Source organism: Gorilla gorilla, chromosome X (genome assembly GCF_029281585.2).
Source record: "Gorilla gorilla gorilla isolate KB3781 chromosome X, NHGRI_mGorGor1-v2.1_pri, whole genome shotgun sequence".
Taxonomy (NCBI): Eukaryota; Metazoa; Chordata; class Mammalia; order Primates; family Hominidae; genus Gorilla; species Gorilla gorilla.
In genome coordinates this window covers 164,567,058-164,708,961 of record NC_073247.2, presented here as the reverse complement: position 1 = coordinate 164,708,961, position 141,904 = coordinate 164,567,058, and the positions used below count along the sequence as shown (strand labels likewise).

Here is a 141,904-nt window from a genome sequence, read left to right as displayed (position 1 = left end):
AGGAAATAGGGCGGCCTCCTCTCCAGTGCATTCCCCTCAGGGTACTCTGGAGTGCTTCGCTAGGGCAGGCCTGAGGCTGCACCTACCGCAGTCACAGGTGGTTGGCCAGGGCCGGGCAGACGGCCCCCTTCTCCAGGGCCATCTGCAGCAGGCCTTCCAGGCATACCAGGAAGGCAAAGGGCCCCTGCGTTCAGGTCAGGAACTTCAGCCTGGAAGTCATTCGAGTGTCCCGGTTTCCAAACACCTGCCCCAGCACCGCCGCCCAGCAGTCCAGCAGCACCTGGCAGTCCAGTGCCGCCAAGTTGGGATCTTCCTCTAGGAGGCCGCTCACGACGTCCAGGGCTGGGCCACCCAAGCTCTCCAGCAGCCACTTCTTCCTCTCCCTTTCCGACGCATGGTACCACAGCTGCAGCATATCCTTGGTGTGCTCCATCCAGCTCTCAAAGGACTCTTCCTCGCAGCCTGGCTGCTCCCTCCCTGAAAAGGGTCTCAGTTCCTGGTAGGCCCTGTTTTCCAGCACAGCCTGCAGGGTGCAGTGCCGAGGCTGGACCCAGGCTCTTGTTACATTTGTCCCTCTTGCCTCACCCACAGCTCCTGCCTCACCCGCAGCTCCTGCCTCACCCACAGCTCCTGTCTCACCTGCAGGTCCTGTATCACCTGCGGCTCCCTCATCTGACTCTCTTGTCTCTTCTGCAACTCTCAACTCATCTCCAGCTCCTCCCTCACCTGCACCTTCTGCCTCACTTGCAGATCCTCCCTCACCTGTGGCTTCTGCCTCACCCTTACCCACAGCTCCTGTTTCACCTATGGCTCCTGCTGCACCTGCAGCTCCTCCATCACCTGCCTCTTCTTCCTCACCTGCAGCTCCTGCCTCACCTACACCTCCTGCCTCATCTTCACCTGCAGATCTTTCCTCATTCACACCTCCTGCCTCACCTACAGATCCTGCCTCACCTACAGATCCTGCCTCACCTACAGATCCTGCCTCACCTGCAGCTCCTGCCTCACCTGCACCTTTGGCCACTGCTTGCCCCTGGGGCTGTGCAGGGAAACTGGGTATACCCTGAAATCAGCATCAGGGGCCTGGGGCAGGGAAATCACGTTCCAGTGTCCTTCTTTGCCTGGTATTCGGCAGGGAATCAAGCTTTGGTTTAAACCCTCAGCGAACTCCACCAAGGCTGCCTTGGCCCCGAGCTCCTTTCTGAAGTGCTTGGTGAGCACTCGGTACCTGCCCAGGGGCGACAGGGCAGCCCGCACGGCCTCCTGGAACTCATGTTCCTCGCAGTCGTCAGGGATATCCAGGATGAGCAGAGAGCGCTCTGCATTCGCACCCGTCCTCCTGCACCAGTCCCGAAGCATCGCCAGAGCCATCGCAGAGGACTTGAGGGAGGGAGCCTGATCAGACAGGAATGTGTGCTGACTGTTGCAGTCTCTGACGCAGCCTATGAGTGCAAAGGGGAGACAGCGACGTTGCTGCCAGTCAGCCCACCCCCACCGCACAGCCAGAGACCAGCCACTCCCAAATGCAGGGCCTGAAGCATCTCCCCTGCCCAGTGTCACAGCCCATGCTCCCCCACCCCTACTGCTGCAGCTCAGAGTCCTTCACTGCACCCCCCACCTCCACAGCAGGAAGCGCCTCTTTCACCTGGTGAACAGCCCCTGATCACAAAACTTACAGCTGGAGCCCCTCCAACCATCATGTGCAACCCTGCAGCTGGATGTGCCCACCTCCTCTTTTTCCCAGCACTTGACCAGGAGCCCTCTCCCTAATCCCATCCTCCCTGCAACCTGGCAACCCCCTCCCACGCCTCCCACATCAGCAGCCAGGAGTCCCCTTCCCCCACAGCCAGAGCCCCTCTCTCTCCCATCGTCCCCTTCTGTAGCCAGAGGCGCCCTGCAGCCAGGAGCTCACCCCACCCGGACTCCTGCAGCAAGGAGACCCTCCTCCCCTCTCCTCAGGCTCCAGACCAGGACCTGCTGTCGCACCTACTGCCTGGGGGGACAGCGATCTGGCTCCTGCCCACTGTGCCCTCAGCCACTCTGGGGTCCCGCTGGTGCCTGCTCACTGTCTGCAGACACTGCAACCACCCACGGGGAAATGCCACCTTCAGGCTGTGGAGCCCACTCTGGAGGCCGCCTTGAGGCCCTGGAATGGGAAGGTGGAAGATCGCGCCTCAGCAGCCCATCTGGGACTGCACAGGGCAGGGATATCTCAGGCCAGCTGTACTAAGGGCACGTGGGCTTCCAACTTCTCCCAGAAGCCTCAGATAGATGAGGGAGAAAAATCTCAGAGTCTCTGTGGGAGGCAAATAGCTAAACAGGGGGAGGCATCCGTGTTGCCCTGGGATCGGGACCTGCGCGGTAAGGGCTTGATGTGCCAAGGCTTTGAGCCTCTGGGGGCAACAGGCCCAACCATTGACCCTCTGCCATCAAAATGGCCTAGTGGAAGTGTTGAGAGAGAAAGGGGATTGGAACCTGGCAGAGAGGAAGCTCATGCTTAGGGGCAGCGTCTGGAAGCTGGGAGTTGGTGGACAGCCAGGTACTAGGACTCCAGACTAGGTCCCCCAAATCACTACATTCACAGGCCTACCTCCTCATTCCAGGAATCTCCACAACAGGAAGAGGCTAGCTGTTCCTGACTCAAGAGCCTCATCATAGTTCTTAGGCTACAAAGCCAGCCTTCACCACCTAGGAAGCCATTGCATTGGAAAGAGTGTGTACGGCCTTTGGAAGCAGGCAAAGCTGGCTTCACCGAGCAGCTGGGTGGCTTTGCACAAACCACTGAACATCTCTGTTTCTCATCTGTAAATGAGCAATAAGAACATTTTTCTTGCAGGGGAGTCATGGAGCTTTACCTTCTATTAGACACACGGTAAGCCTTCAGTAAATAACCACAAGGGCACAGAAATGAAAAAGGGTGGTGTGGCCAAGAATGGTGTGGGTATTGGAGGCTGGTTGTTGCAGCCAGCTCAGTGGTCCCAGGTCTGAGCTCTGAGAAAAAGCAGGATGTGAGTGGGAACATTGGAACCATTTTCCTGAGGAACGCAAGGATTGGCCAATGTGAAAATATGACTTTCTGTTTCTGCAGGCCTTGGTCAAGAGAGGCATTTGGGAAACTCAGCCAGTCTCTGCCATGTCTAGGACTGGCTACCCATCTGGCCAGCAGTTTTGGGAGTTTCCTGAGAGTGAACCCTTGATGCATCCTTGAGCACTGCTGCACAGGCACCACTGCCCTCACGTCACTTCCCCAGCCACCAACAGGAACAACAGGAAGAGTAAGAGAGTAAGGGTAGGAGGGGCAGAAGCAGACCACATGTGACATTCCATGCAAAGTGTAGGTGAGGGACTTGCCTGTGAACTCTTGTAGTAGATTTATATATATATATACACACATATATATATACACATATATATACACACACATATATATGTATATATGTGTATATATATGTATATAAAAATATATATATAAATCTCTATATATATATAGAGAGAGAGAGAGAAACAGAGGGAGAGAGTAGAGAGAGAGAGAGAGGGAGGGAGAGAGAGAGAGAGAGGGAGATGGAGTCTTGCTCTGTCACCCAGGCTGGAGTGCAGTGGCGTGATCTCGGCTCACTTCAAGCTCCGCCTCCTGGGTTCAAGCGATTCTCCTGCCTCAGCCTCCCGAGTAGCTGGGACTACAGGTGCGTGCCACCACGCCTAGCTAATTTTTTGCATTTTTAGTAGAGACAGGGTTTCACCGTGTTAGTCAGGATGGTCTTGATCTCCTGAACTCGTGATTGGCCTGCCTTGACCTCCCAAAGTGTTGGGATTGATTTTTTAATGTCCCTGGTTCTCCATTTGTAATATGATTTCAAAACTCCTTCTATCACAAGTTAGAGTCAGTTTCCCTACCTCTGGAATCTAGGCTGGCCTAGAGACTTGCTTTGGAAAATGGAACATGAGAGAAGTGATGAGATGCCAATTACTGTTGATCATGGGTCACATTTCCCTGTTACTTCACATGTTCTGGATTTTTAAAAGTTGCATGTCAGGCATTGTGCTTCAGAGAACCATAAGGATTAGAGTACACTCTTTCCTTGGTTAGGTACTATAGTTTCCCTGAGGTATATAACTTCAATCCAATCAGAATTCGAGCTGTACCATGGCTTGCATACATCTTTAGTTAGTATTAGTATTAGATTTCAAACACCCTGAAGGTAGGATTTGTGTTAAAGCCTGCTTCCTCCAGTTGCTAGAATCAAGCAGAACTTTGGGGCCTAAATACAAGATTGATTCTCTCTCTCTCTCTCTCTCTCTCTGTCTGTCTCACCCCAGCCTGCCATATAACTTCTGTCACCATGCACTCAGAAAAAAAAGACTCATTAGGAGAATCCATTGATGGGGAGAACTAGCTATGCATTTGGGGCTCCTACAGATTCCAATCTGTCTACCCAGGCCACACAGTCATTAACTGTCTTTATCCCAGCAATTATTGCACCTATGGCCGGCACAATCCTCTGCCTTGTAAGACCATTCTTGCCGGAGAGGACAATGGCTGTTGATATGTGTTTGTCTCTCTCTGAAATTTAGTTACTTTAGACTTCAGGCAGGGCACGGTGGCTCATGCCTGTAATGCCAGCACTTTGGGAGGCCAAGGCGGCCGGATCACTTGAGTCCAGGAGTTTGAGACCACCCTGGGCAGCATGGCAAAAACTCGTCACTACAAAAACCCAAAAATTAGCCAAGCATGGGGGCGTGCACCTGTAGTCCCACTACTCAGGAGGCTGAGGTGGGAAGATCCTTTGAGCCAGGGAGACGGAGGTTGCAGTGAGCTGAGACTGTACCACTTCACTCCAGCTGAAGTGACAGAGTGAGACACTGTCTCAATATATATGAGATTTTTGACCATCTGATTTTTTTATAGTTGTTACAATGAGATTAATGCTCTGTCATGACCTACATCCTAACAAGAACAAGTCTACTCCAAACCCACAAAGAAACGGGTCTGGAGTTCTTGTTCTTGAGACATTTTAAGTGATCTCTTTTAATCCTAGAAACTAGGTGGTAGGGGTATTCGGTGCACTTGAAATTTTGACTTGAGAGGGAAAGTGACCCTAGTGGATTTATAATTTCCCTAAGTTCCATTTCTGTAGAACTAGGGATGTTCATATTGGTGGCTTACTTTTGCTCCCTGGCTTTACAAATAACAAGTGGACACAATTAAGTGCCAGGTTTGTCAATGGGAAAGTTGTGTAGACCTGATTCATTGGACATTTTTCTGAGATGTATATTGGGTTATCACCTCACTTGGTGATAACCTCATCCCAAACCTGCTATTAATAACAAAAATTGCATTGTAATGTAGAATGCTAGAACAATGGGATATGGCACAACTAGGCTCGAGGAGTTAATTTGGATTCAGTGGACAAGGTGCATATGCAATTGAGTGTTCAGTAACAAAATTTATCCTAAAACACAGAGGAATTTTGTATCCATATATATTACCATAATTGTCCACAGTATGTATCAGTCTCTCCTGGAGATACCACATGGTGATAGACCAGCAAGACTGGACATATTTATGCTCACAGAAACATTTTCTGTTCTATCTGCAGTGCTATCACAGCTTACATGGTGGCACCTGGGGAAAGGTAACAAAAGCAGCTGACAGAAATAAGGGACCCAGTGGATAGTGATATAACAGAAGTGAGTAGGTGGTAAGAACTCGGTATAGTGGTGTGGCTCCACGGTTTGCACATGGAAAATAATACATATAAGCTCCTAAGAACTGGAACTTCACTATACCAGTCCCGAGGAGGAAATACTCCATGGCTGTCTCCCTCTGTGGGAAGTGGGGGGACTGTGGCTCCTTTGATACTGATGTTGCACCCACTGAGACCTGTGGTAAAAGTGTAGCTCATCCCAGGCTAAGCAAGGAAGAGCCATTCCTCCAAGCCCAAAGCAGTAGAAAGGATATCAGTCATCATTCCCCACTGGCTGCTGTCATCAGCATATGCACTGAGCTTGCCCAGAGGGCAGAAGACCTGCAACCCTTTCCTCCCCTTTCTTGATAGTGTCCTTAGATGCACGAACGTTTTTGGTTTTGTTTTTGGTTTTGTTTTTGTTTTTGTTTTGTATGAAGTCCAGTTTATCTACTCTTTCCTTTGGTTGCTTGTGGTGTCATATCTAAGAAACCATTGCCTAATCCAAGTTCATGAAGATCAACGTCTATGTTTTCTTCTAAGAGGGCTGTAGTTTGAGCCCTTGGATTTAGGTGTTTAGTTCATTTTGAGTTTATATAGGATGTGAGGTGAGGGTCTGAATTAACTGTTTTACAAGTGGAAATACAGTTGTCTTAGCACCATTTGTTGACAAGATTTTTTTTTCCCATAGAATGGTTTTGGTGTCCTTGTCAAAAATTCACTTGACAATGTATATACGGTTTTATTTATAGACTCTAAAATCTATTTCATTGATGCCAGTATCATAGTCTTTTTTTTTTTTCGAGACAGGGTTTCACTCTGTCGCCCAGGCTGGAGTACAGGGATACAGTTACAGCTCACTGCAGCCTTGACCTTTTGGGCTCAACCTATCCTCCTGCCTCAGCCTCCTGAGTGGCTAGGAACACAGGCCCAAGTCACTAGGCCCAGATATTTTTCCTTTTTTTGGTAGAAGTGGTGTCTCTCTATGTTTCCTAGGCTGGTATCAAACTCCTGGCCTCAAGGAATCTTCCTGTCTTGGCCTCCCAAAGTTCTGGGATTACAAGCATGAGCCACCGCACCCAGCTCCAAAAAATATTTAGCCTCTCTGTACCACATAAAAACAAGAAGGAAAAATAATATAAATACAAATATAAATTTATGCATAGTAATTAATATTTCAGTATTTTTACTTAGAAATAATCTAGCCATTTAATGAATATCTATTACTTAATTTAGCATAGCATAAGGTTGTAAGTTATCCCCTAAAAATTGGAAACTGTTTTTAACCATATTATAAATATTGTTGAAATAAAAGTTATCATCAGAATAATGACTCGATTAAACTCAAATTTATATTCTGTGAAATCTTAAATATCTAACAGATACAATATTAACTTTTTGACTAGGAAGCCTATATAAGCTTAGTAAGAACATACCCAGGTAAGATAAATATGTATGTTTGTATTATGCTTAATGCTGATAACTCAGAGACATAGCTGTTTTTATTAAAGCAGATATCTATTTACAACTATATCTACATCTATTTAGAGACGGAGTTTCTTTCTGTCATCCAGGCTGGGTTCCAGCAATCCTCCCACCTCAGCCTTCTGAGCAGCTAGGACTACAGGTGCATAACACCATGTCCAGCTACTTTTTAAATTTTTGGTAGAAACAGGGTATCGTTATGTTGCTAAGGCTGGTCTCGAACTCCTGGCCTCAAGTAACCTTCCTGTTTTGGCCTCTCAAAGTGCTAGGATTACATGCATGACCCACTGGGTCTGGCCTTAAGCTAACTCTTCTTTATCAAAGATTTACTAAATGATGTGACGTTGAGTTTTTAAAGCATTTGGGTTAGTTTCTAAATTCTTGAGAGTTTTAGTTTAATTTATATAAGTGCTTATTTATCTCCAGGATACCTAGAATGGAGCTCCTTTAAAGGATTTGTAAGTTTATTTGGTAATACCATCTATAGTCAGGAAAATATCAAATATACATAACATACACATATACATACATACATGTATACATAAACATACAGACAGATACAAATACAGATCTTATGGCTTTATTTCTAAATTTTCAGCCAGGACTCAGGCATAAACACAAAAATACAAAACTCGCTGTTTAATTTTTTTAATTGGCTTTCATCTTTGACACACCTTTAAATTTTGACAAAGATTGTGTTTTTGGTAGATGGGACAAGACGGGGTTACCTGCTCAATAAGAAGGCTGAAGCATCCCACTAATATTTGTAAAGGAGATTTGTAAGATTTTCTTTTGCCCTGATGTATAATCCAATAAGAAGCTATAGACTAAATTTTGGGTGAGGAACCAAAGAGACACCAAGTGGATGTCTGGATGTCTCAAAAATCCATCTGAGTAGATATAATATCCACAGTGGTCCCAGTGAGCTTTTTCATCCTTGAGTGATTGATTTTGAGGTCCCTGAGCACCTGGAGAGCCCTCGATGGGGGAAGGGTGCCTGAAGCCCTAGTGACTATAGGCAGCTAAGAGGCCTGAGTGGGAATGGAAAGGCCTGCTGAAGAGTGGATAGAGGGGTGCAGGAAGTAGAGGTGTTGAAGAGGACAGATGAAAAAATTCAGGGAGCTGAAGGAAAGGTCCAAGGTGGTGAACAGGAGGGAGGAGGGATGAGGGAGGGGGAGAGTGACAAGAAGCGGGAAATCTTAGATGAGCCGGTTTAGGGAGACCCCAAGTTCTCAAAGAGGCCATTGCAGTTCCAAATCAGCTGTAAAATTTTGCCATTTCTGGAGCTAGTGAACTGAGTCAGTGCCTTTATGGCTAAGCATGTAAACAGCGGGGAAGAAAGGAGAAAAGGCGACTGACACAGTAAGAATTACCCATGGAATTAACAAATAGTTAAACAAAAGAGAAGAAAAACTTGTAAGTGACCAGAAAGTAGTCCCACTTACTTAATTTTTCACACTCCCTGTGTCTGAGAACGAAGAGAACACCCCACACAGTCCTTGAATTCAGAAGCCTAAGGATCCCCTCCCCAGTTTCTGGGTTCCAAGAGCCAAGGGACCCACTACCACCCTTCTCGATTTCCAGATTCAGAGAGGCAAGGGAACCCTCCCATCGAATCTCTGGGTTCAGAGAGCCAAGGGAACCCCTCTCAATCTCTGGGTTGAAGAGTGGAGGGAATCTCCTTGCACAGTTTCCAGGTACCAGGTGGCCAATGAAATTCCCACAAAATGCCCAGGTTAGGGGAGCCTAGGAACAATAGAAGGTGCCTCATGGAAGGTGCAAAGAAAAGTTGTTTTGCCAGAATAAAACTCTTTAGTACCATGTTACAAGAGACAAGTGTCTGGTCACTGAAATCCATAAGAGCATGTGACTCACCACCATGAACCTCAATTTCCCCAGTCAAGAAAGGAGACAAAGAGTCTGAGAAGCTGCTGTGGATATCCAGGTGAAGACAGGAGTAGTCAGCATGCCAGCAGATATGCTGCACCATTAACTAATACATAAAAATAAATCCCTCTGGATATATACCCAGAAGTTGGATTGTTGGGTCATATGGCCACTATATTTCTAATTTTCTGAGGAACCTTCATACTTATTTCATAATGGCTGCACCAATCTACATCCCCATCAACAGTGTACAGGAGTTTCCTTTTCTCCACATCCTTACCAACACATGTTGTCTTTTGACATTTTGATAATAGCTATCCTAACAGATGTAAGTGATACCTCACAGTGTTTATGATTGGCATTTCCCTGATGATCAGTGATGCTGGGCACACTTTCATGTGCCTGTTGGCCATTTGTATGTCTTCTATGAAAAAATGTCTATTGGGTCCTTTGTACATTTTATAATTGGGTTATTTGGTTTTTGCTATTGAGTTATATGAGCTCCTTATATATTTTAGATAGTAACTCCTTATCTGATACATGGCTTACAAATATTTTCTTCAATTCTGTAGTCTGCCTTTTCATTTTGTTGTTTCCTTTGCCGTGCAGAAGCTTTTTGGTTTGATGTAGTCCCACTTACTTATTTTTGCTTTTGTTGCCTGAGCTTTTGGTGTCATATTCAAACTGTAATTGTCAAGATCAATGTCAAGGAGCTTTCCCCTTGGGTTTTATTTTAGGAATTTTGTGGTATCAGGGCTTATATTTAAGTCTTTAATCCATTTTGAATTCACTATTGTGTATGGTGTAAGAGAAGGGTCTAATTTCTCTTTTTTGCATGTGGATATACAGGTTTCCATACAATTTATTGAAAAGTTTATGCTTTTGTTATCAAACTGAACTGGGGTCCGCTCACCTGGCACAGTAAAACCAGATATCCACACCAAGGTTTGCAGTGGTAGAAATGAAGGTGCTTATTTGCAGGTCACTAAGCAAGGAGGATCAGGCAGCTAATGCTCAAATCCAGGCCTCTCCAGTGGCTTGCAGGTAAGGGCTTTTAAAGGCAGGAGTAAATTTCACGAAAGCAGAAGTTACAGGCCAATTCATAAATCAATATACATGGAGGTTACACATTGGCTTTGGCCTAAAAGGATGGGATATCTTGAAGTGAGGGCTTAAAGGCTATAAATAGATTCAGAGATTTTCTGATTTGCAGTTGGTTGAGAAACTTTGTTTAAAATTTTGGGGTCAGCAGAAAAGAATGCTAGCTCTGGCTCATGGGTGGGCTGTAACTTTCTCCAGCCCCCTCATGAAGAAATTTGGAACAAAGAGGGGTGGTCAGAGTTCAGTCCTCAGCTCTACCTTTTCTGAGGTTTGCATGCCACAGCATCCATTTGGTGGGGGTCCAAGTTTCTGAAAAACAACTTAGAGACATGTGTGAAGATGTTATCTTTAGTTTCTATAAGGGAACAAAACATCCTGTGATTCTAGCGTCCTGGGCTATTGTGGTTTTTGTGTGTTTTGTTTTGTTTTTGCTTTCCAACTTTTAAGTTCAGGGGGTACATGTGCAGGTTTGTTACATGGGTAAATTGGGTGTCATGGCAGTTTGGTGTACAGATTGTTTTGTAACGCAGGTAATGAGCATAGTACTCAGTAGGTAGTTTCTCACTTGTCACCCTCCTTCTACCCTCCACTCTCAAGTAGGTCCCAGTGTCTATTGTCCCCTTTTTTATGTCCATGTGTACTCAGCGTTTACCTCCCACTTATAAGTGAGAACATGTGGTATTTGCTTTTACCTTCCCACATCAATTCACTTAGGATAACAGCATCCAGTCCATTCATGTTGCTACAAAGAACACATTTTATTCATTTTATGGCTGTATAGTATTCCATGGTGTATATGTACCATGTTTTATCTATCCAGTCTACAATTGATGGGCATTTAGGTTGATTCTGTGTCTTTGCTATACTGAATAGCACTGCAGAGAACATGCACGTGCAGGTGTCTTTATCATAGAACAATTTATATTTCTTTGGATATATACCCAGTAATGGGGTTGCTGGGTCAAAGGATAGTTTGGTTTTTTTTTTAATTGAATATTATAAGAATTGCATTTTTTAATTATTCTTTAAGTTCTAGGGTACCTGTGCACAATGGGCAGGTTTGTTACATATGTATACATGTGCCATGTTGGTGTGCTGCACCCATTAACTCGTCATTTATATTAGGTATATCTCCTAATGCTATCCCTCCCCCTTCCCCCTACCCCACAACAGGCCCTGGTGTGTGATGTTCCCCTTCCTGTGTCCAAGTGTTCTCATTGTTCAATTCCCACCTATGAGTGAGAACATGCGGGTTTCTGTCCTTACAATAGTTTGCTGGGAATGATGGTTTCCAGCTTCATCCATGTCCCTACAAAGGACATGAACTCACCCTTTTTTATGGCTGCATAGTATTCCATGGTGTATATGTGCCACATTTTCTTAATCCAGGCTATCATTGTTGGACATTTGGGTTGGTTCCAAGTCTTTGCTATTGTGAATAGTGCCGCAATAAACATACGTGTGCATGTGTCTTTATAGCAGCATGATTTATAACCCTTTGGGTATATACCCAGTAATGGGATGGCTGGGTCAAATGGTATTTCTAGTTCTAGATCCTTGAGGAATCACCACACTGACTTCGACAATGGTTGAATTAGTTTACAGTCCCACCAACAGTGTAAAAGTGTTCCTATTTCTCCACATCCTCTCCAGCACCTGTTGTTTCCTGACTTTTTAATGATTGCCATTCTAACTGGTGTGAGATGGTATCTCATTGTGGTTTTGATTTGCATTTCTCTGATGGCCAGTGATGATGAGCATTTTTTCATGTGTCTTTTGGCTGCATAAATGTCTTCTTTTGAGAAGTGTCTGTTCATGTCCTTTGCCCACTTTTTGATGGGGTTGTTTTTTTCTTGTATATTTGTTTGAGTTCTTTATAGATTCTGGGTATTAGCCCTTTGTCAGATGAGTAGATTACAAAAATTTTCTCCCGTTCTGTAGGTTGCCTGTTCACTCTGATGGTAGTTTCTTTCGCTGTGCAGAAGCTCTTTAGTTTAATTAGATCCCATTTGTCAATTTTGGCTTTTGTTGCCATTGCTTTTGGTGTTTTAGACATGAAGTCTTTGCCCATGCCTATGTCTTGAATGGTATTGCCTAGGTTTTCTTCTAGCGTTTTTTTGGTTTTAGGTCTAACATTTAAGTCTTTAATCCATCTTGAATTAATTTTTGTGTAAGGTGTAAGGAAGGGATCCAGTTTCAGCCTTCTATATATGGCTAGCCAGTTTTCCCAGAACCATTTATTAAATAGGGAATCCTTTCCCCATCGCTTGTTTTTGTCAGGTTTGTCAAAGATCAGATGGTTGTTGGTGTGTAGTATTATTTCTGAGGGCTCTGTTCTGTTCCATTGGTCTATATCTCTGTTTTGGTACCAGTACCATGCTGTTTTGGTTACTGTAGCCTTGTAGTATAGTTTGAAGTCAGGTAGCATGGTGCCTCCAGCTTTGTTCTTTTGGCTTAGGATTGTCTTGACAATGCAGGCTCTTTTTTGGTCCCATATGAACTTTAAAGTAGTTGTTTTCAGTTCTGTGAAGAAAGTAATTGGTAACTTGATGAGGATGGCATTGAATCTATAAATTACCTTGGGCAGTATGGCCATTTTCACAATATTGATTCTTCCTACCCATGAGCATGGAATGTTCTTCCATTTGTTTGTGTGCTCTTTTATTTCATTGAGCAGTGGTTTGTAGTTCTCCTTGAAGAGGTCCTTTACATCCCTTGTAAGTTGTATTCCTAGGTATTTTATTCTCTTTGAAGCAATTGTGAATGGGAGTTCACTCATGATTTGGCTCTCTGTTTGTCTGTTATTGGTGTATAAGGATGCTTGTGATTTTTGCACATTAATTTCGTATCCTGAGACTGCTGAAGTTGCTTATCAGCTTAAGGAGATTTTGGGCTGAGATGATGGGGTTTTCTAAATATACAATCATATCATCTGCAAACAGGGACAGTTTGACTTCCTCTTTTCCTAACTGAATACCCTTCATTTCTTTTTCCTGCCTGATTGCCCTGGCCAGAACTTCCAACACTATGTTGAATAGGAGTGGTGAGAGAGGGCATCCCTCTCTTGTGCCAGTTTTCAAAGGGAATGCTTCCAGTTTTTACCCATTCGGTATGATATTGGCTGTGGGTTTGTCATAGATAGCTCTGATTATTTTGAGATACGTCCCATCAATACCTAATTTATTGAGAGATTTTAGCATAAAGGGCTGTTGAATTTTGTCAAAGGCCTTTTCTGCATCTATTGAGATAATCATGTGGTTTTTGTCTTTGGTTCTGTTTATATGCTGGATTACATTTATTGATTTGTGTATGTTGAACCAGCCTTGCATCCCTGGGATGAAGCCCACTTGATCATGGTGGATAAGCTTTTTGATTTGCTGCTGGATTCTGTTTGCCAGTATTTTATTGAGAATTTTTACATCGATGTTCATCAGGGATATTGGTCTAAAATTCTCTTTTTTTGTTGTGTCTCTGCCAGGCTTTGGTATCAGGATGATGCTGGCCTCATAAAATGAGTTAGGGAGGATTCCCTCTTTTTCTATTGATTGGAATAGTTTCTGAAGGAATGGTACCAGTTCCTGCTTGTACCTCTGGTAGAATTCGGCTGTGAATGCGTCTGGTCCTGGACTTTTTTTGGTTGGTAGGCTATTAATTATCGCCTCAATTTCAGAGTCTGTTATTGATCTATTCAGGGATTCAACTTCTTCCTGGTTTAGTCTTGGGAGGGTGTATGTGTCCAGGAATTTATCCATTTCTTCTAGATTTTCTAGTTTATTTGCATGGAGGTGTTTATAGTATTCTCTGATGGTAGTTTGTATTTCTGTGGGATGGGTAGTGATATCTCCTTTATCATTTTTTATTGCGTCTATTTGATTCTTCTTTCTTTTCTTCTTTATTAGTCTTGCTAGCAGTCTATCAATTTTGTTGATCTTTTCAAAAAACCAGCTCCTGGATTCATTGATTTTTTGAAGGGTTTTTTGTGTCTCTATGTCCTTCAGTTCTGCTCTGATCTTAGTTATTTCTTGCCTTCTGCTAGCTTTTGAATGTATTTGCTCTTGCTTCTCTAGTTCTTTTAATTGTGATGTTAGGGTATCAATTTTCGCTCTTTCCTGCTTTCTCTTGTGGGCATTTAGTGCTATAAATTTCCCTCTACACACTGCTTTAAGTGTGTCCCAGAGATTCTGGTAATGCCTATGTCTAGAATGTTATTTCCCAGATTTTATTCTGCAATTTTTATAGCTTAAGTCTTACATTTAAGTTTTAATTCCTCTTGAGTTGGTTTTTGTATATGGTGAAAGAAATGGATCCTGTTTCAGTCTTCTGCATATGGCTAGCCAATTATTCCTGCATGATTTACTGAATAGGCAGTCCTTTCCTCATTGCTGTTTTTCTCAACTTTGTTGAAGATGAGATGGTTGTAAGTGTGCCACTTTATTTCTGGGATCCCTATCCTGTTCCATTCATCTAAGTGCCTGTTTCGTATCAGTACCATATGGTTTTGTAAATGTAGTAGAGTTTGAAGTCCGGTAGTGTGATACCTCTGGCTTTGTTCGTTTTGCTTTTTTTCTAATTCTGAGAAAAATGACATTAGTAGTTTGATAGAAATAGCATTGAATCTGCAAATTGCTTTGGGCAGTATGGTCATTTTAATGATATTGATTCTTCCTATTCATGAGGATGGAATGTCTTTCCATTTGTTTGTGTCATCTCTGATTTCTTTGAGCAATGTTTTGTAATTTTCCTTGTAGAGATCTTTCACCTCCCTGGTTAGCTGTATCCCTATAGGCATTTTCTTCATTTTGTGGCAATTGTGAATGGGATTGCATTCTTCACTGGGCTTTCAGCTTGGATATTATTGATGTCTAGAAATACTACTGATTATTGTATCCTGAAACTTTGCTGAAGTAGTTAGTCAGATCTAGGAGCCTTTGGGCAGAGACTACGGAGTTTCCTCGGTTTAAAATTATATCATTTGCGAAGAGAGATAGTTTGACTTCCTCTCTTCCTATTTGGATGCTTTTATTTACTTCTCTTGCCTGATTGCTCTGGCGAGGACTTCCAGTGCTATGTTGAATAGCAGTGGTGGGAGAGGGCATTCTTGTCTCATTCCAGTTCTCAAGGGGAATGCTTTCAGCTTGTGCCCAGAGACTACATGTTGAAAAATGTCCTTGAGAGCTTGACTTTGTAACACGTGGCAGTACCTTCTCTCGGTCTCTGCCATCCAGGGAACAGGAATTTTGGGGTTCATATCAGTTAGCCCTAAACATTATCTCGAGCAGTTAAAAACTTTTGCAAGCTCAAAATTGGCTGTTCTAGGCTCCTTCTGAGAAGAGGAGTGGAAACTGCCCAGTGCTATAGCTCGGCAGCTAAGGTTTTGCCGTATTATAATGGCTGCCCGGATTCAATTCCTGGCTTAGGGAATGAGTCCTTTCTGATTGATATCTGGGTAAGATTTATCATTTTTTAATTCTCTTCTCCTCCAAGAACTGTCTTGAATTTTCCTTTCTCTGAGCCAGAAATATTGGTCATTTGGCCTGGCTAAAGTTGGGTAATAAGAAATTTAAAAGAACTTTTTAAAAAGAGCATTATGGTTAAAAGTCAGCTTAATTAAAAGCGGATATTCAAGCTCTAATAGCCTGGACTTCTTGAGGAAAAACACAGGAGGTGCCACAGACCCTGTTTTGGGAAAAACCTCCTCTGTTTTCCTTGTAAAACCCAAGGAATTGAAAGCAGATAGATCCCTTTCCAAATCTAAGGTTCTGTTCTGTTTTGCATTGCATTATCTGACGTTTTTTACTTTTTGAGGTATCAGAAATTACTTCACATTATGAGAGAGCTTTGCTGTGTAATAACTAGGTAGGAAATATACTTTTATGGATGGCTAATGGCAGTCATGAGGCAATATGTGGCTCTTTGCATGTTTGGATTAGAAAAGCATGCTCCTGGCCACCTGGAAGGTATGGAGATATTCCCCCACTGAGAGATAAGGGTCCCATGGGAGATGGGCTGATTCCCTCTTTTTGGGATCCAGGATCTGGTATAAAAATGGGACCTTAATTTTGGGGAATCTGTTTTTGCCTTTCAGCTGTGCCTGCTTAATAGGCCCTACAAACTGCATCTTTTAAAAGAAACTTAACAAGAAACTGGCAAATGAAAAATCTTACAACTACTGGTTATTCTTCTGTATGTGTATTTATATGTGTTGTGTGTGTGATGTTTATATATGAAAGAGCTTTGATTAATTGGCTTAAAAATAGTGCTTAAATATTTTATCAGAAAAATAAAAAGCATAATGCCTTTTAGTTCACATTACTTTAGTAATTTCGGGGAAATAAAAATAGTTTTACAAGCAAGGTGTGTAAGGAAAGTGAAATGTGTTTTTGGTAAAAGATTAAAAGAAGGCATGGGAATGTGGAATTTTTTTAGAAGGTTAAAGGATTGTTTTAAGTTAGGTAGGAAAAAGCTGAAGATTTGAGCAAGTTGTGGAAGGTTTGTGAAAAATTAATCTTGTAAAAGAAATTCTGTGTGTGAACATATTGGCTAACATTAAAGGGTATTCAGTTTTTCTGTAAATTGAACATTGGAATAAAAGCACAACAGGCTTTTCATAAAGCACTCATCTGCTCTTTAACAAAAATTTTTCAAGGGTTTATAAGAATCTTACTTTATGATGAGACTTTAAAATTGGATAGATTTGTGTATAAGGTTTTATTAAGAATTGGGTTTAACATCAATAGCGCATTAATGCAAAGGGTGAAATGTGGCTTTCTCTCTTGAACAGGATTTTCATGTTTTATTAAAAAATAATGAAAGATTTTTGTTTGCCTTTTAAATAAACTACAGGAAAAGAGGGGAAAGAAAAGAGACATTGTTTGGAAAGCTAGGTCTTCCCTCTTCATGAGTAAGGGGTTTTGCCTTTTTAAAATTTTTTAAGTTATTATTTTGGCAAAATGAATGACTTACGGTCACCTGGGATTCTATTTTGTGATATCTAGTGTTTTAAACCTTTGATATTTGACAAGCTTCCCAAAATCAAATTATAAAATATGTCTTTTTCTGACCTAATTAATCTTTTAGATATTAGGTCACCTAAAGTCCAAAAGTGACTTTTGCCTTATTTGGTATAAAAGTCATACAGGAAGCATTGTCAAATATGAAATGGTGTTTGGCCTTCTTTGGGCTGTGTTTGTATAAATATGTTATTGGCGTGTATTCCAAAATTATGGAAGCTCCTATAATTCTGATATAACTTAGTGTATGTTATTAATAGTTATAATTGCTATGTAAAATTGTTGTATACCACAAAGGTAACCAAAATTTTTTTGTCAATTGTGGCTTTAATAGTGGCTGTCCTAAAATTTTGTCATCCACAGACAATTGTTATCTTGTTTTAATACTCTTCAGGAGGTGGTTTTATAATCACCTATAGAACCCTAACAAGTGTTATTAAATGCAGGTTTTCTGATAACTTTGGAGAGTGTGACATTCAGATAGAGGAAAAACTTTCAGGACTCATGGACAGCTGAAATGTTCATGAATATCAAACAGGACAGGAGCTAACTGTATGTATTGCGCTAATAGAAGTTTGAAGTAATCTTGGCTGTTTGCTTAAAATGTTGCTGATCCTTTGTTTTGTTTTCCAGAGTCAAGGAAACTTTTGAGCTATTTAAAGCTTTTAACAATTAAGTAAAGTATACACCTATGAACACAATTTGGAGCATATGGGGAAACTGGTTATTTTACCAAGGCTTTGAAGAGAATAGGGTGCTTTCCTTTAAGGAAAAAAACTTGACTTATAGAGCCAATAAAAGCCCCTTGGGAAAACTGGCCTCATACATTGTCTATACAGTCCCTGTACAGGGTTCCTGACCTGTCTTAAGTAAAGCATGTCACTTTCTGACAGGCCCAGGTGCCCCCAGTTATCTTAGGACCTCAAGAGAAGAGGAATTTACCCAACTCATAAGTATTTGAGGGTATAAACCCACAGCTGGGCTTGGCTTTAAAAAAAAAAAAAGTCTTCGGGGCTCACGCCTATAATCCCAGCACTTTTGGAGGCAGAGGCGGAGGTGGGTAGATCACGGGGTCAGGAGTTCAAGACCTGCCTGGCCAAGATGATGAAACCCCATCTCTACTAAAAATACAAAAAATTAGCTGGGCGTGGTGGCAGGCACCTGTAATCCCGCTACTTGGGAGGCTGAGGCGGAGAATTGCTTGAACCCGGGAGGGGAGGTTGCAGTGAGCCAAGATCATGCCATTGCACTCCAGCCTGGGTGACAGAGCGAGACTCTGTCAAAAAAAAAATGGGAAAAAAAGTCTTATCTGAGATTCTTTCTATGGAACAGAGTTCCATCAAAGCTAATTTAAAAATAATTATTCTTGCTGCACTTTATATGAATGATCAGGCCAAGTATAAGAAAGTAAATTGGTCTTACCATGATTTGTTTTTAATAAAAATGGGAGACTGGAGATAGAAAAACTCTTTCAAACACTGTGGTACACATGTTAATAGATTCTAGTCTCATCAGTTGTTCTGGGACTTTTTTCTGCAATTTAGACTAACCTTGCTTATTCTTGTGAACAAACCAGTGACCTCTGACTGCTATTCAGAAGAAAGAAGAGGGATGGGTGATGTAAAAATCTGGATCTGTATTCTAATTCTGGGCACATATTGGGATGGGCTAGCAACCCCATATCAACTTGGTTCCAACAATTGTCCAGTTCATGGAAAGCCTTTTCTAATTTAATTTACTAGAGATAATTTTACTTATTTTGCTTTACTGTTGTTGAATATATTGCTGTTATAGTCTTTGTGTAGGAATGCAGGACAAGCTTACTGAATGTTTCCTTAAATTGAACACATTAATCTTCCAGATATCACCTTTTGTTGAAACTCAAGAGTTATGAATGGCCTTCAACATACTGACACTTTCTAACCGAACTCCTCTCTACCCTGAATGCAAGAGACCCAGTAGTTAGGTAGGAATATCATCTCCCCTGTTCAGCATAAAGAAGTTACAGAAGATGGATTTTCATCCCTTTGCAACCCTTAGGATTAAGGGTTCTCTTGTAAAAGGGAGCAGGGAAATGTCAGAGGCATTTGAACCAAAACAACTCCATCTTGAATAGGGGCTGGGTAAAATGAGGCTGAGACCTACTGGGCTGCATTCCCAGATGGTTAAACATTCTAAGTCACAGGATGAGACAGGAGGTCAGCACAAGATACAGGTCATAAAGACCTTGCTGATAAAACAGGTTGCAGTAAAGAAGCTGGCCCAAACCCACCAAACACAAGATGGTGAGGAGAGTGACTTCTGGTCATTCTCACTGCTACACTCCTGCCAGCGCCATGACAGTTTACAAATGCCATCCATGGTGATGTAGGAAGTTACCCTATATGGTCTAAAAAGGGGAGGCATGAATAATTCACTCCTTGTTTAGCATATCATCAAGAAATAACCATAAAAACGAGCAACCAGCAGCCCTTGGGGCTGCTCTGTCTGTGGAGTAGCAATTCTTTTATTCTTTTACTTTTCTAATAAACTTGCCTTCATTTAAAAAGAAAAGAAAAGAAAAGAAGAAATTAAACCATTGGTTAATTATGGTGAAATCAATAGGCTCAGAACAGTTCATAACCTTAGAGTATAGAGCAAATCCCACACCCCTCCACAAAGGAGTTAGAAAGAAGCAGGGAACTGAAGATGTAGGGTCCAGGATTGCTCCGTTTGCTTGATAGGTCACTCAAGAGGGCCTTTCATTATATTCTATGGTAAAATTGGGAACAGCTGTAAAGTTAGTTACAGGCTGATTAAAGGATCAGTATGGTCATGAAACCAAAACAGTTTGGGATGACATACATGACAATCAGTTAAATTTACTGAAGAGGCCAGAAATTAGGAAAATCTAACCATAGAGTTATCTGTCTATGTGAAACAGAAATCATGTTTACTGGTTCCTAGAGGGGCAATTAGAATGATATAGCAAGTAACATATGCTATATGCCACACACTTTTAAACAACCAGATAGTGCAAAAATTCACTATCACAAGGACAGTACCAAGGGCCATGAGGCTAAACCATTCATGAGAAAACCACCCTCATGATCCAATCACCTCCCACCAGGCCCCACCTCTGACACTGAGAATTACAATTCAACATGAGATTTGGGTGAGGACACAGATCCAAATCATATCAGCATTTAAAGATAGATCCAAAGATTGTACATACCTGACAGTGTCCAACTCTTTGATTTTTAAATCACTTATCTGTTTACCTTGTGGCTCAGAATATAGACAGGGTCTCCCATACAAGATTTCACAAGGGCTTAATTGAAGCCCGCTTCTAGGGGCCGCTCTAATCCTAAGCAGTGCAACTGGCAATACCTTGTCCCATGTCAGATTTGTTTCCTGACGAATTTTTGCAACAGTGTTTTTTTAGGGTGTGGTTCATCTTTTCAGTCTTTCCAATGGACTAGGGTTGCCAAGAGGTATGTAATTTAATTTCCAGCTGTTTGGACACCTCCTAGGTTATCTTGGCAATAAAGGCACTCCTGTTATTGCTCTGGATGGTGAATGGCAACCCAAATCTGAGGATAATTTCCTCCATTAAGATTCTTACTATTTCTGAAGCCCTCTCAGTGTGGCAGGAAAAGCCTTCCACCTATCCAATAAATAAATAAATGTATTACTAACAACTATCTAAAATTCCCTTTGGCTCTTGGCATTACAGTAAAATCTGTTTGCCAATTTTCTCCTAGTCCATTGCCTCTTGCATGTATTCCCTTTGGTGTGGATGAACCCGATTTTGGATTATTCTTGGAACAGATTAAACATTTCTATATGACCTTCTATATAATCTTTTGCATATTAGGACCTATGATACAATTCTTAATCCACCTAAGTGTGGCATCCCTTCCATAGTGGGTACTCAGATGAAGCAAACTAATTATTTTTTCCATTAAAATCTCAAGGATCAGAGCTGGACATGGTGGCTCACGCCTGTAATCCCAGCACTTTGGGAGGCCGAGGTGGGCAAATAGCTTGAGCCCAAGAAGTTTGAGACCAGCCTGGGCAAAATGGCAAAACCCTGTCTGTAAAAAAAAAATTTTTTTAAAACACAAAAGTGAGCTAGGTGTGGTGGTGCATGCCTGTAGTTCCAGCTACTTGAGAAGCTGAGGTGGAAGGATCACCTGAGCCTGGGGAGGTTGAGGCTGCAGTGAGCTGTGATTGTGCCACTGAACTCCAGCCTGGGCGACAGAGTGAGACTCTGTCTCAAAAAAAAAAGAAAAAAATATCAGGGATCAGTACTGTTCCTTGCTGGCTTATAAGCCAGGAGTTGGGTTTTAGGACCACTACACTGAAACCCTACCCTTGGGTTCCTCTTAACTCTTCCAGAGAATATGTTGGACAAAACAGGGTCAAGTCAATCTGTGAGACTAGGGCCATAATAGTGGAAGTTTTGGTCCAGGCTGCTAACTGGTCTGCTTTATTTGATTTCCATGAGATATTAAACAGTTTGATTTTTCATGGCTCAGGCAATGTATGATTGCTGACAGAGCAGAAGCATCGCCATCTTGAACAAGCTCCTCATTCTAATGTTCACCTTAATAAAAAAGCTGCCTAAATCTAAAGGGCATCAGCCTAATGGCTAATGTCAGCATGACCATAAAACACAAATAACATCTCCAACAAGAAACATCCAAACTCCTCCCTGACCAGAGACATGCTAGCCCCGAGATAACCCCCCTCCGGGCCCCAGAAAGATGTCTGCCCCAAGATAACTTCCCCTCCTCCCAGAGGGATTCCAACCCTGCCATAAACTTCTCCACACACCTAAACATTCCAAGCTTCTGATAAGCCACCTCACCGTAAATCCAATATATACTCTTAGTCTGTAAGAGAAAGTGCTCTTGACCAAAATTGGCCAGGAGCACCTCTCATGTTTTATCTAAAGAAAACCTGTCTTTAACTGTCAGCCACGTTTCATGTTTGTTTCCTCTTTCTTTAATTCTTACAATTGCCACTTCTTTAGGTTCTAACACCATTTTTAGTAATTTTAAAATTTCCTGCACATGTTTGAGTTCTTTTTTTCCCAATGTTAATAATAGCCCTCTTTCTTCCCAAATAGCCCCATGTGCATGCACCATAGAGGAGTTCTTTGAATCAGTGTAAATGTTTATCTTCTTAATTTTTCCTCAGTGAAGAGCATGGTTGAGGCGTTCTGGGCTGACGTTACCTGGTGGCAGTGCTTCAGCTTCTATAATATCTTGCAAAATTATCACTGCATATCCCACTTTCCAGTTTCCCTGGTCCATGAAGCTGCTTATATCCGTGGACATTTATAGATCTGTTTTTTCCAAGGGCACACCTGTTTGTCAGAGTGTCTGGAATAGACTTGTTCAATAATTTGTAAACAGTTATGCCTAGGTTCCACTGATGGGTTTGGAAACAGAGTCGTGGGGTTTAAGGTGGACCGTTTTTAGCATCACATTAGGATTATCCTAGAAAATTCCTTGTTTTTTTTCCACATCTGGCCTGAAGTAAACCAATAACCACCTTTCTACTCTAATAATGGTAACACACAATGTGGGGTATGCAAGATTGTGGACTGCCCCCAAGGTGAATTTTTCAGCTTCTTGCAGTAAGTTACAGGTGGTGGTCACTGCCCTATGGCACACTGGCTACCCCTGGGTTATGATGTCCAAAGTGTCTGAAAAGTATTATACAGGATGCTTGGTGTCTCCTAGATTTTGGGTAAACACTTGCAACCGTATTCCTTGTCTTTTGTGCACAAATAGATCCAACGGCTTTTTGAAGTCTGGCATCCCTAAAGCCAGAGTTGCTAACAATTTCTCTTTTACCAATTGAAAGCCTTTTTGACATTTGGCAGACCATACTAGAGGCCCATCCTTCATTCCCTTCAGCATGCTATACAGAGATTTTTTCCATCAACCTGAAATTAGGAATCTATATAAGGCAAAATTCAGCCATTCCTAAAAACCCTCATAATTGTCTTTTGGTGGATGGCATAGCTATGGCTACTGCTCCCCAGCAGTTGGGGAGTAAATTCCTCTGTCCTTTAGTTAAGTCAAATCCTAGATATCTTTCCAAGGGTTGCGAAGTTTGTACTTTCTTTTGGGATACCTTGTACCTTCACTCAGCCAGGAAATTTAAGATGGTTATATTATTTTCATCTGAACTTTACTTTATTTGCTATCAATGTGCCATCTACATATTGGAGGACAGCCCCCTCTTGTAACTGGAGTTCCCCAAAAAAGATGAGGGAGTTTTTGAATCCTTGTGGCAACAGTCCAGCAACATTGGTGCTTGCTCTTTGTTTCTGGATCTTCCCATTCCAAAGCAAAGAGTTCTTGAGATTCAAGACTTGGGGAATGGAGGAAAAATGCATCTTTTAAGTCTAATACTGTGAACTAACAGAAGTCTCCTGACAAGATAGTCAGCAAGGTGTAAGGGTTTGTAACAACTAGGTAACCTCCTCTACTATTTAGCTTTTTAACAGGTAAGATGGGAGTATTGTATGGAGAGCTACATGGCCTGATGAGCTGGAACTCTGGAAAAGCAGTGATTAAAGGCCAAATCCCCCTTTTAATCTGTTCCTTTAGGGGATATAGTTTTGAGTTTGGAGTTTTTGCTTCTGGTTTTTAGCTTCACCTATACTGGTATAGCAGGGATATAGTTTGGATGTCCCCTACAAATCTCATGTTGAGATGTAATCCCCAGTGTTGGAGGTGGGGCCTGGTGGGAGGTGTTTGGGTCATGGGGTGGAATCCTCATGGCTTGGTGCTGTTTTGTGATAGTGAGTAAGTTCTCACAAGACCTGGATGTTTAGAAGTGTGTGGTACCTTCCCTGCTCTCTCTCTCTCTTGCTCCTGCTCTCACCTGCTTCCACTTTGGCTTCAAACATGAATTAAAGCTGCCTGAGGCTTCCCCAGAAGCCAAGTGGATGCTGACACCATGCTTCCTGTACAGCATGCAGAACTGTGAGCCAATTAAACCTATTTTCTTTATAAATTACCCAGTGTCCAGTATTTCTTTGTAGCAACACAACAATGGTCTAACACAGAAAATTGGTACTGAGGAGTTGGGCATTGCTATAGATATCTGAAAATGTGGAAGCAGCTTTGGAGCTGGGTAACAGGCAGAGGTTGGAAGGGTTCGGAGGTCTCAGAAGAAGACAGGAAGAAAGTTCCAAGAAATCTTGGAAATTCTTAGGGACTGGCTAGATGGTGGTAACAAAAATACTGATAGTGATATGGATAGTGAAGTCCAGGCTGACAAAGTCTCAAAGGGAAATGAGGAACTTTTTGGTAACTGAAGCAAAGGTCATCCTTGTAATGCCTTAGCAAAGAACTTGGCTGTATTCTGTCATGCCCTAGGGATCTGTGGAAGTTTGAACTTAAGAGTGACAACCTAGGGTATCTGACAGAGGAAATTCTTACGCATCAAAGTGTTCAAGAGGTGGTCTAACTGCTTGTAACAGCCTGTGCGCAGATGCAGGAACAAAGAAATAACTTAAAGTTGAGAATTATATTTATAGAAGAAGCAGAGCATAAAGTTTGGAAAATTTGCAGCCTAGCCATTTGGCAAAGAAAGAAAGAGCTTTTTCAGGGGAAGAATCCAAGCAGGCTGTGGTGTAACCACTTTCTAGAGACATTAGCATGATTAAAAGCAAACAAGGTCCTGATAGCCAAGACAATGGGGGAAAGGCCTTGAAGGCATTTCGGAGATCTCTGAGGCAGCTCCTCCCATCACAGGCCAAAAGGCTTAGGAGGGAAGAATGGTTTCAAGGGTCAGGCCTGGGATGCCCCTGCCCTGCTCAGCCTTGTGACACTGCTCCTTGCATCCCAGCTGCTCTGGCCCTAGCCCCAGCTCAAATGGGCCCAAGTACAGCTTGGGCCTCCACTCCAGAGGGCACAAGCCATAAGTCTTGGCAGTTTCAACATGGTGTTAAACCTGCAGGTGCACAGAGTATAAGGGTGAAGAAGGCTTGACAGCCTCCGCTTAGATTTCAGAAGATGCTTGGAAAAGCCTGGGTCTCCAGCCAGACACTTCCTGCAGGGGTGGAGCCCTCACAGAGAACCTCCACTAGGGCAGTGCAGGGGGGAAATGTAGGGTTTAAGCACCGCCCACAGAGTCTCCAATGGGGCACTGGGTAGTGGAGCTGTGGGAAGAGTTCACTGTCCTCCAAATGCCAGAATGGTAGATCCACTAGCAGCTTGCACTCTGCACCAGGAAAAGTTACAGGTACTCAATGCCAGCTTGTGAGAGCAGCCTCAGAAGCTGAGCCCTGCAAAGCCACAGGGTCAGAGCTGCCCAAGGCCCTGGGAGCCCATCCCCTGCAGAAGCATGCCCTGGATGTGAGACATGGAGTCAAAGGAGACTGTTTTGAAGTTTTAAGATTCAATGACTGCCCTGCTGAGTTTCAGACTTGGGTGGAGCCTGTAGCACCTTTCTTTTGGAATGAGAATGTTTACCCAGTGCTTGTATCTCCGTTGTGTCTTGGAAGTAAATAACCCATTTTGATTTTACAGGCTGCTAGGTGGAAAGAACTTATTTCCAGATAAGACTTTGGACTGGGGACTTGGGACTTTTGAGTTGTGTAACCACCCAAGGGGTTCACCTTGCCTGCTGCCTAGACACAGCTTATTTATCAAGACAGGGGAATTGCAATGGAGAAAGTAATCCACACAGAGCCAGCTATGCAGGAGACTAAAGTTTTATTATTACTCAAATAAGTCTCCCCAAGTATTCGGGGATCAGAGTTTTTAAAGATAATTTGGTGGGTAGGGGCTTGAGAAGTGGGAAGTGCTGATTGGTCAGGATGGACATGGAATCATGGAGAGTTGAAGTGAGTTTTTCTTGCTGTTTTCTATTCCTGGATGGGATGGAAGAACTGATTGAGCCAGATTACTGGTCTGGGTGGTGTCAGCTGATCCATCAAGCGCAGGGGCTGCAAAATACCTCAAGCACTGATCTTAGGTTTTACAGTATTGATGTTATCCTCAGGAGCAATTTGGGGAGGTTCAGACTCTAGTAGCCAGAGGCTACATGTCCCCTAAAATGTAATTTCTAATCTTCTATCTAATTTGTTAGTCCTGCAAAGGCATACTGGTCCCCAGGCAAGAAAGGGGTCTTTTTGGAAAATGTCTGTTATCAATTTTGTTTCAGAGTCAAACCATAAATTGAATTCCTTCCCAAAGTTAGTTTGGCCTATGCCCAGTAATGAACAAGGACAAAGGTTAGAAGCAATATGGGGTTGGTTAGGTCTGATTTCTTTCACTGTCATAATTTCTTCAGTTATAATTTTGCAAAGGCAGTTTCATTAATGCTGGAATGTGTTAAGACTTTGGAGGACTATTGGGATGAGATTATTGTATTTCACAGTATGAGAAGGACATGAGATTTGTGGGGGCAGGGGAGAATGATATAGTTTGGACATGCCCTCCAAATCTCATGTTGAGATACAATCCCCAATGTTGAAGGTTGGGCCTGATGGGAAATGTTTGGATCATGGGGGATGGATCTCTCATGGCTTGGTGCTGTCCTCATGATAGTGAGTTCTCACAAGATCTGGTTGTTTAAAATTGTGTGGCACCTTCTCTCTTCCATCTCTCTCTTGCTCCTGCTCTTGCCATATGATGTGCCTGCTCCTGCTTTGCCTTCCATCATGAGTAAAAGCTCCCTGAGGCCTCCCCAGAAGCTGAGCAAATGCCAGCACTATGCTTCCTGTACAACCTGCAGAACACTGAGCCCATTAAAGCTCATTTCTTTATAAATACGTAGTCTCAGGTATTTCTTTATAGCAATGCGAGAATGGCCTTAACACAAGCAGTCTTAGCCCTTCCCAGCCTCCCATCAGCCCAAGCGTCTGGGCTTATCTGCTTTAAGATGTTCTCCATAATATTGATGGTGTGTTTTTCTGCTCTGCGGTCATAAAGGACATTTGGGAGTGCACAAGCTTGTTCTGGTGGCACCTCAATTTTCCCAAAGCAAAGGTTACTGTGGCAATTAACTTAGTTAACAAGTCCTGTCCCAGTGAAGGGATTGGGCATTCTGGCATGTACAAGAAACTATGCTTTAGTTTGACTGTGCCCACTTGGTAGTCCATAGGTTGTAAAAAGGACTTTTTCATAAGTGTTCCAGACACCCCATGATAGTCATAGTATTGGGCAACAATTTTGTTATTTTGATATTTAGGACTGTATTAGTCTGTTTTCATGCTGCTGATGAAGACATACCCAAGACTGGGCAATTTACAAAAGAAAGAGGTTTAATGGATTTACTATTGCACATGGCTGGGGAAGCCTCACAATCATGGCAGAAGGCAAAGAGGAACAAGTCACGTCTTACATGGATGGCAGCAGGCAAAGAGAGAGAGAGCCTGTGCAGGGAAAACCCCATGATTCAATTATTTCCCACCAGGTCCTTCCCACAACACATGGGAATTATGGGAGCTACAAGATGAGATTTAGGTGGGGACACAGAGCCAAACCATGTCAAGGAAGGAATACGTGGCTCCAATATCAATCAAGAAATCAACTTGTCTTTTTCCCACCAAAGAGTTATCCAGGGTTCCAGGCAGGAGATGGGGATGCAGCCTCATCCACCTATTGTACCCCCTGAGACCCCATCACTCTCTTGGATACCTCTGACAAAAGTAAAGCCTTTTCTTCTTTCCCCTGGGATTGCCCTTTTAAACTCAGGAAGTCCTTTTCCGATGGTCCTCTTGTTTACAATATGCACAATGCTTGGGCCCCATCTATGGATCGCCTTTCTGGAGGCCTTTCTTGTTTCCAGGGGTGCCTACCTTCTCATTGGGCTTCTTTACTTCAAGTGCTGTGAACAGAGCAGCAACCAGCAAAGATGCCCGTTTTTCCATCTTCTGTTGCTCTTTATGATCCAATGCTTGATCTCAGTTTTTGAACACCTTAAAAGCAATCTATACAGTTAAGAGATAGACATTCCAAAAACACTTTCTAATTTTTATGGCTTTTTCTGAATGCCAGGAGTGCTTTGACTAATAAAAGTTATGTTAATTAATCTGAGGTTCTCAGGGGCCTCAGGATCTATCTCAGTTGACATTGCCAGGAGGCTTCAAAAATTATCTCCAAAAACTTTCAGATGAGTTTTCATTTGGCCTCTGTCACATTTCCTGAAATTTATTAAAGCTACACTACTTTGAGACCCCTTTCCTCAGGACTGCTAAAATTCAATCTCTTTAATGCTCGCAATGAGCTTGACTCTCATGATTTGGATCCTATCAGGATCTTGCACATGCCAGAATGTCCAGTCCCTTTGTTGGGACAGGACGTGTTAACTAAGTTAATTGCCACAGTAACCTTTGCTCTGGGAAAATTGGATATTGAGGTGCCACCAGAATAAGCATGTGAGCTCCAAGATGCCCTTTTTGACCACGGAGCAGAAAAACACACCACCAATATTATTGAGAACATCTTAAAGCCCAGACACTTGGGCCAATGGGAGGCTGGGAGGAGCTAAGACTGCTTGTGTTAGGCTATAGCCTCAGCAGTAGCTGCCCAGACCAGATTGCTGGCAGTCTCAGTATGTTACTGGTCAGCTTCTTCTCTAGCTTTTTCTAAAACTATTCTCCACTCTTTGGAGGTAAGTAGTGCATTTCGTAAATATTGCACATTCTCCCAGTTAGGATTATGAGTAGTGTAAATGGAGAACACATTTTCCATCCTCCTTGGGTCACCCCAGTAGGTAAGCATGTTATCCTTCCAATGGTATAGGTCAGAGATTGAGAATGGCACGTGTACCCACACAGGTCCCACTGGCTGACCCTGGGCATTGATTCTGCCAATGGGTACTTGCCTAATGGACTTGCCCTACCTCAACCAGAGTGGCTCCCTGACGATATTGAGTGCCCTGTCAGGTGTGTGAAGGAGAGAGCACTCCTGGCCTATTTACATCACTATTATTCCCCAGTCCAGCCAGGGTTAATAGGGGCTCCCATTCCTGCCTGAGCAGGGGGGCGGGGCCACTGCTCTGGCTTCCATATCTCGCCCCCCATAAGGTGGAGAGATAGGATTGGTGCATTCATTTGTTGAAGTAGTAAGTCATCTTCTGATTTTTGAGAACTGGGTAAAACCTTTACCTCTTTCACCTTAGAGGCATTTCTTTCAACCATGATTCTATGCAAATTATACCTTCTTTGAATTAGCTCACTTTGGTACAAAAGCATAAAAGCTTGTACATTCAGAATTTCATCCCATTTACCTTCTTGTTCACAAAACAATTCTAATTGAAAAATTATAACGTAATTTAGATATCTAAATTCTGGCTACCATTCCCTGGATCCTAGGGGATACTGTGGTCAGGCAGAATTTCAACATTAAAAACATTTTTCTTTTTCATGGGCTCAAAGCTAAAAATGGCCCGATTCTGCAGAATGCACCATAATGGGCTACAAGGAGGAACATAATTTGTAGTTCCCATTTCAGATGACAAGACCTTAGGTGAAAAACCCTTAATGCCTCAGCTGGGCTTTAGGCAGATTGTCAAGCAAGCAAATCAAAATCAAAATGTGATTTCTCAAAGTCTCCATCCCTTCAGTTGCTTATGGAGTATTCCCTACTAAACACACTATGATGAAGCAGAGTCCTGTAAATTACCAAAGCAAGGCCAGATGTCCTGCCAATGCAGAACGTACTATTTGAAGAAAATATACCTTGGGGCTATTGCCCACAAATTTGTCACCTGCCAAAAAATGTCTTCCCAGCCAAGTGTCTCATTTCTAATGCTGCAAAAGTAAAAGCAACACAAGCAACACAAGCCAGTGATGCCTTGGTGGCAGCCAAATACACAGATCCATCCCTGAATAAAATAATTCAGGCAGCTACTGGACAGGGTCCAAGGGTGCCCATAGCCAGGGGCTGATATGCTATTGGCAAGACACCCACTCAGGGCTTTTGAGTTGTGGCCAAATGTTATTGAACTGAACTGGAGTTCTCTTGCCCATCACAGTAAGATCAGATATCCACACTGAGGTTTGCAGTGGTAGAAAGGAAGACATTTATTTGCAGGGCACTAAGCAAGGAGGATCAGGCAGCTAACGCTCAAATCCAGAGCTCCGTGATGGCTTGCAGGTAAGGGCTTTTAAAGGTAGGAGTAAGTTTCAGGAAAGCAGAAGTTACAGGCTAATTCATAAATCATTACACAGAGGTTACACATTGGTTTTGGCCTAAAAGGGTGGGATATCTTGAAGTGAGGGCTTACAGGCCATAAGTAGGTTCAACGGTCTTTTGGTTTGCAGTTGGTTAAGCAAGAGAAGCTTTGTTTAAAATTTTTGGGTCAGCAGAAAAGAATATTAGCTCTGACAGATGGATGTGATTTCCTCCAGGCCCCTCATGAAGAAGTTTGGAACAAAGAGTGGTGGTCAGAGTTCGGTCCTCAGCTCCCCCTTTTCTGGGGTCTGCATACCAGCTGATCAGTTTGGTGGGGATCCAAGTTTCTGAAAAACAACTCAGAGATATATGTTAACATGTTATCTTTAGTTTCTATAGGGAAAGAAAACATCCTGTGATTGTAGCTTCCTTGGCTATTGTTTTAAGCTATTACCTTCTTGCTTATCAAGTTGCTTATTTACTTCTCAGGGCTACCTAGGTGCCTGGCATTTCCCCTGAAAGAACTCAAGATTTTCCTTTATTTATATGCTTAACGGGGCCTGCAGACCCCTGAGATGGGGTCCCTGCTCCATCTCACTTTCCTCATTGTGTATCCTTGGCAGCTTTGTTGAAAATTAATTGTCCACGTATGCTACTGTATGATCCAGCAATTCCACTATGGGTATATACCCTAAGCAAATAAAATCACTATCTCTAAGTGGTATCTGGACTCTCTTGTCCATTTCAGCATTACTCACAATAGCTAAGATAAGAAAACAACCTAAGTGACCATTGACAGATGAATGGATAAAGAAAATGTTTTTTATATATCTATTATATAATTTTCTTTATTATATATTATATATAATATGAATATACTATATATTCATATCATATATTATATATTCATATTATATATGTAACATATATGTTATATATATATATGTTATATATATATATGTTTTATATATTTGAATATATATTTGAATATATGTTTTATATATATGAATATATATATATTCACAAGCAGCCTTAAAAAAAGAAGGAAATGCTGCCCTTGGCAATAACATGAATGAACCTTGAGGATATTATGCTAAGTGAAATAAGCCAGACACAGGAAGCCAAACACTGCATGCTCTTGTATGTGAAATCTTTTTTTGTTTGTTTTTTGAGACAGGGTCTGATTCTGTTGGCCAGGCTGGAGTGCAGTCACAGCTCAGTATAGCCTCAACCTCCCGAGCTGAAGCAATCCTCCTACCTCAGCCTCAGGAGTAGCTGGGACCACAGGCATGTGCCATCACACCCAGACACTTTTTAAATTTTTTTGTAGAGACAGGGGTCTCCTTATGTTGCCCAGGCTGGTCTCGAACTCCCAGGCTCAAGGCATCCTCTTGTATCAGCCTCCAAAACTGCTGGGATTACAGATGTGAACCACTGCAGCCAGCCATATGTGAAATCTTTAAAAAGTGAACGTCAGGCCAGGCGTGGTGGCTTACACCTGTAATCCCAGCACTTTGGGAGGCCGAGGCGTGCGGATCACAAGGTCAGGAGTTTGAGACCAGTCTGGCCAACATAGTGAAACCCCGTCTCTACTAAAAATACAAAATATTAGCCGGGTGTGGTAGTGTATGTGCGCCTGTAATTCCTGCTACTCAGGAGGCTGAGGCAGGAGAATTGCGTGAACCCAGGAGTCAGAGGTTGCATTAAGCCGAGATCGCACCATTGCACTCCAGCCCAGGCAACAGTGGGAGATTCCATCAAAAAAAAAGAAAATGAAAAAGAAAGTGAAACTCACAGTAACAGAGCAGAGAGTATAATGGCAGTTATCAAGGGCTAGGGTGTGAAGAAAAGGGGAGATCATTAGTCAAAGGGTACATACCTTCAGCTATAAGATGAATAAGTATTGGAAACCTAATGTATAGCATGGTGACTCTAGTTAATAATACTGTATTGTACTTGAAGTTTGGTAAGAAAGCAGGTGTAAGTTTGGTAAGAAGGTATGTGTCTCGTCACACATACAAAAAAAGTAACTATGTGAAATGGTGGATATGTTAGCTCATTGTGGTAATCATTTCACAATGCATACATATATTCAAACATCACATTGTATGCCCTAAGTATATACATTTTTATTTGTCAATCATACCTTAATAAAGTTTGGGAGGAAAAGAATCACAGGACTTAATGAGAGATAATTTATTTGAAAGGCTTCTTGCAACTGGGGGAGGGGATGTTTCAATCGGGTGTCCAACTGTCAGTTCCACAAGCAACTCAAGGGTTAGGCAAAAAGGGGCTTTAAAAAAAAAAAAAAAAAAAAGAGGTCGAGGGGAGGAGCAAGCAAGCCTAGAAAGAACTTGGTGTGAGGATGTGGAATGACCAGATATTAGATCAGAGAATGCTTTACCTGGGACCAGCCTATGAGAAGGGCCTGTTAAGGTTATCTGCTGGCTCAGACTAAAGGTGGGCCAAATTTCAGGAGTCTGGAGACAGAAGCTACCTAAACTTTGGCTAACAAGCATTTTTTTTTTTTTTAATCTCGCTCTGTCTCCAGGCTGGAGTGCAGTGGCGCCATCTCAGCTCAGTGCAACCTGCACTCCCAGGTTCAAGCGATTCTCCTGCCTCAGCCTCCCAAGTAGCTGGGACTATAGGCACGTGCCACCGTGCCCAGGTAATTTTTGTATTTTTAGTAGAGACAGGGTTTCACCATGTTGGCCAGGATGGTCTCGATCTCTTGCCCTCGTGATCCACCCGCCTCGGCCTCCCAAAGTGCTGGGATTACAGGTGTGAACCACCACGCCCAGCCACAAGAGAACGAGCAGTTCAGTTTATCATTTATTAAGTAAAGAATGGGAATTTGGAGGGTCTCGTGTCTGGCATTGTCATACATAAACACGGGTGACATCCCCTAAGTCCTATCTAAGTCATATGGAAAGGAGGGTTCTTTGCAGGAAGCTGTTTTCTGGAACACAAAGGGCTGAGGGTTTCTTAACCTTCACTGTTTTCCAGGATCACAGGGCTCAGGAAAAATTCAACATTGTCACTATCCCCAATAACTTTTTTTAAAGAAAAGTGCTATGGTTTGAATGTGTCCCCCAGAGTTCATGTGTTGGAAACTTAATCCCCAATACAACTGTTGAGAAGTGGGACCTTTAAGAGGTGATTAGGTGAGGAGGACTCTGCCAGTGTGAATGGATGAATGCTGTTATCTCGGGAGTGGATTTGTTATTGTGGGAGTGGGTTCCTGATTTTTTTTTAAAAATGAGTTTAGGCCCCTTTCCTCTCTTTCTTTTGCTCACTCTTACACATGCTTTCACGTCTTGATGCCTTCATGCCAGGCCCTCAGCAGGTGCAGCCCCTTGATCTTAGAGTTCTCAGCCTTCAGAAACATGAGCTAAATAAATTCCTGTTCATTATATGTTACCCAGTCTCAGGTATTTGATTATAGAAGCACAAAACAGACTGAGACAGAAAAAAGAGAGAGAGAGAGGAAGCTAGTCTTCTAGTGAGAAATAGAATGAATTGAAGTATACCTCTGGCCAGGGGAGCACCCAGTAGCCCAGAGGTGACTGAGGCAGAACCTCTTTCCAAAACATCACCTTCTGTGATGTTGTGATACCAGGCAGCTAAGCAATGGCTTTCAGCACTATTTTCTCCTTGTCACATGAAGGAGATTGATTTAATGGGCTCTGAATTGTCTTTTTTTTTTTTTTTTTTTTTTTTTCCAGGCAGGATCTCGGCCAGGCACGGTGGCTCACACCTCTAATCCCAGCACTTTGGGAGGCCGAGACGGGCGGATCACGAGGTCAGGAGATCGAGACCATCCTGGCTAACACAGTGAAACCCCGTCTCTACTAAAAAATACAAAAAATTAGCCGGGCGTGGTGGCGGGCGCCTGTAGTCCCAGCTACTCGGGAGGCTGAGGCAGAAGAATGGCGTAAACCCAGGAGGTGGAGCTTGCAGTGAGCCGAGATCGCGCCACTGCACTCCAGCCCGGGCGACAGAGTGAGACTCCTTCTCAAAAAAAAAAAAAAAAAAAAAGACAGGCTCTCACTTTGTTGCCCAAGCTGGAGTGCAGTGGTGCAATCTGGGTTCACTGCCACCTCTGCTTCCCAGATACAAGCGATTCTCGTGCCTCAGCCTCCTGAGTAGCTGGGATTACAGCTACTCAGCTAGTCAGATTACACAGCCAGCTGATTTTTGGATTTTTAGTAGAGACGGGTTTTTGCCATGTTGGCCAGGCTGATCTCAAGTGATCTGCCCACCTTGGCCTCCCAAAGTGCTGGGATTACAGGTGTGAGCCACCACACCTGGCTGAAGAAGGTGATACCTGCAAATATCTTTCTCAGTAACCATCAATTTAAAATGTCCGCTTTTAACATATTTATTAAAACAGTACCAGAAAAGCCTTTTTTTTTTTTTAATCACAGAGAAAGAAAAACAAATATATTCTGTCACTAAAGGTCCACAACTTCTGGCCCTGAAATGTAATCATAGGCTTCAGACCCTTGCTCCACACAGCCTGGGCAGGGATATGCAGCAAGTAACCTAGCTTTCAGTGGAACCAGCCCTGCCTCAGATCTCCTCACGCATTTTTTTAAGATTACCAGGGGATTTGTGTGCACCTTGAAGTATGCTACCTGTGCCGCACCCACACCCTTTTCTGGAACAGCACTTTCGGGCCGCTGCAAGCCCCAGGACCTTCCCTTTGTGGAAGAAACCCGCTTTGGGAAACGACAGGAAGCAGTTTGGGTACTAGGTGCGTAATGTTTGGTCGTGAAATCAGGAGAATAATGGGAGAATGGAATATTTTCAGTCGTCTGGCTCTCAGTGAGCAGCGAAAAAAAACTAATGCCCTTGTGAAATGCAGGCAGTAGCTGTATTTTTTGCCCTCCTCCCCTAGAAAAGTCCAATAAAAAATAAACGAGGGCTATGACTGTCAGGTAATAAGGGCGCTCACGTGGCCTATACGTTGCACTGGGTGATTTGCACCCGGCCCTTCACCCATGGGCTTGGGACGCCACAGCTCCCCTCCAATGAGGAAGAGCCACAGTGGCTGCTGGGCCAAATGGCACGTGGCGAGCCTGGCTGCCACCGTCGTCGGCACGGGGGTGGGTGGGGTGAGGAGCCACCTTGCAGGAAGTAGGAGGGTTTATGTCACCAGTGCGCAACCGCAACCGTGAGCGGGCCGTGTGCAGTTCCGCTCGTGGGGTGGGGGGGCGGTCGTCACCAGACAACCTCTTCGCGCCACAGCCTCGTGGCGCAGTCAGCACGGAGGCGGCAGCCGCCATAGACGTGTGGTGGTCGCGCTGCGCGGGAACTCCGGCTTGGAGGCACCTCCGGCAGGTACGGAGCTGGACCCCGGGCTCGGACAGCAACCCAGATTACGGGGGAATCCCCCAGTAACTCTTGCTATTTTCAACGGGGTCTAGGGGCTGGTGGCCATAGGTTTCCCTGGAGGCGGGATCCCACTAGATCACACCCAGCACGCCAAGGAATCCCTGCCATTTCCAGGCAGAACTTCAGGGAGACCTGGCCGGGCGCGGTGGCTCACACCTGTAATCCCAGCACTTTGGGAGGCCGAGGCGGGTGGATCACCTGAGGTCAGGAGTTGGAGACCAGCCTGGCCAACATGGGGAAACCCCGTTTCTACTAAAAATACAAAAAGTAGCCAGGCGTGGTGGTGTACGCCTGTAATCCCAGCTACTCAGGAGGCTGAGGCCGGAGAATCACTTGAACCCAGGGGGCGGAGGTTGCAGTGAGCTGAGATACGCTACTGCACTCCAGCCTGGGTGACAAAGCGAGACTCCGTTTCAGAGAAAAAAAAAAACAAACTTCAGGGAGACCTATTCCACCCTTGACCTGCCCGGAGACACTGCAGTCAGGACAGTAGCTCTTGGCCCTTGCCCTTGAGGGAAAGTGGCTTCGAACCTTCCCCTCCTAGATTCTGCCTGCTTCCACTGATGCCGGTGGTGTGGGTGTATGTAGACAACCGGGTGGGGATTGGGGGGAACAGGGGAGTGGAGGTAGGGGATTTGGGGACATCAGTTAGACTTGCGTCGGGGTAGGAGTTGGACTTGGTGAGGGGGCAGGGCTTGGGGTAGGAGTTGGACTGTGGGTGGGGGCAGGGCTTGAGGCACGAGTTAGACTTGGGTGGTGGAAGGGGTTAGACTTGGTGGGGGGCTAGGCTTGGGGTAGAGGTGCAACTTAGTTATAGGCAGAGTTTGGCAGCAGGGGTGCAGGTTTTGAGGTGGGGCTTAGGAAGGGGTGCAACATGGCTGTAGGGGCGGAGCTTGGGAGGGAATGGAGTTTGCAGTGGGGGTAGGGCAGCAACCTTACCTTAGGATCCCTTCTGCCCTAGCAGCAGCCCCCCTGCCCCCACCCCCTACCTCCCTCCTCACCTCCCACCCCTCTCACCATTCCTCCCCCCACTCCTCCCCCCTCCTCCGCTCCCTCTGTCAGTTGAGCAGTTTCTTCTATCCCTGCACCAGGGTCCTAGTGAACACCTATGCAGAATCTGAATTGGCATGGCCTGGGCAGGGACATGTGTGTGGGACGGAATCACAGCAAAATACCTCTGCTTTGCCTTGGACAGATCCAGTGAAGCAGGACCCATCACGCCTGAGTCAGGAACTGTAACTGGATAGAGTTGAAAAGCAGAGCGAGTCTGAAGTGGCTGTGTTATTGCAGCATCCACGCTGCCAGCAGGGCCAACCCAGCAAGGTGAGCGGCTGTGAGTTGGGCCCTGTTGGGAGGGGCTCTGGAACCCTGGCAAAGAGTGGGGAGAGGGGACTGCCTGCCAGGGTTCACAGACTCTGCAGGGTAGGGCCATCTCTAGGGCAAGAGTTGTTGGTTTCCTGCAGTCTGGCAGTGGGGACCTTATCTGGGTCCCTTTTCTGCCTGATTTCAGCTTCCACACAATTGAAACCACGAGCTCCTGTCCTTTCAGCACTCACTCCTCATGCCCATCTCGCCTTCCCTCTCCCACCCTCCTTTTTGCTAGTACGCTTTATTGGTTGGAGGCCAATGACATCACCTGTTGCTTTTCAAGGACCTTGGCCTTACCACATGACACTCCCCTGCAATAGCAACCCATGGTCCATGGTATTCTCTGTATCCATGGCAACACTGCAGCTTGTCACACAATCTCCACACCCACCACTCTCATTGCATTGCGCAGAGCTCAGCCATCTTTCTCATCTGTCAGGCATTCCTGAGAAAGAGGGCCACTCTACCTCTCTTGCTGCCAGCCTTCACTCCAGCAGGGAGGGTGCTGGGTGACCTGAGCTCACATAGCCCTGAGTGAGCAGTGAGGCTGTCTCCTGCCCTCTTCTGCCTGGAGGGCTTGTCAGTGTCCCCAGGTGTCAGGCCCTGCCTCCTGACGTTGGCCTTTTCACTACAGGCACCCGAAGCACACACAGCAGAGTCCTCTGGACTTCAAGGAAGAACCCACAGCAGGAGGAGGTCAGCAGGGAGTGGTGAGATGGGGAGATCTTTGCCTGGGGAGAACCTCCACACTCTACCCTCCCCAAAATGACTTGGGGAACCCTGGGAAGAAAGGACTCCATCCCTGCTTGGGGGTGGGGGCAGAGGAGGGGTGCTTGGGGGCGTAGGTTGGGGTGGGCATTAACAATGCTCTCATCCCATTTGCTTTGCAGGCTGTGTGAAACCTGGGACCACTTCTGCCTTCCTACGTGGCAGTGGCTCAGAGTTATTTGAGTGCTGTCAAACTGAGCTGATTGCTGCCCTAGTATTAGATCAGTCCATAGAAAGTGGGAGCAATGGCACTGACACTGCTAGAGGATTGGTGCAAGGGGATGGACATGGACCCCAGAAAGGCCCTGCTGATTGTAGGCATCCCCGTGGAGTGTAGTGAGGTGGAAATTCAGGACACCGTGAAGGCAGGCTTACAGCCGCTGTGCGCATACAGGGTGCTAGGGAGAATGTTCAGGAGGGAAGACAATGCCAAGGCAGTCTTCATTGAACTGGCTGACACTGTCGATTACACTACTCTGCCCAGTCACATACCAGGAAAGGGGGGCTCCTGGGAAGTGGTGGTAAAACCCCGTAACCCAGATGATGAGTTTCTCAGTAGACTGAACTACTTCCTGAAAGATGAGGGCCGAAGTATGACAGATGTGGCCAGAGCCCTGGGATGTTGCAGCCTCCCTGCCGAGAGCCTGGATGCAGAGGTCATGCCCCAAGTTATATCCCCACCTTTAGAGCCTCCGAAAGAAAGTATGTGGTACAGGAAACTGAAAGTGTTTTCGGGAACTGCTTCCCCTAGCCCAGGCGAAGAGACCTTTGAAGACTGGCTAGAGCAGGTCACTGAGATAATGCCCATATGGCAAGTGTCTGAGGTGGAGAAGAGGCGGCGTTTGCTGGAGAGCTTACGTGGGCCTGCTCTGTCAATCATGCGGGTGCTCCAGGCCAACAGTGACTCCATAACTGTGGAGCAGTGCCTTGACGCCCTAAAGCAGATCTTTGGGGATAAAGAGGACTTTAGAGCCTCTCAGTTTAGGTTTCTGCAGACCTTTCCGAAGATTGGAGAGAAAGTCTCCACTTTCCTGCTGCGCTTAGAGCCCCTGCTGCAGAAAGCCGTGCACAAGAGCCCCTTGTCAGTGCGCAGCACAGACATGATTCGTCTGAAACATCTCTTAGCTCGGGTCGCCATGACCCCCGCCCTCAGGGGCAAGCTGGAGCTCTTGGATCAGCGAGGGTGTCCTCCCAATTTTCTGGAGTTAATGAAGCTCATTCGAGATGAAGAAGAGTGGGAGAACACTGAGGCAGTGATGAAGAATAAGGAGAAGCCGTCAGGGAGAGGCCGGGGGGCCTCCCGTAGACAGGCAAGAGCAGAAGCCAGTGTCTCTGCACCTCAGGCCACCGTGCAGGCAATGTCTTTTAGCGACAGCAGCACCCAGACCGTACAGGGAGGCTTACCCCCATTAGTGAAACGCAGGCGGCTGTTAGGCAGTGAAGGCACTAGGGGAGAAGACCATGGCCAGGCCATGTATCCCAAGGCTGAAAACCAGACTCCAGGCAGGGAGGGGCCGCAGACTGCAGGAGAGGAGTTGGGAAACGAGGCAGGGGCTGGGGCCATGAGCCATCCCAAGCCCTGGGAAATATAGGCTCAGAAGACCGAAGCACTCCTTCCCCTGGCAGGCAGCAGGGGCATTTGAACAAGGGGAAGGGGCAGCTTACACTAACAGGGAACTTGACTGGGGCAGAGGGACAGGGAAGCCAGGTCGAGATCAAGCCCCCTTACTTTCCACCAGCTGGAAGGGACTTCACCAACCAAGACCAAATAGCATCTGGTTCAGTGGGGGCCGGGCCCATAGCCCCTAACAGGTACAGGAGACACAAGCGGGGAACCACTACACTTAGCACATGGGGTGACTGGGCTTCAGATGGGGACCCCAGTGAAGCAGGGGCTGAAGAAGGTGTGGCTGGGGGCTCTGGCCTGGTCCTCTGGACACCCCCAAATATCTACCCTGTGGACTTTGAGCTGAGCATGCCCACTGGCACCCAGGCCACGTGGGACCTGGAGGAGCCTGCCTGGGGCCTGCCTCTGCCAGAAGGAGCCAGGGCTGCTGAGGAAGAGCTGTGGGGCAGAAGTGAAGCCCCGCAGGGGAGGCCACAGGGTCCAGCCTGTCTTTAGGATCATCTACACTGCATGAGGGGAGCCCCAGGAAGGCAGCATTCATAAGCCCCTGCACCAGTGAGGAAGAGAAAGAGGAGGAGAATTAAGAAGAGGATGATCGGGAGGAGGAAGAGGAGAATAAGGAGGAGCAGGAGGAAAAGGAGGAGGAAGAGGGGGAGGAGAAGGAGGAAGAAGGGAAGGACGAGGAAGAAGTGTGAGAAGAGAAGAGAGGATGTGTTGGGGGTGCGTAGTTGTTTTTGGTTTGCGTCATCATCAGGCCCAGGCTCTGCTCACTGCTGTTCCGTGTCAAGAACTCCACCTCTGCTTTGCCGGTGTAGATCTCGGCCAGTGGCTGCTTGTTCTCTTGGGGATGTGTGTGTTTTTATCTGAGCAGCTCCTTTCCAGAGTACCCCAGCGCAGTTCCAGGAGACGGTGGGAAGGAGGCATGGCAGACGCTCACCTTGTGACTGTGACCTCGACTGCAGGAGGACCAACCAGACACGGGAGGGAGCAGGGCTGCCTGAGGCTCCCCAGGAAGCTTTGTGCTTTGGCGTTCCACCCCTGCTGTTACTTGTGACTCAGTTTCCTCAACTTGGTGGGGTGTTCCCTGCTATGTTTTCCAGCATCCTGTGACTGTCCTGTGCAGTCTATAGGGCAGGGCCCTGCCCCAGCGGGTGGGCTCAGGAGGGGGTTCCCTGAAGCGAGTACACATTGCCAGAGCCCACCATCCTGGCAAGAGGTGGATCCTGGGGCCCTATGGAAGGCGGGATGTGGTGGGGGGGGCCACACTGAGGGAGGGGCCGGGGACTTGTGACCTGTAGTGGCTGTTTGCAGTTTCTCTCTGTGTTAGATTCCGTTCTCTTCAGCAGTTTCAGTTCATGTTTCTGTTCAGTAAATTTTGTTCAGTGTTCCAGTGGTGTCTTGCCTCTGCTGTGTGAAACTGGGGTGGGAGGCGGTCTGCTGGGGATGGGGCCACAGTGGCCAGGCGGACATCAAGGTGTGTGGGGGGCAGGGTCTATGAGGGCCTGTGGGGTGCCTTGGGCTGCATGGAGCCTGGCAACAGGATGCTGGTGGTCATGAGCAGTGACTGGCTGGGTACCAAAGGCACTCCAGGTGTCCTCAGGAATAAGTGAGTTGGACATTGAAGGCTGGGCAAGGGGCAGCAGGTGGGTCCCAGGCCCCTGATCCCTGGCAGCACTGTAGGGGTGTGGCTCAAGGCTTCCGGAAGGGTCAGAGAGGCCACGTGTGCAACCAAGGCCAGCAACCGAGGTCAGAGAAGAGCCCCAGGAGGGCCTGGACAGGCAGTCAGAGGCCCTGTGAAGAGCTGTGTGCAGGACTCGGGGTGGGGTAGGGGCTGGTGTGTGCCCATCCTCCCAGATCAGCCCACAGGTGGCCAGCCTTGGCCTAGCCACTGAGGGATGTTTGGGGACAGTGTGTGTGTGATGGCCAAGGGGACAGAGTGTGGGCGAGAAAGGGATCCTAAGTGCTCATCTCTTGGGGACGGGGAGAGGAAGGGCAGGGGAGCTGCACTTCATCCTGGGTCCTGTCCTGCTCCCTTCCCAGTGTACTGGGAGGCGCTCTACTCCTGTGTCCTGGGAGCAGGCAGTGGGCTATGAGCAGGAAGCCTAGATGGCCCTGGGGAGTGACCCCTTTCTGTCCTGCATCCCCGAGGCCCTCTGAGCCCTGGATGCTGCCTGAGGAGGGCTCCCTCAGGGTGGACGGCGCTGCTAATCCAGACACCCCTCCTTCAGCACTGTGGCCGGAGGGGCAGTCTTCAATGGGGGCCTGAGGATCCTGGAACCCACCCTCCTGAGCCCTCCTGGGACTGGCTCTCTCTCCCAACAGGCCAGGGAGCTCACCACAAATGGAGGGTAGTCCTCGTTCAGCCATTTAACCAACCCAGAGTCTGTGGGCGACAGAACTGGACAAGTGATAGGCCCCTCCCTGCACATGTGTGGGGAGGGGACGGGATCATTGACTTGGACGTGGCGAGGGTCTCCCGGGGCTCACTCAGTCTGTGTCCACACACTTCCTCCGGCTGTTCTGGAGCACAGAGCCTCCGGCCATCCCCATGGCTCAGATGATAGCCAGGGTCCCCCAAAGCAGCCTCAGAACCAATGCTGGGAATGGGTGGCTGCCCACCTGGGCTGAGGAATCCTGGATCTAGGCGACCTGTCTGCTTGAGCAGAGCTGCAGTCAGCAGGTCTGCAGGGTGGCAGGGGCCCTGGGAGACACTAGGCATACACAGGCGAGTGCAGGCATAGGAGGGGTAGTTTTGCAGGGCTGTCGGGGAGGGGCAGGGGGCGGCAGGTCTCTGGGGCTGGGCCTGCAGCCTCCTCGGCCTGAAGGTGCTTAACCGGTGTCTCAGGGACCCTTGTAGTGTGTCCCATCGGGGTGCCCTGCAGGCATGCCTGGGGCCCCCACTGTGCTCTGTTCTCCCTGCCTTCTTCAGGCTGGGCACAACCCCAGCATGTCCGTCCCTTGTGTCTCAGCAGGGCCAAGTCAACTGCTCACTTTCCAAGGGCCCCTCCAGATTTTGGGGACAGGGCAAGAGGAGAGGGCATAGAGCTTGGCTGACCTTGCCAGGGCCTGTCGGGGCTCCTTGGTTTTCCCTGTTCAGAGTGGACCTGTGTGTGCCGTGATTCCCGAGCAGGTGTGAGTGTGAGTGAGCGGGTGTGTTTGAGCGTGTGCGTGTGTGTGTCAGTGTGAGCATGTGCATGAGTTTCTGAGAATGTGTGTGTGAATCCAAGTGACAGCATGTCACGGCATCACTGAGCGTGTGTGAGTGGGAGGGTGTGGGGGAATGAGGCTGTGCCATTGAAGGTGAGCATGCATGTCGCTGAATGTGTGTGACACTGTGAGTGTGTCAATGTGTGTCAGTGTGTGTGAGTCATTGTGCGTGCCTGTGCTGACTGCAAATGTGGGTGTGTCAATGAGCAGGCATGAATGCGTCATTCAATGTGTGTTTGTCACTCAATGTGTGTGCGCATGTGAGTGTGTCTGGAACATGAGTGTGTGAGTGAATGTGTGTGTGACTGTGTCACTGGGCATGTGAGCACACATGCTGGACAGTTGGGTTGTGAAACCTGGAAGGGATCTAGCCAGGGAGTCTGGAAGGAGGTACCGGGAGAAACCAGTTGCTTCCCCACCAGCCCAGAGCAAGGAGACTTTGTCAGGCCTGAAGGACGGGCCCCCCCGGGGGGCCACCTGTCCCCTTCATCCCAGCCAGGCCCTTGGTGCGTGCCAGCTGGCAGAGCTCCTACCATGCATTGTGTTTCGCTGCACAGTCCTCAACAAGTGCCCCTGAGGAGGGGGGCATGTGTGGCCTGGGGACAGAAAGGTCCATCAAGGTGCCTTCCTGGGTGCCCAAGGGCTGACCAAGCCCATCCAATAAGCAGCAGCCTCCTGGGCTCACAGAGGGCTTGAGCGGTGGATGAGGGAGCTGGATCAGAGCCCAATCATGGGGGTGAGGCTGAGCAGAGAGGACTCAGAGGAGTCCCGTCCTCAGGACTGTCCCGGAGTAGACAAGACTGAGAGGGGTCCCATCCTAAGGCCTGTCCCCTCAGCAGGGAGGACTGAGAGAGGTCCCGTCACCAGGCCTGTGCCTGATCAAAGTGGTCTGAGAGAGGTCTTGTTCTCAGGCCTTTCCCTCGAGCAGAGAGGAGTGAGAGAGATCCTGTCCACAGGTATACCTCTGAGAAAATGAACTGAGATGGGTGCCGTCATAAGACCTGTTCCTTAACGAGAGAGGACTGAGTTGGGTCTCTTGAGCAGACAGGCCTCTCTCCAAACCCTGAGCGGTGGGAACTGGGAAAGGTGCTGTCCTCAGCTCTGTCCCTGATCATAGAGAAATGGCAGAGGTCTCATTTTCAGGTCTGTTCCATGAGCAAAGAGGACTGAAAGAGGTCCCATACTCAGGTGTCCCCTGTGCAGAACAACAGAAATGTCTGACAGAGTACAATCCGCAGGTCTCTTTCTGATCAGAGAGGACTGAGAGAGGTCCCATCTTCTAGTCTGTCCCCTGAGCAAACAAAACTGAGAGGTCTCATCCTCAGGCGTCCCCTGAGCAGGAAGACTGAGAGGAGTCCTGTCCTCAGACCCATCCCTGAGCAGAGAGTCATAAGAGAGGTCCTGTCCACAGGCCCATCCTCTGTGTAAGAGGTCAGAGAGGGATCCCATCCTAAGGTCTGTCCCCTCAGCAGAGAAGACTGACTGCGGTCCTGTCCTCAGGCCTGATCCTGAGTAGAAAGCAGTGGGAGAGGTATCATCCTCCAGTGTCCCCGGGCAGAGAAGACTGAGAGAGATGCTGTCTTCAGGCACCTGAGGCTTAGTGGGCAGGGAGAGGTCCTGTGCTGTGGCCTGTCTTCTGAGCACAGTCGACTGAGAGAGGTCCCATTCCCATATCTATCGTAGAGAAAAGAGGACTTAGAGGGGTCCTGTCCTCAGGCCTGTCCTTTGAGCAGAGAGGACTGAGAGAGGTCCTGCACACAGTAGTCAGTCCTCTGAGCACTTTGGCCTCTAGCACCTCTGGCTGCCCTGCTCCTGGCCCCAGGTGCCTGCTGACAATGTTGAACGTTACTCAAGCCCTGTGATCCTTGAAAACAGCAATGGTTACAAAATCCCCCCATCCCTTAGTGTTCCAGAAAATGACTTATTGCAAACAAAAAAACAAACAAAACAACAAAAACACTGTTATGGGTGGGCTGAATTTTATTTCCCCCCAAAATCCATATGCTGAAGTCCTAACTCCAGTACCTCAGAATGTGGCCTTGTTTAGAGATAGAGTCTTTAAAAAGGTAATTAAAGTTAAATGAAGGCATTATGGTGGGCCCCATTACAATGTGACAGGTGTCCCTATAGGAAGAAGAAATTTGGACACACAGACAAGGAAGATAATGTGAAGTAAAACAGGAAGAAGATGGCCACCTACAAGCAAAAAAGAGAGGCTTGGAACAGATTCTTCCCTCACAGCCCTCAGAAGGAACCAAGCCTGCCGACACCTTGGTCTTGGACTCCTGGCATCCAAAACTGTGAGAGAATAAATTTCTGTTGTTTAAGACTTTCGTTTTGTAGTACTTTGTTATGACAGGCCTGGGAAACTAACACAATACCCCTTCCCCATAAGACTTAGTTAGGACTCAGGAATGCTCTCCTTGTTTACCTATGATACGGACAGACACAAACCCTCCAAATTCCTATTTGCATTAATCAGAGCACTCCAGAAAAGCAAAACCAGTAGGAGCTGATAGATATGTTATTTTGGGAATTGGCACACATGATTATGGAGGCCAACAAATTCTATGATATGCCATCTGCAAGCTGTAGAATAGAGAAAGGTGGTGGAATAATTCAGTCCAAGTTCAAAGGCCTGAGATCCAGGGGAGTTTATAGTGTTACTTCTAATCCAAAGCTAAAGGAGTGGGGAGCGGGGCCCATTGGTGTACACCTTGGAGTCTGAAAGCCTTAGATCCAGGAGCCAGGAGCTCTGATGTCTGAGGACAGGAGAAGATAGATGTTTCAGCTCAAGAAGAGAGAGAAAGAGAGAATGAGTGAGCGAGAGAGAGACAGAGAGCAAGAGAAAGAATTTGCTCTTCCTCCATCTTTTTGTTCTATTTGGCCCCTCAAACAATTGGATGATGCCTTCCTACATTGGTGAGGGTGATCTTTATTCATTGTGCTGATAGAAATGCTCTCTCTCCTGGAAACACCCTCACAGACACACCCAGAAATAATGTTTTTACCAGCTATCTGAGCATCCCTTATCCCAGTCAAGTTGACACATACAATTAACTAGCACATCCCTCTACCTCTCACCCTGTTCTTCTGTTCCACTTCATGGCAAAGCTCCTCTGAAGACTTGTCTATGCCTACCACCCACACTTTCTCAGCTCCCATGCTCTCCTTGATTCTCTGTAACACTGGTTTCACCCATTCTGCTACTGAAAGGACTCTTAACAAAGTGACCAAACAACCTCAATCTTGATGAATCCAAAGGTCAATTCTCTGTCCTCATCTTACTTACACCAACATCTCAGTAGAGTTTGACCCAGGTGACTATTCTTCCCTCATGAAGCACTTTTTCCCCTTGGCTCCTGGGATACCACATGCTTCGGGTTTCCTCCTACTTCACTGGCCTCTCCTGGTAGAGTTTTCTGATTCCTCCTTCTCTGCTTGATTCTCCGCAGGACTCAGTGCCCTGGGTCCTCTTCTCTTTACTATCTACATTCACTTCCTTGGTGATCTCAGCCTGTCCATGCTTTCATTATCATTGGCAGGCTGCTTCTAAGCCAAGTTCCCTCTTAAGCTCTAGGCTTATATGTCAAAGTGCCTAACCCACATCTCCACTTGGGCAACAGAACATCTCAATACCAATTTTCCCAACATAAAACTCTGGCTCCCAAGCCACACCATTCAATCAGTGCCAAACTGCTCATAAGCTCACCCAAGATACTGGCATCACCATCTACCCAATTGCTCTGATTCCAAAACTAGACTCAGTTTGTCTTCTTCTTTTTTCCTCATAGATTCATATTCCATTATCAGCAAGTACTGCAGTTCTACTTCCAAATACATGTAAACTCCATCCACTTCTATCTCTACCACTGCCATCATTGTCCAGGCCACCGTCACTGATACTTGCAGTGCAATAGCCTCCTCTCTCTCTCCTCTTGCTCCTCTATAGTCCACTCTCCAAATATAACTCATAGTGATTTTTAAAAATCAGAAATCAAATGACATCATTTCTTTGCTCAGAAGCCATGGATGGCTTCCCATATGACTTAGACTAAACCTCAAACTTCTAACCATGGCCTGCAAACCCTACATGATCTGGCCCCCACTCTGCTGTGTGTTTACCACCCTCTAGCCCCACTGGCTAGTTCCTCAAACACACCTGGCTCTTAATCTTATCTCAGGGCCTCTGCCCTTACTGGCCCCTCTACCTGGAAAACTTGTGGGAATGGAAATATTTTAGGCCCGTGCTGCCCAATAGGGTAGTCTCTAGCCATGTGTGGTTACTAGGCACTTGAAATGGAGCTAGTGTGACTGAGAAACTGGATTTTTAAAATGTATTTTAGTTGATTTCTATTTAAACACAAGTAGCCTAACGTGGGATGTGGAGACCATATTTAGCATGTGGAGACCAGAGCTCTAGCTCGTTTTGCTTTATAATTTTACAGAACTTGTCTGAAATCATCTATTTTATGCATTCATTTAGTCAACATTTACTGAGCACCTACTATGTGCAGGGCACTATTATAGGCACTGGGAATTCAGCAGTGGAGCAAAAGGACAAAAATCTCTCATGGAAATTTCATTTAAGTAAGGAAATACAAACAATAAAATAAGAAGAAAACATATAGTATGTTAGATTGTGATAAGTGCTACAGAGAAAAAGCAAGGAAGCAGGTATAAGGAGTGTTATGGGTGTGCACAGAATTTTAAATTGGATGGTCCATGAAGGTATCAGGAAGAAGGTAGCATCTGAGCAGAGATGTGAAGGACGCAAGGGAGATGGCCACGCGGGCATCTGGGAGATGAGCATTCCAGGCAGAAGAGACAACCAGCACACAGCTCAAGGCCAGAGAATGCCTGGAATGGTGTGAGTAAGAAGGAAAGGTGGTGGGGGCTGGATAAAGCAGCACCTGCTTGGCCAGCCACCTTGAGGACTCTGGCTTTTAGTCCAAGTAAAATGAGGCCTGGGGAAGGTATGGAGCAGAAGAGGGATGTGATTGGATTGAAACTCTTCACTCTTGCAGCCATGCTGGAGTACACTTCGGGGTGGGAAGGAAGGAAAGATGATTGCTTAGGTTATTGCAATCATCCACATGGGGGATTAGGGGACAATGTTTATGGTGAAGGTGGGGAGAAATGGTTTGCCTCTGGATCTCTTTGGCAGGGAGAGTTAACAGGCTAGGCTGATGGGCTGGAAGTGCAGTGGGAGATCAGCAGGTGATGTGTAGGTTTTGGTCTATGCAAGCTGAAGAATGGGACTGCCATTTACGGAGCTGTGGATGGCAATGCATAGAGCACGGCTTCCATGGTTGAGTATGAAATGACAATTAGACTCCCCAGGTGGAAATGAGCTGTGGGAAGTTGAAACAGAAGTCTGAAGTTCAGGAAGATGATGTGGGCTGGAGCAGCTGCAATTCCAGAAGGAGGCAGTGTATACTATATCTGTTGAAGCCTGGACCCCAGTGATACAACGCAGTGAGTGCAGATAGAAAAGCGCAGGGGTCCAAGAACAAAGTCCTAGAGTACTCCAAAGTTGAGAGAATGGGGTGATGAGAAAGAACCAGCAATGGAGATAGAAAAGGAGTGACCAGTGAGGTGGAAGGAAAGGCAGAATGGGCCTAGAGGCCTAGCAAAGGGAATGGACCTGATATGGTTTGGCTCTGTGTCCCCACCCAAATCTAATCTCGAATTGTAATCCCCACACGTCAAGGGAGGGACCCATAATTCCCACATGTTGAGAGAGGGAGGTGACTGGATAATGGGGGCAGTTCCCCCCATGCTGTTCTCGTGATAGTGACTTCTCAGAGATGTGATGGCTTTATAAGCATTGGCATTTCCCCTGCTTGTACTTCTCTCTCCTGCAGCCTTGTGAAGAAGGTGCCTGCATCCCCATCACCTTCTGCCATGATTGTAAGTTTCCTGAGGCCTCCCAGCCATGTGGAACTGTGAGTCAATTAAACCTCTTTCCTTTATAAATTACCCAGTCTCAGGTATTTCTTTATAGCAGTGTCAGAACAAACTAATACATGCCCACTGGACCAAATGCTGCTGCTCAGTCAATGAGGCCTGAGAAGTGTGCATGGGGTCTAGCAATGTGGTGGTCATTGGGGACTTTAGCACTAGCATTTTTAGTACCATGGTGGAGGTGAGAGCCTCAAAGAAGTGGGTTCAAAAGAAAATGAAAAGAGAGTAATGACTTTCATGTTTATTTAGCACCTGCTTCCTATCATTGACCAGAAGGACAGGGTCTTTGTCTGATTTGTCACTGGTGTGTCCTCAGTGCCTACTATAGTGTGTGGCCCACAGTGGGTACTCAGGAAATATTTAAATTATTAAATGGATGAATGAATGAATGATTCTTTCTCATCCTTCAGGTTTCAGTTCAAAGGTCACCTCCCCCAGAATACCATCCTTAGCCCCAGAAATCCAGGTGACACACCTCTGTGCTCCTTTAGCTATTGCGACTGAAATAGGATTGTTGCTTTGTCTTTCTCCCCATGAGATGGTCACTCCACAAATTCACAGATTGTCTGTCTTGCTCATTGATGTATCCCCAGTGCCCCACAGAAGGCTTGATGCACTGTACAAGGAAAGTGAGTAGCCTTGAGGGGTGGAGCTGAGTGTAGGGGAACATTAAAGAGGGCCTGGAAGATAGCCTCCTTTTGTATAGCAAACTGATACTAAAGCCAAATATCATGTCCTTGTGAAAAGCTTCTCTATTAGATGTGGTGGTATGTGCATCTGTAGTCTCAGCAACTCAGGTGGCTGAGCCTGGATAACTGCTTGAGCCCAGGAGTTTGAGGTTGCAGTGAGCTACGACCATGCCACTGCTCTCCAGCCCGGGTGACAGAGTAAGAATCTGTCTCTAAAAACAAAAATGTAAAAAAGCTTCCCTGACTAAGTGTTGTGGGAAGTCAGGGACCCCGAACGGAGGGACCAGCTGGAGCCGCGGCAGAGGAACACAAATTGTGAAGATTTCATTTTAACATGGACATTTATCAGTTCCCAAAATTAATACTTTCATAATTTCTTATGCCTGTCTTTACTTTAATCTCTTAATCCTGTTATGTTCAAAAAGAAAGGGAGAGATGTTGCGGGAAGTCAGAGACCCTGAACGGAGGGACCGGCTGGAGCCACAGCAGAGGAACATAAAATGTGAAGATTTCATTTTAGTATGGACATTTATCAGCTCCCAAAATTAATGCTTTTATAATTTCTTATGCCGGTCTTTACTTTAATCTCTTAATCCTGTTATCTTCATAAGCTGAGAATATACATCAGGTCCACCCAGGACCACTATTGTGTTAACTGTACAAACTGATTGTAAAACATGTGTGTTTGAACAATATGAAATCAGTGCACCTTGAAAAAGAACAGAGTAACAGCGATTTTTAGGGAACAAGGGAAGACAACCATAAGGTCTGACTGCCTGTGGGGTCGGGCAGAATAGAGCCATATTTTTCTTCTTGCAGAGAGCCTATAAACAGACGTGCAAGTAGGGAAGATATCACTAAATTCTTTTCCTAGCAAGGAATATTAATAATTAAGACCCAGGGAAAGGAATGCATTCCTGGGGGGAGGTCTATAAATGGCTGCTCTGGGAGTGTCTGTCTTATGAGGTTGAGATAAGGACAGAAATACGCCCTGGTCTCCTGCAGTACCCTCAGGCTTACTAGGATTGGGAAACCCCCAGCCCTGGTAAATTTGAGGTCAGACTGGTTCTCTGCTCTTGAACCCTGTTTTCTGTTAAGACGTTTATCAAGACAATACGTGCACAGCTGAACATAGACCCTTATCAGGAGTTCTGATTTTGTCCTTGCTCTGTTTCCTCAGAAGCATGTGATCTTTGTTCTGCTTTTTGCCCCTTAAAGCATGTGACCTACTCCCCATTTGCACACCCCCTCCCCTTTTGAAATCCTTAATAAAAACTTACTAGTTTTGCAGCTCAGGTGGGCATCACAGTCCTACCGATATGTGATGTCACCCCCGGAGGCCCAGCTATAAAATTCCTCTCTTTGTACTCTTTCTATTTCTCAGCTGGCTGACACTTAATGGAAAACAGAAAGAACTTATGTTGAAATATTGGGGGCGGGTTCCCCCGATAACCAAGCAGCCCAGAGTAGGTCACTATATTATAGCATATAGGTCAAGGCTGCAGTGAGGGCCTTGACCCTGTCTCCAAAACATACCCTGTATGTTTTGTTCAGAGCACTTATCACAACAGTATTTTGTTGTGGGATGTTTGGTTTACTCCTCTCCTCTTACACTGTGAGCTCCACAGAAATACAAACTGTGTCTACTTTACTGGGGCCCCCACGTCTGGCACATGGGTAGACATCCAATCAATGCTTGTTGAGTGATTAAGTGACCAACTGGAACATCAAGGTGCTGATCAAAAGAAGGCATCAATGGGCAGAAGACATTTGTGGGAGGAGATACTGAAGCAGGGGGATCTGCCAAGGGCACTACAGGCAGAGGACATGATAAGGAGGTGATCTGGCAGCCAAGCATTATGCATGCCACGTTGCAGCAAGCTCACAACTGGAAAGCTTGCACAATGCGGAGCACAGTGTACAGTGGGCCTCAGAAATGAAGAGCAACGTGCAGCAGACTTTCAGAGAGAGGAAGAGGCAGTTCTCAAGCAGGGTGCATTATTCAGAGAGGCTGTGAAAGCAGAGGGCAGAGTGGAGAGTGGTCACAGGCAGTGACCACAGCTGTGCAGGGAGAACCCCATGAAGAACACATTCACAGCAAAGCACAGGGCTATAAAACAAGCCTGCACAAATTTTAAAATGTTGAAGTTATGCAAAGTGTGTTAACCTACCATAATGGAATGAAATTAGAAACTGATAACTGAAGGAAATTTGGGGAACCCACATTAAACAACAAACTCCAAAATAACCAGTGGATCAAATAAGAAGTGATAAGGGGAATTAGAAAACCTTTGAGATGAATGAAAAGGAAAACACAACATGCAGCTAGAGAAGTGCTCAGAGAACAATTTCCAGCTGTACATGCATACATTCAAGAAGAAAGATATTGGCCGGGCACGGTGGCTCACACTTGTAATCCTAGCACTTTGGGAGGTCAAGGTGGGAAGATTCATTGAGCCCAGGAGTTCTAGACCAGCCTGGGCAACATGGCCAAACCCCACCTCTACAAAAAAATTCAAAGGAAAAAATTAGCCAGGCATGGTGGCACATGCCTGTAGTCCCAGCTACTCAGGAGGTTTAAGTGGCAGGATTGCCTGTGCCCAGGAGGTCAAGGCTACAGTGAGCCATGACTGTGCCACTGCACACCAGCCTGGGAACAGGGTGAGACCCTGTCTCAAAAAAAAAAAAAAAAAAAAAAAAAGAAAGAAGGATCTCCAATCAATAACCTAACTTTACAACTTAAAGGAACTAGAAAAAGAAGAGCAAAGTAAATCCAAAGCAAGTAGAAGGGAAGAAATGACAAAGATTAAAGGCGACATTAATGAAACAGAGAGTAGAAAATAATAGAAAAAAATCAATAAAATGATTTTTTTTAAAAGTCAATGATGTGGTTCTTTACAAACAAAATCAATAGACCTTAAGTAAGACTAACTAAGCAAAGCACACTATGGCAAGGGCAGTTACAGGCAGAAGCCCTCGTGCAGATAGGCCTCATTGGCTGGGCCCTAGGTGATGAACAAACTCAGCAGCAGAGATCAGAGAGCAGAAGGCATCTGCAGGTAGAAGGCACTGTGCAAGGAGCCAGGAGCAGAAGGCATTAGGAGGCAGAGGACAGCGGGAAGAAGGCATTCAGAAGCAGGTTTGGGACCTTCACAGGCAGAGGATACTGTACAGAGAAGTTTCACAAGAGGAATACATTCTGGGGAGGAAAATCCACAGGCCGAACACAATCCTAAGCAAGGAGCAGTCCCCAGAGGACATAGAGATGCATGGGTAGGGGACCGTCACAGATACAAACCTGGGATAGAAAGGAGGAGTCATGGTAATGGAGGAGGCCCAACAATAGGATCGACTTGCTGTTTCAGAATGACCCTCCCCTATTTTTCCTTTAGGTCTTTGTGTCACACTGTCACCAATTAAGAGTCCTACAAATACCTAGTTAGGAGCTACTGTTGCAGTCCTTGTCTTTTGAATTAGTAAAAGCTCTTCCTTCCTTCCCATTGTAACAAGATGAAGGCCAAAGTTGGGGTAAGAAAATAGCTAGAGGGACACTAGTCCAATGGCCCTGAGGCCCCTACTCAGTGGCAGAAGGAGTTCTCGGAGTATTATGTCTATCTTTGGACTTCCTGATCACCCTTTCCTGTCCCTGGGTTGAATCAAGACTTGGATCGCATGCAGATTACATTGGTACACATCTAGAGGAATGAGTTGGAGTATGTGTTGGGGTCACCTTTGAGGAGGGCCTTTGAGAGATGTGTATTCAGAATTACTGTCAAGGAAGAGTTAGAGGGACCAGGGGTGTTTAAATGTGAGAAGAGTTGACCAAGACAGAATCTGAGAAGCATTTTCATCTATTTTAAGAGCTGGCATCTAGCAGAGGGATTAAAGACCACCAGTGGGTGACATACAGAAATGGACTTTAACTCAACTGAAGAATGCATCTTCTAAAACCACAGACAGCAGGGGCTTGTAAGGAACTGAGCTCCTGGTCACTGGAAATGGGCACTAATGACTAGGTGGCTGTCTGTCTGCAGTGGTAATCATGAGGAGGATGGACCGCCCCCCCGCTCCGCCGCCACAATACAATATTCTTCATTAAGATTTGATGTGTCTAGACTTCCACAGTTCCTGTGCATGCCCAGTGTCTAGAGCTTGCTATTAAGTACTCGTTTACTTTTGTACAGAGAATGGCTTCAGGCAATAGGAATAAAGAAATCACACAGCTGAATACACCAAGTTATTACACTTCAAAAGAAAACTTTAACACTGACACATGTAATATCTTACCATTTATTATAATTGTGCACATTAATGTGGATTAAGTATGATTGGAAACACTAAGCAATTGAAAAGAAGCAAAAAGGTAATGCATCCCTCTTCCTCAGATCTGCAAAATTCTGTGCCTTTTTAGACATGAGAGAGGCTGTTTTGGATCTAAGTCAATAATGGCTCTTGCAAGATTTCTTTCAATGTCTTGCATGTTGGTTCTAAAACTCCCTTAAAGGCAGACTATACCTTGAACGGGGGAAGCCAGCCTATCTTGGGCCTGTTTACCTTGCCTTTCATCCACTGGGCCTGCACTGAGACTCAGGGATAGCACCTCTCACCAACGGGGTGACTTTTACTTCCTTCACTCATTCATTGAGTACCTGTGTGTTAGTGTCCACCATGTGCCAAGTCTGATGTTGGGGACTACAGCTGAGGAAGAGCAGTTGGTATTTAGTGTGGGTACATGCCCTCCAGAGGAAATCCAATACAAATAAATGGAATGTTCCTCTCTGATCATTTGGCAGGAAGAACAAGTCCACAAGCCAATGTGCATAGGGCTCAGAAACTGGAGAAAGACGTAGACATTTTATAATTAAATCAAGAGCAGAGGCCATCATTTTGAATCAGAAATACCCTAAGGTTGTTCTTCCTTTCAAGGAACTTACAGAGTGATGCTGGGCCCACAGATGGCAGAGTCCAGCTGAACCTGAGCAGAGGGGTCGGCTGACTGCATGGACAGGCTTACATCTGCCTAGCCATCCAACGAGTTTCCATGTCCCAAGTACCTGGGGCCCCAGCAGTTGTCACTAGCTTAAGGCAGAGTCTAGACAGGAAAATGGGTCACTGAAAGCTCTCTGCTCAGATCAGCTAGCCCCCTGGAGCTTTTCCCGGATTCACAAGCTCCTCTTTGGTAATGTCTGTGAGTCAAATCTGTTCTCAGCTGAAAGCATCTCAGTTTGGAGGCATTTTCATGGGCGGAGAGGAGGGAAAGGGGCAGCTTGGCCCTTGAAGTACTTCATGGGGGGGGCGGGGGGGGGGATAATTCAGGGATCCAGGATGCCCAGAGGAAGAGTGTGATTTCACACCTTCTGCTCTTTGCAAGCCTATGCCTTTGGGAGGCCTGAAGGGAGGGTGTTAACCTGGCAGGAACTGTGTACCCTCTGCACAGTGCTTGGCACACACTGAGCACAAAATCAATGCTTGCTTTTGTGGGTGCTGCTCTGGGAAGAGCATGGGCTCTGTAGAGTTCTGTGCAATGCAATAGCCACCTCTCTGAGTTCCAATATCCTCATGTCTAAGATGGGATGAGAATATCACCTTCACAGGATTATTATGGGGATTAATGCCATTACTTTGTGACAGTGCCTGCTATGTGGTAGAGCCTCAAGAAATGTTAGCTGCTTTTCCACCTCCTTAATCCTGCTGGGATCTATATACCCTAAAACCCACTTGGGAAGATTTATGTGTAAAGTTCAGGGAGCAGAATTGAGGGCAAATTAATCAGCTATCAAGATTCCAACAGACACAGATATCACTTTGATCAGTAGCATCCTAAAATCACATCCTACTGAACTTAAACCTAATTGTGTAAATTTTCCAACACATGCCAACATACCTGTAAGGGAACACTCAAATATAGTGAAAGGTGAGTGGAAGACCAAATGAAAAACTGCTATATAACTCAATCAAAAGCAACTAACTACTTTTACAAGTGTATGGAAATTTAAAAAAAAATAGATATGGCAAATAGACAAGCTAAACACTAGCCTATGCCAATCCCTAGCATTTGATGTCTGCAATTTACCCACCAGGGATCATCAACAGTCTTCAACTTGGCCCATTATAAGCCTCAAGGGAGTCAGGACACACTGAACCCTACACTTCTGCCCACTTAAACTCATTAGAAAGCCAATCTGTCTTAGGGAAGCCAAGATGGAATTCCTGTTTGATCCTTTTTGGTTGAGCCTGAAATGACATCATGGACATAAAGCGCTTTCTAAGCTATAAGAAGCTACACACACAAGCAATTATCATAGCATCATTAAGATACGATATTGGATGTATGCAACTTCAACTTGAGAAGGGCAAAAGCATGAAGAAATCAAACAGGGAGGGAGGAGGTGAGGGAAGGGGAGACAGCAACTTGGGGCAAAACTGGGGACAGCCAAATTTGTCCACGAGTCATCAGCTTCTGATCAGCCTGGCAGTGGGGGGGGGCGCTAAAAGAAAACAGAAGTAGCCATGAGACTGGAAACACATCAGCTAGAGGCCCTCAGGGTGGGTGACTGCTCCAGTCATCAGGAGTTACCACCTAGCTCAAGGTGTGTCTTCTGGAGAGAAGACCATCAGCATGGAGCTAGTGGAAAGCCTGGTTGCTACTGCCTTCAAGGGATATATTCTGCTCTGTGCTCAGACACCGTGATAAATTCCACTGGCTATGAGCATGCAAACACACATCTTCAGGCAGTTCTCATAATGTGGCCCAGAGGCTTGTTTCACTGAGCACCATGGGTATGCAGTCCTGATCTGAAGCTATGCGAGTGACAGTGAACAGAGAGCCCTGGACAAGAATCCAAAGACCTGGGGTGAGGTCCTGATTCTACCTGGGTTTCTCCAGGTCCCCTCCCTTTCTATATCTTTATTTCCTTGTTGCAAAATGGGGCTAACAACAGCGGCCCAGCGAGTATCCCAGGGTAGCTAGAGGGCTCGGCTCAGGTGCTGGACGGAAGGTGTGATTTGGAAGTGTCCTCATAGAGGGCCTTTGTCCATGCCACCTAACATCTCGAAGTATCACAAGGCATAGGGACATGAGGACACAAGGCCCCCTGAACATAAGGAAGAGCCAAGAAAGATAGCTGTGTCTGGGGCTGAGACTCCAGGAGAGACCAGGGTGCATCTCTACTCCTTAATGAGTCTCTTGGCCACTTGTCCTTTGCAGTGCCAGCACCCACCTAGAAGAGCTTCTCATAGCATTTCCCACAGTGAATGGTGTCACGGTGAATGAAGATCTGATCCAGGAGATCGCCCATCGGTTTACTGCAAATCCCACACTGAAAAGAAAAGCAAGCTGGAGGTCAACACACAAAGCAAAGCAAGAGGAATGAGTGGAGTGGGAAGGGGATGCCTGAACAAGGTGGGCGAGCAGATGCTGTGAGCCCGTGGCACATCCTGGACCTCAGGACTTGCAAACATCACAAAATAATACAAAAAACATCACAAAATAATACCAAAAAAAGCCTTTTTTTTTTTTTCAGTAGGGAGTAGTAAGCACAGCTAGCAGCTCAGCTACTTTGAAGGGCCAGTGGGCAAGCAAAGGGGAACCTGTTTGGCATGATTTGACCAGAAATGTGTTTCCCTGTGGTCAGCCGGTTCTCAGGAGAAGCTGCTAAGTGGGGCCTGTTCTGCACTGCAGCACTTACTTAACCAGGAGCAAGCAAAGTTCAGGCCCTGTGGGGAGGACAGAAGCCTACCTAACATTCTGTCAAGGCAAAGGAGAGGGTTGTTTTTCTCAGTGCACCCAGAGATGACACCCTAAATGGATTGGAACCAACAACCTGGGGTTACAAAGTGCCACACACTGTGGAGAATGGGGACCCCAATGTCACTTAGAATAAAATCCAAACTCTGTGCCCGCCAAGGCCTACATGATCTAGCCTACCCTGTCACTCCTGCCATTCTCCCACGCAAGCTAGAACACTCTAGTGCTTCTGCCCCAGGGCCTTTGCACTTGCTGGCCCTCTGCCAGGAATAGTCTTTCCTGAAAAGACCTCTTTTGTCTCCCCTACAGTACTAAGCATGCAGAACCACCAACGCTCATCTACTCTCTTAGACTTGGAAGCTCATTCAGCTCCCAGTTGTGCAAAGCCTCTGCGACTATGTGCAATTGTATAAGGAGATCAAGCCTTCTCCACAGTCTCCGAACCCGTAAGACTCCCGCACTCTACAAAACGTTCTTAGCAGCACGTGATCAGGAGTTACCGCCTAGCTCAAGGTGTCTTCCACCTCTTTTTTACCTTAAAGCAATATTCATGGCAGCAGATACCAAGATGTTCTAGGGTAATCTTTGGACACTCTCGGATCTCACGGTTGCAGTAAGTACAGATCCCTCCAGTTGTCCTGTGAGATGAAGAACAATAACCTGGTGGTCAGGCTGGTGTACAGACCTCTGATGTGACACAGCCAGACCTTCCAGTTTGGTGCAGCCAGGCCCAGGTTTGCTGTCAGGATCCTCAGGCTGCCATTGTTTTCTGTGGTGTGCAGCACAGCCCTGGGCCAGATCAGTTCTCAGCCTGCTGTAGACCTCTGCATTATTTCCAAAAACTAGTCATGCATCTTTTTCCAGCTCACAATGACATGTCTCCTGTAGGAGTCCTGATGATACTTATTCCAGACAGTTTGCCTCCCCCTGACCTTCTGCTTAGATTATCCGCTGGGGCCTGCTACCCTCTAGAGCAGGAAGACCAATGCCTTCTCCTACAGGAGACATGTCATTGTGTGCCCTGCCTGGCCCCGTCTTGATGGCCCTTCTCCTCACGCCTGGGCCAACTGAGCCCTGCCCCTGCCTATACTCCTGGACCCACCCTTCATGCTCTGTCTGTAGAGCCTACTCAGATCCGACACTGAAGTTCTAGATACTGACCCCTGGGTTGAGCATCTTTCCAGTTCCAGGATGCCTGTTTCTGAGAGTCACCTCTGCTTTTCTTCCTCAGACTGGACTTCCTGAAAGTAACTGCTTGATCTGATCCTACAAGCCAAAATTCAGGGTACTTTCTTCCAGAGATTTGGGTCTGCTTCTGACAGGAGCCCAAGGGGCGGGGGGACATTAACAATCTAGATCCACGTTAGCTCTGTCGGAGGACCCAGAAGTGCCACGGGCAGCTTCGGTGTGGCCCACCATCCTGCTGCTGGCCCAGGGTTCACTCTGGACAGCAGTGCTGCTTGAAATCCTTGCCCTCAGCGCAGCCCTGCTCCTCCTGCTTCTTTCACCACCAGCAGCACCAGCTCACAGCTGTTCTTTGTGTGTGTGCATGTGTGTCTGTGCATATGCATGTGTGCAAGTGACTGAGATTGTCCCTAGAGAGTCCCCTTCCTTCCTCCAAGCCTAGCAATGGATCGGTAATGACTGATTCTGGATTTAGTAGTTGTGCAATGGAAAGGGGGGTCCCTAGAGTATCTGGTTTGTCACTCCACTAGAATTGGAAGCCTCATTCCATTTGCTCCTATGTAGGTGGTTAACTCTCAGGTTTCTGACCAACCTGCCCTTCTCTGCTAAGACTTCATCTGCTGATGTGCCTCACCAAGTAATCTGTAGTTACTCAGAACCACCTGCTTCTTCAGCTATAGTGGAGGAGATTCCCTGGCCCCATATGCTTGTCTGCTCCTATATGTTTCCCTCTGGGGCCCGGTAGGATTCTCTTTATCTTAACCCTCTTACTTCCTTCCTTTTCCTCCCCAATGTAGCTTTGGTCTCTGAATGTCATCCACATGAATTTAGATCTGCCCATCAGTGAGAAGCCAGATGGCAGAGTAGAAACATCCCTAACCTGGGAGTAGTCAGGGCCCTGGGGTTTAGTCCTGGGTCTGCCATATTTGCTTACTGTGGACTGAAGGCTATTTATTCTATTTTCTTCACAGAAGCCTGAGTGAACTCAATCTCTGAGACTCTCTTCTCCCCATTCCAAGAATTTGAACATAAGATTTCTTTGTCATTAAGACTGTCTAGTGACTGTGCCATCATCTAGTGACAGCTTTCAAAACTGCTGAACGAGGTGTTCTCTGCCCCTGCTTTCAATTTGGTGGCTCCACAGCACTGGGCATTCTTGGCTTTGTGTGTCTTTCTGGCTTCTTGATGCCAGCAGCCCATTTTTCTTCCTTCTCTGCCCACTCCTCTCTTTTGTAGTCATTTTATTTTTACTTCTGGTTAGATTTGCAAGTTAATGAAGTGATTGATTAGGTTCTAATCTGAAGGGCCCCTCCTGCTGACACGAGTCCTCTGGGCTGTCAGACGCCACCACTTCCCTTCTCAGTCACCGTTGGTATCTACCCTCTAGTCTTAGCTCAATTCAAAGGCTTTAGTTGTCACAAGTGTGATATCCCAACGAGGGAAGCACCACCCTACGGTAGTGTCCTTCACCTTTCTGCAAATGGATTGGAGGCTGCAAAGCAGAAGACAAAAGCAAACAGACTCAGCAGGAACTCTCCCTTCCCTGATTCTCCTCTGTAGAAGTGCAAGCTCCGTGCTAAGAAAGTCAACATACCTCTCAGAGTATGGAGTGCTGCCACATGGAGGCTTCTTCTCCATGGCGAATGAGTCCTCAATGCTGCTGACGCTGCAGGGAGTTTGATAGGGGAGAGGACGGCAGAGATGAGAGCCAAATCACTATCATAGTTAATTTTCTAATTAACCTTTGGCCACAAGCTGAGACATAACTACGATGCCAGTCGTCATCCATGACTTGGTGCCACAGGGCCCTTCTATGGGGGGGCAAAGGAGACCTTTCACAATGAGGGAGATGATCGGGGCTGGGTGGCTAGGATTCCTGAGGTTGTATATGCCAAGGGAACCCCACTGACCAGTGGGAAAAGAGCAGAGCTTTCCTCCCCACCTATGATATAATGTGACAGTCACCAGGAGCCCACTCAGCAGAAATCAGATACTGGGAATGAAAAGAAAGAAGGGATCATTCTTGTATAATACCTGTGCTTGAGTTATGGGGTAGAATTAGGGGGTGCAGACGGGTTTGGAGTTTCTTTTTGGGGAGACAAAGGTGTTCCAGAATTGGATAATGATGTTTGCATAACTCTGTGAAAGTACCAAAACCTCGGGACTGTACACTTTAAAGGGTGAATTATAACTCAATAAGCTGTTGAGAAAAACCACCCTAAGGGCCTACAGATGGTGAAAGCAAAGCTCAGAGAGGTTGAACATCTTGTCCGAAGTGATCCTAACAGGGGAGCCTGAGCTGGGGCTTGAACTTGACCCCCACAGTCATGCTCATCATTCCACAGCACCAATAAAAGCCAGTCCAGAAGCCCCAGAGGCCCAATCCTGAAATAAGGCCAGGATGCTCCTCTCTGTTACTAAAATCATCCAGTGAGATGACATGTCATAAGAAACATTCTAAGGGACCTCACCTCAGTGTGGTAGGTGGCAATACACCGAGGTGACATGGAAGTACCCCTCCACATGGCATCACAAAGCAAGAAAATGAAGAGATGATCAATGAAAAGGGGAGGCCGAGGCGGGTGGATTGCTTGAGGTCAGGAATTCGAGACCAGCCTGGTCAACATGGTGAAACTTCATCTCTACTAAAATACAAAAACTAGCTGGGCATGGTGGTGGGCGCCTGTAATCCCAGCTACTAGGGAGGCTAAGGCAGGAGAATTGCCTGAACCCAGGAGGCAGAGGTTGCGGTGAGCTGAGATGGCGCCACTGCACTCCAGCCTGGGCAACAGAGTAAGACTCCATCTCAAAAAAAATAAATAAATTAAAATTAATTAATTAATTAATTAAAATTAAAAAGCAAAGCCACACATGTATCAGGAACTGCAGTCACATGTGTGTTCAAATGAGGCAGCCTGGCATGACAGAAAAGAACATGAGGGCAGAAGAGAAGAGCTCTGTGATCTGAAAAGAAATAGGATGAGCTAGTTGGTCCCTAGGGCTCTGCCAGCTCTGTCAAGAGGGGTGCTCTCAGCATTTTACAAAATAAAATAACAAAGACAAGCAGAACAGAATGGCAGTGAAAATGGTGTGCAGGATGAATTCACCGGAAGGGAGAACCCAAAGGTGCCCAGTTCAGTAGAAAATGCATCAATCCCATCAGAGGGCAACTACATCACTCATCCACTCGACAATTACCCCGAAGCTACTCTGAGCCAAGCCCTGGACAAGGAACTGGAAATGCAGGGATGAGAATATGGGAGCCGGCAGGAGAAGGCCGACATGGAAGGGTTTGGGACCCGCTCTTACTTGCTATAGCGTGCAGATACTGGCTTCCCAGAAGACACTTCACTAGCATTCACGTACTCCTTCACGAAGAGAATCCCTTTGCTGTAGAAGGAGCACAGAAGAAATCAGAGGTACACCAGAAGATTCCAGGGAACCAGGCCTGGCCCACAGGAGTGGTTCAGGGCTGGGGAGACCCAGCCTGGTTTGAAGGAAGTGAAAGAGCTCATGGGAAGACCCAGGATAAAGGCACTGGCACTGCTGTGGACTCAGACTACAATCCCAGGCCATGAGCGTCTCTTGTTGTGTTTGGACTGAGGGCCCCAGAAAGGGGCTTCCTCCAACCAGTGACAATGTGCTGTCCTCCTCCATGCAGACCTCGGTGACCCCATCTTCTCCCCAGGCTTCTATACTTCTACACTTCAGTCCTGTGGGCTTTCCACCCCTACTTTAGGGCTGCGTCGTCTCTCCCCTCTACCCACAACCAAGATATCCTCCAAGCCTTAATCCTACACTGTCAGTCTTTACCACTCAGCACTTCCCAGAAGGTACTCAGTTACTGTGCAATTTCCACCTCACATCTAACCTCTCCATTCTCACTCCTAGAGTCCAGAGGCCTAGAGGATGCCTCATCCTGGACTGGCCTCTGCAGGACTGGAAACAAGGTCTGCATCATGCTGGGCTAAGGATGGCCCCAAATTTTCCCCCATTTCCATGCTGCACACTCCAGCCTGCTGACCTGATGTCTGCAGAGGCCCCCTTGGATATGCCCCCCTCCCGCCCCCAACACACACACCTCACTGAGCAGCCTTCCTGCAGTGACATCCCTTCCTGCACCCTGACAGGTGGCCAGGAATGCAGGTGAAGCAGCGGGCATGTGACAGAGACAGACAAACCTCATGTTGAAATGTGATTCCCAGTGTTGGAGGTGGGTCTTGGAGGGAGGTGATGGGATCATGGGGGGATCCCTCACGAACAGCTAGCACCATCCCCTTAGTGAAAAGTGAGTTCTCATTCAGTTAGTTCACACAAGATCTGGTTGTTTCAAAGTCCGGGCCCTCCCCTTCCTCACTCTTGTTCCTGCTCATGCCATGTGATGGTCCTGCTCCCACTTCGGCTTCCACCATGATTATAAGCTTCCTGAGGCCTTTGCCAGAAGCCAAGCAGCTGTTGGTGCCATGCTTGTGCAGCCTGCCAAACTGTGAGCCAATTAAACCTCTTTCCTTTATAAATGTCCCAGCCTCAGGTATTCCTTTACAGCAACACAGGAATGCCCTCACACGCCCGGCCTTCACGGACTGGAGCTGGCTTCCCAGGCATGGACCCATGCATGGCAGAGCCACATCCACTAGCGAACTAGGAAGTACCACTGCAGCCTCTTACAGAGATAGGAAAAAGGAGGTGTGGGAATGTCTAGGCCCGGTAGATGGGAGTTTATATTAGGGGACTAACACTGTCCTGTGTGGCCCCTTGGCTAATGGCCTGCTAGAAACTGGGGAAGGCACTAAATGGGAAGCAACATGGAACAAAAGCCAAGTCCTTTACCGCCAAGGAGGAAGTGGCGGAGGAACATCTCCCGGGTTGCTAGATAGCCCTTCTTACGTGGTAGAGCTGGAGTCCAATTCACTTGCGGGGGCTGGAATATAAATGTGAGGCTGCTCAGAAGTGGCAGTGACAGTAACAGTGACCATGCAGCTCGAGGGGCTCCTCACCCTGAAAGAAATAAAGGGAGGGGTGGGCACGTCAACCTGGGAGCTGACACCTTCCAGGGTCAAACAGGCTTTTCTGAGCCTAACCCTTGAGCACTGCTCTTGAAGGTTCCTCCAAGACCAACAAATGGAACTTCACACTTTACAGATAAGCAAACCCAGGCTAGGTGAGTTGAGACATGTCCCAGGTCACATCGTGAGTCGGTAGCAAGACCCCAATCTTCCAGTGTCCACTCAGTACTCCTGACTGCAGCCAAGGGCCTTGGCCTCTGTGATTCACTCAGTTAGAGTGGAATCATGGGGCTCCCGGGGATGTGACAGTCAGGAGGGTGCAGAAGGTGAAGACACAGCCCAGCTCACCTCCTCACTGGATGGGACGGTCCCTTACTAGGATCAGCTCCTTCTGCCACCCTGCAGGGAACTCTCTAGAGAACACAAGGCCAAGGGGCAGAGGACCAAATGAAATTAGGCATCATTGAGGAGGAAAGTCAGATGTACCTCATTCCCAGCAGAGGCGGGAAACTGACCGGGTGTCGAAGTTTTTCTGAACCTCCACACTTCAGCTGCCAGATATGGCCCTTGGCCTGGAATCCAACCTCCTCGGCAGCCCAAAAGGGCTTTTCTCTGGCCAAACCCATATTGGCTCTCACTCTGCCTGCCCCCAGGCTATGAGCCTCATTACCAAAGCTGCCGTAGCTGTCAACTGCAGTTCAGGGCACGATGTTGGGCAGCACCACTGACCACTTGTTTGCACCTTCCAACTTAAGTCTGCTCACCCTCCAATGGCCTGAGGCCAGCACTATGGGTGCACACTGCCCTGGGCTGATTCTGGCTTTTCTCCAACATGCTGTGGCTCAGATCATACTCCAGATATGGCTGCCTCCATCTGGCCCAGGCTACTGGGTATTGTCCCCTTGCCAGAGAATCCAATGCCTAAGATTACAACTAGTTGAAGAGTGGGGAAAGGGAAGAACAATCATGGTCTAGCATCTGCCTAGCTCTCTCGCCTCATAGTCTCAAACTGTATCACGTGCCACTCAAGCCATACAGACCAACCTGCAGTTCCCCTGGACTTCCAGGCTCTCATATGCCTTTGCAGACAATATCACCTCCTCCTCTGGGAAGCCCTTCCTGAGGGCCTGCCCTCCTACCTCACCTCAGTGTACCCAATCATCCTGTACCTGTTCCTGCTTCACCCTATGACAAAGAAATATACCATAGAGACTGGAGAAGGTGGACTGGATGGGAGAGGAGGCCCCACAAAAATCTGAAAAGATACATGGGGGATAAAATGCAGAGCCAACGAGTGAGAAAAGGATTGATTCTACGAGAAAGGAAGGAAGACCTCCTATTGACTGAACGACTACCAGGTGTCTGGTATCCTGTGATCCATGTCAGCAGAATACTGAAGGGGACGGCGCAACTGAAGAGGCAAGGTAAAACAGAAATTCCCTGGAGCTACTTGGGAAGCTGAGGCAGGAAGATCACTTGAGGCCAGGAATTCAAAAACAACCTGGGTAACACAGTGAAACACCGCCTCTTAAAAAAAAGAAAAAATCCCCTGGACATCCCCCCAGGACTGCAATGTGAGCAACAGGAGCCCTCCCAATAGCCTCCTCTCCCTCACCTACAAGACCCTACAGGGCCCAGCTCCTGCCCCCTGCTCACCTCACCCCGTACCCTCCAAGCGCAGGGCTCATTGTTCAGGCCCTCCTCCCTATCTTCTTTGTCCACAATGCCTCTCCCCAGGTTCTTTGGAAGGCAGGCTCCTCCAGATGTTTCAGGTCTCAGCTGAACTGTCTCCTCCTCGATAGAAAAGCTTTCCCCAACCATCCTTGCTCTAACCCCTCTCCATCAGAGCACCTGGTTTCTTTCCTTCCTGGGCTTATCACAAATGGAGGGGCAGTATGGACGCCACAGCGACGAACAGTACAGGCTCTGAACTCTGTCTGGATTCTAATCTTGGTTAGGCCACTTCCTGGCTGCAAAACTGCCAGCAAATTACTTAACCTCCATCTGCCTCAGTTTCTCCATAATAAAAGCACCTCCTTCCTTGAGTAGGTGTGAGAATTAAATGAGTGAGTCCACATAAGGCATGGAGAACAGTGCCTGCACATTCTCAGCACACACCAGGTGCTAATGGTTATTACGATCATGCTTATTCCTTAGTGGACTATGTGCTCTTTGAGGGCGGCTGGATGGGGCCTTAGCCATTGTGTTCACTGTGTACATGGCTGCTCACAGGAGGCTCTTAGTATGCAGCATCTCTAGCCGGCGGCCCATGGCTCCTGGTTATTCCCAAACTCATGGCCACTTTGGGAAAAAAAATCTCTGGGGAACAAAGGGAGCTCTCAAAAGACACGTGCACCTTCTTTCACCATCATCAACTGCAGCTCCAGGCAGTGATAAAGCAAGGACCTCTGGCCTCACACAGAAAAGGACCAGAGGGAAACTGAGGCTGGCTGCTGGCATGCATCCCATGTGTTAGGTTTGAGAGACCAGAGCCAGGCTGAGGAATGCAAGAGGTCAGCAAAAATTTTCTTTGCTGAGTTCCTTGGCAAGATAAAGCTAGCACAGCCCTCTCCTCACCCTGTTCCTGAAGCCACCCTATCAAAGCAATGGATCATTCTAGGAGAGTGAAGGCAGAGCCAGAATACTTCATTGGCAGGGACAAGATGAGGAAAGACTGGAAGCTGGTCAAGGGAATGACCTGGAACTGAGAGACAGAGAGAGCACAGAGATCACAGCAAGGCAATGGGTCAAAATCAGTTAAGTGGACAGGACGATCGCCACGAAATACCAGAAATAAGGACATCTTGAAAATGCAGCCAGTCCTGCCTCGAACTGGAAGCCTCTACCACAAGTCCTGCCAGTGCAAGAGCCAATAGGTGGGTTCCCAGTGACCAAAGCTGGATGTGAGAGCCAGAAAATTCTGTCATAGAGAGGGAGATGAAGTTCACCTGGCAGGAATGGGTAAAATGTCATCAAATCATGGCATTCTCTCCTGCCCTCTAGGCCCTGCCCATGTTGCAATGGCTGTGAAGCACTTCCTGAGACCACACTGTTTCCAGTTCAACAACTCCAGCTTTCCATGGATTTTTGGAAATGACAATCGACAGAATGTTTCAGGATGATATAAAATCTGATACTAGATTGCCTGTAAAAACATTTTCAAAACTCAGTTATTTTCAAATGTGAAAAAATATGCTACAAGTCACCTAGGATTTCAAAATTGGGAAAGTTCTTACAGCTACCACAAACATCATAATTTGGTGTGGATCCACACTGATCTACAAAGGCCAGAAGCCAGGAAACTACCACTTTGGGAGACCTGAGCTGCTCACAGAAAAGCACAAGCATCTGGTGTTGTCTGTTCCCTAGTACCTGGCTGTTCCTTGGTTCTTGGTCTCTCTCAGAAAATTCAGAGCCCCTGTTTCCTCAGGCTACTGCTGCCAACCTCTTGCAATCAATGAGCAACCCTGAGTCAGCACTGTGGAGCTACATTACTGCCCAAATCCATGGCCATCCCAGTGCTGATGGCAGTGGAAGAGCTCATCCAACTGGTACAGTTGTTATTTCTGGCAGTGAATCCCATCCACACCATGGCACACCTTGCTCAGAGAGTTTCCATCTCCATTAACAGAAAAAGCAACCTATATCCCTCCCCCGACCCAGGTTTCCAGGTTCTAACTGGCTGCCAGACAACCTGGTTCTCTGTGCCAGACTCAGTCTAACAGATTTGATGCTATGGCTCCAAGCTGAAACCCATGAATATCTACCCCTGAGGTGCTGGTTTCTCTCCTTCCCTCTGGCTCCTAACCACACTCACCTGCAGAGGATAAACAGGCATGCCTAGTGTGTGGGGGTTTGTCCTGGGTTGCTGCTCTGGACAAAAACACTGGCTCTAGCAGGTAAGGTCCCAGTGCAATTTGGCTCTTACCTGCTGGTGCAGCTCTCTCGTCTGACGAATTGCTCAGATCCGCTGGGGCTGTTCTGCTGTTCTGGGGTGCTGGGATCTGCAGGTTGCTGAGTGGGTACAGCTGGGTCTCCTTGGCCACCTCTTGGGGCTCCAGGCCTGTCCTGCCAGGCCTCTCCAACCTTGGTGGCCACATCCTTCCCCTCAAAATCAGCCAACACGCTGAGGAAGAATAAGACCCTTATGAAGTGAGTGCCCTGAGACTAGACTTTGTTCTCCCATGGCAGGTAGGCTGGCTGTCATGTCTCGTGGACTTGGAGGGACTCATCTCCCCAAGGGTGGGGCAGACAGGAAGGAGGCACAACCCCCACCCCAAGGAGCAGTCAGTCTCCTCCTCAGTAGGACCCCAGCAGTGCTGCTCCTTTCTGACAAGGGCAAAGTCACCTGACGACTTCAATGAGGTGTTAAAAGACATAGTCTTCTGGCTGGAAACACACTGGTATTCTTGTCCCCATCCTCCCACTGCCATCTCTCCTTTCTCCAGTTCTTTCCCGCCTCCGGCCTCTCTGGGAAGACCTAAGCCATTCAGCCTTCTTCCCTGACCATGGTGCTCAAGACCTGTGCGCTGGCCAGGCTCATCAAGAACCCGGCAGTCTAGGGAGGAGCTTCTCCCCCAAGCTACCCTGGAGGGCTCGGTAGGGGCAAGGGTAGGGGAGTGGGCACGTGTTGGTCACCAGATTCCCAAATCCGCTGTTGACCCCACAAAGGGGGGAAGGGCCAGGAGAATCCAAAATTTCTTAGGCGGGGCCATTATGAGAAACCTAGACCCATTTGTGATCCTCGAGCGCCCTCTGGCGGCAGGAACCGGGACTGCTGCAGAAAAAGCCTCTCCATGGTCGATCTCGCCCAAAACAACCATTTTCTTTGTTGATCGTCTCATTTCCCGGCGGGCACCGCGGGCAGAGTCTGCGGCTGCAGGAAATGGCGGCACGCGCAGGCGTACTCACGCCGGCCGCACCCCGGCCTGTGCACGCACGATCTCAGCGCGCGTGCGTGCACCCGCCCACTTATCGTTGTGACCGCGTAGTTTTCACATGTGGAACCCTCTTGTCTTCTTTATTGGAAGTAGTCATAGCTATTCCTGGAAAGCAATAGCATTTTCATCCCCCCCCCCCTTTTTTTTTTTTTTTTGAGACGGGAGTTTCGGTCTGTCGCCCAGGCTGGAGTGCAGTGGTGTGATCTCGACTCACTGCAACCTCCGCCTCCCGGGTTCCAGAGATTCTGGGACTACAGGCACCCGCTGCCATGCGCGGCTAATTCTTTGTATTTTAGTAGAGACGGGGCTTCACCTTGTTGGCCAGGCTGGTTGTGAACTCCTGAACTCAGGCAATCCGCCCGCCTCGGCCTCTCAAAGTGCTGGGATTACAGGCGTGAGCCACCGTGCCTGGCCATCCCCTTTTTTACAGATGAAAAAGTTGACATAAAGGTCCAATTTGCAACTAATAGTAGTCAAAATGGAACTTCCTTGTTCCTGCTGCAGCTCAACCTGATCAGGTGACTCCTGCTACATACACTTTTAGCGTCTCTAAACAGTTCCTCCCACCTAACCCCAGCTGCTTCTCTTCCCCTTCCAGCAGCCAAACTCCTTAGAAAGAGCTGTCTACACTCACTCGTCACCTTTTCCTTCCTTTCTTACCATCAACATTCCATGGAACCTATTAATTGCTTCTGGAAAACTGAGTTCCTTCGGGCTTACACATTACGCCTGGGAGGCAGCAAATTCTTACAGAAATGGTGACATCTTACGAAAGATAACTTACAGTGGAACATTCCAAATGAACAACAACACACTGAAGTGCATTTAAAAAAAAAAATTCTTTTGTGTTGTGGCTTGGCTCCCAGGGCAATGGTGCAGAGAGCCAGATCACCAGGGCCACTCAGGGAAAGGGAGCCCAGAAGCCTGGCATGCCAGCAAAAGGGTAAATATCTCTTCCCAGTCAGATTTCAGGCTTCTCTCTCTCTGTGCAAACTGATTGTAAAATCACTGTTTATCTCCTCTGTAAAATTTTAATTAATGCAAAAAGGAATTCTGAGGCTGGCCAGTCTTAAGCTGTAGTCAATCTGGTATATTTTGTGCTATAAAGTCGTTTTTCTGTGTCGAGGGGTACCTTAGGATAAAACATGGGCTTGGGCCCCCATAAGCTTGCTGCTCAAGATGGCCCAGCAAGCTGGTCAGTGACAAACTTTGCTGCAGGTCCCTGAAACAAACAAAAAACTGGACAAGGTCGCCATCCTGTTTTAAGTCCTTGGGAGCTTGACCTTGTAACCATGTGGCAGTACTTTCTCCTTGTCTCTACCTTCCAGGGAACAGGAATTTTAGGGTTCATATCATAGTTAGTTCTAAAAATTATCTTGAGTAGTTAAAAGCCTTTGCAAGCTCAAAATTAACTACTCTAGACTCTTTCTGGGCTCAGTAGTTAAGGTTTTGCCCTTTCACAGTGGCAGTCTGGGTTCGATTCCTGGCTTAGGAAATAAGTCCTTTCTGGTTTAATATCTGCATGACCTTGTCTATACCCTTCTCCTCCATGGACTGTCTTAAATTTTCCTTTGAGCACCTGGGAGTTCGAGACCAGCCTGGCCAACATGATGAAACCCCCTCTCTACTAACATACAAAAAAAAAAAAAATAGCCAGACATGGTGGCACACGCCTGTAGTCCCAGCTGCTCCAGAGGCTGGGGCAGGAGAACTGCTTGAACTGGGGAGACAGAGGTTGCAGTGAGCCGAGATCATGCCACTGTCAGCCTAGGCGACAGAGCAAGACTCCGTCTCAAAAAAAAAAAAAAAAATTAACCTTGTAAAAAATTATGTGTATGAAAATACTAAATTTAAAAGGGTATTATTCGGTTTTTCCATAAATTGAACACGGACATAAAAGCACAACAGGTTTTCTTAGAGCACTAATCTGCTCTTTAACAAAAATTGTAAAGGGTTATAAAAGGTTTATAAAATTCTTACCTTATGTTCAAACTGATTAAGATTGAATACATTTGTCTATAAGGTTTTATTTAAGAATTGGGTTTGACATCGATAATGCACTAATGCAACAGTGACATTTGGCTTATTTGGTATAAAAATCATGGGACGCATTGTCAAAATAAAAATACTGTTTTGTTTTGTTTTGAGACTGAGTTTTGCCCTCGTTGCCCAGGCTGGAGTGCAATGGCATGATCTCTGCTCACTGCAACCTCCACCTCCTGGGTTCAGGCGACTCTCCAGTCTTAGCCTCCCGAGTAGCTGGGATTACAGGTGCATGCCACCATGCCTGGCTAATTTTTGTATTTTTAGTGGAGACAGGGTTTCACCATGTTGGCCAGGCTGCTCTTGAACTCCTGACCTCAGGTGATCCGCCCGCCTCAGCCTCCGAAAGTGCTGGGATTACAGGCGTAAGCCACCGCGCTTGGCCAATAAAAATAATGTTTAATCTTCAGGGTATATTTTTAGTGAATGATATTAATATATATTCCAAAATTATATGGGGTTTCTAAAATTCTAATATGTATATCAAGTGCAGATTATAAAAATTCAGTCATACAGGATTAATGAAAAGATCACTTAGTGAAGTGAGTAGACTCTTTGTCTAGCTCATTCTTTATTTTATTTAATTTAGGCGGTTTGTTTTATGGGGACCTCAGGTAAACAGCATACTCCAAACTCTGGGTATTATCCTACTGATAGTCATAATAGTCTCCCCAGTGCACTGTATTCTCTCAAAGGTTTTAAATGTTTGCATGCAGCCATCTCTGAAATGTCAAATGGTCTCTCTTCAACTGGAATAACAAAACTCATTGAAATGTATGATTATGAGGACATCATAACCTATGAATGACATGCTGAGACTGGAAAACCTAAAATGATGGTAACTAGGTAACTAAAAGTGGTGCTAAGGCCCTAAGTTTTGGTCACACTCTCACCTAAGTGAGAACCTGGCCAATAAGGGGAAATTTTTTTTTTTTTTTTTTTTTTTTTTTAGGTGCAGTCTTGCTCTGTCACCAGGCTGGAGTGCAGTGGCGTGATCTTGGCTCACTGCAACCTCTGACTGCCAGGTTCAAGTGATTATCTTGCCTCAGCCTCCCGAGTAGCTGGGATTACAGGCGCGTGCCACCACGCCCGGCTGATTTTTGTATTTTTAGTAGAGACGGGGTTTCACCATGTTGGCCATGATGGTCTCGATCTCCTGACCTCGTGATCCGCCTGCCTCAGCCTCCCTAAGTGCTGGGATTACAGGCATGAGCCACCAAGCCCCGCCAGGGGGAATTTTTTAAACAAAATTCTGGCAAGCCATTGTTGTGTACTGAGCTCATGCACTAGGACCCAACAGACCAAACCAAACAAAATGGAGTCGCTCATGCTAAATGCAACATAATCAAACTAAGACTTTAAGGAAACAAATACTTCTTAAAACAGACCAGGTTTTGTTTTTGTCCTGTAAACAGAACATTCTAGCATAAAGAGGTACCTTCTACTCAGTCCTTATTCTCTCCTTACAAAACCCACTGTCCTCCTGTTTCCCAGTGGGTTTCAAGACCATGTAAGTACATTTACAATGGTAATAGTGATATCAATAACTAAGGTTTTTGTCAATCTCTCAAAGTTGAGAAAATGACCAAAAAGGGGGAATTGTTAAAGCAAATTATATACGGCCTGAGAAGGATTCCATAGTCCTATATTTGAGTCTTTGTCAATAAACTGTAACCTAGAGGCAGACAAAATTGAAAACCTAACTTAGGAGTGTGTACCTGTAACAATAGCTAAGTCTTGGCCAATCCCAGCGGCCATACTTCAACCATTCATACACTGGTGAGTGTTCAAACTGTGTTCAAATAAGGCATACCCCCAACCTGTAACCAATCCACCTGTTCTGTACCTCACTTCCAATTTCTGAATGTCATTCCCCCCCCCCCCAACTTTTTTTTTAATCTATAAATCTTCCACCATGTAGCTGCGCTGGAGTCTCTGTGAATCCGCTGTGATTCTGGGGGCTGCCCGATTCACAAATAGTTCATTGCTCAATGAAACTCCTTTAAATTTAATCCGGCTGAGGTTTTTCTTTTATCACCATGTACCTGCGTCCTGCACCTCACCTCTTACATGTCTCATAGGTGTTACATTTAACATGCCCCCAAACATTTCTTCTACCTCGCTGGTTGAGAGCCTGAGTCAATGAGGTGATAACAGTTTTTTGAAATGAACAACACAGGGGGAGATGCAGAATTAGTACATTAGTTAATTTGTTTTATTTGGTTGTTTTTGGTGAGAAGCTGTGTTGATAAAGATGGTTTGGGACATGCTGAGTTTTGGAAGGTGGCAGAAGGCCATAAGGCTACCTCATGAAACTACATATAGGTGAGCCTGCTGCTCCTACCAGTTGTTTCCCCTTGTTTCTCAAGAGTCTTAAGCCAGAAACCCAGAATGGATTATTGCCTGGAGGATGATCAAGTGTTCACAGCTGTCTGCTTTTTACCCTGTCCTTTGCCTTGACAGAATGTTAGGCAGGCTTCTGTCCTCCCCACAGGGCCTGCACTTTGCTTGCTCCTGGTTAAGTAAGTGCTGCAATGCGGAACATGCCCCACTTAGCAGCTTCTCCTGAGAACCGGCTGACCACAGAGAAACACATTTCTGGTCAAGTCATGCCAAACAGGTTCCCCTTTGCTTGCCCACTGGCCCTTCAAAGTAGCTGAGCTGCTAGCTGTGCTTACTACTCCCTACTGAAAAAAAAAAGGCTTTTTTTGTATTATTTTGTGATGTTTTTTGTATTATTTTGTGATGTTTGCAAGTCCTGAGGTTGCAGCATCGTCCCTATTGCAATAGTCTTTTTAAATAAAGTATTGGTCGGGCACGGTGGCTCACACCTGTAATCCCAGCACTTTGAGAGGCCAAGGCGGGTGAATCACTTGGGGTCAGGAGTTCAAGACCAGCCTGGCCAGCATGGCGAAACCCCATCTCTATTAAAAATTCAAAAATTAGCTGGGCATGGTGGCGCATGCCTGTAATTCCAGCTACTCAGAAGGCTGAGGCGGAAGAATTGCTTAAACCCGGGAGGTGGTGGTTGCAGTGAGCTGAGATGGCACCTACACTCCAGCCTGGGTGACAGAGGAAGGCTCTGTCTCAAAAATAATAAAATAAAATAAAATAAAAGTCTCTCTTTATCTAAATCCATATTTGTTTTTTGTTTTTGAGACAGGGTCTCACTCTGTCACCCAAGCTGGAGTGCAGTGGTGCAATAATAGTTCACTGCAGCCTCAACTCCTGGGCTCAAGCAATCCTCCACTACTCCAGCCTCCCAGGTAGCTGGGACTATAGGCACATACCACCATGCCTGGCTAATTTTTAAAATTTTTATAGATATAGGAGTCTCGCTATGTTACCCAGGCTGGTCTCGAACTCTTGGGCTCAAGTGATCTTCCTCCCTCAGCTTCTCAAGTGCTGGGATTACAGGTGTGGGCCATTGCACCCTGCCCGGAGACGGTATTTGCTTTTATTGGACACTTTTTATGGTTCTGTGATTCAGTTACTTTGATTCTGTTAAATGAGCTCTTCCCAGTTCTTTTCTGTTTGAGCAAGAATCTTCGCAGACAGAACTCTTCCTAGCTCTTTTTGAGTGGGGATTTAACCCCTGACTCTGTTGAGCAGGACTCTTCCTGGTCCTTTTCAATTTTAGCCAGAATCGTCCTGGATAGAAGTTTTCTTGGTTCCTTTTGAGTGGAGATTTACTCCAAATTCCTGGCTCTTTTGTGAGGCCACATTGTTTCCCTTGACACCTTGTCTAGAGATTGCACAAGGAAAGCCCTTCAGCTCCTCAAGGAGGACTGAAGAGAAACTTTGGCTCCCAGATGACGACTGTGTGCAGAACTTCCTAATGAGACTGTCCAGCCTGGCTCCTTTCTCTATTTGATCTGCCTCTTCCCACAGGTAACTCTCAATCTACTGGGTGCCCTTCCTCCTCCTCCTCCCTTGCTGACTACATGCCCTGCCCCTATGGCACTCATTCTGTCCAGTATTTCCAAAACTGGCAAAAAAAAAAAAAAAAAAAGGTAATCACGAAGGGTAATTTGGAACTTCAGTGACCTTATTAGGGAACCTGGGGTCTCCCCAAACCTGCTCATCTAAGATTCTCCCTTCTCATCTTCCTACCGCATCCCTCTTCCCTTCTTTTCACCACCTTGGACCTTCCCTTCAGCTCCCTGAATCTTTTCATCTGTCCCCTTCAATGCCTCTACCTCCTACATACCCCATCTACTCTTCACCAGGCTTTCCCCTTCCCACTCAGGCCTCTCAACTGCCTATAGCCAGTAGAGCTTCAGGCCCCTGCACCCATTGAGGGCTCGCCATTAGATCTCTATTTGTGTCTGTCTGTATGTTTAGTATACATGTATGTTGTATATGTGTAATAGTTCAGTACCTCCAGATGGCATTACCAAATTAATTTACAAAATCCCTTATCCTCTATTCTAATTGACTTAGAGATAAATAAGTACTTATATAAATTAAATAATTATAAAGCTCTCATAAATTAAGGAAACAACTTCTAATACTTTCAGTGTAAACAACAAAAAAGTATTCTTATAAAAACTAACCCAAATGCTTTTAAAATTCAAGTTCACAGAATTTATGTAAACTTTTGGCAAACAAAACTAGTTTAATATTGTTAGTTTAATAGACACCTATGTGTCTTTGAGTTATCAGCATTACATATAATACAACAGAATGCAAGCATATATTTTTACTCTACTTGGGTATATTCCTCCTAAACTTAAACAGGTTTACATGTTGAATAAGCTAGTATTATATCTACTACATGTTTAAGATTATAAAAATTTAAATTTGCTTTTAACCAAACTGAGTCATTATTCTGGCAAACTTTATTTCAACAGTAATTATGTTTTATAATATGTAAGCTTAAAGGCAGTTTCTAAAATCTTTTTGGTAACTTAAAACCTTAGACTTATGCTGAATTAACTAAATTCATTAAATATCATTTATAAAGAAGATAAAATACTTAGTCACTAGACCTAATTTTAAGTTTATATACTTTTTGCTTCTTTTTTTATGGTACAGTGTGACTATACATGGATCTGTTAAATGTGTTCATTTGTCCACATTGCAAAATGGTACTATAAAAAGTATATAGCTATAAAAAGTTATGAGATGTATATTCATAAGCTTTACTAGTCTGCTACAAAATGCTGGTATATGATATTTCAAAATTACCTACCTCCTGTTTTCTATGTAAAAGAGAAGTTATTAATGGTTAAAATTATAATAAGTAAATAAGTGTGTGTATATATATATATATATAAACTACTAAAAGTAATAATGGCAAAAATGGCAAAGGGAAACAACTTTGTATGCAAATATGCTTTTCCTAAGGAAAAAGAGAATAGCTTTGTCCCAAATTAAAATGACAAATAATTTAAAAATGTGTGAGACAAAATGTAAACAAATATCTTTAAAATTAGAAAATGTTCACAGAAAAGGAATTTTATTTGTCATGGTTGAAACTTTTATTCAGTGTATTTATAAGATTTTCAAAAAAGAACTAATATCAAATATTAAAATTGTATAAAATTAAAATGTTGGTTTCTCTGTTAAAATAACAAAATTTTCTTAGGCTAGGTGCAGTGGCTCATGCCTGTAATCCCAGCACTTTGGGAGGCTGAGGTGGGCAGTTCACCTGAGGTCAGGAGTTCGAGACCAGCCTGGCCAACATGGTGATCGTGCGACTGCACTCCAGCCTGGGCAACAGAGCAAGACTCCGTCTCAAAAAAAAAAAAAAAATTCTTGATCATTGGTCTGTCCCTAATAAAAAGTTATAAATGGTCTGTTTTTCTTCTGAGTAATCTGCCTAAGAGGCAAAGATTTTATGTCTTATCAAAATACTGTAATGCCCTATCTGTATGTTCAGTTTATTATGTCCTTAGTTTTTTTTAAAGTCTTTTCAATTTTAAAGGAACTGAAGATTCTTTACAATCATGTTACCTCATATGTTTACTTGAAAATTTTTACAACTCTGATTCACTAGCTAACCAAGTAGTATTTCTCGCTAACCCATAATGCTATTCAATCAAATGTTCGAGAACTCCTGACAACTCTTAACATTTGCCTTCCCACAATCAAAACTTAAATATATTTTATACCTAAAACTGGCTTTGGGATTTGCCAGGGACCTTCTGGAAAATCTCAAAGGATTAGTTCTTTCACCTTGTAACAAGAAAGGTGCAAAAACTAATTAGTCTTATTTAATATTGTATAAATTGCATTGGAAACATTGTCAAATCAAAAAAAAATGCAGAACCTTCCCTAAATTAGTCTATAATGGGTAAAATGTCCTTAATATAAATATTTTAGAAATTTCATAGAATTCCTAGCGGGGTTTCAGTGTCCTCAGTGCACATGAGATATTGCTCTTTATCAAAGCCCCAGTGCTGCTTTGCCTTATATTAGATAAGAACAATACAAGGTTATCAATCATCATTTCAATTATGGGAAATTCACATTGCTCACTGATGGAATATTGTTAATATACAGATGTTTAGGACCTTTCCTTAACTGCCAATTTGATTTTATTCTGCACCCAAAGGTTATAAATATGTTCTTACTAGTTTATTTATGTTTTTCTCACTGGCTTGAAGCTTTCCCTTATATAAAAGGATCATTGCCACTAATGTTATTAAGCTTTTGTTAGAACAAGTATTCCCCACATGTGGAATTCTACCACTTCTTTCAAATGATTAAGGAATCCATTTCCCCAGTAAAGTCATTCAAGAAATATAATGAGTTCTTCCTTTATCCCCCAAATTACATTGTCCTTATCATCCCCAGTCGTCTGAAATGATGGAAACAGTGGAGTATTAAAGTGAAAACTTGCAAACTGATGAAAAACTCAATCTCCCATGGCCTAAGGTTTTACCCTTAGCACTGACTGTCCTCTGGTCGTCTCGTGCTGGGTCATACGTACTCTCCCTCCATATGATATAATAACTGGCCCACCCATGAGATCTCCCTAGTGTCTAGACTCTCAAAGATTCTAATATGGTCAATTCAGACATTTAAAAATAATGACAAGGATTTTTTTTAAATTTTTACATCTACTCTCCCTCGAAGTTCTGCTACTATCGTTGCCTACATCTGTGAAGGCTCTCACTCTGCCTGTCTCTGCCCTTCTTGGAACTCCAGGCTAGTTATCCACTAGGAGAGCACATCTAGTGGCTTTCTTCCTGGCGTGTGCCCAGACTAGGGCTGAGGGAATGCTTGCTACTTAGAACTATTAGCAGTAAGCAGCCCTTAAGCCCCTGGCCCACAGACTCTAAATGCTGCCCATCAGGTGCCATGACATAGTTGACCCTTCCTGATGAACCTAGCCTACTGAGATGCCATGCCAGTGACCAGACCCAAAGACTGCAAATAGAGAACCCCAGGGGGCCCGGAAAGGGGATTTGTCTACAGTCGCACCCCAGCATGCTACAGGATTTAGACCACTAAGAGGAACAGGAGAAGAGCACTTGCAGAGTGCTGCTGTCTGCCTCAGCAAAACAGCACAGTGTGCCAGGGCAATCCAGCCAGGCCAGCCTAGGTAGGGCCTCCACCTGAAAGCCAGAGGCTTGCCTCAGGTGCCCCTGTCAGGTTGGGATCTCCATGGACCAGGCATTTGCTCAGTCAGTTGCAGGCAGTATAGAGGCAGGTTAGAGATACTTTGGCCACCACCTAAGCCAGGAGGCGTCACATACTCCACTCACTCGACCAGAAATGTGGCTAAATTGTCACTTCCCTCTCCGTCACTGCTCTCCCAAGTCTTACCTGTCATCCAATTTGGGATCTCTTCTACTTATTTTACAGTTCTGTCTCCATCTCCACAGCTAGTCCCCTAGTCCAGGCGCCATCATTTCTTACATGGAGGATGCTGTAAGCACTTCCTCTTCTCCCTGCTCCACTCTGCCCACTTCAGTCACTCTTCTCACTGCCACTGGAGATCCCATTGCAAAGCAATACTCTCGCCATATCATTCCCCTGCTTCAAACCTTCCTGGCTCCTCTTTGCCCTCGAAAGAAAATCTAAAGTCCTTGTTATGGCATAAAGTTCTGATCCTGCCCATCTGTGTCAGGGGTCCCCAAGACCATCCCTAGGCTTGGTGATTCACAAGAAGAACTCACAGGACACAGCACATCATCACACTCAAGGCTATGGTTTATTATAGTGAAAAGATATGAAGCAAAATCAGCAAAGGGAAAAGCACACAAGGCAAATTTCTGAGGGAACCCGGGCACAAGCTTCCAGAGTCCTCTCCCAGTGGGTCACACAGGATTCACTCAGTTCCCCTCAGCAGTGAGTTGTGACAACAAGTGTGAAATGCTGTCGACCAGGGCAATTCATTAGAGACTCAGAGTCCAAGGATTTTATCGGGGACTGGTCACGTAGGCACCCTCTGCCCAGCCTTTACCTAACATGCACACGTTGCTTTCACCTATGGGAAACCTTCCCCATTATCTTGTAGCTGTAATTATCTGCTCACCCCTCCCACATCCATCACATCACAGCCAGTTTCAGTGTGTACCCCATCAACTGCACCTGCTTATCCTCCGCTCCCTCCTCAATCCATTATAATCCAACTACAGCCTTTCCCACTGCCCCAACCTACTCCCCTCAAAGCAGTCATGAGTTCTACATAGCCAAATCTGATGGGCCTATTTCAGGATCTACAGAGCACTGGAAAGTTAGCTCAGCGTGGCTTGGTTTCCATGATGGTAGTCTTTCCTGATTCTTCCATTTATCCAAAATTTTCCTTCTCAATACCTCTCTGTAGCTCCTCTTCCTCCTTAAGACCTTTTGGAATTATTTTCCAAAATTATGGTCCATCTGCCTTTGCTTCTCTCATATTTTTACTTCTTTTCATTTTATATATTCAGCTAGGGTTTTAGGGGATCAATAATTAATATCCCCTCTTTTTTTGTTTTTGAGACAAAAGAAGAGCAGAAAATGGAGAGAAATGTCAGCTGATGAAGCACACCCCTCAGCATCCCTGAACCACGTGGACCCACCCACCCAGCCAAGGGCCTGGCTGGACAAGTGGCCCTGGAAGCCTGCAGAGAAAAGCCGAGAATACATGCTTTGTACACACTGCCTTCCAAAGGCATTCTCCAGGCAACCTCATGCATTCTCTTTAGTGACTTCCTATGAGCTGACAACGCCCAGCTCTCTAGCCCCAGGTCAGATCTTTGCTCAACTCCAGATTTGTTTACTCAGTAGCCTACTGGACATCACTGGCTGGAGCCCCTAAAGGCACTTCTCATTCGGCATGGCCCAGTGACCTTCTCATCTCTGTGCATCTCTCAGCGGGCCTGTCCCCAAACTCCTTACCCTCAGCTAGTTCCTGTCACCACCCATCCAATTGCCTAGCCCTGAAATCTGGGGAGCAGCCTTGGCTACCACTTTTCCCTCACTGTTATCTTTATTTTTTTTATTTTTATTTTGGAGACAGGATCTTGTTTTGTTACCCAGGCTGGAGTACAGTGGCAGGAACATGGCTCTCTGTATCCTCGACGTGCAAGGCTCAAACAATCCTCCCACCTCAGCCTCCCAAGTAGCTGGTACTACAGGCATGTGCCACCACACCTGGCTAATGTTTTTAAATTTTTTGTAGAAATGCGGTCTCGCTGTGTTCCCCAGGCTAGTCTCAAACTCCTGGGCTCAAGCAATACTGCCACCTCGGCCTCCCAAAGTGCTGGGATTACAGGTGTGAGCCACCACGCCAAGCCCACTTTTACCTTTAATAAGTCAAAAATACTTGCAGCCTTATCACCTTGCCCCTGGTGTAAGCAAACAGTCTCCAATATGGCCTCCTGCCTTGTCTCGTCGTATACTCCCCTGGCCTGGTCCTCCACAGGGCAATGGAGGGATCTTCTTTGGACTCGAGTCTGGCTGTGGCACTCTCCTGCAGGAAAACCATCAGTGGCTCCCAGGGCCCTCAGGATGTGGGTCACACTCCTCAGCCTAGGAGCAGGTGCCTGCCCAGCCCCTACTTGGTGCTTCCTGCCAAGCCAGGCTGGATTAACCCTCCTTTGTGATGGCTACCTGACTGGATGTTCCCTATACACTTTGTGAGCCTCTACTCGGAATGCCTTCCCAAGCACGTCTGGCACATCTGGCAAAATCTCCCTCAGCCTTCCAAACCCAGCTCCAACGTCACTCTCCCTGTAAAGAAAGCCTTTCCTGACACTCCCCCGCAAAACGAAAACAAAACCCAGAACCACTCGCCTCCTCCTTCATCCACAAGCCTCACTTTTTATACCCCTTCTGCATGGAACACTGACTAGTTCTAAAAGCCACACAATGTGACAGCAAGTCCAAAGTTGTTCACTCTGTTTTTGGACTGGGACCCTCCAGGGCCTGGAGCCAAGGAATCAAAGATGGGCTAGATATTCTTAGAAGGTAAAACTTGTTATCTAACAGTTGAGCTAGGCCCTAAAAATAACCTCCTATCTAACTATTAATAATTATGGAACCTCTGTGGTACAAGAAGCCCCAGAACAAAGAAGGCAGATGACTGTGTTTCTTTCATCCCTGCAAAAGGAGCCCCAGGCTCCACCTGCTCCCCACAGCAGATGCCCTGCTGGATTCCACTAGCTCCTCTCTCGGGGCAATATGAGTCTTAGCTCTCTCCTTCTACATTTCTGTCTTGTGTAAGAAACTGTTCGCTTTGCACCCCTGGAATCACTGGCCTGTTGACGTGTCCAGAGCTGCAAGGACATGCAGTGTTTGCGCTGGCAGGCAAGATGCCTTCAAGAGAGCCTGACTTGAAACTCTCACACCAATGCCACATGGTCAGCTCCAGTAACAGGCACGTTTGTCCTCTTGCCCATGCACAGTGGCACACACCAACACATGGCCAGTCACATCCTGTGTCACTCTCTCATGCCTGCTCACACATGCTCCCTTTCTCTCCCTCTGGCCTCTCTCTCTCTGCTTCACTCTGTCACTTTTGCACTTTTACCCTCCTGTTTTTTGCTCTTTCACACTCTGTCCTTCTCTGACAATGGCATTTTACCCACACAAATAGCCCTCACTCTGCCCAGGACCCCCACCTGTAGAGCACCTGTACTCTGAGAGACAGCCTTCCTTCCTGCCCCATGCACTGGGAATTAGCCAGGGCTTCTCACACCTGGGGACAGACACATCCTCCTATCACAGTCCCCTCCCAGCTCTTTGAGCCACAAGAAGCCTGATGACACTGCTCTAGGATGAGGGAATCACCACCATGACCCACTCACAGAACAGGAGCCTGGGTGTGCAATGTGTCGGGTATTGGCACAGGGTGTGGGGAAGTGGTTCCCATGTGGGTCGCAGACCCCAACAAAAACATGGGCTCTAGAGGCAGAGCCCACTGCAGCTCAGCCCTTACCTGCTGCCACAACTCTCTCGTCTGACAAGTTGCTCAGATCCGCTGGGGCTGCTCTGCCACTCTGGGGTGCTGGGATCTGCAGGTTGCTGAGTGGGTACAGCTGGGTCTCCTTGGCCACCTCTTGGAGCTCCAGGCCTCTCCTGCCAGGCCTCTCCGACCCTGGTGGCCACATTCTTCCCCTCATAATCAGCCAAGGCCCTGAAGAAGAATAAGCACCCTTATGAAAAAAGTGCTCTGAAACTAACCCTGCCTCAGCCCCAGGACGCAAGCTGGCTGTCACCTCCTGTGGACTTGGAGGGACTCACATCCCTGAAAGCAGGGCAGAAAGGAGCCAGGCACAGCCCCAATTCCAGGGAGCAGACAGTCTCCTCCTTGGCAGGAGCCCAGCATCACTGCTCCCTTCTCACTGAACAGGCCTCCATGTGTAATAGATGAAGCCGAAGCCTCCGATGTTTTTATTGTTGTTGTTTGGAGGCAGGGTCTCACTCTGTCACCCAGGCTGGAGTGCAGTGGCACCATCTCGGCTCACTGCAACCTCTGCCTCCCGGGCTCAAGCCATCCTCCTGTCTCAGCCTTCCGAGTAGCAGAGACTACAGGTCTACACTACCACGCCCAGCTAATTTTTGTATTTTTTTTTTTTCTGTAGAGACAAGGTTTCACCATGTTGCCCAGGCTGGTCTCAAGCGATCCTCCTGCCTTGGCCTCCCAAAGTGCAGGGATTACAGGCATGTGCCATTGCACCTGGCCCTCCAATTTTTGGCTTTTGCCACCCCTGAATCCAGCAAGAAGGACAGGGCTTCCCCCAGATGTCTTAGGCATCGAGCTCTTCAGGGGTCCTCCCTGGCCTCACCCCATGATTGCACTGCACCCTCCAATCTGGGTACCGTGGGAAAGAGGCTGCTAGCTGATCCTCCACTTCCACACCCCTCCCATCACCAGCCCCACACCGAGGTGCAAGGTACTGCTTCCAGAGTCTACTAGGCCAGGGGCAAACACCAAGTTGGGCTACTAAGAGAGTGAGCCCAGCATTTCAGAATGAAAATCTAGTTCGCCATCACCTCGATCCTAGCTCACTCTGAATATAACCTTCCCAACATCACCAGCCTACTTTCAATAGCTGGTGGGGGCTACCCCGAGACAAGAACACGCTACAAACTACCCTGGGACTCTTTGTATATAGGAGTTAACTTTGTCTAGGCAGGCTTCCTGCCTTCAAGCTGGAATAACAAGGCCAACAGAGGCCACACTTTTTGGAAAGTATGCCCTGAAAGGAACATGATTCTTCAGCCTCAGGTGGAGGTCGAGGGAACTAAAATTCTCCAGCAGGTACAACAAGCTAATTGCCACCTCCAGCTGCATCAGGCAGAACTGCAGGCAAGTGAGTGTGACGCCACACAGTAACTGTGGGGAACCATCCCATTGGGCCTGTGCTTCTCTGTGCTGCTTCCACCCTTAGGGTCTGCTGCAGCCCATGCAGATCCAAAAGCGGTCTGCACAGGTAACACCAGTCCCAGGGTTGCCAGCAGGGTGCCCTGACACACCCATTCAATCTCTGTCAGTGACATGCTTGCTTGAGCCAAAGACAAACATACAAGGCCTGAAGAGCTTGTCTCCCTACTGTGGTATCCCTGAGTTAGCTTTACTATGGATTTAATCAGAGTCCCGTCCTGTGCCACGTCCTCTGTAGAAATACACTAGTAGAGGTTGCCCTCACCAAGTCTGTGGATAGAGCCAGGATTATCCACAAAGAGAAATTTGGGCTCTACTGTGACACAGGGACAAATGGATGAACAAGGCTTCTTCTTTCCTAGGCCTGTGGCAGGGCCACTGTGATTTTAGGACATATGACCTATGTGGGTCATAAAAAGGAAATCTTAGGCAAACACTCACAGGAAGCTCTGCTGGACAATGTAACATCCAGGGGAATTACTTCCCAGCTATCCTGTCCGAGCTCCTCATGAACTTCCTGGAAGTCAAGTGGTTAGAGATAGGCAAGGTAACATAGGGGATGGTGACCAACGGGATTTTGGATTTGGGATTAATTTCTCTGAAGCCTTTCCTTCTGAGTGTAATTGGACCAAAGATCCAGTAGCCTAATACAGCCACTGTCAACTCCTAACACAACCATAATCTACACACTTCCATTCTTTAAAAAAACGGAAATTGTAGTCCCGGCGTAGTGGTTCACGCCTGTAATTTCAGTACTTTGGCAGGCAGAAGTGGGTGGATCAGTTGAGGTCAGGAGTTTGAGACCAGCCTGCGCAACATGGCAAAAACCCCTCTCTACAAAAATATACAAAAATAAGCCAGGTGCAGTGATGTGTGCCTGTAGTCCCAGCTACTTGGGAGGTTAAGGCAGGAGAATCACTTGAGCCCAGGAGGCAGAGGTTGCAGTAAGCCGAGATCACCCCATTGCACTCCAGTCTGGGGCGACAGAAGTGAAACACTGTTTCAAAAACATATATATATGAGATATACATCATATATATGATATACATATACATATACATATATAGATATAGATATAGATAATATTTGTAGAGATGAGGTCTCACTACGTTGCCCACGCTGATCTCAATCCCCGGAACTCAAGTGGTCTTCCCGCCTCGGCCTCTCAAAGTATAGGATTAGAGGTGGGTATGAGCCACTGCACCCAGCTGACACTTCCACTCTTGTACTGCCTCCACTAGACTCCTCCACTGGCCAACAACGGTTGCCAGTGGTGAGGAAATGTGGTGCCTAAACTTCACCTGATCCTCATGCAGAAAAAATATAAACGAGAAGCCCATGCTTGCAACATAATGAGGAAAACAGCATGTTCTAGATGTAAAATTTGATGACAAAAGTTTAGTAGGAAGGAGATGAGATATCGTGTCATGTCAAATGAAATCAAAGCAATAAAGCTGGTAAAGTTAGCTTTCCAGGTGTCCCAGAGATACTCCTCTGGTGCTGCTTCACTTAGCTCGCAGGTTTAAATGTCCTACAGGCTTTGCATATACAAACCGATTTGGCCATTTCAACAACCCTATATGGTAGGAGGTATGATCACCACTATTCTGCACGTGAGGAACCTGAGGCACAGAGAAGATGAGTAACATGCCCAAGGTCACGGTGCTTGTAAGTGACAGAGCTTGGACTGGAACCCAAAGCACCAGAGTCCAGGCTCTCAACCACTATACTATACCGCCTCTCCCTGTAGTGTGATGGAGCGGCCCAAGGTGGAATAGGGCGGAGTCCCCACAGTTTGGGACAGTTAAAACTGTGTTGTAACCTAGGGAAAGTAAGGCTCCACTGCCCTGCGGGATGTCAGGATGACACCACCCCCATGGCGCTCCCTCATCAAACTCCTAGGGAACGAAGCCCCTCCTCACTGAGCCCCACAGACCAGCCCCGGTCAGCCCGAGGGCCCAGCGTGGTTGGAGGGTCCAGCTGCCCTCCCTGTCTGCACGTCCACACGCCCTCCCCCTGGGCAGCCCTGACGACCCGTGTCCAGTGTCCCAGAGGCCATGGCCCCAGGGCTCCCTGCGAAACAAGCTCAAGCCGCAGGGGCCCCGTTCGGCCCCTCGCGGGACCGCGCTTCCTCCCGCCGGCGACGGTCCACGCGCGGTCACCCCAAAGCCACTCTGGCCGCGGCTTCAGACCTTACGCGGGGGAAGGGGCAGCCAGCTCCTCGGGCCCATTAGTGATCCTCGGGCGACCTCTGGCGGCCGGCACGGGCATGGCCTCAAGAGAATCCCCGCCGACGCCGAGCTCCTCCCGGGCGGCCATTTCACTTTGTGGACGGTCGCATTTTCCCGGCGGGCACTGCGACCGAGTTCGGGGCTTCAAGAAATGGCGGCCTGCGCAGGCGTACTCACTACGGGCGCGTGCTCGCCGAGGTGCACAGGCGCGCACGCGTCGCGTACGCTGGTGGCGAGTGCGCATTCGCGCAGGCGCGCACGTCCCGTGCCCGCTACCCAGACTTCGGGGAAGGTGAGGGGTGCGGTTCTGTGCCATCCCTTTTTCTTTTCCGTCCTTTCTGTCTTCCCAAATAGATCGTCAAAGCTCTACAGCAGGGTTTGTCAACCTTAGCACTATTGCCATTTTGAACCCCATAATTCTATGGTGTGTGTTGGGGGATGTGGGGCGGGTGCTATCCTGTTCACTGTAGGAGATTTAGTAGCATCCCAGATCTCTGCATATAAGAAGCCAGTAGTGTCTCCCACTCCCAGTTTTGACAACCAAAAATGGCTCCAGACATTGTATCGTAGCAGGCTGGAAGGTTTGGGAGATACCCCTGGGTCAGAACCACTACCTGAGAACGATGGTTCTCGACCTAGCCTGGAAGGAGAATAAACTGGGGAGCTTTGAAAAAGACACACATGATGGAGACCCACCCCAGAAAAATAAAATCCAAATCTCTACCTGGGACTTCGGAAAGTTTTTGTTGTGTTGTAAACCAAAAATAAAATTCTAAGCTCCCCAGCTGAATGAATGGACACTTCTCTCAGCCAAGGGGACACAACGTGAAAAACTAGTTCAGGTCATGATGAGAAAGGGGAAGGTCAGACATGCCTCAATATATTCTCCTCCCTTTGGAATTCATGCCCAACTGACCAGTATTAACATTGAGAGAGATATTCAGACTGACAAAACAGACTGCTTGAAGCAATAATATGCCAAATTCCAACCTGACTCTAGTATAGCATCACATGACAGACAGCAGGTAATGAAAGAAATTGAAGTATTTTACACCAAAATATATTTTTTGACATATTTTGAAATGACCTGGCAAAGCTGTCTCTCCTGGGGGAAATTTACATTCTGTAGAGAATCTCCTTCCCTTTCCAGGACTTTTTCTGATCTGACGACTTTAGCTGAGAGTCTAGCACCTTTTAAAGGTCTGAATAAGAAACATTGGCCATCTATTGCTTCTAAGGGCGGCCACTTATGAGACTTCATCTATATAAGAACTCTGGTCTCCACAACCCCTTCTCTTAACCCAGGCACTCCTTTCTATTGATTCCAGGTCTTTAGAGAATAACAACTCTTTCAACCAATTGCCAATCAGAAAATCTCTGAATCCACCTATGACCTGGAACCCCACCCCCACCCCCACCACACTCCCAGCTTTGAGGTGTCCGGCCTTTCTGCACCTAACTAATGTATACCTAGGCCTTTCTGGACCTAACTAATGTATACCTCACATGTATTGATTGATGTCTTATGTCTCCCTAGAACATAAAAAACCAAGCTGTAACTGAACCACCCTGGGCACATGCTCTCAGGACCTCCTGAGGCTGTGTCACGGGTCATAGTCCTAACATTTGGCTCAGAATTTCTTCAAATATTTTACAGAGTACGGCCTTTTTCATCAACAGTGTATTTCAGTACTTCCTAGGTGATTCTCAAGTACAGCCAGAGTTGTGAAACACTGTAATCAAGAAAGTTTGTATTGGCCAGGCACAGTGGCTCACGCCTGTAATCCCAGCAATTTGGAGGCCAGGATGGGTGGATGGCTTGATGTCAGGAGTTTGAGACCAGCCTGGCCAACATAGTGAAACCCTATCCCTAGTAAAAATATAAAAATTAGCTGGGCGTGGTGGCATGTGCCTGTAATCCCAGCTACTTAGGAGGCTGAGGCAGGAGAATCGTTTGAACCCGGGAGGCAGAGGTTGCAGTGAGTCAAGATCGCGCCACTGCACCCCAGCTGGGGAGACAAAGTAAAACTCTGTCTCAAAAAAAAAAAAAAAAGAAAAGAAAACCTCTGATTTTGCAGACGTTTAAACATCAGAGGAAAGTAGTGTGAGCCTGGCTCTAGAGTTGGCTGGATCTGGGCTCTGTTCCTAAGTGTGTTCATTACAGGAGTGAGTCCCTCAATTTTCTCCTCTGTCAAGTTGCATAATAAGAAGCCTTATCCTTTTCCACGTTTGGGGAAAATTAAGGTGAGATCACACAGCATGTTAACCATGTTAACCAGCTGTAAGTTACTGATTCTGGGTCTTGAGACTAGGCTCCAAAGACAAGATTTCATAAACTAGTTTTTCGTAGTTTCTCCTGAGGATTTTCTTAGAGCCTCTCCCTTGGAACTCAGCTCTGCCACTTGTAAGGCCTTGGCTAAGTCACTTAATCTTTCTATGCTTCAGTTTCCCGCCTTACCCATCTCACAAGTTGCTGGGAAGGCTGTAAGGCACCTAGCACAGCACAGTATTGGTGTCAGCTATTGTTTTCACTCTGATTGTTAATTGTCAGTGCAATTCGAATGAGAAAAGAAACACAATAAGGCCTCATACCTTAGATATCCATTGCCCACCCCAGCCCCCAGCATCTTGGTTTAAGTAAAAAAGCAACAGCAATGTGGTATGAAAATGCAAACATGCATTCACCTTTTAAACACCTAAATCACATCAGACTCCCCTTTGGCTTAAAACTTGAAATAAGATCCAATCTCTTAACCATGGCTTACCAAGGCCCTGCTCCATCTATGGCCCTCCTCACTGGCCAAGCTCCAGCCACTCTGTCCTTTGGAACATGCTAAGCACGTTCCCACCTCAGGGTTAGTTGGTTTGTGGTTCCTTATCTATAGCTCTCTCCACCGTGTTCTTTCCAGAGTTGGCTCCTTCTCCTCTTTAGAGGAGCTCGCCTGAGTTGCCTTTTCCATCCACCTAAGTAGTACCCTCCTCACCGCCATCACTCTATCTCAGCTATGGCTGTTTTCTTCAGAGCACTATCCTTCCCAGGAGGCACAGAGACCTAGGCTCCAGGCTTTTGGGTTTTGTTGTAATTAGGCATAAACCTTTGAGAGACTGTGAGGAGAACCATATGAGACACTGTGAGTAGAGGGCTGTGCACACAGTAGGCTCCAATATCACAGTACAAGAGGCCAATCAAGCCCTACCTAGTTCACTGAGCCTCCTCTTCCAGCACTCCCCAACAAGGACACTCATCGCTGACCACACCCAGCTACATACAGTCCCCATGAAGCCCCCTTCCCCTGCTCTAGCGCTCATGTATTGCTCTAATCTGGACCAGCCTTTGCCCACCCCCTGCCTGAGAGTTCCTGGAGGGCAGAGGTGTTTCTGATTTGTCTGCGTGCTCCAGCCTCCAGCAAAAGGCAGTTGCTGTCAGAGTGGTTGCTGACTGAAAGACCCTTTCTGACTATGATGTACTTCCTGGCCAAGGCAACAGAGTTTAGTGGAAAGCTCCCTGGCCCCAGAAGCCAGAGGGTTCTGGTTGGGGCTTCTGCCCTTGCTATGTGCCTCAGGCCAGCTCACAAACCTTGCTGGCCTCACCTTCCCAGCCAAAGGCCACTGGACACACAGCCCAAGCTGCCTCTCTCCACCCCAGAAGTTCAGCACTGTCTGCTCATGCCTTACCCCTTTGGGTCTGCCTTTGCATCCTCCTGGGCTGCTGTGCTGTTGCTCTTCCTATCAGCAGGGACAGCAGAGACTGAAGTGGCACTGGAGCTGAGGAAGGAAACACAGGCCCGCTGAGATCTCAGACCAAAGAAGGCTGGGGCCCAGGTCTTCCCCCTCCAGGCTGCCTTCTCACCAGAAAGGGAGGAACTGTGTCTTCCAGTAAAGGCTGGTGTCTCAGTCCTGGCATTAGTGTGGCACCGATGCCACTGTGTGTGACAACCTCATGTCAGCTTTGGACATGGCCTTAGCACCTGAGTTCAAGAGCAAACACTGCCCCTGACCAACTTGGGTTCCCTGGGGAAGTCTCCTGGTTTTGGGTTCTAGTATCCTGTAAGGTACCTGGATGTGCTTTGGTCAAGGAATAGGCAGAGGGGGATATCCAGGCCTGCATGACTCAATGAGTCTGGTGCACAGGTGCACACCTCCACTTCTTATATAACCTGTTTATGTAAGTTCATACTTGGCTCTAAACCACTATTGTCTGTAAAAGGTATAACTGCCCTGTTGACGCTGTGTATGGGGGACATGTCTCTTGGGGCTTGGCTCAGCTTAACATAGCTTGACATGGCAGGTGCACGGGAACCTAGAGAGAGAGAGAGCAAGAGCTGTCTGTTTTTGCAGGTGGACAGAGGGGAGCCAGGACAGAGGGGAGCCAGGACACAGCTTGGCTTGCCCGTGCCCAGGGAGAGAAAGAATTAAGCTGCTGACCCTGAAGGCAAGGGAGAGCTGGCCACGCAGCTGTGCGTAGGGGCCACCGGACTAAGCAGCCAAGACAGGGCAGACGGTGTGAGAGTAAGCTGCTAATGAGAAAGCTAGTTTAAGAAAGCTGTCTAAGAGAGCTGCTGCTGAGTAAAGCCATGTCTCATTTACCTGCTATCTCTCGAGTGTTCTTCCAGCTCCCTGCCCCACGTCCACCCATTCCCCTTAGCCCTCAGCTGCAGCTGGAACCTGACCCTGAGCATGACGTATCCTTACCTGACCTACACCTCCGTAGGGTTTATGGGAGTTAAGAAAGATTGTTCCTTACTAGGACTTGCCAAATGCTCCACACACCCACAGTAAAGTGGCCATGCCCACTGGTGGATTGGTGGGTGAAACAGGGCAGACGCTTACAGCATGGGAATGCACAGCTTCTTCCCATTGTACCTTTGTGCCCCAGGAGCCATTTTTGCCCATCCCAGCCACCGGTCATGTGCTTCTAGGAACTGAGCCCTCTAATGCTGGCTGCCCCTGGGAATCTTCTCCCTGACTCCTGCTTGCTAAACCTGGCTGTAGTCCCTACAGCAGAGGTTCTCTGAGACCTCCTAGCAGGATCTCTTCCCAGGCTCTGCCTTCCGATGCCCTCCTCTCTGCCACCTCAGCCTGGGTCCATGTAGGTTGGTGCTGGGCTCTCTGGGTGAGCAGACATATCACCCATCCCTCTTCTTCCACTGCCCCTGGTCAGGGCTCCCCCTGGAGTTCCCTGTCTTGTTGTGATCACCTGATGTGAAAGTGGCATGGAGCTGAGAAGTTCGAGGGAGATCCTGGGGTGCTGCAGCTGAGGCTGGGCCCCAAAGGCTGTGTCTGGCAATGGGATAGGGCACTAGGGCAGTGGCCCTAACCTTACCTGATGGCTGCTGGTCTAGGCTTGCAGGACTGAGAGTTGGCACTGTGCCCATCCTGGTCTTCCAGGAAAGAGGCAAAGCTAGCAGCTGCACACAGCCTGTGAAAGGAGGCCAAACCTGGTCCAGGTTCAGGACTTTGTGTCTGTATGTCACCCTCTCCCGAGAGAGTGGATCCTGCCCCCCACAGATGATGAGGACCAAGAAGCTGCTCAAATGGATGCTTGAGGAACAATATTTATATCTCAAGGCAGCCTGACACCTGGGGCTCTGTGGCATAGTGGTTGCCCTCTGGCGTTGCAAATCATGGCTTTGCTATCTCCCAGCTGTGTGACATTGGGCATGTTACCTGACCTTTTTTTCTGGGCCTCAGTTTTACCATCAATGAAATAGGGATGCTAATCATGTCTGTCTCGTAAGTATTCTGAGAAAAGTAAATGAGTTCATAGATGCCAAGTACTTTGAATAATGCCTGGGCCATAACATGTGCTAATGTGTTCCTGTTACCACAGGGCCCAGTGGCTGTTTATAGAAGCAGTGCCCCTTCCCAGTCCACCTGTATTCACCCACTCAATATGGATTTAGTGGGGAATGTCTTACCCAACGTTCTCAGGGTGGAGTCACATTCTCTGTGTCTCTGTAAACCAGGCAGACTGATGCTCACGGCATGCTGAACAATCACTGCCTATACAAGCCCGTGCCCTCCACTAACCAGCACACTCACTAAGAGGTGCTCTTGTTTGGTCCCAGACCTCTTTATGCCAGTTGTATTTGCACAAGAAGGGGACAGCAGACCCTGGCCTCTGAAACCAATGTCTCTGAGCAGATCCAAGGAAAGGCCCCTGGGGCAGCAACTCAGTTCTTTGAGCTGCCACTAATGGGGAAGAATCACTAAGTTCAATGATTAAGTAAATCCATGAAAATGAATGGAAAAGGAGAGTGGTTGTTTCCATGAGAAACAACCTTTCCTTTGGAAAAACAAGGCCGGGCGCGATGGCTCACGCCTGTAATCTCAGCACTTTGGGAGGCCGAGACGGGCGGATCACGAGGTCAGGAGATCGAGACCATCCTGGCTAACACGGTGAAACCCCGTCTCTACTAAAAAATACAAAAAATTAGCCGGGCGTGGTGGCGGGCGCCTGTATTCCCAGCTACTTGGGAGGCTGAGGCAGGACAATGGCATGAACTCAGGAGGCGGAGCTTGCAGTGAGCTGAGATCGCACAAGTGCACTCCAGCCTGGGGGACAGAGCAAGAGTCTGTCTCAAAAAAAAAAAGGAAAAACAATAGAGGAGTTTGTTGAAAATTATAGTCAAACTAAGTGTGGTCAGCCCTCTATGTTGTGGGTTCCACATCTGTGGATTCAACCAACTTCAGATTGAAAATATTTGGGACCAGGTACAGTGGCTCATGCCTGTAATCCCGGCACTTTGGGAGGCTGAGGTCAGTGGACTGCTTGAGCCCAGGAGTTCCAAACCAGCCTGGGCAACCTGGTAAAACCTCGTCTCTACCAAAAATACAAAAGTTAGCCAGGCGTGGTGGTCCACGCCTGTAGTCCCAGCTACTTGGGAGGCTGATGTGGGAGGATCCCTTGAGCCCCAGAGGTTGAGGCTGCTGTGAGCTGTGATCACAGCACTGCACTCCAGCCCTGGTGACAGAGCAAGGCCCTGTCTGAAAAAGGAGAGGAGAGGAGAAGATGAGATGAGATGTGGGAAAAATAATTAAAATAGGATGGCTGCATCTGTACTGACCATGTACAGGCTTTTTTTTGTCATCATTCCCTAAACAATACAGTATAACAACTATTTACATACCACTTACATTGTATGAGGTATTATAATAATCTAGAGATGCTTTAAAGGGTACAGGAGGATGTGCATAGGTTACATGCAAATGCTACACCATTTTATATCAGGGACTTCAACATGCATGGATTTTGGTATATGAGTAAGGTTCTGGAACCAATCCCCCACAGATACCTAGGGACAACTATATAGGTAAGACAACTGTAAAAGACTGGGTTAAAATTCATGAAAATCTAGAAGATTCTTCAGGTGACTTTACAAGTAACTTTGAGGCTTGGTTTCATTTTAAGGAAACAGTGGACAGCACAGGCTTCATGTTATGAGGGTGTATAAGCAGGCGGGGTGACATGGAGGAGACAAGAGCCACCCAATCACAGTAGACCAGAAGTCTCTTCCGCGACAGCCATCAGCAGAGCCAGTCAAGCTGCACCACTGTGGGGAGAGTAGCAGGAGCCCCGACTGGATAGAAGGCCAAAGATTCTGCCATGCAGGACCCAGTGGGCCATGGGAAAGGGTTTGGACTTCATTCTAAGGAAAATGGAGAGCCACTAGAAGGTTTTAGCAGGGGAGAAATGTGATCTAGCTTATTTTTAAAAATATCCCTCCAATGCCTCTGCAGATGGCAAAAAGATGCAGGCTGCATGGACAGGGCTCTAGCGGAGTCCTCCCCATTAGTGGCACCTCAAAGAACAGAGTCTCTGGTGGCCTCTCCTTGGACCTGCTCGGAGACAGTGGTTTCAGAGGCCAGGACCTGCTGTCCCCTTCCTGTGTTGACTTGTGGGCCTGGATTTAGAATTCGGGCTCTGGTTCCACGGCATGAATTGCAAACTATTGAAGTTAGTGAGGGAAAGGGGCCCTGGGTGTGCTGAGGGAAGTAGGAAAGCATCAGCGGGGCCTTCCCCACAGGATTCCCTCCTTGGCCAGACTGCAGTAGGATGCAGGAGGCAGATGATATCTTGCGGTTGTAGCTCTTTGCAGACACTGGCTTTGCCACTCCTCCCTAGCCATCTGCTCTGAACCAGAAGGACTCTAGCATAGTTTGGAGCTAAACTATTTATGCCAACATCTGCATACCTAGCCTTTGCCCCAAGGATGATTCAGGCTTGGTTTGGAACCACTTAGGGACAAGAGGGACCTTGCCACTCTGCAAATCACCTGAGAAAGTGGCCCCTGACTCCCTCCAGGTCCAAGAAGCCACAGCCCAGCTGGACACGCTGGTCTCTCCAGGGCTACTGCTTTTCCTCTCCCTGAACCTCAGAGCAGAGCTGGCTGGGGTAGGGATGGGGCAGGAAAAGGAGAGAAGGGAGAAAGCAGGAGCAAAGGGCCTCCTAGCTGGTCCTCAGAGCTTAACCGAGAAGTAAGAAGGTGCCGACTCTTCCATCATTCAGTCATTCACTCATTAATTTGTCCCTTCATGTATTCCCTACACGTTCATTTGACCAGCCCAAGACCAGCACCATGTGAGGGCTGGGCCTCCAGCTGTGAGTGGGCCTAGTGCCTACTCTGGAGGAGCTTGAGGGCCAGTGGCAGGGATCAGAAAAATGAACAAGATTCCAAAAAGTGGAAAGCCCAAGGACACAGGATGTGGTGGAAGGTGGGAGTGTGGGAGAAGCAGTAAACAGGAGCCATAGGAAATGACCAGTGCCCCACCCACAACAGCCCAAGCAGCCTGGCAGCTTGACCCTGGTCTGTCACCAGGGGCGTGAGAGAACCTGCCTCCCCCGGGCAGCTCACCTTCCTCTCTCGGAGCCGATGTCTACTGCAGCCAAGCCTTCAGGCGGGGAGCCCGTGGCTCCGGATCCCACATTGCCATCACTCAACTGTGCACTTGACCTGTTATGAGAAGTGGAGTATTTGCTGACTCTAGTTGCGTTTTGATCTCATCTAACCCAGATGCCATGAGAGTGGGCCTCAAGACCAGAAGCACAGGCCTTTGGCTGCTACTCTGTGCTGCTGTGACCAGAGCTGAGCCAAGCCCAAGTTGACTCTAACAGGAAGTATTTCTGTATTTTTTCCAAACCTGATGGGTTGGTTGGGAGCAAGGTGGAAAGTCAGGAGGAGGTTAGTTCGTTGGTGGGGGCGGGAGCTGATTGCCAACAGAGCAAGGGGCAACACATCTGGGGCTGGTAATAAGCCATAGAGGGATTCCTTTCCTCATTTCCAGGGCTCAGGGTTCCAGCTAGGGGCTCCAGGGATCCACACTGAGAAGACGGGTGTGTGGGTTCTTAGCTGTAACTGGCTACCAGGTTCTCACTGAAGAAATGCCCAGCCTGCAGCCACTGCTCACCAGACACATTTGGCACTGGTCTGGCTGTACAGCGACTGGGGACAATCATCCCATCTGGACTCATCATCCACCGCTATGGCTCCAACTTCCCGTCCTGGACCCCTCACCCCTTGCCACAATGTCTCCCTTAGTCCACGGGTCATCCTGAAAGTCTCCGCTACATGCTCTATGGGGGCCCACATACTTTGGTCACTGACTCTCCCAGACTGCCAGCTTGGTGGCCTTGCTTTGCCCTGGCCATTGGCAGGGCTGCTTTGTCCTGCAGTAAAAGCACAGTGAGTGTGGAAGCTTCAGGGGAATGGAAGGAACTCAGCACAGGCCAGGAGCTGGGGATAGCCTGCCCTGGAGTTTGGTCCTGCTCTCTAACTGGCTCCCTGAGGAATCATGGCAGGGGCCTACCTCCCTCCAGGCCTCATTCATTCATTCTTTCTTTCTTTCAACAGATGTTCATTAAAGACCTGCAGTACCCCAGGTACTGGGGGAACAGTGAGAACAGGACCTTCCTGGCCCCAGCTGCATCCATTGACATTGCACCGGAGGCCATGGAAGTCCTTCAGCTGGGTGTATGTGGGCTCCGTGTTCTGGGAATGAAGTGTCTGCTTCCTGCACTGAGTTACCTTGCAGCGTCTGTGTTGGGGCCCCTGAAAGCCTCCTCACCAGCCAGGTCCCTCTGGAGCTCTCTGGAGCAGGGTGCCTCCTTGTCTTTGTTGCCTGGGGAAGACCTATGGAGGAGAGAAATGGAAGTTAACCATGCAGCAGCCATTCACACTCAGGTGTGGGCTGTTACCTCATCCTCAAACGCCAGCTGTCTCCACGGAGCTTAAAACCTGCTACTGGGCCGGGTGCAGTGGCTCACGCCTATAACCCAGCATTTTGAGAGGCCGAGGCAAGAGGATCACTTGAGCCAGGAGTTCAAGACCAGCCTAAGAAACACAGCTAGACTCCATCTCCACAAAAATATTTTTGAAAGTTAGTCAGGAGTGGTGGTGTGTGCCTGTGGTCCCAGCTACTTGGGAGGTTGAACCTGGAAGGTTGAGGCTGCAGTGAGCTGTGATGGCACCACTGCACTTGAGCCTGGGCACACACAGCAAGATGCTGTCTTAAAAAACAAAATCAAAAACAAACCCTGCTGATTGACAGATTGGCCAATTCTCAAAACTTCATTACTAATAGCTACTGTTTTTTGTTTTTTGTTGTTGTTGTTTTATAGCTACTGTGCTGGGATTACAGGTGTGAGCCACTGCGCCTGGCAATAGCTACTGTTGATTGAGCATTTGAGCCTGTTCTCGTGACTTTATATGCATTAACTCTGCAAATCAACCCCAGGATATGGGCACTGTTATCACCCATGCCCATCTTTCAGATGAGCAAACGGAGGCACACAAAGCCCCTGTGATTTGCCCCAAATTTCACAGGTAATAAGAGGAGTAGCTGGGATTTGAATCCAGGCAGTCTGACTTCAGAGTTCTGGACTATATCCCTGTATGGTGTAAGACTGATCCTAATCTCCTAATTTAAGCCCCCTTCTGTTCTCCTTCAGGTCCTCAGGGAGCCCCATGTTGTCAAATCCAGGAGAGACAGTCCCATCATTATTTCAAACCACCATTCAGTACTGCTGACCCAGTGGGCCACTCCAGCCTTCTCACCACCCCTCCTCCCTTGATCCTGTCAACACCAGCTGCCTACCTCCCTGGCCACACACCTTCCTGGTCTCCGCCTTTTTCTCCTCCCCTTGGCGTGCTCCACCACTTGCTGGGCTGTCTCCTCCCCTCCCAAGGTGTCAACTGCCACCCTTGAAGCAGCAATCTCCACTTGTTCCTGCCTCTCCTCTATACTGGCCTGCACACCCACTAACTCCCAACTGGCCCTCAGGAGGCCCACTCTCAACATGGCGAGAAGAGACTGCCCTCACCCAGCTGTCCCCAGGAGGGCTGGCCAGGTGGCTGCCACCTGCATACTGAGGTCGGTGCCCAGCTTCCATTGGCTCACCATGAGCCCCATGTAAAGCTAGTTTACGCTTATGATTTCAGCTCTATTCTGTCTGCATATAATGTGGAAATCTCTTGAGCCCTAATCACTCTCTCAAACCTCAATCACAAACCTTAAAATACCTCCCTCCTGGAAATTTTGACTTCAATGCCTACGAATAAACTCGTCAAATGAGTTCACTCAGCAAATGCCAAGTCTTTCCATCACCCCTCTCTGTCCCCCTGCTCCCTGCCCCAACTAGTACAATGAGCTATGGTGCAGAAGGTGGAAGGTGGGAGTAGGGCAGGCTGAGCAGATCTGCCTGCTCTGGACCATGTGACCTTGAGCAAGTTACTTAACCATTCAGGGTCTCAGTTTCTTAATCTGTAAAATGGGCATAGTGATTGTATCTACATCCATGCAGAATGGATGCTGCCATGCAGAATCAACAAGCCCTCAGATGCTGCCTGGGGAAGAAACTCAGGAGAAGGAGATGACCCAGAAGAGAGGACATTTGAGGTGGAACGGAAAGATGAAGAGGGGAAAGGGCATCTCAGGCAGAGCCTCCAGCCTGCACAGAGAAAGGCCCAGGGAGGGAGGAGCCTGCAGGTGGGGCCAGGTACTGAGTTCAGGCTGCAGAGCATAGTGGGAGGGGCTTTGCAGGGCTTTCTGCAGGGGGCTGGCATAACTACTTCTGCCCTTTGGAAACATCACCCAGGTAGATGTGGAAGGGAGTCCAGGGATGGGACAGTAGGAAACGGTCGCAGACAACTGGGTGAGTAGCAGTGGAGGCCTGGGCCAGGGGCAGAGCAATAGGGATGGAAACATCTCTAAAATAAAGTGGACAGGACTTGGTGCCTTGGGGGCAGAATTAAAGTGGGAGGAGCCAAGGAGGAGGGTAAAGGGACCTAGAGATCGCTCAGGACTCATCTTGGATGTCACTTCCTCCAGGAAGCCCTCCCCAAGCACTCCCACCCACCACACTGTTGAGAGGCCTCTGCTCGAAGTTCCTGCCACCCCAGGGATTAAGGGATGACCTTCAGTGTACACTCCCGCTTCTCTCCCCAGTCTCTGGCCTTCACAAGGTAGGGGCCCAGTCTCCCTGCTCGGATCTCTCCTAGCCTCCACCCCAGCCCCTGAATCCTGCCTGCATGTCACCTGGCTGTCTGACCCCCACCCCAGGGCAGAGGCTGAGCCCCTCGTGCTCCCTGCTGGTTGTGGCCTCCTTGACCCACCCCTCCCCAGCAGAGCCTAGTGGCATGGAGAGCTGTGGACTCTGACCCAGTGACCCCGCTCTATTCCCAGTGGCCCTCTCACACAGGCAGGGCAATGGCCTCAGTGGCCTTCACGGGCTCCTTAGACCCAATCCTCCTCCCACCCCCACCAACATCCCCAGCACGGCTGACTGGTCCCATCTTCAGCAATTGGCAGGGTTGAGCTGTCACTTCCCAGGGGATCCTGGCACACAGCATCTCTGGCTGACCTCATTCATGCTCATGTCGGCGTCTGCCTCCCCCACCAGGCAGATGGCAATTCCGGCCAGGGGGTCCTGTTCACTACTGTGTCCCAGGGTCGGGCCTGTGCCCTTACACAGACTAAGCGCTTGCTCCATAATGGTTTTCTGAGTGAAAGAATGAGATGGGGCAGACAACCCAGGTCGACCATGCCTCCCATCAACCTGTTGGCCCTACAGTGGCAGAGCCGGCCCTAGGCCTCATCATTTGCCACCTGAGGCTGCTGCTTCCATCTCTAGAATGGTGTCCAGGGAGCCAGGACAGCAGCAGGACCCCCATACCTCATGCCTTCCAGGTCTGGGGCCACCAGGCGGAGTCCTGCCCTGGGTGTCAGGATCTGCAGGCGGACAATTTCCTCACCTCTTGAGCTGTGGGCCAAAGGAGAGACCCAGTGGGTTGCAGGTGAGAAAAGTCTCCCCCTTCTTGGGCTGGTGAGTGCGGTGGGCCGCCCAGACCCACTGCCCCCTTTTGATGTGCTCTCATCTCCTCCTTGGCCTTGAGCCTTGTTGGTGCTGCAGCTGAGCTCGGGCCACTGACCTGTAGGCCCCTTCCCCAGTCTCCCACCCCTGACCTGAGCCCAGCCCTCCCTCAGGCACAGCAAGGGCCCTTCTGGGTAGAAATGAAACCTCCCAACCCGTGCTTCTACCAACAATTTGCAGGGGCAACCCCAGCCTGTGACCCCACCAGGGTATCCAAAGTGGCCATTTGTGAGGCCAGGGGTAGTTCTGCATTCATGGACTGGTGGGGACTGAGGGGTATGAGAGACTGAGAAAACCCACAGACCAAATACGGAATGAAAACCAGTGGGAGGGGATGTCGCAGACTCGGGGATGAGGACAAAGGGCCCCTTTGAGCTTTCCTCTTGCCAGCCACGCTCAGAGCCCTCCCCCAGGTGACCACAGGCCACCCCGGACACACATCCCTCCAAGTCTGATGCATTCTCTGGCCGTACTGCAAGGCATGACGCCCAGCAGGCTTGGCCATGGTGTGGCCAGGGCCAGAGAGAATATAGAGCTCCCAGGCTTTCTGGGGGTGGACCCTTCACCCCAAACCAGACCTCCTTAGGTCCATGAAGCAAAGCCTAATTCCAAGCCACATTGCAGTCACTCCTGCCTTTGATTGTCCCTGGGCACTGGAAGTGCAGACAAGCCTGAGCCCCAGGCCTGCCCTGGTGAAGCTCTGGGCCCAGCAGGGTCAGGCAGGGGCAGAGAGGCATGGAAACTGACCTTGCTGTGCTGCAGGGCCCAGAACAGGTTTAGCCATGGGAGCAGTGGACAAGCTTCATGGAGGCATAGCCTGACCCAGGCCAGCTGAAGGGAGATCGGGGGAGGAGGAGGAGGTAGAGGCTGGCAGGGGTCCTGAATGTACAGACTAGATCTGGTATGGCAAAGGGAAGATGCAGGATGGGCTTGAAGTGGAGGTGGGGGGTTTATAGGTTCAGACTGGCACTTTAAAGAGGCCACTCAGGGGTCCCAGGAGGGGTAGGGGTTGGAGTGGCCAAGGTGAAAGCAAGGAATGAGCCATGGAGGGCTGGGTCAGCGGGCTGCTCATCTCTGTCCCTCCACTTCCACCCTGGCCAGGGCCTGGAGCGCTCAAAGTGACCAGAGGGAAATGGAAGGGCTACCAAGGACAAGGCCTCTCCCATCATGAAAGCTAGGAGGGGCCCTAGACACACAGACAGCTCTGACTTCTCCCCATCTCCTCTCGTGATAACGACGATGACATCGTTGTTGAGGATGATGTCATTTATGATGACAGTATAAAACCCCTGGCTGCCTCATTTAAATCAGGTGGTGCCAGGGAACAGGGATGTCACAGGCAAGCACAACATATTTTCTCACTGGCGTTTCTGGCTCTGTCACAGAGGAAATGGGAACAAAGTGTCACCCCAGCCTGCTCCAGTGACTGATGTCAGACTAGGGCAATGTGGGCAGACACAGAGGGAAGACGGCTGCGCGAAGACAGAGGCCAAGATGGGAGTGAGGCGGGCGCAAGCCAGGAAACACCAAGGATTGCAGGCAACAAAAGGTAAGAGAAAGGTACGGAACAGATTTTCCCCCAGAGCCTTTGGAGGGAGCATGGCCCTTCCGACACCTTGATCTCAGACTTCCAGCCTCCAGAATTGTGAGAGGATAAATGCGTGTGGTTTTAAGCCACTCAGTTTCTGGTACCTTGTTACAGCAGCTCCAGTAAACTAATACAAGGGTCTCTCCTCCCCCACATCCCGCTACCCCACCATCTCCCCAGACTCTCAACCACAGACAGCTCCAGTCCAAGCTGAAGTCCAGGACCACGCTGGAAGGCTGCACACCCTTGGAAGGCACCCAAGGAAGAGAGGCAGGCATCTGCTGAAGCCTGAAGCCCAAAACTGATCACAGCCACCTGTGGGAATGCGACCAACTGTGGCCTGTGTCAAACAGTGTGTGACTCATCCTGCCAAAGAGCGAGGAGGCGGGGATGTGGGGCGAGGGGATACCTCCTTTTCACTGCCTTTGGCCGCATTTCCCTCAAATGCCAGCAAGTGGAGATATTGATCTCTTCCTGTATTTGAATAAGGGCCCTGCAGCTCAGCACACCTATGACTGGTAGAGGATACCAGCATCCAGGCACTGTGGTAAGTACTTCAGGTGCACTATCTCATTTAGCATTTGGGACAGCCTTGGGAAGTAGCTATTACTGCTCTCCCTATTTTATCCACGGGGAAACTGATGCATGGAGAGATGAAGAGACTTGCTCAAGGTCACACAGTCAGTCTGATGCAAAGCCAGGGTTTTGTCCTGTGCCAGAAGCTGTGCTCCTACTCCCTGCTCCCCAGATGCTCTGCCAGGCAGCATGCTGGGCAGAGCCTAGGACCGGGACCCAGGAGGCCATGCCCTGGTCAGGTGAGGCAAGCTTGACCAGTGCTTCGGGTAAAGCAGCCAGGCCTGGGGGTCGAGAAGGGGTGCACGTGTAGAACCAGTTTCTCCAAGAGAGGGTCCCTAAACTGGGTTCAGGTTGCAAGGGGGGCAAGAGTTATGAGGAGCTGACCTTTGCACTGTAGCTAAGGGAAACAGGGCAGGGCAGGGGGTGGGGAGAGGGTAGCCTGGATAGGTCTGTGCCTGGGGACAAGGCTGTGACATTCTCCTCTTCCATTCTGCCACAAACCAGCCTTTTCTGAAGTGCTGCAGGACCCTGAGTTTGAATGAGTCATTGCTCCTCACGGGCTGGGCTTCTCAGACACCAGGCACATAGGAGCTGGGCCTGGGAGTACTGATGGTGGCTGGTTGGTCCAGTGCAGCACCTAATGTGGTAGGGTCAGAGAAGACAGCCCTCCAGGGTCAGGATCAGCCAGCAGCTTTCCTGGAAGCTGCCTGGGTGAGCTCCAAATATTGAGTGACCAGAATTGGAGGAAAGAACTATCAGAAGCATCAAGCTGAGCCTCCTGTTGGGAGCTTGCCCCGGACCCTAAATCTCTAGCCTTTATTTGTTATGGCAGCCTGAGCAAACTTAAAAAGCCACCTTGCAATGACAACCACATGATGGGGATTAAACATCGAAAGGAATTTTGTGGAATAAATGTCAAAGTGCCTTTTAAATCTATAATACAGCACAATCTAATTCTCCTCCATTCTTTCTCTCTTTTTTTTCTTGTTTTAGAGACAGGGTCTTGCTCTGTCACCCAGGCTAGAGTGTAAGGGTGCAGTCACAGCTCATTGCAGCCTCAAACTCCTGGGCTCAGGCAGTCCTCCCACCTCAGCCTCCCAAGTAGCTGGGACTACAGGTGTACATCAATGCTCCCAACTAATTTTTAATTTTTATTTATTTATTTATTTATTTATTTGTAGAGATGGGGTCTTGCTATGTTACCTAGGTTGGTCTCAAACTCCTGGCTTCAAGCCATCCTCCTGCCTTGGCCTCACAAAGTGCTGGGATTACAGGCATGAGCCACCATGCCCAGCCTCCCATATTATCTTCTAAAAGGCACCTGAGGCCAAGCGCGGTGGCTCACGCCTGTAATCCCAGCACTTTGGGAGGCTGAGGTGGGCAGATCACAAGGTCAGGAGTTTGAGACCAGCCTGGCCAATATGGTGAAACCCATCTCTACTAAAAATACAAAAATTAGCCGGGCGTGGTCGCGTGCACCTGTAATCCCAGCTACTCGGGAGGCTGAGGCAGAAGAATCGCTTGAACCCGGGAGGCGGAGGCTGCGGTGAGCCGAGATCACACCACTGTACTCGAGCCTGGGCGACAGAGCGAGACTCCATCTCAAAAACAAACAAAACAAACAAACGAACAAACAGAAAGGCACCTGAACCCCCATGACCTCAGAATGTTACTGCATTTGGAGATGGGGCCTTTAAAGAAGTGATTCAGTTAAAATCCAGTTGTTAGGGCGGGCCCTAATCCAGTTGGACCAATGTCCTTATAAGAAGTGATTAGGGTCTGGGCGCGGTGGCTCATGCCTGCAATCCCAGCACTTTGGGAGGCTAAGGCAGGAGGATCATTTGAGTCCTAGAGTTCCAGACCAGCCTGGGCAACATGGTGAAACCCTGTCTCTACAAAAGTTAAAAAAAAAAACTAGCTGGGTATGGTGGCCTGTGACTGTAGCCCCAGCTACTCAGGAGGCTAAGGCTGGAGGCTCTCTTGAGCCTGGGAAGTCGAGGCTGCAGTGAGTGGTGACTGTGCCACTGCACTCCAGCCTGGGCGACAGAGTGAGACTCTGTCTCAAAATAAGAGAAGTGATTAGGACGCAGGCACACACAGACAGGGATGAGCATATAAGGGCCCAGGGAGAAGATGGAGTCTACCAGCCAAGGAGAGAGACTCAAGAGGAACCAACCTTGCCGTCACCTTGATCTCACACTTCTAGCCTCCAGAAGTGGGAGATGATACATTTCTGTGGTTTAAGCCCCCCAGGGTGTGGTACAATACTTTGTTGTGGCAGCCTTTGCCCCCATATCCCTCAATTGCCAAGTCCCCTAGATCAGGGGTCCCCAACCCCAGCCTGAGGATCAGTACCAGTCTGTGGTCTGCTGGGAATCAGGCTGCACAGTAGGAGGTAAGCTAGAGATCATTACTGCCTTAGCTCCGCCTCCTGTCAGATCAGCAGATTCTCATGAGAGCGCGAACCGTATTGTGAACTGCACATGTGAGAGATCTAGATTGTGCGCTCCTTATGAGAATCCAGTGCTTGATGATCTAAGGTGGAACAGTTTCATCCTGAAACCATCCCCTGCTCCGTCCCGTGGAAAAAGTGTCTTTCACGAAACCAATCCCTGGTGCCAAAAAGACTGGGGAGCTCTGCCCTAGATATTGCCTTGTAAAGAATTCTCAAATCTTCCTTTCCACATCTTCTATGGACCAAAGTTCTTATGGGGAGAGTCAGACAACCAGAGAAGATCAAGAGAGGGAGAGAGTGAAAAGGAGGAGCACCCTGGCAGTCTGCTGCCTGGGGCCATGGAGGGAGCTGGCCTCATGCTCCTGGCTCCCTCTGCCAGCATTTCTATCTCCCTCCCAGACTGAGGAAGTAACCCTGAGGACAGTGGTCACCTGTCTATAAATGGCTGTGGAGCTCAAAATGGGGGATTGCTATGGTATTACGAGAGCCTGAACAGCCCTTGGGGGCCTGGGAAGTGACCGGTAGGGACAGGCCCTCTCCCCTTCTGGATGCAGGGGTCTTCCAAGGGTGCTACAGAGATGCAGCTCTTAGGAGACCTAGATTTGAGCAAAGGTCTCAATCCAGGCAGGCACTTTAAACAGCAGCAACAGCAGGTGGTGGCTCTCCCTGCAGGACTTAGCACCATTCTGCACAAAGTACAAGAAGGTATTAGTTGTCCACAGACAAGAGAGCACCATTATCTGCCCAGATTCTCAGGGATCAGAAATCAGGACAAATCACGGCCCTTCCTGGAGTGAGATCACCAGTGCTCAGCCTGTCCTTGCCCCATCACCCCACTGCCAGACCCTCTCTGCCTGGGGCTGGCAGAACCAGCCAGCCAGGCTGGCGGGAAGCCATCACATCCACTCACAAGCCAAAGTCAGCTCTCGGCACCCACCTGAGCTCCTGGCTCCTAGCGGGGCTAGGCATACTTGGCAGGCACTCGATCCAAATTGCCCGAGACACTTTGGTCCTGCCTCCATCCGCACTGGCAAAGAAGGTGGCTGTGAGAGGCTCTGGAGATGTCAGAGCCTCCTCCCTGGGCATGCTGAATGTGGCTAACTTATTGGAGTGCAAGGAGCAAGTCTGACAATGGCAGGCTACTGCCATGGTGGCTGGCCCTCTCAAACCCCAAGGATGGTACTTTTTCTTGGGGTGTTCAAGTTGCCACCAGGCTCAGTGGTGCAAGGGTTAAGGTGACACAGATACGTACTCAACAGACCAGAGCCAGGTGCTCTCTCCCAGGAGGCTGGACTGTTTTGCTCCTTTCAGCCCCGGGACATCCAGCCAGATGGGCTCTTACTGATTTCTTTGTCGCATCTTGTCACTGGGCACATGGGGACACTGATCTCGAAGCCCAGCATGGAGGTGCCCTGACTGAGGTTCCTCAGTGACTGAGTGGCAGGTATGGCAGCCACCAGCCCCAGGCAGAGATGAGCGCAATGGATTACCTGTTTGAGCCAGGAGTGGATCTTGCCAGAGCAGGTGGGTCCTGGCTCTTCTCAGAAGGCCCGTCCTCTTCCACCACCTCCACCCTTTGAGCAAGAAGAGAAATGGCGCTCGTGGTCTTCTTGGCTGCCCTGGAGCTTGGAGGCCTCAAAGAACATGCTTCCAGTGGCGTCTAACTGACCCAACCCTTCAGGATCACGGCCAAGAGGTGGCCCAGGCTGGGGGTTCAGTGACTGCAGCTCAGGATAAGGACAGCATACTGGGTTGAATAGTGTCCCCCCAAAATTCATGTCCCCTGGAACCTGTGACTGTAACCTTATTTGGAAATAGGGTCTTTGCAGATGTAATCAGGTAAGATGAGGTCATACTGGAGTAGGATGGGTCCTAAATCCAATGACCGCTGTCCTTGTAAGAAGAGGGAAATCTGGACACAGACACACAGAGAAGAGAAGGCCATGTGAAGACAGAGGCACAGACTGGAGTGATGCAGGTACAAGCCGAGGAACGCCAAGGATCACCAACCACCAGCAGAAGCCAGGAGAGTGGCCTGGGATGGTTTCTCCCTCAAAGCCTCCAGAAGGAACCCACCCTGCTAACACCTTGATCTAGACTTCTGGTCTCCAGAACCGGGAGAGAATCCCTTTCTGATGTTTTAAGCCACTCAGTTTTTGGTACTGCGTTACAGAAACCACAGGAACCAAATGCAGCCAGGAAGAACCCCCTCCCTGCCCCCCGTTCTCTGTCACTTCCTTTGTGCTGCCACCATCCCTGCTCTCTGTATTCCTGCCAACTTCCTGGTCTTCCAACACAGCAAGCTAGTCCCACCCCGGGCCTGTGCACTGGGGCCCTCTGCCTGGAGCAGTTGGCATGCTGTCTTCTCTTGGGTTTGCAGTCCCCAGCTAGCCACCTCAGCACAGAGAGAGGCCTTCCCTGTCCACTCAACTGGAAGTCCCTCAAATTCAAGTTTCCAGAAGTTTCTTTCCTGCTTTCCCCGGAATATTTTCCTCCTCCAGAAGGTGCCCTGTCTCAACTAATGGTGACACCCCTCCCTCACTCAGCTGGAGTGTCCCGACGTTCTGATCATTCCCTGTTAAGCCCTGTTCACCCTTTAGGGCCCATCTCCAATGTCACAGTCACCTCCCAGGGGAAGTTCTCCTGATGGCCCAGGTTTTGATCCTGGATGAGAGCGGAAGGCAAGGCACCAGGCAAGCAACAGGGGCAGGGGAACAACTCCCAGAGGGCCTTGGAAATGCTCCATCTTGGGTCAGGGGCCCAGCCCCATTAGCCATTGGCAAATGGAAGAGCTTGACCACATATGCTACCACAGCCACCCAGGTGCTTGCCAGGCCTCCGGACAGAAGCCCCCAGGCCCTCACAACTCCCCCTGCTCAGGGACAGTAGTCCCCCACATCCACATCCCCTCTCCACAGCTCCCACACTACACCCCTGCTGACGGAAGGGCTTCCTGTGGCCAGTAACAGGCCTCCAAGGTGTCCCTTGATGACACTTACCTCTTCGCGATAAACGGTGCCTGTGTCTCCTGGGTAGAACTGCTGGAAAGGAAGCAGAAAGGCAATGCTTTGGGCAGAGCCCGTGGGCAGGTGACATCAAGACCGCTCTACCTCAGAGGGTCCTGGGCCCTCTCCATTCCCGGCACTTCACTGTCCCTGGTGGTAGCCGCCAGACCTCTCCATTTTCTAGAAAGTACATCTGAGAATCTGAGAAGGCTCAGCTAGGAAGGCCCTTGGGGGTGATCTCTCCACCCACCCTTTCATCAGCCAGAGAAGGCTGGAGCTCTGAGGAGAGGAGAGCTGTCCTAGAGCCTGGAGCCAGTTGGTGGCAACTCACCCAGTGCTCTTCTTGGCCGCTGACAGGACGTAGGAGTGTTCCCGGGGAGCTGTCCTCCTCAGAACACTGCTTGCAGCCTCTGACCTGGGGTGACACGGGGTGGGAGAGCATCTGATGGGTGCCAAGCTGGACATGCTCTGCCAGCCTAGCCTGGGATGGACTCGGGGTGACTTAGGGCCACCCCAGGGAGGAAAGGGGTGAGAGAAACCAGATTTGCACCTGCTCCAAGGACTATTCAAAGGAAATGTAGAAACTGAAGGAAGGGCAGCCCACGTTTATGGAGCATGTGGCATGTGCCCGGCTCTGCGCCGGATGCCAACATCCTCGCATTGGCTTATTGCTCTTCTCAATCCAGGAAAGTAGACGCTAGTATCCTCTGTGATTTACAGATGAGGAAACTGAGTCCAAGAAGCTTTCATTATTTGCCCAAGAGCACTCACCTAGCAGGTGGCAGAGCTGGCATTCAATGCTAGGCAACTCCTAGCTTCTGGCTCTTTTCCTTGCTCCACCCAGGCCTGGGGGCCCCTGCCACTGTGAACTATTCCCTGAGGATAGCCAATCTGCCAGGGCCTTTGGCAATGGGGCTTTGCTCTGATTCCTGCGCCACAGATGGGTCAGCAGATATGGACCTGGTGGCTGGCTGAGCCCAGGGAGGGGAGGGCTTTATTTCCTCAGGGCCCAACTGCTGTACAGGCCCCAAGCCGAAGGCATACAAAAGGTGCTTAACAAACCCTTCCTGTCATAGTTCACCAGCACTGGGTGGTGTGTGGTCAGTCCCCATGGACAGAGGACTGAGGAGGGGCAAGGGTCCATGGAACTTTGCTGGCCTGTGTGGACGAGGGCAGCTTGGCGCAGAGACTAGGGTAGAATTTCAGCAGCATGGGGCACACTCCCACTGCTGTGCATGCCTGGGGCTCAGTTTGGGGTCCAGGGGCATTCAGAACTGTGGAGTCAAACCCTGCCCCCAAGGCATGCAGATCATGCAGATAGAGGGCACTGTGCAGGTGGCTTCTCCCTGAATATTTTTGTTCAACTGTCTCAGGGCCCTTTCTAACAAACCGATTTAGAGCCCTGAAGAGCCTCCACATGAGGCTTTTCCCTGGACCCACATTACCTAGGTTCTACCCCACAGAAGGTTCTCAAGGGCCCCTCAGCTGGCCCAACACTGAGTGGGTGGTTCTGGCACTCAGAGAATGACACCTATTCTCATGCTCCGTGGGCTACCGCTGATGGCCTACGTGTTGTGCATTTTGTCACCCCAACCAGTACAATTCATTCCAGCAGTCTTCGAAGACTCAGGCTCCTGCCCTGCCCCCCGGGATGCCCAAAAGGCACCATTCCATTACCTCCGTTTCTGTTCATCTGAGGAGAAAGGCACCACTTCCTCCTCCTCCTCGGTGTCCCCTGATGTAGAACTGCGCCTGACATTGTAGGGTGCCCTAAGAGAGGGGAGAGGCGCTTTCCTGTCATAGGCTGCCACCCTCAGCAGCTTGGCTTCTTGGCTTTCAACAACAATGACAAGGCAAGTCAATATCTCTGCCTTTGGGCCTTAGTTCATGCCACTTGTTCCTCCTTGAGAGCCAGCTCTCCCCTCCCTCCCTGTTCGAGCCTCTCCCCTTCCCCAGAAAGGTTACCCAGCAGCTCCCCAACCCTGGATGATGGAGGCAAGGGACAAACAACGGAAAGATGTGGTCCCCTGGGAACTAGAGACACAATTCACACCTCTGTCCAGAGAACCCTCCTCCCTGAGCATGCAGTGGGGGGTGCGGGGCTTTGAAAGGGACCCCAAGGGGAGCACTAAGGGAAAACCCAAAGGTTTCTATCCAAGAAGCAGCTCAGATTTAGGCACACAATGCTCAGACTGACAGCAGCACCCTGAGGATCCCCAGGCCCCCAGCCCAGTGCAGCCAGGCAGAGCACCTGACGCTCGGCCGGGTGCAGGGCCAAGCCCAGGAAGCACAGCCAGCCAGCAGCAGCCTCACGACCCATGACCCTTTCCCCAGATCCGTGGGGCCCCTCCTACAAGCTTCCTGCAGTCTCTGCTCTGCCTCGGATCAGACGTGCAATGTGCACAGCCATCCAGTTTTCTGGGGCTTGTTACCCTCTGGTGGGCTCCAGGCCACAGCTGCAACTGGCAGGGAGTGTCAGGCAGGCGGGACTTCCCGGGCTGTGCTCGGAGGCAAGTAGCCAGCTGCCTTCAGTGGACCCAGAGTTTGGACTTGTTCCTTGGAGGAGGGAACCACGCTGAGCCTGGCGTTGCATACTCACAGCTTCTTGTAATCTTCAGTGGTCATCTTGTAGCCAGAGGAGGAGGGGCGGGGAGGACCAGTGTTAGCTGTTCTCACCAGACTGGCAGCACTAGAGAGGAGAAGGTTCCATGTGTCTACCTGCAGGCTCCCTCCTGCCTCCAGATTTGGCCACAGAGCCCAGTGGACACATGAAAGGTGGACCAGGAGCTGCCTGGGAGCCTTTCCTCTTTGCTTTTGGCCCTGACAGACACCCAGAACTGCGCCACTCAGAGCAGGGCAGCCCCTGCTGCATAGGCAAACCCCACTGAGCTTCAGGGAACAGCCCAGCGGGCTCTTGCCTGTGTCTTTGCTTCCTGTTTCTGGGTCCCCTTGGCCTTTCCAGTCTGACGGAGTCCCAGGCAATGTCTGATGCCAAGATGCTTGAATTGCATGCAACTTCAGCCTTCTCAATGCCATCAGCAAGTCAAGTCAAGGGTGCCCACTGCCAGGCTAGGGGGACTCTACACCTAGCCCCTCCCAAACTCCTGCACCTCTCTGTCCCATTAGCCAGGCCTAGTCAGGACTGACCCCAGGACAAGGACACTGTTAGTGGCCCAGGACCTCCCAGAGACCCACACATCCACTTGGGACCACCAGTCCCACCCCAACCCATCTCCTCTGGTCACCCCACCCTGCTCTCCAGGATCCTGCCCTACCCAGGATGAAAGCTGGCACCTCCAAGGCCCCACAGTCCTGATAGGCAGAGCACTGTCTCTGCCAGGAGCCCAGACCAGGCCCTCACACCTCCCCACTGGCCGACTGGCCAACACCCCATGGACATACCTTTTTGGAGTCCCATTGGCCTTGGGGAACTGCTGCTGGGGCTGGGAAGAGCTGTCTATGGGCTTGGTGAACACTCCCCTAAAAGAGAGCCCAGGAGATGCTGGTGAGCTCCCTGGAGGGACTGGAGGGGTAAGAAGTCAGGGGTTGGTGTGAGTGGGCACAGGAAGGCCGGCAGAGTCCTGCGGTCACTTACCGGATGATGTAGCCAGTGGGAGCCCTTGTGCTCGGAGGCCTGCCGAAGAGAAGAAGGGGTGGAGTGAAGCGAGGCTTGCTGGAGGGCTGAGGTCATCCTACTTTATCCTGCCCTTAACTATAGCAAATAAGATTGGCTGGCAAGTGCTCCAGGTGTCCCAGTACAGCAGAAATGAGGGGTGCCAGCCCCCTGTGCCCCTGATCAGGTGCCCGCTATGCTCTGCCTATTTCCCTCATGCTCCCCCAGGAAAAGTGCCCCAGGTGACTCCTCATGGCAGGTGCCTAGGAAGGCAGCTTGATGGCCTCTCCAAAGTCCAGCTTCTCCTTGGCCAGCCAGTTCCCAGTGCTGCGCCGACAGAGCGCTCCTCTCAGCTGACAGCCCTCCCGTCCTCTGTGCTTGGGGCTGAACCAGTGCAAGCTGGAGGCTCCCCAGTCAGAGCCAGAGGCTTCCCCTCAGCCCGGGGTCTGACCTGATCTCCCTCAACAGCCTCCACCAGGAAGGTGCATGAGGGCTTGAAGGGGAGAGCCCAGGCAGCAGCCAGCCAAAGCCAGCTGTCCCCCTTCCTGTCCTTCGGGGCCCTCTTTGCTCCAGCTCCTTGCATGCCCACACCCCAAGTCTTGGTGGAAGTTTGAGACGAGAGGGCACGGCCAGGGCTTGTTCAGTGGCTGGGAAACATTAGGCTCTGGGTGCTTGGGACCTCCTGCTTGGCAGCAACTGAGGGGGCTCAGATAACTCAGGGGGCAGCCAAGACGAGCAGGCAGGGAGCTGACAGCCAGGGGTGGTCAGCCTGGAAGTTCTGGCCTCCGGGCAGGAGTAAGGGGCCCCTGCAAAAAGTCCTCCTCAGCGTTAGGGGAGGAGTCAAGGGGTCAGGGTAGACCCTTCTGTCCTGCAGTGGAGGGGATCTGGGCTGGAGCATCGGGGTTTGGGTCAAGGGCAACACAGAGCCCCAGTAGTCTCCAACCCCACAATCTCCATCCCTAACAGGGGACAGCCTCCCAGAGGTGGCCATGTTGCAGGCACACTTGGGGGTTCTCGTTTTTGTATTGAACTGTTTACTAGGGTCCTGCCTGAGTGCCCTGCTGGGACGTCAGTTGCCCGAAGACAGGGCCTTTGTCTTGACCACTCCTGCATCCTCTGTGCCCAGCATGGGACCTGGCAGGTAGTGGGCGCTGAGTCATCGAGGGGTGACAGAGAGACCGTAGTTACTAAAGGTAGCCCTGTGTACTGGCTGTAAACTTGAGGCCCTCCCTTCCAGAGGCCGCCACTGCCTCTACCACCCCCTGAGAAGCCGCCTGCCGGCTGTTTGGAGCAAGGAGCGAGCCTGAATTTCAGTTCCCTTTCTCTGTCAGGAGCAGTTCCTCCAGAGGCCAGCAGGGTGTGCCTACGCTTCAGAGCCCCCCTAGACACTGTTATGGAAAAGTCCCCAAAAGAGAGAGAAGCCAGTTCTCCTTGGTCAGCTGACAAAATATGTCACGGTAAACCTGGGAGACAGTCAGAGCAAACTCGTGCCTCTCTACAGGCATGCTGAGTCCCAAGTACACTCAAGCAGTCAGGGTGACCTGCAGGAGTGAGTCACTGTGACTCTGGAAGCTGCCCAAAGCATCTCAGAGGCAATATCACTCCCTGCAGGGAATGGGTGGGAGGTTGTCTTCTTCTTAAAGACAATTTCAAGCCCAGTTAACAGCTGGAGCCACGGAGGCCCAGCAGGGAAGTCAGCTGCCCCACAGCCACACAGCAAGGCCAAGGGCCTGGACCAAGTGACTCCTACACTCCCCTTCCCAAAAGGAAGGTGCAGTGGAGAAGTCCCTCCTTCCTGCAGATTTCAAATTACTTATTGCAGACCCTTGGCTGGGGCTGCATCCCTGTCCCCTGTGTACTGCCCACCCCTCCCTGTTGAGGGCTGGCCCCAAGCTGCAGGAGAGTCCCTGGGGCTGACCCACCAGCCACCTGAGCACCACCTCTTACCTAGGCTTCGGAACCTCCCCAGCTGATGAAAAGGATGTGGCGCGACTCCGGCCTGAGGGCAGCTCTCTGGGGGAAAGAGGCATCCTGAAGGATTGGCTCCGAGACTCCCTGTCACCTGCCATCCTGTGGCCTCCATCCTAGAGGCTGCCCAGCAAGTCCTGCCATTTCTGCCACACATTCTCCTTCCCAGGCACCCAGGGGCTCTCCCACCCTGTGACATTGCTGGATAGCCTTTCCCATCCTCTGCCCTCTACATGGCCTGGCGGAGCTCTGAATGGTGGAAGCCCCTTCGCATCCCCAGGTATGGTCGGTCCCCCACAGATTGCGCGCCCCCACGTTGCTGCGGTCCCTCCCCGCCTCCTTGCCTTACATGGTGCGACCCTCCGATTCATCCTGCTTGGTAATCCAGCTCTTGTCCCCCTTCAGCGTGGTTCGCACTTTCATCTGCTTGAGAACGTTATTGCGCTCCTCCTCGCCTGGTGGCAGAGGCTTCCCTGTGGTGGTAAAAGCCAACCGCCTCAGAAGAGGAATGCAGCCCCAGGACCCTCGACCTCCTTTCCAGTTCTCCCAGTATGCTGCTCTCCCTTTGCTGCTGGGACAGTGCTTGCGGCCTGTAGGGACAGTGCTTGCGGCCTGTAGGGGCAGGCTTGGAAGAAAACAGCCCCAAACAGAGCCTGGGACACCAGGGAGCCCGGGCCTCACCTTTGGTGCGGCCTCCAAGAGCTGAGATACTCATGATGATTGCTCCACAGCTCTCTTCTCAGTTGATTCAGCAGGGCTTCTGGGGATAAAGGTAAGCAAATGCTGTCACTTCATGCATTTGTAGTGTCTTGCAGGTGACCATATGGGTCCTGGTACACCAAGATCATCCAGACTGCCCTCTGTGCATCGGGGGTGGCAAGCATTGGTGGAGTGCTAAGTATGGGCAGAAGCCAGGGGGCAAGCACTCACTGTACCTGCTGCTGCCCAGCGGCACACCCACCTGCCTGCCCAGGGCTGCTCACCTAGAGAATGTGGAGCTCAGGGGCTGCCAGGGACTGTCTGTTCAAAGCGATCACTGATAACGGGAGAACATGAGCCCTCCTACAGAGTGCTAACAGCCTGGCTCAGGCTGGGGGGTGTGGGGAAGACAGCTGGCACTGGTGGACTCAGAGGGTGGGACAGAGTGCATTCAAAGCCGAACAGCTTCAGGGCAGGCAGATGGCCTGTGGAGAGGGATGGGCTGGGGTACCAGCTGCTTTGGGGTTGGACCTTGCTTCTCATCCCTTAGGAGTTTTCTGACAGACCTTGGGCAGGTCAGCTAACCTCTCTGAGCTGCCTCAGTTTCATCATTTGTAAAATGATAGTTAAAAAAAAAAATTCTACCTTTCAGGACTGCTGTGAGGATGGAATGCGCCGATGCTCCTATAAGTACCCGGCACCACCTGAAAAGGAGCCAAGCAGCAGTAGCTCTCAAGTCATCTGCTAGGAGAGGCGCGGTGGTCCTCAAACAGCGCCAAGAATGATCTGGGGTGTGCAGCCCTGTTTCCTTCAGGGGTTGGCTCCACCTTCAGTGGGGAAAGCCCAGGGCCCCACTGCCAAATCCTAGTGGCCCTCAGGGACCAGGCGAGTGTGGCAATGTGGTAAGTTAGGCTTCCTTACGCCCTGGCCCACAGCTGCCTCGAGCTCTGCTTCCTCTTCCTCTGTGTCTTCTCGCCCTGCTCTACCCCTGAGCCCGGTGCTGCTCATGCTGCCCAGACGGTGCCACACTGCCTTCAGCCTCTCTGCCCTTGAGCCCAGTGCTGCCCTCTCGTGCCCATGAGGGGTGAGCTGTGGTGGTCTCGAGGGCCATTTGCTCCGGAGGAGGGCCCAGGGTGATGAAGCTGGATCTCCAGGCTGGGAGCAACCCAGAGCTGCAGGGAGCCCTGAGTGGCCACAGCCGAACCCTTGGGCCTCAAAATAGGGGCTGGGGGCTCAGGCTTGTGGGCATGACAGGAAGCAGGGCCCTGGTTGTGCTGGCATAGTCACAAAGCAGAAGAGCCTTTCTCTCCAGGGTCTTTCATCCCCTGGGCCCCTCCAGGGCTAGGGTCTGACCAGCTCAGCACTGCTGCCAGCTGGCAGGGCCTGGATGTGTTTCTGTGGAGGTCAGGGGCACACTCAAATGGGCAGGGCAGGGGGACGAGAGCAAACCAAATTCGCCACATCAGCAAGAGCTGGCTCTTCCATAAACTGCACTGAACGAGCAGCCCAGACAGCCCGAGCCTGCTGTGTGCCAGGAATGGCACCTCATCACTGCAAATGGGAGCCCCGCGTGCCCAGCCCTGCACCAAAGCTGCCACGTTAGAGTTCTGTTGAGTGGAGCTCACTCCACAGGTGATCCTAGAGCCATACAGGCCCAACTGTCCCCATCCCAGCAACCTGTGGAGTGGCCCCATGGGCAGGGCACATGTGCAGAGTCTCTGGGTGCCACTGACTGACTACAGACCTTGGGACAGTTCCTCACTTCATCTGGGCCTCAGCTTTTCACCTGCAGGAGGACCTCCTAGTCTTTCGTCTTTAGGTTCCTTCTAACCTTGCTAGGCTGTACTAGCTAGTATGACTTATTTTGCACTGAGCACCTCAAAGACATACTCCTTTCTAAGGCCTCAGGGACTGTAGCCACCAGCTTCCACATATGAGCGTGGCAAGCAAGTGACAGTCATCCACAGTTTCGGGGGTGGACTCCATCCCAGGCCCAGTACCAGGCACAAGGACTCATCAGTTACCCCTTGTCAAACGTGAGGGCCACATTGCCTAGAAGTTTCCTGCCAAATCAGGACCAAATAAGCCACTTCCAAAGTCAAGACAGACACTTTTGCACATGCAGAATGACAGAGGCAGAGGGACCTATGGCAAGGGAGGGCAGGGCTGGGTGGGAACACCATCCGTCCCCTGCAGAAGGTGCCATGCTGCCTTCAGTCCCGTCTTTATAGCTGAGACTCCAGTCAGAAGACTCCGGGTTTATTGCCAGACAAAGACCAGGGCTGGTGCTTCTGCATGGGCTTCTTTCCCTCACGCCTGGCTGAGTCTCACAAGTGAAATTTCTTTTTTGATGAGGCAATAAATATGAAAGAGTCAGAAAAATCTCTGCCAAAGTAGAGTCTTTCCACACGATGAAGTGTAAGGCAGTTCTTTGGGACAAGGAGCCTTTAAAGTGATGAGTATCAGGCAGTGGGATGGGGTGGGATATGATGGATGGGATGGATGGGATGGGATAGACGGATCAAATGGGATGGATGGGATGGGATGGGATGAATGGGATGGGATGGGATGGATGGGATGGGATGGATGGATGGAATGGGATGGGATGGATGGGATGGGATGGGATGAGATGGATGGGATGGGATGGGATGGATGGGATGGGATGGGATGGGATGTGATGGGATGGGATGGGATGGATGTGATGGGATGGGATGGGATGCATGGGATGGGATGGGATGGATGGGATGGGATGGGATGGGATGGATGGGATGGGATGGGATGTAGTGGGGTGCGATGGGAGGGATGGGATGGGATGGGATGGAATGGGGCGGGGTGGGGTGGGTGGGGTGGGCAAATGAGGTTGGAATCTACATCCCATCTACAGAGCTGACTTCTCCCTCCAATTTGCCCTGGTCTAGGCCACGATCCCTTGAGACCTCCTCCCTGGTCCCTGGCCTGCTGCCTTTATCTGCACCTCCTCCAGGCAACACTCATTGGTCTCTAATCCCACTTGGCCGACATCAGCCTTCAATTCTCAGTCAGCACCTGATGGTTCCACACTGTTTCTAAGACTGGGAGCAAAATCACCAGTCCCCTGAGCCAGCCTCTTTCCCCCCAATGCCGACACTGTGCTCCAAGCAGACCACGTGCCTTGGAGTCCCTGGAAGGTAGCCCTGCCAAGTGAATGCCTGTGCCTTGGCTTATGCTGGTCCGCCCACCTGAAATGCCCTTCCAACTTCCGCCGAGCTAAGCCCTGCTTCTCCCTCAGGGCCCGGCACGTCGAGGCCAGCCCTGCTCCTACTGGGTGCTCCCCTCCCCTAACTCCCACAGCCAGGCACAGACCTGCAGGCCCAAGTCTTCCCAGGCAAGCCCTGCTCCTCCCCCAACCTCAGCAAGGACCAAGCCCAGGCACCCTGTGACAGCCCAGCACACCCCACCAGGGAGTGATTGCCTGAAGCCACCTACCCCTACTCGGACCCAGGTCTCCTCCCAGATCCACCGTCCCCTCCCCTTGTCCAGCCCTTCACAGAGAGCAGGGCAGAGTGGCCCTCCACTCAGTGACAGCCAGGAAGACCCTTGCTACGGATGTAAGCAGCCTTGAAGGATGGAATGTGGACCCCTCCAGAGGTGGCTTCCTGGTGGCTCTTGTGGGAAGGGAAACCAGGAATCCCGACAGAATGAGTTTCTGTATGTATCAAAAGGCTTAAGGGCAGGCCCGCTGGTCCAGTAATTCCCCTCGCAGCCAAGTAGCCTAAGGAAGAAATTGCACGAGTACAACAAAGATGTATATGAAACAGGTGTCATCACAGTGTTGAGTATGGGGGTGAAATGTGGCAATAATCTACATGCCCATCAATCATGTTTAAACATATTGTAATCTATCCATTCAAGCAAATACTATGCAGCTATTGCAAATCATACTGAGACATGTAGTATTTAACATGCTTTATAAACCTGTATTGTGTACAGTTTCTATACATCACTCAGTGAAAAGCAGCCCGTAAAGCAGGATGTGTATGATCGTGTCATCTAAGTCAAAATATATTTACATAAAAATGCACAGGGGAAAAAATCTGTAAAGATATACACCAAAATATTTTGCTCCTTTGTGTATTTCTAATTTTCCTGTCATGAACGTGTATCTTCTGTGTGCTAAAGATGAGCCCGACGGTGGTTTACCCAAATGAAGTGCGAGTGGGGTATGCTTGGGCAGCCAAGGGATTAGTCTCAAGAGTTGATACCAGGGCCGGACGTGGTGGCTCATGCCTGTAATCCCAGCATTGTGGGAGGCCAAGGTGGGTGGATCACCTGAGGTCAGGAGTTCAAGACCAGCCTAGCCGACATGGGGAAACCCCATCTCTACTAAAAATACAAAAATTAACCAGGCATGGTGGCACGTGCCTGTAATCCCAGCTACTCGGGAGGCTGAGGTAGGAAAATTGCTTGAACCTCGGAGGCGGAGGTTGCAGTGAGCTGAGATCGCATCACTACACTCCAGCCTGGGCAGCAGAGTGAGACTCCATCTCAAAAAAAAAAAAAAAAAAAAAAAAAGAGTTGATGCCAGGCGAGCAGTGCCTAGGAAGGATGGGAGGTGAGGAGAATGAACAGATGCAGGGACTTCTCTTGCTTGCTCACTCCGAGGAGGAAATCCCCACAGCAGCAAGGGCAGGCCCTCAGCCTCTGGGGCCCAGCTGTGCTGTGCACTGCTTTGGGCCACGCAGTGCTGCAGCCTGGGCCTCTTCCCGGGGCCTCCTTCCTCTTTTCCCACAAGCTGGGGTGGAGAAGGAAGCGGAGAGCAGGCAGGGGTGTTTCGGGCCGGATGCCAGACAGAGGTTGCTGCAGCGGCAGTGGCAGTGGCGGTGGCACCCCTGGAAGCAGGAGGCCGGCTTCTCCGTTCACACATGTACGGGACCCAGGGAAGAGACGACGGGACAGGAGGGCACATGAGGCCCACTGATGGCTCCTTTCCCACCCCACGCAATCCCGCCCTGGCTCCCCAGCCCATGGCAAGTCAGCCAGAGGGACCTCCACAGAGAGCAAAGTACTCCAGGGGGCAAGGACAACTCCCTGCTCATGAGGCTCACGTCCAGAATGTCTGAAGAGCCTGGTACAGGGACTGGTTATGGCTCAGGTGTGGACATGGGATGCCTATGTCTGCTTTCATATGGGTGGCAGCAGGGGGCGGGGGGAAAGGCCCAGTCTACCCAGGGAGAGAGCACCCACCACAGAGGCCTGGCAGATAAACCCTCTGGCCACCATGGCTGCTGCCCCAGGGCCACCCTCAGCTCTCTGCTCTCCTGGGACAGTCATTAGCGGATGTGAACCCCATTTGGGAAGCCAGTGAAGCCTCCAGAGCCTGTGTGCAGGACTCCCGCCCTCCCCAGGGCTGCACCCAGGTCCCAGCAAAGCGGCCAGAAGAGCCGGCCACTGGGACGGTGGCCTGGGCTCCGCTCTGCGATGAGAACCATGCCGTCCTCTGGGAAGCAATAACAACACTGGCTTCCCTTGCTGGGGCACCACCCCTGTGTCAGGTGGGCACCCTGCATGCACACTCCTGGGATCAGGTCTCAGAAGGCCAGCAGTACCGTGTGCAGCCCACGCACAAGAGCTGTGCCAATGCTCCTGCTTCCCCTTCAGCAGAGTCAGCCAGGAGTGGGCCCGTGTCTGGCCCTGGCCACACTCCCAGGGCTCTGAGTCCCAGCCACGCAGTGGCCTAGGTAAGCCCATGCACGACGGCCTCGAGTGCTCCTGGGGCACACCCACTGCCAGTCGCCTCTATGGCTTCCTCCAAACCGCTGGGCCCCAGCAGCAATGCTCACCCGCTGGAGGGAGGAGACACTTCAGACTCACCCAGCCGCACCGTGCCTGCCTGTGCTGCTCGGCCTGATGCAGCCACAGAGGCCTGCCACATGTGACTCCAGGACCCCACGGAGCAGGCCACCCACTCCCGCAGCCCTACACTCTCACTCCCCATCTGAGTCCAGTATGTCAAGCTCTCTCGTGCCTCTGGGCTTGTGCCTGAGAAAGACTCAGAAAAAGTTCCTGAAGAAAAAGAAACTGCTGTAACTGGGGTTCCCTGCACCTTCCCATTTACCCTGCCAAGAAGATGGAGAGCAAATGTTCCTTCCTTAGCCACCTTTGAAAGTGGCGCCAGGGGCTTGCTACCTGCCCAAGTCTTCCAGTCTTCCTCTTCCTGTGCGAACTCAGGCTTCTTTCAAAGTCCATTAGCCCTGACACCCAGAGAGGCCACACAGCCCAAAAGCAAACACTGTCCCCATGGGCTGTGGCCTGTGCTTACATCTCTGCTCCTCTTCCCTAAGTGGCCTCACGTGGCTGTGACATCCCACTCTCCGAGTCTAGGTCTCCTCATCTGTAAGGTGGCATCTGTGGGCCTGCTCACTGGGTCTCTTCCTGACAGGATACACCAAGCTAGAACATGTGCCTCTCTGGATCTCTCATGCCATGACACGGGTGTCTTGATGGCCTGTGTGGGCACATTTCTTGTCAGGACAGCCACTCTAGGCCTTTTCAGTACCATGGCCCTCATTTCTACCTTGATTTGGAGAAGACTTCTGGTTTTTTGGAAATCTCCATATCATCCTGCTTAGGACCTGGCCTGGGCCACCAAAGGAATGGTTGGCTTTTCTGACACCCTCTGCATGAACTGTCCCTCGTGGTGCACCCCCGGAGCCCCACAAGATGTGGCCACACTCCACAGTACCCCTCTCTGTGCTGACTCTGAGCAAAGCCCCATACTCAGGCAACACCAGCCTGTCCCAGGGCAGTTCAGGGCCAAGTCCAACTCCTCTTGCACAGGCCAGGCCACCTCAGACACCAGGCAGATGCCCCGGCCCGCCCTTCATCCACTTCTTTCTCCCTCTTCCTGTCTCTGGCCAAGTGGGCTGAGAGATGGCAATCTGAGGAAGTGTCCCTGGCAGGGCTGGGTGGGGGAGATGGGGACAGGCCTTCCCTGAATTCAGATGGCCTCCAAATGCCCATGGGCATGTTCCTGCTCTACCTTTCTCCCTGCCACTGTGGCCTCTGAAGGTTGCCCAGCAACCTCGAAGGAAGGGGCCCCTGGCCCTGATTGGATAGATAGGAGCGAGGAGCCAATGAGGTGGCTGAACAGAGCCTGTTATCCCGACCACAGCAAGCCTCGTGTCATCAGCGAGTGGAGTGAGAGGGGAGCTGACGCAGGGGGCTGATGCATGCAGATTCCCGTGCGCTGGAGGAGCGGGGGCGGCAGCAGGCAATGACGCAGGTGCTGGAGCGTGAGGAGATGGACACAGACGGGAGCGGCAGGAGAAAAGACTCCCTCTCACACCACAGGACGTGCTCAGCCTCCAAGATGAGAGGACTAACTCAGAGAAAGTTTTGTAGAACTTCCCCGCTTCCTGACTCCCCGAGGGCGGCACCTCCCAGAGAAGCTGGCTCGCAGGGGATTAGGATGGCTCCCAAACTGTGCAGGAGGGAAGTAGGACGCTAGGCAGGGCCTCCTAAGCAAACTTGGAGGGCAAGGGAGCAAAACGCCTTCAGCCTTGCCTTCCCAGAGCACTGAATATCGCTGCTCATGGATGAGATGCAGCCAGGGCGCACGGGTGTCAGGGCTTGTCTCAGTGCATGTGTGCTGGGCACTGGGCGCCATGCACAAGCAGGAGTGGGTGTGCCACAGGCAGAGGTGCAAGCAGAAGGGCTTCTTTCCCAAAGGTGAATTGGGATGCTTTGCATCCAGGAGCTGAGCAGACACCCAGCTCTGCCACCCCACGTGTGCCAACCTCAGCTAGGCTCACAGGGATCACTCACAGCTCAGATCTGTGTGGACCCCTTTGGGGTGGGTCAGGAGTCAGCATAAAGAAACAGCTGGACAGGGCAAGAAGGGGGACACAGCCCAGAGTGCTGCCCCTGCAGTCAAGTACAGGGACCAAATATGGATCTGTCAAGTACAAGTGGATGAAGCCATCAAGACTTGGGCTGCCCACTGCAGAGGCTGATTGCTATGTTTTAGGAAACCTCTGGCTATGTTTCAGGAAAGCTCTGTCTGCAAGCACTTTCATGTGGCTCTGGGACAAGGAGCTTTAATGGAGGCAGAGGCCCAGAATATAGCTGGGGACCAGCACTTAGGCCTGCCCCCATCACTCCTGCAGAAACATAAGTACTCCCATCTGGTCATGAGGTAAATGGTGAAGGGATAAGTCCCTTGTCTCCCAAGAACTTGCTCCTAGAGATGGGTGGACCCAGGCAGTGCTGATCCCTCAGCTTAGATACCTGCCGGGGCTCATCCCTGCTGGAACCCTCAGAGAAGATGGCTGGTCTCTGGGAAGGAGACTCATCCCAGCTTTGCCGCCCTGGGCAAATCCTTTCTCCCCTCATGGTGTCTTGGTTCCCTACCACTCGATAAGGGTGGCAATGACCAAACCATGGAAAAACACATGTGCAAGGGTGACCCCAGCTGCTACACCTTTCCCCCCAGTCCTCCTACAAGAGCCAGAGTTGGGCTTTACAAACCCAAGGCTCCAGGCTGCCCAAGCCCCAGAGCCCAGCCAGCCCAGGTAGCTCCCCTGGAGGGGAGTCCCTCCAGGGGAGGGACTCTGGAGGGGAGTCCCTGGAGGGGAGGGGAGTCCCTCCACCCCTCCATTCTGGTCCAACTCAACCTGGGGACCACCAGCACCAGCATCAAGGGGTGAGAGGGAGGCAGTTCCCTCCCAGGCTGTGACCCCGCCCCCCGCAAGCCTGTCTGACAGCTTCATTTGCTGGAGGACTTGCCTTGGTAAAATAGGGGTGGAGGTCGAATTCTGCATAGGGTGGGGGTGTCGAGGCTCCTGTCCATTTCTCACTGTAAATGTTCCATTTGGGCAAAGAGCCTCCAGTGGACCTAGTGTCAGGAAAATGACTCAAAGAAAAGTCCCCATGTCTTAGGTCCTCTTTTGCTGTCTTTCAAGCAAATGCCTGTGAGCTCTGAGTAAGGGCCCTCCCATGAAAGACCCTTCACAAACCCCTCGCAGTGTCATGAGCTGCCCCAGGAACAGGGCGGTCTGGGTGACCAGGAGAAGGGCGACACTGAGATAGTCAGAGCTGGCTTGCTAGAGAATGCAGCCTGCTAAACAAGGGGCAGCAGGTGGCTTCTCCCAGCCCATTCTCCTTCCTTAGAGAGCTTCCCTCTCTGCGGCCAGACTGCAGCCCTGAGCCAGATGGGGCAGCAGAAACAGATGCTGAGAGGGTAGTAGGGGCACGACATGTTCAGAAGGCCCCGGCGCAGAGCCAGCCATGCCTTATCATCTGTCATGTCATGAGACGGGCACAGTGGTGCCGTCAGAGATGTGGAGGGCTTGGTCAAGGCCACAAAGCCACACATCCATGCTGGCTCTTCCAACTCTGGAGCAAAGGAAGGAGTACTGACGAGAAGTCCAAGGACCTGGGTTTTAGTCACTGGACGCGTCACTCACCCTCTCTGACCTTCACTTCTAAACTTTGAGGTAAAAGAGAATGCTCTGTGCCCATGGGAGGGGGAATGGGCTTAAGGAAGCCCCATTCTCAAAATGCTCCCTGGCCCCTGCACCTGGTCGTGTGAGGAAGGTGTAGGCTTCAGTGCAGCCCCTCCCGTCATCACCAAAGCCACAGGACCCCAAGCAGTGATACTTCCCGGGGAGGGGGCTAAGGTCAAAAGCCTAGCGCAGTGGGGAGAGCCTTGGCTGTGGCACAGACTCCCCCTGGAGGCTGCCATGGGAAGTGCAAGGACAAGTCTGCACGCTCCAAGTGCCAGTCATGGCAAGGAGTGTGAGGGGGCTGAGGAATTATAAAGTCAGGAAGCACGACCTCCACCCCCGCTCAGATGCCCTCACCCCGTCCTTTCTCAAGGCACGCACTTGGCTGACTCAGTTTGGACCCAGGCTGATTTAAGCCGGTGCGGGTGCTGATTTTCTGGACCAAAAGGGTTGGAATGATGAAACGTTCCATTTGATGAAGCAGCCTCCTGTGGCCAGGTCTGGTGAATCAGGACATTCTGATTCCCAGTCTCCTGCACTGGAGTCTCAGCAGCTGGCAAGGCAACAGTCAGCAGACAGGTTGCTTTCCTCTGGGAAGGGGATGGAGCAGGCACCGCCACAGGCACCGCTGCAGCGGCTGTAGCTGCTGTTCCAGGAGTTGCTGAGATCCAGGGGGATGGGGCACTTCAAAGGTGATTTAGGGACCGTGGGCAGGGCTGAGCAGCTGGATCCCGTCTGAGCCTCCTAGTCTGCTGCTCAGCGTGCAGCTCCCAGGAGGCCTAGGCTGGGCCCCTCTTGCCAGAGCCAGAGTGCACGACCTGCCTGGGATGCTCCAGTCCCAGGGGCTCTCGCCTGGAGGCCAACAGGGTGGCAGGAAAAAGGCGCAGCAAGTGGAAAAAAAAGAGCTGAAAAAGACTTGAGTTGCAGAGGGGAAAATATAATATGGAAAAAGAACGCATGGGGGGGGTGGTATTTGTAAATGTGCTTTACAGGTAAATGACTTCTGCATGAAAGTCTGGAATTTCACCTCTCCCCATCCCACCCCTAACACCCCAGCATCTAGACTTCTCGGCGTCTGCACTGGAGGGGCCCTGGGAGGCAGACTTTTAAGGCAGGCCAGCTCCTTCCCAAGGTGGTGGGGCGCTGGGGGTGAGGAGGAGGGGAGAAGGCAGCTGGGCCACCCACCGCTCCTTGGGGCCTCGGGATTCCTCCTGTCTTTCATGCGCCCATTTTCTCATTCTCAGAGAGCCAGACTTTTAAGGCAGGCCAGCTCCTTCCCAAGGTGGTGGGGCGCTGGGGGTGAGGAGGAGGGGAGAAGGCAGCTGGGCCACCCACCGCTCCTTGGGGCCTCGGGATTCCTCCTGTCTTTCATGCGCCCATTTTCTCATTCTCAGAGAGCCAGATACAAGCGACCGTTCAGGGAACTGGGCCATTTCAGGGCTGGCTTGGCTTCAAGGGCCCTTGGAGATGTCTCTGCCGGAGAACAGAGGGCTGGGCAGGGACCCTCTTGTAGGGCCCTGGCTGCTTCTGTACCCCTCATCCTGCAGTTGTCTCTGCAGCCAGGGAACCAATGTGGTATTCAGCCAATCCCAGTCATGCAGAGATGCTAGTCCCATTTGCAGACAAGGCAGCCAGTGGGATCAGAGGAGGCTCAGAGGTCATGGAGCCCACACTTCAATCTCCACAGCACCTCTCCCTCTCCCCCTACTTTCTTTCTTTCTTTTTTTCTTTCTTTTTTTTTTTTTTTTTTTTTTTGAGACGAGTCTCGCTCTGTCACCCAGGCTGGAGTGCAGTGGCATAGTCTTGGCTCACTGCAACCTCCACCTCCCAGGTTCAAGCAATTCTCCTGCCTCAGCCTCCCTAGTGGCCGGGATTACAGACGCCTGCCACCACACCTGGCTAATTTTTGTATTTTTGATAGAGACGGGGTTTCACCATGTTGGCCAGGCTGGTCTCAAACTCCTGACCTCAAGTGATCCACCCGCCTCAGCCTCCCAAAGTGCTGGGATTACAGGCGTGAGCCACCGCACTCGGCCACTTTCTTTTACCCTCTTTTGCTCTCCCCTAGGAACACCCCCACCTACACACACACCATTGCTGCCATCCATTCAGTCTCTGCCAGAGCGGGCCAGTGACAGGAAGTCACTCCTTCTTGCCCTTGACTAACATCAGCCAAAGCTAATTCCTTCTGTCCTAGATGCAGGTGATCACTAGTTAGGAGCAAAAGGAACAGAAAGAGCCCGCTGCCTCCCCACTTCCCCCAAAGCTCTGACTCCCTATCCTCCTTCTCCACTCCCACAACCCTCTTTCTCACCTTTCTGCCCACTCTAGACCCAGAGTCCCCTTAACCCCACCCTTACCTCTAACACTGCCCCTATTTTTGGATAAGTATAAGGAAGTCCAGAGAGAAGAAAGCACTTGCCCAGGATCACATTGCCATGTATGCAACAAGCATTTTCAGAGCGCTAACCGCCAGGCTGGGTGCTGGGGGGATCGGCCTAGCGGAATGTTTGCCAGAGCACTGCATTTCCCAAGGAGGTGCCTAGGCTCAGGCCCAAAGGAATGAAAGCATGAGTAAGGGATCGCTGGCACAAGTGGTGAAGCAAGTCCTGGTTTGGGGTTTTGGGTTTTATTTTTATTTTTATTTTTATTTCAGTTTAAAGCAGGCACTGCCTGATGTAAGCATTTTCACCAGGGATGCCGGTTCTTGTGATTAAAATCCTTGTGCTTGCTCTCTCCATAGCAACTCTTTGCCACATCAAGCTCTCTGGGAAACTGACCTAGTCATCAGAAAGTGGCGTGCTGAGCCAAAGATCACAGGGACTAGACCAAGGGGCCCGGACTGGGTGCCCGAGCTGGGCCTACAGATGGGGCCAAGGCCAGGGACCACCGCCAGCAACCACCAGCAGCCTAGGGCTTGCCCACTGGCCCCAGAGGCTATGTCTCCTCTCTGACCCAGGGCGTGGCTTCAGAGCTCTGCCGCCATCTCAGCAGCAGCAGCCCCAAGGGCAGCTCTGCGGGAAGAGGGATGGCTCAGCGGGCGTTAATGAGTGGGTGAGGAATTGCTCTCTTGGCTGGCCTGGACCCACCTCCCTGCTCCAGGCAGGCACCCTCCCAGTTCCTAGCTCCCTTGTGAGATGAGAAATGAGCACACTCCCAACAGGAAAAGCCTAGACCGTGTTTCTGAAAGTGGCCTCTGGGACCCTTCGGCAGTCAAATTCCCTGGGACACACGCTTAAGCTGCAGATTCCTTCCTGCATTCCACCTCTGACATTGAGAGTGATACCCACGGGGCCTCTTGTCTTTTCCTTTTCCAGTCTCTTCTCCACTCAGACCTGTCCCTCCCACTTTGCTGTCAGTTCTCAGTCATTTCTGTGCCCCAGCGCCCAACACAGAAAGTGATCAAGAAAACACCTGCCAAATGCATCAATATGTGACCCTGAGAGAAGTTAATCTGGCTCAGTTTCTAATCAATGGCACTTGAGCAAGTCCCTCTCTGTGCCTCAGTTTCCCTTTGGAAAAATGAACTGACAACAGCCCTGCCCACCCTCTGACCCATCCAAAGGCTACAAGTGAAGAAAGCTAATGAGAAATGTGGCAAAATGTTAATAGTGGGAATTCAGATAAGGCTTCAGGAGTTCTCTGAACGATTCTTACAACTTTTCTATGAGTTTTAAATCAATTCAAGGTAAAAAAAAAAATTAAAGATAAAAACTAACAACAGTGCTGGCATGGTGGCACTCGCCTGTAGTGCCAGCTACTCGGGAGGCTGAGGCACAAGGATCGCTTGAGCCCAGGAGTTGGAGGCTGCGGTGTGCTATGATCATGCCTGTGACTAGCCACTATACACCAGCCTGGGTGACAAGGCGAGACCCCAGCTCTAACAAAAAAAAAAAAAAAGTGAAAACAAAAAAGAAAGCGAGTCAGACTTTAGTAGGCATGAGAAATCACCCTAAGAATTAAGTGTTCTTTAGTGAGTCACTTTAAATGTGGGTAGATACTGTTTGCATCATCAGCAGTAATTTCTAAACTGTTTTCCTCAGGTAGGGGCCCACATCCCAGTCAGCATCTCTCTCTCCACCTAGTCCCACTTCACTCCTTGCCACCACAGCCCTGAAGGAGGGCACCATAGTCCTGGCTCAGCTACCTTCCGTGACAGAGCACCTCTGTGCCAGGAACCCAGCACTTGCAGGCACCCAGTGCAGCAGGTGCTCCTGGCTTTAGCCACCCTTCAGTACTGGTGAGAAAACAGAGGCCTCAAGGGGTTGCATGAAGGGCCGAACTTTGCACAACTGGATGGTGGCTGAGCTGGGGTTTGAACCCAGTCTGACCTCTGAGCCATTCTCTTAACCACTAGGCTATGAAGGTGCCACCCTCACCTGCCACACACCTGACCAGGTGTGGGACAGTTCAACCCCTCCTCCTCTTCCTGGTCTTTGGAAGCAATGATGGCAACCTCTCCTGAGCATCTCTCAGGGACTGGTCCCCTGATGGCACTGCCCTTGTCTTGGCATCAGCCGGTTCACTATGGGCACAGTGGTAACGAATGCAAAGTCCCTGGACTGACCCTAAACATGAGAGCCCAAAGGCCCGGACTGCAAGGGGTTGCCGCTCAGGGCTCCAGAGCACTGGAAAGCAGCTCTCCTCTCTGGCACTGGTCCTGTCCCATGCTGCCAGGGACTGGCAGTGGGGGCAGCCTCAGGGCTCAGCAACAGAAGGAAAGCTTGTGTTACATGTGACCTGGCACCTTATGAGTTGTGGCTTGAAGCAAAACCCACACCAAAGGGGGCAGTCACCTGTGGAAGCTTGAGTAGGGAAGGAGGAAGGCAGGCTTCTGGCTTCCAGAATGCACCGAGCCAGAATTGGGGGAGTTTGCTTGGCATGCAACTGAAGACAGTTCAGGGAACAAGTGCCGATGCCTATCATGGCCAGGTCCTGGGCCCAGTGCTAGGGACCCAGAGTCCCTGCCCTGCCAGATCTCAGGAGGCCTTGGGGACACTGGACAGGAAGACAAGGAGCACAAGTCAGGCTAAGGGAGGCTGAGCTGAGGCGCTGGCTGCCCCTGGCATCACTGGCCTCACGTGGGAAAGGCTTTTTCTGGAGTCTGGACTCGAGCTGAGCAGGAAGTGAGGTGGACAAGCACTGCTGCCATTTAGATTCAGATGGCAACTTCTTACTGACAGATGGCCTCTCTGTCACTCCTCAGGGCAAGACATGGAGCTGATTTCTCTGTGGGCCCCCATATGCAGGAGCTCAGCAAGAAGTGGTTTATGATCTTTCAGGAGTAACGGGGAGGTTAGACTCCAGCAGCTCCAAAGGACGTGCGGGCCTTGACCTGGTGGCTGCCGAGCTCCTCCTCCTGCTTCCAAGCCCTTCTCCTCCAGGAAGCCTTCCCTGATCTTCCCAGCCAGGGGTGCCTCGCTGCTCCAGGACTGAGGAACGCCTAATGTTTTCATGCTACTCGGAGCTGCAACATCCTAAGTGGTCCTGGGCCACCTCTGTTGCTTGAGTCATGAGTGTCCAGAGGATGGAAATGAACAGATCTTGATCACCTGCTGCGTGTCTGGCCCTGCACTGAGTGCCTTCCATCAACTCCACAGGGCTGAATGCACAGCATCCAGCCAGGGGCTGGGAATTGCTGGAAAGAGGGGCAGGTGAGAGGGATCTGTTCCTTCCCATCCTGAAGTGGCCTGGGAGTGATGAGGGGAACAGCGGAGGCACCAAGGCCTGCCAGAAAGCTGGCCCCTCATCTGTGCATCTGTGTCTTGGACACTTGCTGGCCTCTGAGCTGCCCGTTGTTTTTCAGATGAGGAGCGGAGGCCCTGGGAAGGCAGGACCTCTGCAGCTCTGTTCAGGCCTATCAACCTGTGCACCCCTGCCTCCCGCCCCCAGCCAGGTACGACAGCCAGAAGTCTGAAGGGCCATGAGACCAAGGCAGGACTTAGTCCAGGTACTGAAGCCTCAAGCACTGCTGGACGGGGTGTGAGAGGTCCTCTCTCGGGGCTCACAGCTTTGGGGCCTTCCATGATGCCAAGGCTTCGTGCCGACGGCTCAGCAAGAACACAACTCCTACCATGCATCAGATGTCCCAAAGCCGGGACACACCCACCACCTACCTTATCTGAGTCCCCAGCAGCCCTGGGTGGGAGGCAGCTTGACGTGTCACCCCCTTAAACCGACAGAGTACCCAGATGTCCCCAGCTCAGAAGTGGCAGATCAGGCAGGAGCACCCGAGCTTTCGGCCTTTTTGTAAGGCAAGGTATCCCTCTGCCTTTCCAAAGAGGACAGACTCTTGGCTCCCTCTGCCCCCATCAAAACAATCCAGCCACAGAGCTGGTGCAGTGCCGATCCTGTCGATAACACCCAGTGACACCTGATTCGGCGCCTTCTGTCTGAGTGTGAGCAGCCACCATCCTCATGGCCCTCCCCAAGATTGCCCTGTACCCAGCACATGCACCTCACAGGCCCCAGGGCGACTGAGGGGATCCTCTGGGTGAGCCAGCCTCTGGGTCTCAGTTTCCTCATCTATAAAATGGGCACAGGGGGACGGAGGGATATGAGATTCCCTGATTCTTAAAGGCCTGCAGTCAACTCTCAGAGCATCCTGGCCCCTCGCCGTTTACTAACAATTAAACCGTGTCTTTCCTAAAGGGCAAGACAGAGGGATCAGGCTGGCAAGGGGGACACTTGCCTCAGTAGGGGACGCTGGCCTCCTCTGCCTGTCAGTCTTTTCACTCACAGCGAAAACCAGAAATCCACTGACTCCCGGGGGGAACCCGAAGAGAGATGCTTGGAGCTGGTAAGGGTTATGGATGGGGAAACTGAGGCCCTGACTTGCCCCCAGCTGGGCACGGACTGGGTGCCCCCCACTGCCTCCCCGCAGGGCCGCGTCCAATGGCGACTCGACAGCCCTACCTGGCACCGGTGCCCGGCTCGTGGGGCGGGTGGAGGGTCGGGCAGTCGCAGGGCGCGGGCTCCCTCGGGTGGACAGCGCCCGGCCGGGCCGGGCCGGGGAGGCAGGCGCGGGGCGCGGGGCGCGGGGCGCGGTGCACAGCGGGGAGCGGGCAGGGAGGCGAGGAGGCGCGGACTGGGCTCCGCCCGCAGGAGAACAAACAGGTTTTCTCCGGCCGCCCGGAGCCTCGCCCCTCGCCCCTCCCCTCGGCCGGCCCCTTCCTCTGCCCCTCCTGGGGTAGGTAGAGGCGCCTGGCACATTCCGCACATTCTCCCGCCAGCGTCCTCCGCCCGCCCGCCCCTTCTCGGCCCCGCCCCGCGGGGCTGCTGGAGAAATCAAGTCTGGGGCTCCACTTGCCGAGCACGGGGCGAGCTCCAGAAGGCTCTGCCGTGATGGAAAACTTCCAGGCAAATTCCTCCGGGCCCGTGGACCCCAGGCCGGGAAGCCTCCGCCACGTGAAGGGCCTCCGCCACGTGAAGGGCCCCCGCTCCTAGTTGCTCGATCTGGCCCCGGCACAGGGCCAACGACTTCCACAGATGCTGTCGGGTTAATTCAGTCGAGAACTACGGTTCCTAGATCCATTTTACAGATGGAGATCCCAGACAGGGGCGGGGAGGGGGGCGGGGGGCTGGCGGCTGAGATCATCCAGGAAGTCCTGCAGGCAGGAAAGGAGGAGAAGAGTGAGGGAGCCGCTCATCGTGGAAGGCCATCCTGAGACGGACCCGGGGCTCACAAGGCACAGCAAACGGGGCTATCTCCCAGGCTGGGCGACGAGATACAGCCAGACTCCCAGAGCCAATGCGGTTTGATGTACCTGTGTCACGCGTTGGTGCTCACCGAGTGCTTATTGTGTGCAAGGCCCTGGGCTGGGGCTAAGGATGGAGAGAGCATGGAGGAAAGACCCCTCACCCCACGGCCTCCCAAATAGGGAGACAATTAAGCCAGCCCAAGAAATGGCATGGACTTGGCCAGGATTTGGCCTACCAGGATGGTAGGCTCAGAAGAATGGACCAGCTGCTTCTCCTTCATCAAGGCCTGCCAATGTGGTGTTTCCATGGCCCTCCAGTCCACCCACTTCTCCCTGTGCCTGCTGCCACCACCCTAGTCCAGACCTGGCCCCGAAGACCAGCCTCCTTGCTGGTGTCCCCCTGCCTCTGGTCTTGCCTTCCTTCCCCTCAGTCTCTACACGGAGGTCAGGTTAAAAGTTCACGTGTGTCAATATGATCAGGTGCTCTCCTGCTTGCAACTCCTCCATGGCTTCCCATTGCTCTCAGGGTAAAAGCCAGACTCCTTGAGACGACCTATCCCTGCAGGTCCAGCCACTCTTCCCTTTGTTCAATACATTACAGCCACACTGGCCGTTTTCCATTGTCTTCTGAATACATCACATGGCGCTCACCTTGGGTTGTTTGCTCCTGCTCCTCAGACTCCCTAAAATGCTCTTCATCCCCGTCGGGCTAGTGAGCTCTTAGTCATTCTTCAAGCCTCCACCCAGTGTCCGGAAAGCCTCCCCTGCCTGCCACCCAGTCAAGCTGATCACTTCCTTCTGTGCACCCCTTAGTTCCCTCAGATGACATCAATCCAGCATAGTGGCTGTCACCCTCTATTGTTCTAGATCCTGAGCTCTGGGAGGGCAGAGCCCCTTCTGATTCATCACTGGGTCACGGAGACAAGCACAGGGCATCCGAAGAATTTGCAGAAGGAAGTGATGGATGGGTGAGTGAGGCTGTGGAAGCTGTCCTCATCCTTTTCTTCTTGGGGTTCATGAGATAGGGAGAAGGCGACCCTGTGTGTGCTCAGGGGGTTGTATATAAAGTCACTTCTGTTCATGTCCGTCTCTTGCCAACAAGCATTTTTCTGCTTCCAATATTGTATGCCCCTGTCTGGTGACCAGCAACTAACACCTCCCCTCCTCCACTGTGGCTACTGGTGGCCATGGATTTGGCTTGGCATCTTACCGCCTAAACATGTTTACTGTATGACTTAGGCTGTGTCATACTCTTTGTCTGGGTCCCAGTCCTCTTCAAGAACCCCTAGTTTGAAAGCGTAGAAGGTAGAATACATCATGATGGTTGAGATGTAGGGCAAGGAAGAGGGAAAAGGCAAACTTGTTCAAGAGCCCTGAGTCAGGGGTGGGGGGCCCAGCTGGAGAGCATGAGCAAATGTGGTGTCCAAGGGCACGGCCAGCAAGTGAGGACTGCCCCAGGCTGGGCTGCCCCAGGGCCTCAAGCTCTTCCCATGTCCCAGGTGACTCAGTCTCTGCCCAGGCCAGATCTGTCACGACTGCTCCAGCCAAAGAGATCAGCCTTCCCTGAACCCCTCCCTCCCTGCCAGGCTGCCAGGCCCTGCAGCTGATCTTGCCTGCAAACGGGTTTGACTTGAATGGTAACTGCCCTGCCCTGCCCTGCCCACCTGTCCATTGCCCCAACAGTCTTCCACTTCCACGCCTGCCAGGGCACATCTAGTCACCTCAGCCAGGCTTCAGGCACCTGCTGGCTTCTTCAGCCTCTTCAAGCACCAGACATGCCCAAATGACATGTACCCAGATAGACCAAGTACTCAAATACCACCAGGATGCTGCACAAGATGCTCCCTTTGTTTGGAATGACATTTCCTCCCCAGGGACACCAGGTGGCCTCCACTTTCTCTCAGCAGTAACATTATCTCCTTCATGAACCTTCCCTTAGACCTCCCTCAAGTTCTAGGCCAAGGCTGTGGTGGCTGCTGCCTGCCTCCAGGCTGGGCTCTGTCCCTACCTGGCCTGAGCTCGGCCCTATCCTTTCCTATTCACATCTCTTGCACTTTACCACCCATCCGCAGCTCCAAGACAGGCCAGCTCCCACCCCCTGGCTCTGGCAGAGTTCTCCTGAAGTCCCTCCAGCTTAGGCAGCAGTGCCACCTCCAGGGGACCGGACAGTCTCTTCCCACCAACAAGCAGGCCCTCAGCAAGGCTCTAAGTGAGAGGTAGGGGCTTCCCGGTGGGGCCAGGCTGGGCTGTCTGGGCAGGCAAGAGGCTGAGAGGTAGAGGCAGGGAGTAGCAGGTGGTGAGCCCTGTGCTGGAGAAGCCGTAGCTCACAAGCAGGCAGTGGAGGCAGCTTCTCTGGGAGGCTGCATCTAAGCAATGAGATGGGTAGCAGGGCAGGTGGCTGCTGGGAAAGAACTGGCCAGCAGCACTCCTCAGCTCCAGGGGAGGCCCCATTCTGATCTCCACGGCTGGGAAGAGAACTCAAGCAAGGTGATCTAGCCCCAGAGTTCCCAGGCTAGGAGCTGGGCACAGTGGCTCACGCCTGTAATCCCAGCATTTTGGGAGGCCAGGGAGAGAAGACCGCTTGAGCTCAGGAGTTCAAGACCAGCCTGAGCAATATGGCGAGACCCCATCTCTACAAAAAATACAGAAAACAAAAAGAGTTACCAGGCTAGAGGGGGAGAAAGAGGGGTTGGGCCCTGAAAGCTGTCAGGCCGCAAAGCTGACCCAGGCAGTGTCCTCATCTAGAGGGGACTGAAGACAGGCAACCAACCTCAACACTTCAGTTGTACAAATGGGGAAACAGAGGCCCACAGAGGGACAAGATGTTGCCAGGATTACACAGCTAGTCTGAGGCAGAGCTGGGCTTAGAACCTGGGGTTCCAGCTGCTCTGGATGGAGCCCCTGCCCAGCTGGAGAGAAGCTGGGGTGCTCAGGTTCATGTGCGGGGAGGGCTGGGCTCCTGCTTGATCCCTAATCCCCCCCTTCCCGGGGCCCGCCCTGCCACCTCATCCTCTTAAGCTCTTCAACCGGTTTACACTTGCTGGGTGACTCTGCCGACTCCAAGCAGGGTGGATGCCCTGGAGGCAGGGGTCCCCAGGTGTGATTGCAGGTAGGATGGGTCCTTTGAGCCCCGAACCTGTGAGGCCAGCCCCTTGTGTTTGTAACCAGCTCTCCTGCTAGGAGCTGGTCCAGCCTCTCAGCATATGGAGTGGCTGCTCCTCTCCCCCTGTTCTCAGCCTGCACTCCAAGCTACGGGGTTGTGGTCCCCCTCTCTGGAACACACACACATTCTTACTTGCCCCACTGCACTGCCACCCCAACCCTGGCCAGAGACCAGTCAGACCCTGTCCCGGCGTGTTGCGGCTCCCAGTTTGGGGGAGGAGGCAGCCCACTTCTACTCCAAGGGACAGCAGCCATGCCTGGGGATTGTTTGCTGTGTGAACAGTGGTCTCATTGGGAGCAGTGGCCTTGTCACAAAGCAAGGAGAGAGGTGGTCTGACATCTGCCACTCCTGTAGCCTGCATCCCCACTGCCGTTTGAATCTACTGGTTCGAATGAGCCCAGGAAACTCTCAGCCATCAGTCTTGGTCTGTGTGACCTGATGCCCCACAACACAGGCTCTGCCTTTTGTCTATGGCTCTGAAGCAGCCCCAGGCCAGGCCTCCTGAGCACGAGTGCGCGAGTGGAGCCAAGGCCTCGCTGGCAGATACTCCCTGCATGCCCTGAAGAATGGCTTTTTGCTGCTTTAAGAATCATCCACAGATCGGAAAAAGAATGTTCTAATTGGAAAACCTCCCCGCCATGGTTTTCCGGAGTTTTAGTACAGTTGGCCGGCAGGGAGGCTCCTGGGATAAGGAGGAAGGGAAGCCATGAGAAGGAGACAGTGGGCTCCCTGCCCAGCGCCCCCTCATCCCCCCAAGCTCAGCTCAGCCACTGCCGGCAAGGGGCCGTGCCGAGGGCCCCCGCGGTCCTCAGCCTGGAGACTCTGGAGGCTGTCTGGCCTCAGCTGGGAGCTCCTCCCCGAGAGCTGGGCCCAACCCCGCCCCCCAGAGGCCCTGCTGCTGCCCCAGAAGCAGCCCAGGCTCCTAGGACCCTCTGGCAGGGCTGATGCTCAGTGGGCATTGTGAGTATGCGCCTGGAAGAGGAAAGGTGTGGAAGCTGCCACATGCTCAAGAAATGGGAAGGTCAGAGTCAGCGTTGGGGTCTGTGAGCAGCCCCCAGACCTCTCTGGGGCCCCAGGCTGGGAGGTCTGGCAGAGAGATGCAGGCTGCAGGTGAACGCTAACTTCTGAGCAGCTAGATCTGTCCTGCGAGGGAGGGAGCTCCGACCCTGGGGCCCTGCTAAGCCTGGCCTGGCTAAACCACTGGCTGAGGGAGCTGAAACTACATCAACCAGAGGGTATGTCTGGCTCTGAGAGTTGCGGATTTGTTTCTTTCTGTCTTTCTTTCTTTTTTTTCAGTCTGCCACCCAGGCTGGAGTGCAGTGGCACAATTAAGGCACACTGCAGCCTCAACATCCTGGGCTCAAGCAATCCTCCCATCTCAGCCTGCCTAGTAGCTGGGACTACAGGCACGCACCATCATGCCTGGCTAATTTTTTGTAGAGATGAGGTTTCACCGTCTTGCTCAGGCTGATCTTGAACTCCTGGTCTCAATCAACTCATCTGACTTGGCCCCCCAAAGTGCTTATGCCTGGGATTACAGGCATAAGCCACCATTCCCAGCCTTGTTCCTTTCAGTTGGGCACTGCCCTTGGCTTGGGAAATGCCCACCTGGGAAGAGGAAATGCAGTGGATCCCTAAAACACCATTGCAAATCCAAGTCCTCTTCACACAGGAGAGGGAAGGTTACTGGGTTTCACCTCTTAAAGGTTGTATGCTTCTTTATTAGTTTTTCCCAGAAACCTCCCTGGGTGCTTAGCTGCCTTGATTTCCTCATGGAGAGCAGCCTTTGGAGATTAGAGGGGAGAACAGCTCAGAGGGTGCCCCTTTGTTCAACTGAGCAGGACTGCGGTCCCTGACCTTTGGAGTCAGACCTGCTGCTTTTCTCCTTCTTCTGCCCACATTGGTGCTGGTCAGAGCCTCACTTGATGAAAACTCTAATTTTCTCAGCATGGGGGAAGGGGCTGGCTCTCATCAAAAAGGATTGGACCAGCCTGGCTGGGGGATGCATTTGGCTCCTGTTGATTGCATTTGGCCCAAGTAACCTGTACTTGGAGACCTTGAACTCAACCAAATAACTCTAGCCTTCCTGGCATTGTGCCGTCTGTTCCTCCTCTCCTTCTTCCCCCACCTGTCCCATCCCAGGCCTTGGGGACTGCAGCTCTGTAACCTGTGACTAGCACATGTCTCTAGAAATCCACTGATTACTGCAGGTGCCACTGGCCGCATGTGGCTATTTAAATTTCAGTGAATTACAAAGGAATAAAATAGGAAATTCTGCTCCTCAGTCACACTGGCCACATTTCAAGTACTCAATAGCCCCATGTGGCCAATGGCTACTGTGTTGGACAGCACAGATAGTGGACACGTCCATCATCACAGAAAGTTCTAGGATAGCACCACCCCGTATGCTGCCCTTCTTGGAGGGAGCTATCCACTTCCTCCCAAACTGAAGCCAGGCACCCTCCCGGCAGCTCAATCCAGAGGAGGCTCTTCCTTCTCCCACACCCCAGCTACCTCAGAATAGTCCAGTTTGCCATTGGATGAAAACCTCCCCGCTTTGAGGCCCAGGCCAACTGGCAACACCATCCCCCACCTGACATTCAGGCAGGTCTTTGCCCTGGATGTGAGAAAGTGACTGGGAGGGTGAGGGTGAGAGCAGTGAGGTGTGGTAGTGAGTGTGTGACTTGAGCATCCATGCTTGTGGCTTAGCTATCCCCAACCCTCAGGCTCCCCAGGCATCTCCCAAGACCCTGTCAGCTCCACCACAGCCGCCTCTTCCCACAGGTGCAGCCTGCCTGCTGTTGCTTCCTCCAGAACAGAGAATGCAGGCTTTCTAACTTCTTGCCCCAACCTCCTCTCTTTCCAGCAGGCTTGTTCAACCACTTCTGTGACAACTATCTTTCAAGCTCCCAACTGTTGGCTGCTCCACTTTCTATCCATCCATTAGTCCTTTCCTCTCTTCATTTCCCTCCCTATCCAGCTTACTCAACCACTGTCTTGTGAACATCCTAATCTTCTCACCCTACTGTCTCTTTGTCACCTCCACCTGATGATAATGGCATCAAATCTGGACAAAGCTAAATGTCTATATTCTTCATGCTTGCCCCAAGGCAAAGAACCATGCTGGCAGACGTCACGCAACTGTGCAGAATGGTGCCAATATAAACTTCTGGATTCCACTCCTTCTCCCCTTCATAGACTCTTCCCTCTTTATAATTATCCCTTTCTCTTCTACATCATAAAAATGTCTGTTTCATTTGGAGCTTTCCCATCAACATAAAAAAAAAAAAGAATCTCACCTGACCACACTCCCACCTCTAGTTACTGCCCCATCTCTCCACTTTGCTATTGAGCAAAACTCCTCAAAAGAGTTGTCTAGACTCACTGTCTCTCCTTCTCCTCCCATTCTCTCATAAACTCACCCGGATCAGGACTTCAACCCTACCACTCCCTTCACATCATTCTTGTCACCAGTCATCTCCATGTTGCTAAACCCAGTGTTCACATTTCTGCCTTCACTTACCCCGTGGCCACAGTTGATCACTCCACTTTCCCCTTCTGGAAAAACTTGCTTCTCTTGGCTTCCCTGACACCCACTTATCTGGAGGCATGAAGGCTATGAGCACAGACTCTGGAACTGGACTGCGTGCAAATCCCAGCTGTGCCAATTAATAGCTGTGTGACCTTGGGCACGTTACTTGCCCTCTCTGAGTTTCAATTTCTTACCTGTACAATAGAGATGAGAGTGCCAGCATCTACCTTCGTAGGTTGTTGTGAGATGACATGGGATGGCGTGCATAAAGTGCTTGGAATGGAGTTTGTTACATGGTGGTGCTCAGTGAATGTTTACTATTGCTACTTTTGTTACTTGAAATCACCACACGAATGTCTGAGTCAATCCAAATGAAACATGTTCAGAACAAACTCTTGTGCCACCATCCTTCACCTTCCAAACCTCTCCTCCCTCAGTTTTCTTCATCATCAAAGGCACCTCCCAAGGCCTAGGTGTTTAACTGATCTTCTTTCCCTCGTCTCCCATGTCCAATCCAGCAGCAAGTCCTGATTGCAGCTCCAAACCATCCACTTCCACTGCCACTATCCTGGGACACAGTGGTGTCCCCGATCACCTCCTCCCCAGTCTCCTGGCTTCTGCGCTTGACTCCTGCATCTACTTTCTGCAAAGCAGCCAGAGCCATCTTCCCCTCTGCCCTGCTTGGGTGATAAGTTGACTCCATGTCCAGCGGTCCAGGCTAGAAACAGGGGCACCATCTGAGACTCCTCATTCCCTCTGCCATCCAAGTCTAGTACCTGCTATGGCTCCAGCCTCTTCACGCTCTAAGCTCCTGTCATATGGAAGCCATACTGGACTTCCTGCTGATTCCCAACATAGGCATCCATTCTGTCTCTAGAACTTAGTGCTGACTGAGGTCCTTCGCACTGGTTAACTGCCACTATACTCATGTCGGTTTAGAGGTCATTGCCTTTACAAGAAGTCATCCCTAACCACCAAGACCCAGCTAAGTGTCTCTTCCACCGCCTTCCACCCTAGCACTTATTACCCTGCAGGGTCGCTGTCTCCTGTGTCTCCTCTCCCTTCCTCCTGGATGTAGGAAACACACCCCATGCTAGTATGATGCCTGAGTAGGCACACAGGAAGCAGCTGCCAAATTGATGAACGGAGGGATAGAGGGTAGTTTCAAATGCAGTGTGTGATCAAGGTGGCATTTTGAATCTGTGGATTAAAAGTGTATCATTCAAGAGATGATGTTGGAATAACTGGCCATTTGGAAAAAGAAGCTAGATTTCCTACCTCACTCTCCACACCAAAATAAACTCCAGATGGCTCAGAAATTTAATGTAAAAAAAATGAAACCATAAAAGTATGAGAAAGAATCCTGGGGTGGGAACGGCCTTTCTAAGTATGTCATGAAAACCAGAAACCATAAAAGATGGAGAAATTAAAAACTTCTGTATGGCAAAACCCACCATAACTGTCATTAGACAAATGACAAATGAGGAAGAGTTATTTGAACTGCATATGACAGCGGAAGGCTTAATCTTCCAAAAATAAAAAAGGACTCCTTTTAAAGCAACCCGGTAGGAAAATCAGCAAAGGACCAAGGAAGGGAACAGATAATCACAAAAGAAGATTTGCGGGTCACCAATTAGCATATGAAGGAAATGCAAAGAAAGTCAACTGTTTCCACCCCTGCCTCAGGTATGTAAAACTTAAAACAAATCTGCAAAACCTTGGGGTACCTGGCGTGTGGGAAAATGGGCACTCTCGTGCTCCAGGGGCTCTGAGAGTGGGAGGATAAGTCAGGGCAACCTTCTGGGTGGTGATCTAAAAATATGTCACAAAATGAATGATGAGGTATCCCTTGGACTCAACAATGCTAACATTTTAAAATTCTTTTTATTATCTGACATACAAAAATAGTACATATGTATATTATATTAAATGAGATGCATATAAACATCTTTATCCCCTACCTCCACAGCACCATTATCTACACATTCTGCCCCATCCTGATACAAGAGAACGACATGTCCTGAAGCAGATGAAAGGTCAGGTTTTCTGCTTGTGCCCTAAATCCCATTTGTTGCCTACTCGGGAACATCTTGCTAACATTTCGCCCTTTCTCCTGCACCATCAATTATTCCCTCTTGACCGGATCATTCTGCTCAGCATGCACACACGCTGGAATCCTTCCCACCATTTTAAAAAACCTTTCTCTTGACCCCATACACCTTTCTAGCTACTGTCCATTCATTCCCCTTCTTCCCTTTACATCAACAATCCTTCAGAGAATTCTCTACACTTTCTCAGAGTCCTCTTCCTCCCTTCTCTTTCACTCCCATCACTACACAGAAATGGCTCTTGTCAAGGTCATCAGCGCCCTCTATGTTACTAAATCCAATGATCAGTTTTCAGTTTGCATTTTACTGGACATGTCGGCAGCATTTAACATTCCCAGATGTGGAGTGAGTTTATCGGGATGTAACTGCATCATAAGTTCAGAATACCCTAAGTAGAAAATGCATTTAATACACTTAACCTACCAAACATCATAGCTTTGCCCGGCCTACCTTAAATGTGCTCAGAATGCTTACACTAGCCTATAGTTGGGCAAAATCATTTAACATGAAACCTATGTTATAATAAAGTGTTCAATATCTCATGTAACTTATTGAATACTGCACTGAAAGTGAAAAACAGAATAGTTGTATGGGACTTCAAGTTTGGTTTCTACTGAATATGTATCGCTTTCACATCATGGTAGAGTGGAAAAATCGTAAGTCGGGCCATTGTTAAGTCATGAACCATCTATATAATATATCCTGGGGCAGAATTGCTGGGTCACAGGGTATGTGCATGTTCAATCTGACAGCAGAACACTGACTTTCCTGCCTAAACAATTCCCAGTGCTACATATCCTTGCCAACACTTGGTGTTGTCAGATGTGTTCTATTTTCTCAATGCAGTGGATAGAAAGTGTCAGCTCAGTGTGGTTTGGGGTTGTATTGCCAGTACCCTCGCATCTAGGCATTTATCCTCAGGTAGTAACTGCATCAGGGGGAGATAACTAACTACCTGTATGCTCATTGCAACATTATTCATGATATTTCTAAAAACTCGTTACAAGATAAGTTTCTATCAGAAGATCCATTCCAAAGTTATAACAGGATACTATGTGGCCAATCAAGGTGATGATTTTAGATCTCTAGTTAGGGGCATGAAAAATGCCAATAATATATTGTTGAATGAAAGAGAGAAATAGCAGTTTGCATCAAAGCAAGTTACATGGCAGCGTAAATAGTGTGATTTCACTTCTGTCAAATTGCCCAAAGGCTTTGAGAAACACCTCCCAGAGTGTCGACACTTGCTATCTTCTAAGATATGGATTTTGAGAGCTGTCTTTTCCTTGTTTTTATTTTTTATGTTTTATTTTGTGTTTTCTGTAGTGTTTGACTTTTTAAAAAATGGGCATATACTTTTTTCCTTTAAAGAAAAGCAATTTGCAAAAAATGCATTCTTATATTTGTTACATTTGCATATGTATAAAAATTATATTAAAGGTTTCACATGAAACTGATCATAACTGCTGCCTCTAGGAAGTGGGTTTGTGTGGGCTGACTGGGAAGATGCCTTGAGTTTTCTCTTTATTCCTTTCTGTACTCTTTGAATTTTTATGGCAGTGTATTACTTTCGTAATAAAAAAGCACTAATAAAAACAACAACAGAAAAGAGTTATTCTTAACACTTAAGCCAGCCCTGCCAGCCCCTGCTGCTGTGGGCCCAGCCCACTCAGCCATTCTGAGGCCCCCAAGTACTTCCCAACAAGCCCGTTCAATCTGTGCCAGACCTCCTCTGGCTGGGGAGCTTTCAAGCTGTTGAGCCCGTGCCAGTCACTGGGCTGCTCAGGAGAGAGTTCCTTCTACTTCTGGGTGGTGCCTTGAGCCAAGAGCAATGTGTCTCCCCTATAAAGCAGGTGGGAAGGAGAAGCCAGCCCCCCAGAAGGCCCAGAGAAAACTGAGGAGCACAACCAAGGAGCCAAAGGGGTGTCAGAGGCCAAAAAACTCCAATAACAAACAACCTATGTTTCCAGTGGAGCATTTTTAAGTCTGTAAAGGTGAGAGCTAGAAGGAAATAAAGACTGCAAAATCGGAAAGGCGTAGCGACACTGAACGTGAACTTATCTACTACACACTTGTATGGCAGAATCAGGGGCCACTCTGAACTGAGAAAGAATTAATTTTATCTAAAACAAACAAAGACAAACAAAGATTTCACTCAGGTGAAGGGACACAGGCAGGTGCTGCTGTACTTGGTGTCAGTGTAGAGAGGTTGTTTCTCAAAGACCACCAGAAGAAAATGCTTCCTCCCCATGGCAGCCCTTCTGAGCTACTGGGGACTGCCAAGCCAACACACGTGGCTCAGTCCCTTCATGAGCACATCATGTGGTGGTGACTGGGTTTTCCTCTGTCTACCTGACAACCCGTGAGCTCTAGAAGGCAGAAACCAGCTTATATTCCTCCCTGAGTCTTAGGTAACAGGTATGGGGGCTGGCACGCACCAAATGCTCAGTCAGCACTGGAGGGAACAGAAGATGATCATTTCCAGGACAGAAAGAAACCAGAGATGCCATTTTGCAAGTGCACATGTTTCTAAACTCAAGGTAGACGGTCACAACTAGATGTCTCCCAGTATTGCCACCCAATCTGCAATGGCCCAGTATGCCAGGCTCGGGGCGGGGGTGTAGGGTGGCAGGCGAAGCTTGCTCATGCTGTGTCTCCAAATTATGGAGGTGACAAAGTCCTTTGGGTTCTAGACTAAGGCAGCCTCTTTGGACAAGTTTGTCTTTTCCAAGAGGGTAGCTTTGGAGGAGGGAACATGATGGCATTTAGCCATTCTTAACGTTTGGATGAAGACAATATTTGTTCACAAGTACGAACCTGGTAAATACCTGGTATATTTTAAAGACAAGTTAAATCGTGTTTTTACGTGACATTTTAAAAAATCACACATATTATTTGTTTTAAAATATCAGAATCGTAGTGGATTGTATGAAGTCACTCCTGTAGACACTTCCTGAAGCCCTACTCCCTGCTCCCTCCCCACGATACAGGGCTTCCAGTGGCCCATACTTGTGTCCTGAGCACCTGCTTTGAGCCAGGCCTGGACCCTGAGGGGTTCAGTCTGGTAAAAAGCCACCTAGTACTGAGGCAAAAACTGGTAGCCAGAGGATAGAGGAGTAGCGGTGATGGGAGAGGGAGTCAGTGGAGGGGCAGAGGGTGTTGAGGGAAAAATAGAAAGAGATGGTCCTCAGAAGAATAGACTAGAAGGGGAGCCTGAATTCTGCAGAGATCATACCCATTTAGAGGGGGATTCCAAGATCTGTTGAGCCTCAGGCCTCGCCTACAGCTTGCATCCTGGCATGGTGAAATGATGTCTACCTTGGGTGGATGAGAGCTCCTCCAGTCACA

At 49.4% G+C, this 141,904-nt stretch overlaps 2 protein-coding genes and 1 pseudogene across 13 annotated transcripts; 1 reads left to right on the top strand and 2 right to left on the bottom strand.

Annotated features, from left to right (window-relative positions):
- Positions 1-1,421, bottom strand: part of LOC115932245 (paraneoplastic antigen Ma6E-like) — a 1,853-nt pseudogene extending 432 nt beyond the window's left edge.
- A 33,870-nt stretch (positions 1,422-35,291) lies between these two features.
- Positions 35,292-40,870, top strand: PNMA5 (PNMA family member 5). 3 transcript variants are annotated; one of them, XM_055375962.2, is made up of 4 exons: positions 35,292-35,643; positions 36,893-37,020; positions 37,700-37,761; positions 37,956-40,870. In XM_055375962.2, the coding sequence occupies exon 4, from the start codon at positions 38,079-38,081 to the stop codon at positions 39,423-39,425; it is 1,347 nt and encodes a 448-aa protein (XP_055231937.1). In that variant the 5' UTR covers positions 35,292-35,643; positions 36,893-37,020; positions 37,700-37,761; positions 37,956-38,078; the 3' UTR covers positions 39,426-40,870. The 3 variants fall into 3 exon arrangements, with proteins under 3 accessions (XP_055231937.1, XP_018874776.1, XP_004065111.1); XM_019019231.3 differs by having other exon boundaries at positions 35,482-35,643; positions 37,700-37,775; XM_004065063.5 differs by lacking the exons at positions 35,292-35,643; positions 36,893-37,020 and having other exon boundaries at positions 37,479-37,761.
- A 12,720-nt stretch (positions 40,871-53,590) lies between these two features.
- On the bottom strand, positions 53,591-129,144 carry ZNF185 (zinc finger protein 185 with LIM domain). Of its 10 annotated transcripts, XM_063703277.1 has the most exons (25): positions 128,969-129,144; positions 112,554-112,632; positions 112,222-112,345; positions 111,852-111,917; positions 109,887-109,925; positions 109,694-109,771; positions 108,891-108,980; positions 107,969-108,061; positions 106,623-106,706; positions 106,286-106,327; positions 104,777-104,860; positions 104,224-104,313; positions 98,470-98,556; positions 95,324-95,428; positions 94,154-94,252; positions 88,974-89,063; positions 81,619-81,816; positions 80,020-80,151; positions 67,190-67,387; positions 63,143-63,253; positions 61,565-61,645; positions 59,850-59,921; positions 57,606-57,708; positions 56,544-56,642; positions 53,591-55,811 (listed from the first exon to the last, which is right to left on the bottom strand). In XM_063703277.1, exons 2-24 carry the CDS (start codon positions 112,585-112,587, stop codon positions 56,544-56,546), a joined length of 2,199 nt encoding a protein of 732 aa, XP_063559347.1. In that variant the 5' UTR covers positions 112,588-112,632; positions 128,969-129,144; the 3' UTR covers positions 53,591-55,811. The 10 variants fall into 10 exon arrangements, with proteins under 10 accessions (XP_063559347.1, XP_055231594.1, XP_055231592.1 ...); XM_055375619.2 differs by lacking the exon at positions 80,020-80,151; XM_055375617.2 differs by lacking the exon at positions 104,224-104,313.
- Positions 129,145-141,904: the final 12,760 nt, after the last annotated feature.

What these genes read in the sequence shown, in the direction of transcription:
- PNMA5 (XM_055375962.2), top strand. Translation starts at nt 38,079, where the DNA reads ATGGCACTGACACTGCTAGAGGATTGGTGCAAGGGGATGGACATGGAC.
- ZNF185 (XM_063703277.1), bottom strand. Translation starts at nt 112,587, where the DNA reads ATGAGTATCTCAGCTCTTGGAGGCCGCACCAAAG. An exon ending in CGAGAGAGCTGCACCAGCAG is followed by an intron (nt 63,254 to 67,189) that starts GTAAGAGCCAAA and finishes TATTTCTTTCAG; the next exon opens with GGTGAGGAGCCCCTCGAGCT. An exon ending in TTGGACTCCAGCTCTACCAC is followed by an intron (nt 61,646 to 63,142) that starts GTAAGAAGGGCT and finishes CTCCTTCTACAG; the next exon opens with CAAAGGGATTCTCTTCGTGA.